Source organism: Melospiza georgiana, chromosome 17, assembly GCF_028018845.1.
Source record: "Melospiza georgiana isolate bMelGeo1 chromosome 17, bMelGeo1.pri, whole genome shotgun sequence".
In the NCBI taxonomy this organism is placed as follows: domain Eukaryota; kingdom Metazoa; phylum Chordata; class Aves; order Passeriformes; family Passerellidae; genus Melospiza; species Melospiza georgiana.
This window is the reverse complement of record NC_080446.1, coordinates 15094501-15219025: the sequence shown is the minus strand read 5'-3', so window position 1 is coordinate 15219025 and position 124525 is coordinate 15094501. Positions and strand designations below refer to the sequence as shown.

The 124525-nt window shown below is 43.0% G+C and overlaps 4 protein-coding genes, 1 long non-coding RNA gene and 1 other non-coding gene across 15 annotated transcripts; 1 reads left to right on the top strand and 5 right to left on the bottom strand.

The window, feature by feature from the left end:
• Window positions 1-6477: 6477 nt before the first annotated feature.
• Window positions 6478-22797, bottom strand: LOC131090689 (uncharacterized). The gene is made up of 2 exons (XR_009115332.1): window positions 22172-22797; window positions 6478-13665 (listed from the first exon to the last, which is right to left on the bottom strand). It is a non-coding gene; the product is annotated as an uncharacterized LOC131090689 (long non-coding RNA).
• An 8587-nt stretch (window positions 22798-31384) lies between these two features.
• RBM12 (RNA binding motif protein 12) lies at window positions 31385-59251 on the bottom strand. 4 transcript variants are annotated; one of them, XR_009115330.1, is made up of 4 exons: window positions 59139-59251; window positions 56355-56437; window positions 31943-32071; window positions 31385-31472 (listed from the first exon to the last, which is right to left on the bottom strand). XR_009115330.1 is itself a non-coding variant. In XM_058036224.1 (3 exons), exon 3 carries the CDS (start codon window positions 51857-51859, stop codon window positions 49220-49222), a length of 2640 nt encoding a protein of 879 aa, XP_057892207.1. In that variant the 5' UTR covers window positions 51860-51881; window positions 56355-56437; window positions 59139-59251; the 3' UTR covers window positions 47322-49219. The 4 variants fall into 4 exon arrangements, 2 of the variants coding, with proteins under 2 accessions (XP_057892207.1, XP_057892208.1); XR_009115331.1 differs by lacking the exon at window positions 56355-56437; XM_058036224.1 differs by lacking the exons at window positions 31385-31472; window positions 31943-32071 and adding an exon at window positions 47322-51881.
• A 5306-nt stretch (window positions 59252-64557) lies between these two features.
• Window positions 64558-79029, bottom strand: NFS1 (NFS1 cysteine desulfurase). Its single transcript, XM_058036557.1, has 13 exons — window positions 78872-79029; window positions 78707-78774; window positions 77864-77980; window positions 76420-76503; window positions 75603-75755; window positions 74596-74689; window positions 71963-72097; window positions 70369-70526; window positions 68847-68952; window positions 68594-68675; window positions 67154-67237; window positions 66939-67028; window positions 64558-66309 (listed from the first exon to the last, which is right to left on the bottom strand). Exons 1-13 carry the CDS (start codon window positions 78984-78986, stop codon window positions 66246-66248), a joined length of 1350 nt encoding a protein of 449 aa, XP_057892540.1. The 5' UTR covers window positions 78987-79029; the 3' UTR covers window positions 64558-66245.
• On the top strand, window positions 79020-81572 carry ROMO1 (reactive oxygen species modulator 1). The gene is made up of 3 exons (XM_058036560.1): window positions 79020-79090; window positions 79681-79811; window positions 81381-81572. Exons 2-3 carry the CDS (start codon window positions 79681-79683, stop codon window positions 81487-81489), a joined length of 240 nt encoding a protein of 79 aa, XP_057892543.1. The 5' UTR covers window positions 79020-79090; the 3' UTR covers window positions 81490-81572.
• A 1492-nt stretch (window positions 81573-83064) lies between these two features.
• RBM39 (RNA binding motif protein 39) lies at window positions 83065-111635 on the bottom strand. 7 transcript variants are annotated; one of them, XM_058036550.1, is made up of 17 exons: window positions 111369-111635; window positions 107700-107762; window positions 105788-105837; window positions 104391-104585; window positions 98940-99005; window positions 98778-98831; window positions 97282-97399; window positions 96546-96698; window positions 95866-96003; window positions 95310-95375; window positions 94090-94294; window positions 93802-93879; window positions 88260-88292; window positions 87152-87227; window positions 86897-87002; window positions 84140-84218; window positions 83065-84051 (listed from the first exon to the last, which is right to left on the bottom strand). In XM_058036550.1, the coding sequence occupies exons 2-17, from the start codon at window positions 107748-107750 to the stop codon at window positions 83951-83953; spliced, it is 1569 nt and encodes a 522-aa protein (XP_057892533.1). In that variant the 5' UTR covers window positions 107751-107762; window positions 111369-111635; the 3' UTR covers window positions 83065-83950. The 7 variants fall into 7 exon arrangements, with proteins under 7 accessions (XP_057892533.1, XP_057892534.1, XP_057892535.1 ...); XM_058036551.1 differs by having other exon boundaries at window positions 98778-98828; XM_058036552.1 differs by lacking the exon at window positions 111369-111635 and having other exon boundaries at window positions 104391-104582; window positions 105784-105837.
• A 2074-nt stretch (window positions 111636-113709) lies between these two features.
• On the bottom strand, window positions 113710-113781 carry TRNAE-UUC (transfer RNA glutamic acid (anticodon UUC)). The gene has a single exon. It is a non-coding gene; the product is annotated as a tRNA-Glu (tRNA).
• Between the last annotated feature and the right edge of the window lie 10744 nt (window positions 113782-124525).

Here is a 124525-nt window from a genome sequence, read left to right as displayed (position 1 = left end):
TGGGACAGCACACCAGCTGCCAGATATCTGCAGGGCAGAGACAAGCATCAAAATCCACAGGCAGTGGTATGGGAGCTTCAGCTACTCCACAGGGTGCTGGCAACCTCACAAGGAGGTGTATAGGAGGGAGACCTGGTGCCAGAAGCTGGCTGTGCTCCCTGCTGCAGCCCCCAGGCCTAATCCAGCTCATCCTATCTACTCGAGACCTGATAGAGATGCCAGAGTTCTTTCAAAGCACAAATTCAGACCAGATTAAAGCAGTCAAACAATCATGAGCTGAGCAGATTTTGGAGGGCTTTTCTTCCTCCTGAGGGTCTGCCACTCCCTCTCAGCACCCTGCACCAAACACTTCTTATTGGAAAGATGTGCTAATGTCTTTACAAAGAATGTGATGAGTGAAGGTGTGGATGTTAGCTTGAAATGGGTCTTAATGTCTCTACTAAATTTAGTTTGTTGCAGAGCCCAGACAATTTGGCTCCTGAAACAGACAAGTAGGTCTACACAAGCCTGAACTTCTGAAGTTTACTGGAAAATGACAGGTTCAAGGGGGAATATGTGGTAGGCGATTCAGGAGGGCTGTACCTTCCTAGTGCCTCAGCCAATGGGCAAAGGAAGAGGGCAATATGTGGCCAGGAGTTTAGGATAAAAGGAGGCTGCGGCCTGCAAATCCTCGAGAGAGAAAAGTGGACTCTCCCTTTATTGAAATAAAGTTTCAGGATTCTTCTGTCTCCTCTGCGGACACTGGCTTTTCATAGCATGATTTTCCATACACCTCCATGAACACATGCTGTACAGTGGTTTGCAGTAGGCCAGAGCAGCTTATTCAGCTCCACAAACACCAAAGAATGAATCATATCTGTGTAATGCTAGTTGCTTCGAAGCAGGCCCTGCAGATATTCCCTTTATTCCCCTTTTGCACAAGCACTTCCTGGACCACCTGAAAAGCAGTGCTGGGGGTGGTGGAACCATGCTGTATGTTGTGCATGTTGGTGAAGCATGTACATGTTGGCGAAGTTTTATAAATGATCAAATCAGCAGCCAAATTTATAAGAAATTTTAAATGATTTATTAGATCATTAACAAAAATAGAATTCCAAAAAAAACCACCACAGCCAAGGCAGCATCAACCCCGGGATCGGCGCTGGGTGAGCCTGGATCCAACCAACAAAGTGTCAGCGTCTCCCCAGAGGTTCACACCGACTGCTCCATGCAGCCAGCTTATATACAGTTTATTCTGCCTGGGGCAGAAATGACTGAATGTTCCTTTGTGTCTCTTCATATGTAGAACTGGGGCCATACATGTGCAGGAATAGACAAAAGTAAGTCCAGGTGTCTAGATGGATGTCTGAACACTTCAGAAGAGTCTGCATTCACATGTAGCAGAGTGGCACCGGTGCTTGAGTATGGTAGATGCAACCTTCCCAGGTGCAGGTCCTTGTGAGTGGCTTAGGCATTCCAGGGAAGTCAGCAATCATGGCCCGGGAAGGTTTCATTCATACCTTAACAGACTTGATATTATCTTAACATTGTCCGGGAACTACTTGAATAAACATAAGACTCTGCCCCCAGCCAGGGTGGTCAAAGACATACCTTGGATTCTACAATATTTTATACATATATAGCATGAATTATCTCTACATGAAGCATACTCCATGTTGTAGGAGGATGCAGCTTTACCACTGTCCTAGCTACAGGTGTATTCCATGCCCCTCTACTTCATTTCTGATGAACTGTTGATGATGGATCATTTGCAGGAGCTGCCCAATGCACACCCGACCCCTCAGGCCTATGAGCCAGGTGTTAAATAAGGAGAGGCAAACTCTGTGACACAGGGCAGAGTTCCTTTTTCTTCATGCCAATGACTCAGCTGTGATAACTCCCACCGAGGAAACATCAGCACAGTCACACCCAGATTGTGAGGTGAGAGCCTCAGGGGTCATCTCTGCTAATGGGCCATAAAGGACTCAATGGGACAGCAGTATGGGCAGCTGCAACACTTAAACTATCAAGGACTCTCAAAATATCCCATGACTCACACAGTGTTACCTCATGAATTGTGAAACTCTCCACGCTGAGGGAGGTACTGAGCACCCCCACCTGAACCTGAAAGGAATGAGAGGGACGTGTCTTTACAAACTGTGGACCTGTTTGTAGATAAGGCCAGATATCAATAGGTGAAAAAAACAATGGGAAGAAACATAAATTCCAGAGGAATTCCACCAATTGACACTGTTGCTTACCCAAGCTTTGCTAACTTCTTGGACTTAGAGAAACAGAACAGAGATATAAAGAAAAGAGGGTTGGGGGCTTGGGGTTGTGGTGTGTGCGCATTGGAAGGGGGTCTGTATTAGGCCATTAGGGAAGTCTGTACTTCTCAAGTACCTCAGCCAATTGGGAAAAAGAGAGGGAAAATTGGCTGGGAAATCAGGATAAAAAGGAGGCTGCATCCTCCATCATTTTGAGAGACCTTATGGAAAATGCCCCATTATCTCCCCCTTCATTCATGAATAAAGCTACAGGACTCCTCTGTGTCCTTTTCGGACATAAACCTCTGGCGTTGCGGATTAATTTTCCTAACAAACATGAGTGTATAAAATCTTTAGGCCTGGGAACTTCTGGCACCATCACTTGATAGATTTAGAGGAGGACCAGAACTTCAACAGGACTGGTACCATCACCCTGACCAACAGGGTGCCAGGTTGTATTCAGTCATTGTGGGTTAAAACCACTTTTCTCTATATTATTGTATTTATCGTGATCTCTTTAATAAATTTTAACTCTGACCTGTAATCTCTCTTAAGGTTGTTGAGTGGGGTTCATTTGACACACCAGTTTACTTTCAAACCAGCATGACCATGCAAAAACAAAACATGGCAAACTTGACAGCATTTGGCAAAACTTTTGTGAACCCAAGTGAGCTCATCAATTTAAAACAGACTGAAAGCTCAATATGCTGATCCCACATCCAGTCATCGGTAGAGTGGAGTGAGGAGTGCAACTTAGGAAGCTTAATGAGACATCCACACCATCAAATTATGCTGCTGCTGAGTGGATCCAGTACCTGCTCAAAGTTGGTCAGAAGAAAGCACATCCCTGTTGAAATATATGTTATGAAATAATTCATAGAGAGGATGTATTTTATAAGATTGTGAAATCCAAACAAGTCTCTGACCACAAGCAGCCCAAAGATAGACATCAACTTGAATTCCAAGATTCCTGAAGGTGGCAGGAGAACAACACTCAGTTAACTTATGAATAGACATGGCCAGCGCAATCATCACCGCTATCCCGAGTGATCAGAAGATGCCCAAGGACAATCATCGCCCTGTTGATACCATCAATCAAGATAGCAGGAGTCGCCAGAAAGATACATCTGAATACGACTTCCTGGACATGGCTAACACCGGCTATCAACCAGGAAACAGCGATTGTCCAGCTCTGCACAGTGAAAGAAACTGTCTTGAATATGCAGAGTTACAAAAGAAACTGGGATTTCTCTGTCTCAGGCATAAAAAACTGTATAAAACAGCCCTGCAAAAAGCAGCGCTCGTGAACGGGGGTAGATCTGATGTGATAGAGGTTGGATCCAGGTTTACCCAGCGCCAATCCCAGGCTTGACACTGTCTCTTTGGCTGTTTTGAGGACCGTATTTTGGTCACAGAAAAAGGAAAATAAAATCTTTTCACATTTTTGATAATTTGGCTTTCAATTGATCATTTATAACACTATGGAGTTTCTGAGGCTTCCTCAAGCACCTGGAGCAATCTCATGACTGCACCCACCTGAAGACAGTGCCTCATTTTTAGCAAAACTGTCCACTGTGTATTTTAGACCTCAAGGAGGGACATTAACCCAACCAGTTATACAGGCAAAAAAGGCATTATCTCCCACTGCCTGCTGGGTAATGTGGCATAGCCTGGCATGAAATGTCACTGATATTTATTGCCACATGTCCAGGAAGCAAAATGAACCCTCCCCACTGAGCTCCCACATGCAACAGCTTTTGATTTTTTTCAAAGCCCTGAGGCTGAAATACCTTTGGGGATCACAAGTATAAAGGTGCTCATTTAATCTTGGCAAGGGTAAAAAGACTTCTGGGGTGTTCCCTGTGCTCACCAGGAAGATAAATCAAGCCAGTGACTGGGGGACACAGAGAGCATGCACAACACATTGTCCTGAGGAAAATAACCTGACCTCTCCTCTAACTCAACAGCCGTGCCGTGCCATCAATCTGCATTCCAGCTACACCCAGGGCGGCATGTGGCAGGAAACAGAGCTACCATCCTTCCACCAAAGTGCCCAGCAGATGTCTGCACTTCCTCTAAAACCTGGAGCCCCAAGGAGAGTAAAACACAGAAAACAGGCAAAATTCTGCCGTCCTAGGTCAGTAGCTTCTAAATTTAGCTTCCCATGGCTTTTCACACAGGCCCACACCCATGTAGCTCTTCCTCCTCAGTTACAACTACAGAACTTGTCCCTTTTCTTGCTCACATTTCAGCCACTTACCTGTGGGTAAGGAGCATCTCCTTCAAATTCTGGTCTGCTCCCATAGTGGAAAGAACTTCCCCAGACCCCACTCAGACCTGCCTCTACCACTTCTTGGCCTCTTCCTCCCCAAAACAGGAAAGGTCTCTTCTACCATAGACGAGTCCTATACCTGGAGATACCTCAGCTTGCTGCAGAACAGTGACTTCACTCCTTACAGGGCAGATACAGAGGACTCACTCCCTTTTGCATGGGAACTGGCAGAGGTTTAACAAGGAGTAGTAAAATGGGCTTCAAAATACACACAGACAAAAAAAACAGCCTTAGGTTTCTTGTATGTATAACAGAGAAAGAGAGCTCTGTCTACAGGCTGTAAGCAGCTGAAAAATCAAGAACACAAGTTCTCAACCAAAGGAGAAGTTTCTCAGAGATGACTTGGCAGCTTTCTTCCCTCTCTTCCACACCTCTAACACATTTCAGTTTAGCCACTCAAGATGAGAGGTTGCTCGGTTTCCTTCAAGACTAAGTATTGAAGTGCATGACAGTGCAAGAAGTGCAAAAAAATGGGGTGCTGCAAGGTTAGGTGTCAAGAAAGACAGTCCAACTTTCTCTAGAGGAAGCTGGCTGCTATTTATGTAACGTGAGAGAACATAACATAGTCAAAATAGATTTGAATTAAAAACTAGAATAGATTCATCTTGGCTCAGCAGTGGCTCAATCACATAGCCCTTCAAGCACAAGCTACGTAATGGTAGATGGAGTGCAGCTTCCTCCATCATGCATTAGCAGCTAGAGCGCAGTGACGCTGAGTGCAGCGAACAGGAGCGGGCAAACAGGGGTGTGGCACGTTTCTGAGTTTGTAAGGCAGTTTGCACAGGGAGGGCAAGCAGGCAGGGTTGCAGGTTTTTCCTGCTAGTAAGGGTACTGTGTATTGTTTGCAGTGTTTCTGTTGGTTGGTAGGTTTTAGGATTTTGTTAGTAATGGCTTTTACGTGATCGAAAACTGTAGTCAGTAATAGTGTATGTAACCAGATGGAACCCTCCAAAAAGGATCCACCTGTCCAGACCCATTCCTGTGCGGAGTGTTTGAGCTTATCAGTGGTTTCAGGGGGCATTGCAGAAGAAATTTGCCTGCGGTGTGAACAGGTGAATGATCTCCTTTCACTGAGCTTAGGGAGGAGGTTGAAAGACTAAGGAGTATCAGGGAACGTGAAAGGGAAGTAGATTGGGGGAGTTCTGCCCTTCCATCCTTGAGAGAGGCCCACCAAGGGTCAGAGGATACCCATGCCTCCCACTGTTAGACAACAGAAGGACACCTGGTAGATGAAGGAGAGTGGAAATGGGTCCCTGCTTGGGGACGTAATAATAAAAATTCCTCCTGACCCCCATCCCCTAGCCAGGTGCCACTTCAGAATAGGTATGAGCCCCTGGATCTGGAGAGTTAAACAGATGGTTTAGAAGAAAATTATTTGCCCAGTGAGCCTCCCAATTATGATTCATCTGTAAGACGGATCACCACCTCCAATATGAAAAAGAAAAGAAGGATAATTGTAGCGAGTGACTCCTTTCAGAGGGGAACAGAGGGCCCCATATGTTGACCAGACCCACCCCACAGGGAGGTCTGCTGCCTACCTGGGGCTTGGGTACGGGATATTACTGAGAAACTGCCTGGGCTGATTCAGCCCTCTGATTATTACCCACTGCTGAGACTCCAGGCTGGCAGTGATGAGATTGAAAAGAAGCACAACAGGACAATTAAAAGAGACTTTTGGGCACTAGAACAAGTGGTTGATAGAACAGGGGTGCAGGTAATCTTTTCCTCAGTCCTTTTGAGAAAAATGGTGAAAGGAATAGGAGAGCTCACATTACCAGTAAGTGGCTCAAGGGCTGGTTTCATTGGCAGAATTTAGGATTCTTTGATCATGGGGCAACTTTTACAGCACCTGGCCTACTGGAACCAGACAGGCTCCATCTCTCTGTTAAGGGCAAAACGTTTTTAGCTCATGAACTGGCAGAACTTGTTGGGAGGGCTTTAAACTAGGTCTGAAAGGGGAAGGAGATGCATCTGCGCTGTCTGAATGCAGACCCAAGGGTGGTAAGCCTGAGTTGGGGTGAAATCAGCAGCCCAGCTGAGGTGCATGTATACCAGTGCACATAGCATGGGTAACAAACAAGAAGAGCTGGAGGCCATGGTCCAGCAGCAGAGCTGTGATATAATTGCCATCAGGGAAACGTGATGGGATGGCTCACCTGGCTGGAGTGCTGCACTGGATGGCTACAAGCTCTTCAGGAGAGACAGGAAAGGGAGAAGAGGTGGAGGGGTGGCGCTTTATATTAGGGAGGCTTTTGTTGCCATAGGTATTGAAACTAATGACGATGAAGCTGAAAGCCTATGGGTAAGAATTAGGGGGAAGGCCAACAAGGCTGACATCCTACTTGGAGTCTGTTATCGTCCACCCAACCAGGAAGAAGAGGTGGACAACTTATTCTATAAACAGCTAGAATTTCAGGTTCATCAGCCCTTGTTCTTGTAGGAGACTTCAATTTGCCAGAGATCTGCTGGGAACTTAATACAGCTGAAAAAAGGCAGTCCAGGAAATTTTTAGAGTGTGTGGAGGACAACTTTTTGTTGCAGCCAGTGGATGAGCCCACCGGAGAGGGACTGTGTTAGATGTGCTGTTTGCAAATAGAGGTGGGCTGGTGGGAGATGTGGTTAGAGGTCGCTTGGGGCACTGTGATCATGAAATTATAGAATTCTTGATATTTGGTGAAATGAGGAGGAACACCAATAATATTTTTACATTGGACTTCCGGAGGGCAGACTTTGGCCTACTTAGGAGACTTATTCAGAGAGTTCCTTGGGAAGCACCCTTAAAAAAAAAGGACTTCATGAAAGGTGGGTGTGCTTCGAAACAGAGATCTTGAGGGCACAGGAACCGACTGTCCCTGTGTGCCGAAAGATGAGTTGATGAGGCAAATGTCCAGCCTGAATGGGCAAGGAGGTTTTGGAGGAGCTTAGGAATAAAAAGAAGATGTATCATCTTTGGTAGGAGGGTCAGGTGTCTCAGGAAGTATTTAAGGGGCTTGCTAGAGCATGTGGGAAAAAAAAATTAGGGAGGCCAAAGGTCAGTTTGAACTTAAAATGGCAACTTCTGTAAAGGATAATAAAATATGTTTTTGCAAATATATCCATTGTAAAAGAAAGGGTAAGACCAAGCTTTATTCTTTATTAGATCTGAAAGGGAACTTAATAACTGCAGACTAAGAGAAGGCAGAAGTGTTTACCACCTTCTTTGCCTCAGTTTTTAGTGAGAAGACGACTTGCCTTCAGGACAGCTGTCCTCTTAGATTGGTTGATGACATCAGGGGGCAGAATGGTCCCCCCATTATCTAAGAGGAGGCAGTCAGAGAACTGCTGAGCAGCTTGTATATTCATAAATACATGGGACCAAATAGGATCCACCCCAGGGTGATGAGGGAGCTGGCAGATGAGCTTATGAACTCGCTCTCCACCATTTACCAGCAGTCCTGGCTCACGAGTGAGGTTCCAGATGACGGGAAGCTGGCCAATGTGACACCCATTCACAACAAGGGTGGGAAGGAGGATCCAAGTAATTACAGACCACTCAGCCTGACCTCAGTACCCTGTAAGGTAATTGAACAGTTTATACTGAGTGTCATCATGCAGCACTTGCAGGACTACCAGGGTATCAGACCCAGCCAGCAGTGGTTTAGGAGGGGTAGGTCATGTTTGACCAACCTGGTCTCCTTTTGTGATCAGGTGACCCTCCTGGTGGATGCAGGAAAGGCTGTAGATGTTGATGTGTATCTGGACTTCACCAAGGCCTTTGACACTCCTGGAAAAGCTGCAGCCCAGGGCTGGGACAGGAGCACTCTGTGCTGGGCTCAGAACTGGCTGCATGGCCCAGAGAGTGGCAGTGAGCAGTGCTGTATCCAGCTGGCAGCCAGGCACCAGGGGTGTCCCTCAGGGCTCTGTTCTGGGGCGAGCTCTGTTCAATATTTTTATTGATGACATGGATGAGGGTATTCAGTCTCTCATTAGTAAATTTGCAGACAACTCCAAGCTGGGAGCGTCCATCTGTTGGAGGGTAGGAGGGCTCTGCAGGGAGACCTGGAACGGTTGGACGGATGGGCAGAGTCCAATAGGATAAAGTTAACAAATCCAAGTGCCCAGTTCTGCATTTTGGCCACAATAACCCCCTGCAACGTTATAGGCTGGGGACAGTGTGGCTGGACAGTGCTCAGACCAAAGGGACCTGGGGTTACTGGTTGACAGCCAGCTGAACGTGAGCCAGCAGTGTGCCCTGGTGGCCAAGAAGGCCCATGGCTCCTGGCCTGGATCAGGAGTGGTGTGGCCAGCAAGAGCAGGGAGGGCATTCTGCCCCTGCACTGGGCACTGGTGAGGACCCACCTTGAGTATTGCGTCCAGTTCTGGGCCCTCAGTTTAGGAAGGACTTTGAGACACTTGAGCACGCCCAGAGGAGGGCAACAAGGCTGCTGAGGGGTTTGGAATAGAAACCCTGTGAAGAATGACTGAGGGAGCTGGGGTTGTTTAGTCTGGAGTAAAGGAGACTTGAGGGTGACCTTATCACTCTCTACAACTTCCTGAAATGTGGTTGTAGCCAGGTGGGGGTAGGTCTCTTTCTCCAGGCAACAACTAACAGAACCAGAGGACACAGTCTTAAGCTGCACCAGGGGAAATATAGGTTGGACATTAGGAAAAAGTTTTTTACTGAAGAGTGATAAAGTACTGGAATGGCCTGCCCAGGGAGGTGGTGGAGTCACCATCCATGCATGTGTTTAAAAAAACGCCTGGATGTGGCACTCGGTGCCATGGTTTAGTTGAGGTGTTAGAGCATGGGTTGGTCTTGATGATCTTGAAGGTCTCTTCCAACCTAGTCATTCTGTGAATTCTGGGAATTCAACCCCAAGTTCTGCTTTCACTCAAGCTTGTAATTTAAGTTTCAGGGCCTGGATCACAGATGCAGTCTGTCAAAGTATTCTCACCATCTTCTGGTTTATCAGGTAGATAAACCAGAAGATGGTGAGAATACATTTTGCAACTTCACAGTAAAGGAACATCTTATTTTGCTGCAGAAAGGGCTGTGGGATTCAGCAGTCTTAAAGGGGAACAAAATTAACAATGATGGACAACTGGCTCTGCTTTTTATTTGGATCTCACTGAACCTAGGCTCACTCAGATACTGAAACATCACCATCCACATTGCTGGAAAACAAAGGGAAAAGTCCAGGAAGGAAATCAGAGTCCAGACATGTTATCTAAGTCTAAGTAGGATGTTTATTTATATAACTGAAAGTGTTGAAACTTGTAGTGCAATGACAACCCCAAGCTTCTTTGTCTCTACTTTGAAATAAACCAACTTCCTCAAAACATTTGTGCTTTGCTATCATATGCCTGTTCTACAGTCCCCAGATCATGTAATGCACACTTCACACTACCGAGGTGGCACCTCCTTGGACTTCCACAGAAAAGTTACTTCTTCGCTTTGTAACTTGTGTGATATAAAGAATTCACTCCAAGCATCTTCATTTCAGTGTTTCCATCTACAGGATTTTTAAAGTCACATTAATATGACTCATTAATCTCACCCCAATTCCATTAATTAATGATTAATTCTCATTTAACCCACATAAATAAGCCAAGTGCAGTGTTCTTGAACTATAACAATGGCTTCAAGCAGGAGTTCATCACAGAAAGAAATTTTGCTAATAGAAAAATGTGATTAAAAAGAAAGGTATGGTCAGAAAGGTATGGTCACTGAAACATAAAAAAAATATACTGGCACTTTATGAAGACAACAGGAACTACCTCAGGCATCCAACCAACAGTCTTTGGTCACATCCATTTGAAAGGCAGCTTGATAAAAGACACCTATCCAGGAGCACATGATAAGTGTCATTACAGCAAACACAGGTGCAACACTTCTATCACCAAGGTCAGCACTAGAGCAGCTCAGTTCAGAGGCCTACTCTCATAGTGAGCAGCAGATGGGCTGTGTCAAGCAACTATGTGCAGTGTGATGTATCACAAAGTGTCGCTGTTGCAAGGTGGAAAACAAACAAGGTCAATCTTTCTGTGACAAAAACTTCCAGCACTTGGAGGTTTTTCTGTATTTACATTTCTTTCAATAGAAATCTTTGAAAGATCAAAGTCTCAGCGCAAATAGGTGAAAGAAGTGGTGTGACTGGTGCAATCTCAAGGCACCGAGCATCCACAGTGTGCAAGAGAGAGTGTGGCTGCAAGCAGCTCTCCTTCACCCCAAAGCTACAGGTAGCCAGGGCTAGCTGAATCTACATCACCTTGATTTCTGGCAGTTTCAGGGGTGGCCATCCCAGCCATTCATATAATGACACTAGCTGCTTGGGCACTTCAGCCAGAACTATCTGGGAAAGTGCTTCCTGGGAAGCCTGAAAGGAGAATGGGGAGAATAAATCAAAAATACCACAAAGAACAGATTTGGTAGCCTAGTGAAACACTCTCTTAGAGAATTCAGAACACCTCCCCTGCTCATTCTGTTTTAAGAATTGCTTGCTACAGCTTTAGGAGCATTTCCAGTCCGTCTCAGTGAACACTGCTGATGAAAAACCACTTGTTCTCACTTCAACCTCAGACTCACATAGCCCTTATGTGGCCCCAGTCTGAGTGAAAACTGCCCTAGCCACTAGCAAGGTCTCTCATTTTGGGTTTTCATTTGAATCACTCAAGCAAATAGACTATGCAAAATGCATGAACACCAATGCCAACAGTGGAAGTCAGGGAGCTGGTGTGTGACAGAACTGCTTTCGACAGCAGCAGACTGACCTCAACTTCAATCACTCATGGGCCTCAGCATCAGAGACTGACAGTATGATCTCAGTTCTCTGCTAAATGTTCATATCCCAGGACAGAGAACATCCCCTTTAAGCCTGCAATAGCCAAGAGATAGTATGCAAAATCAATTATACAATGAAGGCTCTCAAGAATGGCAAGACAGCAAGATACAGCTTTGAACACAGAAGCCAACATCTCAACTCTCACTGGGAACAAGCTGCACAGGCATGTCCTCTGAGCATGCAGCTTGCTGCCTTGTCAAGACCGTGGTCATTTTTAGGATGCATACATCCTGGCAATGGGACTCTTCTGAATTAAAAAAAAAACAACATATATTTTTGAACTGTTGGAAAGGCACAAACTGGACAATGTCTTGTGCAGCTGGCTCTTTAACAATGGCTTGCCTAGTTTGGTCTAGATGAGTGATCTCTCCATCTGTGATGATCAGCAAGATAAAAGTATTGCTGAAAAACATGAGAAAGCATACAGTTAGGTATTTCAACATCAGAGCTCAGTTCTGTTAGGTATTTCAACATCAGAGCTCACATAACTGAAGGCAGATAGAGCACTCCCATATGCTAAGAAAGAAATGAAATGTTGCTGTGCATGAGACAAAACCAGAACATTAAAGAAACTTATGTTCATTCACATTTTTCCTATGCCTAATGACTTTCACTGTGCACTTCCAATTTTCTCTGTACTAGAAAAAAGAGAAAGTATTAAGTTCAATTTATAAAGAACAGTTACATCAATAGGCAAAAAGTACTAGAGACAAAAAGTACTAGTAAATAAACACAGCTGCATATGAAATTCAGTGATAGGTGCTGTTTTACTGACTGGCGTTCAGAAAAGCTAGAGATATTTAATATCCCTGCAGTATAACTCAAAAAGCCTTGGTTCTTTTTTTATCGATAATTTAATTCGGGTGTGTCTAATTAGAAGCATTAGAAGTATTAGATATCCAAAACACAGCAGTGATAAAAACCATGAGAGGTTCTAGAGGTAACATGAAGGGAACAAGAGCTTTTCCAGAAAGAAATGAGTACCTCAAACCAATGTGTTAGTGTGGTAAAGTGTTTAAAATTTCTATAATTTTCCAGAAGCTGAAGTTTAGTACCTGGTTTTGAAATGAGCAACTGCTGTTTTATAGCAGCTATTTACAGACTTAAAAGGAGGCAAACACAATGAAAAAGAGAAAACTGAATTTCCAATTCCAAAGCACAGTTAATACAAATTGCTGTACCCAAATGCTGATTCTTTATTTAAATAGTTAGGTTTAAATCTGAAAGAAAAAGTAGAGATATTTAACACATTACAAGAATGAGGAATATTTCCCCAAAGTGCTGGGAAAGTTAAAAAATACCCTCAGAAATGCAAGAAATGGATCTCCTTAGCCCAAGTGGCTCACAGCATGGGAAATACATTTGATATACATACAAATATTAAGGAGCACCAAAATGCTGACAGAGCTTGGTGATAAAACAAGTAGCACAGTAATATGTCAAAATTTTCTGATTGGTCTGTCAGAATGAAATCAGCTAAAATCATCAGTACATCCAAGTCCTTCATTCTTAAGCAAAACTAATTAAGTTTTAAAGAAATGAAGTAAAATTTTAACAGCAAACATGGCCACACCAGCACACAAATGAGCCCATGACCATAGAGAAGCACACATGCTCTGCAATCAGCACAGTGATTGAACAGTTCTCAGACTCCATGCCACTATGGTGGGACAGACAGTCAAGCCCTCTGGTAGCTGCTTAGAGGTTTTTTCTCAACATTCTTGAGAGCAAAATTGTTCAGCACAAAACTCTATTCTATGTGCATGCCCTACAGGTAACAGAGCTTGGTAAGAGAGATTAGAGCAAGGCAACTGCTGCCTCAGTCCAACTGGCTGAACAGCCAACACAGCACCCCTGTACAACGCAACAGTAAGAACAGTGCCAGCAAACTGGGAGAGAAATAAATATCACTTGAGCAATGAAACTAATGTGTCTACCCAGTATAGGTTCATATGAGTATGTACCAAGAGAGAGCATCGACATGCTCTCTGTAGGCTGACAATAGAAGACCAAACTTGGAATTCAAAGGAAGGAAGTTAACATCAATTTACTATTCCATTCTATTCAACCATCAACATGGAAAACAGAAACATCAACCCAAAGCATATCCACAATAAAGACCTTGCACTTACTGCAGCAGTTCCTTGTTGCAGCAAGTGTGCTGCAATCCTTGCCACGTGGTTTATAATAGGAGAGAAGTTGGTTGGCCTGTAGAGCTGGATCTGCAGCAGAATTTGGTGGTAGGCATCCGTTATTCCTTGGATCCCTACAACACAAGGACGGAAAGCTGCACAAGAGCCCACAATTCCTCCAGTCATTATTTTATAAGCATTACTAAACAGCATAGCCAGAAGACAACTGACACAGCTGTGAACTCCTGAAGGGAAAATAAAGCAGCAGCGTAACTGGAAATATAGGAAGCATAGAGATGAAAATAGTGGACAGTTGCAGAGATAGGATTTGCACATTTCTTCCCCATTCTACAGTTCTTCACATTAGTTTTTGTGCCTTTAACATCAGAAAGTTCAGGATTTTAGCTTTTGAGCTGGCAGGGCTGATTGAGAAGGCTTCAAACTAGGTTTGAAGGGGAAGGCAATAAGACCAGACTTGGCAGACATGAGCCTAGGACTGACATGCCAGCATCGGGGGGTGAAATCAAAAGCCCAGCTAAAGTGCATCTATACCCTGCTGACTTTGAAGTGTGTAAGTATCACTGGAACACACCTGCACACTTACAGAGACAAGCCAGGGTTTCCTATGGTAATAAAACCAAAAGGGAAACAGCAGAAAATTATCTCAAAGGAATGATGAATATTCCTCCAGGAAGGCGATACAGCCCAGCTGAGTGCTTTACACCAACACAAAGAGCACAAGCAACAGACAGGAGGACCTGGAAGCCATTGGTGCTCCTAGAAAGCTACAACTTTGTGCCCTTATTGAAACTTGGTGGGACATCCATGGGAACCCTGTCACTAGAGTATACAGCTATTGATGGCTACAGGCTGTCAGGAAGGAACAGGAGAGTAAGAAGAGGTGGAAGGCCTGCCCTCTATACCAAGAGGTGGACTGAGTGTGAAGAGCAGCTATGTGGGTAAAAATCAGATAGAAAGCCTGTGGGTAAAAATTAGTGACCAAGGCAACAAAGGGAACTTCATGGTTGGGGTCCACCACAGACTGCCGGATCAAGGGGAGCCTGTTGATGAAACCTTTCTGCTCCAGCTACAGGAGGCTCTTGTCCTGCTGGGGGACTTGAACTGTCCTGGTGTCTGCTGGGAAAGTAGCACAGTGAGCTGTAGGCAATCCAGGAGACTCCAGGAATGCATGGAAGAAGATAACTTCTTGACCCCCATAATCAACAGCCCTGCCAGAGAGGATGCATTACTGGATCTGCTGGTTACCAACGCAAGGCAGCAAATTGGGAACATCAAGATCAGAGGCAACCTGCACTGACTGCATTGATGAAATTGGCAGTCCTGACAAATATGGGTCAGGTAAAATTAGGCTCCTGAAGGTTAGGAAAGCAGACTTCCAGCTCTTCAGAGAGACAAGCAGGGGGATCCTCTAGGATACTGCCCTCGGGGACAAGGGAGAAGAACAGACCTTGGCAGACTTTTAAGGAAGCTTTCCATAGAACACAAAAGCTAGCAATCCCAGGAGCAAGAAATCAGGCAAGGAAGGCAAGACACCACTATAGCTGAGTAGGGAACTGCTGGTCAAACTAAAGGGAAAGAAACAAATGCATAGACAGTTGAAGCTAAGACAGGTCACCCATGAAGAGTATAAAGTTCAGTTGTGTAGGGGTGGCCAAGGTGGAGCTGGAACTGAACCTGACAAAGTAGGCAAAGGGTAAAAGGAAGAGCTTCTATAGGCCCATTAATCAGAAAAGAAAAGTCAAAGGTGTTAGACCCTGATCAACAATGCCGGAAAACTGGTAACAACAGATGAGGAGGCTGAGGTACCCAATAGCTTTTTTGCCTCAGCCTTCAATGGCAAACTCTCTTTCCACACCTCTTGAGTGGATGGACAGCAGGCTGAGGACTGGAGGAGCTAAGTCCCTCCCACTGTAAGTAAAGATCAGGTGTGTGATCACCTGAGGTATCTGAATGTACTTAAGTCTGTGGGACCCATAGATGGCTTCACCAAGGGCAAGTCCTCCCTGACCAACCCAGTGGCCTTGCACAACGGCATCGCTCAGTAGACAAGGGAGGGGACAGAGATGTCATTTATGTGGACTTCTGTAAAGGCTTTGACACAGATCCCCACAACATCCTTCTCTCTAAATTGGAGAGAGATGAAGTTGATGAGTGGACTGTTAGATGGGTAACAAAGTGGTTGGACAGTCACATCCAGAGAGTAGTGGTCAATGGCTCAGAGACCCAATGGACGTTAGTGACAAGTGGGGTCCCTCAGGGGTCCATACTGGGACCAGTGTTGGTTAATATCTTCATTAGTACATGAAGGGAACAAGTGTACCCTCAGCCGGTTTGCAGATGACACACCTGAAGGACAGGGCCATCCAGAGATACCTGGACAAGCCTGAGAAGTGGCCCACAGGAATCTCTGAGGTTTAACAAGGCCAGATGCTGGTGCTGCATCTGAGCCAGGTATCAGTCCCAGTATTGATCCAGACCGGGGCAGGAACAGATCGAGAGCAGCCCTGATGAGAAGGGTTTGGAGGTGCTGCTGGATGAGAGGCTGCACACGCCCGGCCGTGTGTGCTGGCACCCAGAAACCAACCATGTCCTGGCTGCATCAAAAGAAGTGTGGGCAGCAGGTCAAGGGAGGGGATTCTGCCCCTCCAGACCCCTCAGCTGAGGCCCCACCTGCAGTGCTGCACCCAGCTCTGGAGTCCTCAGTGCCAGACAGACATGAACCCGGTGGAACCAGTCCAGAGGAGGCCGCCAGGTTAATCAGGGGGATGGAGCACCTCTCTTAGGAGGAAAGGCTGAGAGAATTGGGTTTGTTCAGCCTGGAAAACAGGAGGCTTAGGGGTGACATAATTGCAGCCTTCCAGTTCCTAAGGGGGGCTTACAAGAAAGATGGACAGGGACTTTTTACAAGAGCATGTAGTGACAGGAAAAAGAGGAATGGATTCAAATGGAGAGTAGGTTTAGATTAGATACTTCTTTGCTGTGAGGGTGGTGAGGCACTGGAACAAGTTGCCCAGGGTAGTTGTGGCTGCCCCTTGCTTGGAAGTGTTCAAAGCCAGGTTGGATAGAACTCTGAGCAGCCCTGGTCTAGCAAAAGGTCTCCCTGCCCATGGCAGGGGTCTGAAACTAGATGATCTTTAATGTCCTTTCCAATTCAAACCATTCTCTGCTTCTATGAAATTGCAGGAAAAATAACCTAGCAAAGATATGCTGAAGACTATGTTTACTCCTCCTTTCTACCTTGTCAATTTACCTTGTTTAATTGGTTATGTCCTAATTAGACAAGGTCAGAAGCTCTTGGGAACACTATCTTTTCATTTTCTTTGTGCAGAAGTGAGAAAACAATCCCTGATTGAAAATTCAACCATTTCTGTAACAGAAATCTCTAAGGGGTTTTCTAATGCAAAAAGCTTTTTTCAGTTTAACCAAACAATTTTTTTTTTTAAGTCCTATTTTAGATGGTACTTACTCTTCTATGGATCCATCTAAATTGGCCTATTCCTGGCTTGTATCAATGCAGCTTCATTTGTCACTGTTTACATTGTCCATCATCAGGTTTTAGCATGGTACTGCTCAAAACTGCTGCACAAAGACCCTAAAAGATCACAGACCCAGATCCCAGTGAGGCAGACAAGGCTGAACTGAGAAGAAATGCTTGGATTTTAGCACTGGATTTCTACTTCAACTTTCTGTTGGCCTAAGACCAGAGGAAAAAAAAAAAGTGAAAAATGCTTGTTCAAGAACAATTCTGTGTGACAGCATGCTGAGAGATCTCAGCCCTTAAAGGTCATGATCTAGCATTGGGAGCTGCCCTTAAATACAGCAGTGTGCTGGGGTGACCCTGGCTGGATATGAGATGCCCATCAAAGCCATTTATCACCCCACTCTTCAGCTGGACAAGAGAGAGAAAATACAATAAGGCTCATGACGAGGCGAAGGGAGACGACCCATCCTTTGATCAGCATCGAACTCCAATTTATTGATCCAACATGCACATTTTATAACCATGTTAATTAAGTTCATACATATTGCAAAACCCGAGCTCATCATTGGCTACAGATTACACACCAACCCTTCCTTTTGTTTTCAATACCTGTGGTTTGTTATTGAGACCAAGACTTGTTTTTCTCATCCTGTTGTGAACGGTTCTCAAGGCCTCCATGTTTGTCACTCTGCTTTCCCATAACTATCCAAGGCCAAGGTATTTACTTGTTATTAAAAAACAAGCCTGAGAACTCTGCTGTTTACAGGAACGTGCTTGAGAATTTGCTGCTTACAGCTGCCTTTTACTTTTCAATCAGCTGTATATGATTATGGCATGTCTGAACAAAACTCTATAAGCCATGTCTGAGCAAAATTCTCCAACAAATTCCCCCTTTTTTCTTTTTTGCACAAGGAGGTTAGTCTGCCAGGGTTTCTCTATCATTCTACTGACCATATCTTGAATACAATTAAAAACACAAGGTAAAATAAGCAAAAGCATTTAAAAGCACACCCAGTATCTCTATAAGGTTCCCCAGCCATGGTCCGAGCAATGGCTTTTACCCCAAAGGGTTAAAACCACCCCCAACTGAGCCATAATGTCCTGCCTTATCAGGCATTGCGCGGTAGGTGGTGATTGGACTAAGAAAAGAAGGCTGTTAGCTGTTTTCATTCATGCGAACCCGGAGAGGAGGCGAACAGCTAGGGCTAATAATGCTGGAATCGACCCCAGTGTCCAACAAGCCTGAAAATGATCCTTTCTGTCCTTGAAATTCCACTTCCACCCTTTTCTTGGGTCTCTCGGAAAGGTTCAAAGTCAGTAAGGTAAGTCCTCCGGTGGATTCAAAACCATTTTCCCCCCTCTCTTGTCCTTTCATAGTCTGTAATCCCTTAGTCATTTGGCTCAAGTGGCACCAGCTGAGCAATTCTCAGTCCTTTGTTAATTTGGAGTGGTGGGAAAGGAGTATGCACCATAACATATAGTTCACACCAATGACACCAAGCAAAACAAATAGTCCCAACACAGATGATCTTCCGAACAGCAGAGCACCCAGCTTGACCCTGTATAACACAGGTCCATGAGTCCCTGTCGGAATTTTCCGTGGATGCGAGGTTATCAGCATAGTTTCTACGGCGGCTGGTGGTTCCAAGCCGAAGCTCCCTGTGGTGTCGGGTTGGAGACAGGAGAGGGTGCTGATGCTGCAGCGACGACTTCTGTTGGTACGTGGTCACTGCGGTTCTGGCACCAACTAGACGTTGGAGGCAGTGTTACTGATGCTTGAAGTGGTGCAAGAGCAGCTAACACCTGATTCTGAGAGGTCTTTGCCTGTTCTTGTAAGCTTAGCCCTAATTGCTTGATTGCATCTACTTCAAAGGCTTCTGCTCCTGTTGGCACCAAAGCCATCCTCTCTAATGCCTCCTCTACAGTCCAATTGGCACCCAGAGTATTAAGCACTCTCCTAGTAGCGGAATTACAATTTTGGAGAGCACACTCCTTGAGTAATGCTTCCCTAAGATATTCTGGCACCCCAGCCCTTTCAATTGCGGCAGCAGCCTTATCAATAAATGACCCAAATGACTCTTCTGCCCCTTGCTTAATTCCCATATACACGGGTATCCCTCCTGGCTCTTTTACCCTCTCTATAGCAAGCCTGACCAACCTCACAGCCTCCCGGCACTTCTCCTGGCCCAATAGAGCTTGTGCCTCAGTACGAAGAAAAGGTCCCAGGCCCACAAGCTCATTAACAGTTATGCCATGGAGAGGGTCTCCAGGCTGCCTCTGGACCGCCACACACTCATTAAAAAGCCCTTGCCAATGAGCATTAAATAACAACTGCTGATGTTGAGTAAAGATCAATTTAGCTAATCCACGACAATCGTTAACGAGAAGGAGGCTAGTATCAAAAATATAATCTAACATCTGTTTGGCTGGCTCACTTTTAACTCCAAACTAACTAACAGTAGATCGCAGTTGAGACAGCAATTTCCAATCAAGAGCTGTAATACTAGCCTGCATGCCCCCTCCCTCCTACGGATGGAATACAACAGGGCAAGCCAGCTCGGTAGCAGCGCTGATCATTTCCTTATCACCCTTTTTCATTGCCTCTGTGGCAAGCGCAGCCCACGACAACCTCCGTTCCCTTGCAATAGCCCCCGCTAGGTCGTTTTCCACCCCAGGGATCGGCTCATTGATTTTCGGGAGATGATCGGGAGGTCTCGGCCATGGCTGCTGTTGTTCAGGGGGTGGGGGAGCCTCAGAAGTGCTCTGTGTAGCCTGGCTTGCTGAAGAGGGTGGCGAAGCAGGTAATAAAACCGTCCTCATTGCAGGGGCTAATGGTAATCCCCTGTCCGGATCGTATCCTTTATTACACCCATGAGCGGCGTTAGCCTGCTGGGCAGCCTCTTTCTCAGCCTGAAACTGCAGTAATTCATTGCAAACGACCCACCATAATTTACCTAACTTCTAGGCAGTTTTATCACCCTCTAAAGTAGCCTCCCATAATAAATCACCAAATTTACGCCACTCCGTTAACTCGTGAACTGTATGGGGGTTAAGGAAAACTCCCCTATCATAGCCATAAGATAAAAGCCCTGGTAAATCCTTCTGCAAATCTATCCCCTTAACCTGCCGTTTTTGTAAAAAGGCAGTAAATAAATCATATGCTGCTTGCCTTTTCATACATAAAATCGCCAGCGCTGATTGCAGCCTCTTCAAGGTCCGTGCAGCAAGTATCAGTCGGGCTTGCCTGTATGACACCCGAGGCACGACGCGTCTCAGCTTCTTTTTTATCCCTTTTTTTTTTTTCTTCTTCACGTTTACTGCCGTCCCGGCTGCTCAGGACCTGACCCGTGTCTTCCCTCCTCCGTGGTGCGTTGCCATATCACGATCAGGTGTCACCATTTGACGAGGCGAAGGGAGACGACCCATCCTTTGATCAGCATCGAACTCCAATTTATTGATCCAACATGCACATTTTATAACCGTGTTAATTAAGTTCATACATATTGCAAAACCCGAGCTCATCATTGGCTACAGATTACACACCAACCCTTCCTTTTGTTTTCAATACCTGTGGTTTGTTATTGAGACCAAGACTTGTTTTTCTCATCCTGTTGTGAATGGTTCTCAAGGCCTCGTTTGTCACTCTGCTTTCCCATAACTATCCAAGGCCAAGGTATTTACTTGTTATTAAAAAACAAGCCTGAGAACTCTGCTGTTTACAGGAACGTGCTTGAGAATTTGCTGCTTACAGCTGCCTTTTACTTTTCAATCAGCTGTATATGATTATGGCATGTCTGAACAAAAATCTATAAGCCATGTCTGAACAAAATTCTCCAACAGGCTCATGGATCAAGATAAGGACAGGGAGATTGCTCAGCACCCACCGTCATAGGCAAACCAGATTTGACATGGGGAAATCAGATGAATTTGTTGCTAATCAAATCTGAGTAGGATTAAAAAAAGTAAAAACTAAATCTTGAAAACATCTTCCCCTCACCTCCCCTCTTCTGAGGCTCAAATTCACTCCCAAATTCTCTCTCTCCTCCCCCCTCAGTGGGGTACAGCAAACGGGGTCTGTGGTCAGTTCACATATCATCTTTGCTGCTCCTTCTTCAGAGGAAAGTCTCTCCTCACTCCTCCCCTGCTCCAGCAAAGGGTCACTTTCACAGGAAACAATCCTCAATAAACTTCTCCCATATGAGTCCTCACCACAACCTGCAGATCTTAATGAACTGCCTGTGTAGGTCCCTCCACAAGATGCATTCTCTGCTTGAGTGCCTGGAACACTTTCTCCTCCTTCTTATTTACCAGCCTTGGTGTCTCTAGTATTGATCCTCTAATACATTCTCACTCCTTCCCTCTGAGTGCTGTCATACAAGGTTTTTTTCCTCCTTCTTAAATCTGTTATCCCACCATCACTGATGGACTTGGTCTTTGCCAGTGATGAGTCTGTCTTGGAGCTGGCTGGCATCAGCTCCATTAGATACCAGGGAAGACTCTGGCAGCTTGTCAGAGAAACTGCCTCTGTAGCCCCCACTACCAAAACATTGCCATACAAACCAAATATAACCTGAAACCATGGCTATGAAGAAAAGCAAGCTTTTAAGACAAACTTGAAAAGAGAGTGGTCAAACATATCCACATTGCTGGTCTGGAAATCCTGGTTTCTAACAGCCTCAGCAGATGGTGGCTCTGGAATCTTAACAAGCACAGGCAAAGGGCTGAGCTGAATCCACTGGCACCTGTAACCCAGCAGAAGTAACCAATTTGAAGCAACAAAAATTTCAGTACAGACTGACAATCAATTAAATCTAGACCCTTTCACTGAAGGTTATGGAGCTTGCCTGCATCAACACACATCTGCTTTTGTCAGCATCAAGGTGAGAGTAAAGCTATATTTGCCCCATGTCTTGGTGCTGCATTTGATTTCTACCAGTTGTGAAATAAACACAGCACTTCAAACATCTCCCCCACTCAGTGGCATTATTAATAAAAAGGTGTTCTCATCTTGGCAATAAGGGTTGCTGGGGTTGAAGTTCAAAGCAAACTCATGAGATACCTTGGGAAATGGGACATTACAAACAGTTAGGGAATGCAGACATGGACAGAGCAAGGGCCCGGCATGGTGAACGCCCTACCTGCCAGCTAGGAGGAACCCAAGCTCCAAACCCAAATGCAGGAAACAGCTTGTCACTGGAAAGAAAGGGCAACAATAAAAATGAGAAAGAGCAGTGCTGTAATAACTCACTCTTCAGTTTTATTCACCAAAAGTAGCTGGACACCAAGACAGAATTCCTGCCACAAGGAACTGGTACATCATCTAGCCGCCCATGGCCTAGCACCAGGTATCCAATGGTTTCAGACTTGGGCTTGAGAGTTAGATAATTTCTCTCAGTGCAGCACCCCACAGGACTCTCAGGAGATTTCAAAGTAGCAAAAGAAAAGCCAGACCACTCCCAGCCTGGCTACAGGACAAAGCAGACAAACATGACTGCTCCCATTGCTCCCAATGTCCATTCCCATTGAACCAAATAGGGCATTCATGTTTGCAATGCATCATCTGCAGCAAGAGATCAGTGCCCAGCTGAAGCACCAAGGGACTCAGAAGGGACAAGCCAAGCAAATACGGCAAATTATGAAGGGCTGCCATTGCCCTCCCTAGCACTGACAGAAGCAAGAGGAAACAGTAGCAGCTCCTAAAGGGATCTCTCAAGGAAAGGCAGCCCTTCAATCATTAAACGAGTGGAGGGCTAGAACAAGCTGTTCTAGTCACATTTTTGACATGGTGACTAGATCAGTCAAGATCATTACATATGTATCATAATTCTGGACTACACTTCCCACACTCCAGATGGCAATCAAGGTACTCATTTATCCCATCTGGGCTGATGTAGTGAAAAGAATCTGGTGACTTGGGATCTCCACTAGAGGCAGTGAAGTCTACACCCACCTGATCAGGCAACATGATGGCAGCAAGTCACTGATATGTCAGCACAAACAAATAAGAACAAACTATATCCAGAAACAGGGGGTTAGCTCAAGACCACACAGTTCCTTTTCTCCCAGGCACACAGCAACCCTACGCAGGGACATGTACACAAGCCTGCACCCCTTTTCCCACTTGGGTACAGGTATTTCCAACCCATAGCAATCCTTTCCATTGACAGACCAAACCAATTTCTCAAAAGACGTTTAAGAAGCCCTAGCTCCATTAAAGTGCTATTTGATCACAAAAAGCAAAAACACAGTATCCTTTAGTGTTTTGCAGACTTCATCACTGCATATTCATACTGCATTTGCAGTCACTCATGCTGCCAATAAAAGTACTGAACACAACCTCACTGCTTTTGTCCTGTCATCTACCAATACTAGCAGTAGGGAACAACTCACCATAAAGTTAATCTGGCAGCCTCCCATCACATAGTCCAAAAATTAATATTCTGTCTCAATCTAGAGGAACAGATACTGTAACATCTACTCATGTCACTACAATCAGAAAATAAAAAAAAAAAAAAAGATACCCAACAAAAATCTTCCTACCTTCCAGGATTTTATCCTAATAATGCCAGAGTTTTTGTCGTTTTTTTCTTTTGTTTTTTTCTCAGGATGAATGCATTCATATTCCACTTACAGAAAGCAAGCACAGAAGCATGTTCCAAAATATGTGCCTTTACAGGAGAGCAAATCACTGAAACAGACAGTGCCACACATTCCCCAGTTTCAGAGTTACCAAAATACCCAGCATAATTAAGAAATTGAATTTTGAAAGGTCTGTGACTACTTTGGCCACTATCTGATGAGCTAAACAGAGTGCTTTTGCCACCAGCACTAGGCAGAGGAAGCAAAATTCTCAGGGTGGGAAGGCTAAAAAAGCCTGGGCCACAGGTTCCCAGTGGCAGTGCTTACCTGCTTGGATTCATTCATATTGGTTCTGAAGTCACAAGGGCTAGGAAAAAGGCAAGAACCTTCCACCCACTTTTGTATTATGCCCAATCAAGCTGTCTGGCAACTGGAGTAATCCTGGGCTACGTCCTGTGTGCAAATACAGCTGCCTCAATTCAGGTGAATCTCAATCTCCAGGAGAATGAGATGTCAGGTTTTCACTGCAAACAAACCAAAACCAGCACCACCAGCATGTGACTCAACTTACTCTAGTATTGGATGACCAAGACGAGTGCCCCTTGGAAGGACTACAGTTAGCTGTTAGCAGGCAAGGTGACCAGAGTGCTCAGGAGGGGGACCAGCTCCAGCACATAGATTATATGAGACAAGCTGTGTTTCTGGACTCACATGTTACAACATCAAAACGCACTTCTATTTTCACTTGACTCAGCAGAGGCCAAAGCAAGCTGAACTGCTGGGAAAAGTAGCTCAGCGGACAACAGGATCAGCAGATAACTGGCTCAAGGATATTTTTAGAAATAGGAATGGTAACAGAACCCAAAGAAAACAAAGAAATATAATTCCCACACCAGATTTTATTATTTTTAAATGTTGGCTTAATAATACAAAAATACACATTTGGAGGCAATAACTAAAAGGGCATGTCCGAGGTCAATATTAGAAAGGGTTTGAAAGGCTGAAATCTGGACTAAGCAGGGACTGAGGAGGTTCACCAGAGAGGCAGCATCATCTGTCTGCATGTGCCCAGGGTCGTTTCTAAAGCGCCTAACAAGTCATGGGAGCCATCACTGTCACGATCTGCACACTGCACCTGAAAGGAGGAGGAAGCAGGCAATGGGCAGGTGTCCTGCAGTAGGGAGACTGGCCATGGCTCACTGCCCCATCTCCTGTCTGACAGCTCTGCATCAATGCTGGTGAACTCCCCCGTGCCATCAGGACTGGAGATGCTGGCTACACCACTAACTGAAACCCAGGAGCAAAGACACACAGCCACAGTGAATCTCAAGAGAGGAACATGTTCACTTCCTCACCCATTTAAGTATGCATGGTGAAAACTTAAAAAAAAATAATCTTCCCCTGGTTTAAATGGAAGAGATTAAATAAATAAATAAATATTTTAAAGAAACATTAAAACCCCCCAACATTTCACAGGACAAATGTGTAAATGTGAGGTCATTCAGGACAAGATATGCAACTGGGGTAATGGGAACAAGCAATTAAAACTTTATTATTCAAACTGTGCTCCTTTTTTCTGTCAAACAATAGTATCAATTTACAAGGAAATTCCAATTTCCATGTAACAGTAAGTCTGTCTCTTTCTGCATCTTATACCAACCAAATTATAAATACTTTATTAATAAACAGTAATTTTTATGTCAGAATGAAGGCTTCAGAACTAGATAATGCAGAACAGCAATGCATATACAAATAAAAATACATTAATAACCAGTTTACAGGAACATGGTGTCATAGCTCTCCACAAAATCACCAGCGAGGAGCATTTCTAACATGTTCAACTGCAGAACACAAGTAATTCCAGAAGCAGCCAACTAAGGGACAGTTGTAAGCAGCTGCCTCTTCCTCCTCTGAAGCTCACATGCCACACAGATTCAGGAACTCTCTTTCTGAGATCTGCCTTCAGAAATCAAGTTGACGTTACTCCAGTATAAACTACAGTGACAGCTTTCTCCTAAGGACAATGGGACAAGATGAACCCATGGGTAATTTCACACCCTGCTAAGGATGTCAAATTCAATGGCCACATACCTGAATTTGACATAGGGCTCTTTACAGGACTATTCAGATCTAAAGGGTGTCTTCCACTGGTATCAATGGAAAACCCATGCAAACAGCCAGGTGAATTATGGCTTAATGTAGTCACCTAAATGGGAAGCACCATGGCATCTCCAGTGTCTTAATGGCAAAAGATACCACAGAAACTGTTTCCCCTTCTCCTCCCCCATCCTTCCCACCTAACTTCTGCTCTTCTCATCTAAACACTCCACCATGAAGCAATTCCCACCCCTCCTCCCTGGACTTTACTTGGCTTCTCCCAACATTTCTGATGTTTGCACATCACCCAAAAGTGACTGGATCATGCCAGGGAGGCCTTCTCTTGTGCAGAAGCCAGGGTGCAGACTCCCAGTGAAGAGTCTCCTTTATGCCAGTACACCTGGAGAGCTTCAGGAAATCCAGCCATCTCCACATATCTCGTCTCCCCTCCTTCCTGCTCCTACTCCCCTCACAGCCATGCCAAGGACCAGTTCAATTATTAGTTCACAACACGGTATGGTTTAAAACAAACCTCTTCTTACAAGGGCTTTTTTCTAAGACTGGCCAAGATTCACTGCAGGCAGCCCAAAGAGTGGTGTTGCTGCAAACAAAACCCTCCAATACTGCAGGACACTGTATTGACTTATTTATTATTTCTTCGCAAATGAACTCTCCAATACGCATTACAAGCCATGGAATACAGTCAGCAAGAAAAAGGCCCCTTTCATCTACAGGAGGAACTTTCAAAATCCACAGAAAATTATTTTGCCTTTGTGTATACGCCACTAAACCTGAGAATACCAACAAATACAAATTTCTATTTTGCTACTTCTATTTGCTACATTTGTTATTTCTATTTATGTAACTATGGGGTTGAGATGCTGCTCTCACTTATTTTTCATAAGACCGGAACAAAGATTAGGCTGTGTCACAAATATGAGCTGTTCTTAACACAGAACAAGGAGAACATCACTCTGAATCACAATGAAGAAAGAATTGCCATAACCGTACATAACATTTGAGCGAAAGATTTATGTTCACACACATATTCAGCATTTAATCCTCACACAGAGCTGGCAAAGTTGTTGTTTAGGGCATACACCAAAATGGTGTATGCTGCCCAAAGTTTCACCACTAGGTAAATTTTTGGAAGCCTCAAACAAGAGGTTTCGAGGAACAAATTCCAAATTAAAAATAAAACAGTAGTGCAACATTATATACTTCAGTGTTGTTAGTGAAACTCCTGACTATCAGTCTAGACTCCCCTGACTAACTTCCCCAGCATGTTAAGGATATGAACAGCTTAATCCTTTTTCACAGCTACATTGAGAAATTTCAGAGATTATTTGCCCATACATCAAGAATTTTGGCTTAAATGAACTAACAGAAAAAAGCTATCCTTTTGAAGAAGTACATAATTCTGAAGTGAACTCCAAAGCATAGAAAGCTTCTAGAAAACAAACAAAACAAAATAACAACACAATATTTTTGGGCTATAGCAAATACAGCCCCACAAAACAGCATGTGTAGACCATATCATGTCAGTTCTAACCAATGACAATATGCACCTCTTAGTCACCTCCTCTATATGCTTGCTGCACACTTTTGAACAAAGATGACTTCTTTCTGACCTAAGATTGTTGATTCCCCACCAATAACAACTCACAAACACCACTTAGAACACTGCCACCAATCAATAAGCCCAGCACACCTGTTCAAGGTTTGGATTTTTCTTTTTTTTTTTCTTTCTCTCAGGGAATTTTCCTCCCATTTGTTGCCTACGAGGGACAAAAGATGTGGCCAAGATGGGGAGGAGGGGACAAGGGGTGTAGTTGGCTGCAGTCTCAGCTGGGGAGTGAGCTTGGTACCTGGGGGAGATTTTCTCTTGCGAAGTGCAGAGATACCAAGACTAATTTGGTGCTGAACTGCTGCTGCCCAAAAGCTTCACCACTGTGGAGTTTTGTCCTTCACTGCTTCTCCTAACCCTGGGTGAGCCTCTGCTCGTAAGAGCAGCTGTTGAACTGGGTTCTTTTCAGCAACCAACCTCACTGGAAGAGACCCTTATCAAGTGGTTGAGTGCCTCAGGGGAAACCCAGGACCCCTCTCCCCCTCTGGAGGGAGCACCTCTCTGCTGCCTGTGGGAGCCTGGTTGCCACTGCTGGACCCCCATTGCTCCTGCCACAGCTTCGGGTTTTTTGCTACACTTTGTTTGCCACCCGGGGTCTGCTCACCTCTGCTGTTCCAGCCTGCTGTTCTGAGGTTCCTGCCTGGCTGCTTCCCGTGAGTTCGCCAAAGAAGCCCCTTGCGCATCCCTTCCGCCAGCCCGGCCGCCATTGCCGTGCGCAGAGAGGCGGCCGAGCTCGCGCCACAGCGCCCCCTGCAGCCCCGGGGGAATCATCGCCCCGCCCTGCCCGGCCGGGAGCCAGCAGCGCCCCTGCTGGCTGTGCCCGGAACTGCACCGCAGGGGAAGGGGCCTGCAGCCGGGACAAGGCCGGCCCTGGGGCTCTGAGTCTGCTCGTCGGTGCTGCCGCCTTGGGGTTGGTTTGCCACGTTATACACACACACTGTCATGTAGTAAGGAACTGCTATTCCTTTTCAGGTATCTTTGCCTGAAAGCTCTGTCATTTCAAAGTTATAATAATTCAGACGGAAGAGGGTCATAGTCTCCTTTCCATGGGAGGTTCCTGCCTTCTTTGGCAGACACCTGTCTTTTACACCAAGACAACACCTGAACACCTATTTCCAGGTTAATAATCTCAGTAATTATTAGGAACTACCATACTGCACAAAGAACAACATTAGCATGCATGTGTTTTGCTAAATCTTCCATATCAAGCTTTCAGCATGAGATTTCTTCAGAGAGAGGATGAAGAAGTAAAATTCTGCAAATGTAAAGCATTTAGGTGTTAGAAAAGTAGAAAGAAATTACACTCACACAGAACAATCTATGTATTTAAATGCCTTTAAATTATCAATGCATTGCTTAGAAGAAAAATTACCATATTAAGTTGCTATCAGATTTTTCTTTTGTAGAAACATATTAAAATATGCAGTTGTTCTGCTATACCTCCACAAGCCAGGGACACAAAGAATTAAGTATCATATACAAGACCACAGGGGAATGCAATTCTGACTCAAAACTAAATTTCTACTTGAAAAAGATAGAAAAAGAGTTGGGAAAACCTTCCAGTCTCTTGAGTGGATAAATCTGACAGATAACTCAAAGACCTCTCTGTGTTAATATCCCAAGGCACTTAAGTTTGTCCAATATCTGCATGTTTCTCAGTCAACTTAGAAACAGTGCTAGAAAGCCGCAATGAAAAAAACCCAAAAAACCCAACCAACCAAGACACCATCACCAAAGCTCAACTTGAAACCCTGGCCAGAATAGTGAAAAAAAACAGTTACAATTCTTCTTATGACTAATCATTGGAAACTGTGTCACTTCTGCATTTCCTGACTTCTCAATCTGACAACTCATCATATTTTAAAACAGACATATAATCCCTTATCTGCTGCACTACAATTCTAGAAAGGCAATCTAATAACTTAAATATGACTAGACAACCTGATAACTCATAGTTAGCATCAACAGAAAATTGATGCCATGGAACAACAAAGAGAATTTCTAAAGGCTGTACCTTGATAGGTTTATTAAAATCTCCACCACAGAAAGTTTGCAAGGGAACAACTGAACTTCCTCCAGCATGGATTTAAGTTGTTCTTAATGACCTTAAAAATATGACAGCATAATGTCACATGAGGAATACAGCATGCAACTCAAAAGGAATGATGACATGAGGGCTCTTCATGGCAAGTTAAGAATAGCTTCAACCAGTTCAATCCTGGCATGTACCAATGGCCAAGCAACAGCTCTGCAAGAAATAAAAGCTTGATGCTCTCAGTGAAGTTACATTTTACAGCCAAGCTCAACACCAATGAGAAGGAAGAGAGACCCTCTTCTCATTTGCTGTCCGTGGTCAGACTCCTTACTCAGGTAGTTCCATCCAGTCACCAGGCAGCAAATAAACAATTTGCTGCAGCCATAGTGAGCAGAATACCTTTTTATACGATACTTTCTCTACAAAGCTGGTGCAAAGCGTGACCAGGAGTGGGACTCTCTCTCACTTTGAGTAAGAATAAGCAGTCTGATCAACTCAAGGAAAACGCTTTGTGGAAATTCTACCTCTGTTCTGTACACAAGCTGCCATGCTCCAGCATTGCTCTGCTTGTTAAACTCCAGAAATTGATCTGATTTACCCAAGAAATCCTGCACACAAAAACCCAGAAGTAATCAGCCTCCTCTATATTTTACCAAAATGAGTAAAGAATTAACTAAATAGTAGACAATACTTCAAAAGAGAATGAAGTCAAACAAACTGTGCATTAATTTTCTTTCCTTTTTTATTTTCCTTTTAAAAACTGCTGCACTCTGTAAGTCATCAGCATTTATAAGCTCCAATTCCAAGATCTCCTCCTCAAACCACTTTTGTCCCTACAAATCGCATCATTTTGGTAACTGAGAGTTAAGTGACTAAATCCTGTATTGGTCTTAAAATAACATTAAGCAGAACACCTAAATTTCCACCTTTTCTTCTTTAACAAAATTACTGAAATATCAGTTTGCTTGAGACAATTATATAAGTGATTGGTATTCACATACAGAATATTCAAAACCAAAATAATACCTTAAAACCTAAACCTGGCAGTTGAGTTTCTAGTTTGACATTGTGGACTTCAACATGCAATTGTATCTCCAACTTACTCCACTGTAAATAACACAAAATACAGCAAGCCTTTGCTCACAAATGGATCATTGGCTTAGCTTAACGTCTGCAAACACAGAGATTCCTGACCAAAAGGCACAAAATGTAATTACTAGAGAAGTATGCAAGATATTATTTTTAAAATCAATACCTTTTTGTCCAAGTTTTGGGCTTCAATTTCCAGGTACACAACCCTGGTATCCTTAATCTTCTCTGCTGAAATCCCTGCCATGGAAATTTAGGAGGGGAAAAAGTGTAAACAAGAAATCACAGAGTTTTGCTTATATTTTGTCCATAAAAGAAACTGAAATTTCTTTTAAATATCTTTCTCCTGTATATATGTAGCATTTGAAGATATACTGACAAGAAACCAGAAAAGCCAGTTTATCCCAGACAACATATTGAGAGAATTTTTTCAAACAAAAACCTTATCTACTGTAATAGTGCCCTTTCCTGCTGGCTTTTCCTGCTTCAGTTCCAGCAGTTGGGTGAACACTGAGCTGGACACAACCTAAGGTTAGAAGACAGATAATAAAAAAATAATAAAAATATCATGCTAGACAAAGAGGAAAGAATCACTCTTGAAGTGCCTCCTAAGTTAAGCAATTAATTACAAAATACATGTATTTCTAACCTTTGCTTTGATCGACATGATTTTTCTAACCACATTCAATGGTAACACAAACAAACATGTTTAACAGTGTTTTCAAATTTGAATATGTTTCAGCCTTTGACAAAGCATATTTTCACTTCATTTTTCATAGTAAAGCCAACTTTCGCTGCTATTTTGTACATCATTTAACACGTCCACACCTACCTGATCCAGTGCACACTCAATCCCTCCCAGGTAGTCATCATCATTTAAATCAAAGGATTTGTTATCAATATCATACACGCTGAATTTTAGCTTCTGTACTTTCTCAAAGTAGTAGTCCACAACCAGTTTCTTGCAGAATTCAGGGTCTTGGCAGTTCTTGACCTTTTCCGTGTGATCTAGCTGCAAAACAACACAGGAGCAAAGCTGTTGACAATGAGTAACAAGCCCATATTCTCCTACACAGCTTTTTACAGGCACCAGCAAGGCTACACACCCTGCACCATGCCTCATGCTCAGTGACAAACTGGGCTGACCGATGGCTCACCGAGAAAGGAAATGGCATTGAAAAACGCTATTGTATGGGAAAATTCTGGAAACTAGGGGGAAAAGACTGCTGAAACTATGTATTCTGGAGCTTGTGCTCTACAGCTAGTCACATCGTTACAGGCAAATGAGCCTCCTGATGCAACTCTGAGCAAACAAGTCAGCAATTAAAGAAAACACTGAAGGTTTGAGTGTGGGCAATGTGACTGCTCACCAATCGTAAATCTGAATTAAGTATGTCACACACCTGCCAGGAAAACCTACGGGATGGAAAAGGGGAGACTCAGCGTTTCTACAGCTACCGGCAGCGCGCGGGCCGCTCTTACCTCAGCCCAGCGGCCATCGCCCCGCGTCCTGCGGCAGGACGCAGAGGGAGTCCGACCTGGAGCTCAGGTCCCGTCGAGGAGGCTCCTCCGGGCCACGGGCAGCTCCACGCGGGACACGCACGCGGCCATCTGCGGGCAGAGCACAGCGTCAGACGGCCCGGCCCGGACCCCGCGTGCCCCCGACGCGGCGGATCGAGGCACGCGCGGGCGGGGCGGGGCCGCGGCTACCGGCGCTCCGCGGCCCCTCCCGCCCCGGGCCGGGCGGTGCGGGGGAGCGCGGGACCTCCGCGCAGCCGGGCACCACCTGCGGCCCGCCTCGCCCCTCGCTCTTGAATTCACCTATTTCTACCGGCCTCTCCCCGCTGCTCCCGCTCCCCCCGCAGGAGCCCTTCCCTTTGCCTCGGTGCGTGTTGCTGCCTCAGGTTTCTACAAAGGGCCGGGCCTGTTGTCCCCTCCCCGGGACCGCCGCTCACAGCCCAGCACAGGGACCGGGACCTCCGTCCCGCCAGCGCCGCAGCCACCGCTCCGCGCCGAAGAGTCGCCCCAGGCGGTGAAAGCACTGCCAAAGCTCCCCCTGCTCACCCACGGGAGCCACAGAGCCCCCGTGCCTTGCCGCGTTGGCTTCCAAAACACCGCAACATCATCCCGCAAACAGGGGATAACTAAATTTTATTAGACATTAAACTGCAGACGTTTCTGTTTGGAGAACAGCTATAATTCTCAAAACTGAATTAGAAAATAAGCCTTCAAGCACCAAAACATTTCAGAGACTGGACAGTTTGAGGACCAGACCTTTAAATGAGATTATTTCATAGAGAAGCTTCTTCTTCTAAGTCTCGAAAATAAGGAAATACTTGCTTTGGCTTTTTAGTACCCAAGTACCCCATGGCTTCCTCATACTTGCAGGGTGAATATATTTAACTCAAAGAGATGAGCTTTTATTGTACAACATTTAATCCCTCGGACATCCCAGTCAGCAATCTACCCTGGACAAATATTAACGAAGTCACTTAACATGCCAGTGCATGGTGCTCCAGTGATAGTGACAGGACAAAACCAGCACTCAGTAAAATTTAGCAAAGCTTTAGGCAAAGACAATCATAGTGCAGCATTAAACTAAGGTCATCATCATCACTTGGTTTAACACCAGAATATTTCTTAAAAATTGAAGTGGTCTGGTGGTCAGCTGTTAAAACTAGTGGCAGAAGCCATCCATTTTCTACTCAGTTGCCTTCAACCACAAGATTCACAAAGAAACCACTGACTTTAATAAATACATTTCTTGTAAAATTGCAAGTCACAGTTATCAAGTTTTTTCTTTACTGACACATATTGTCCTACCAGACCAGCATTCATCTCCCAGACTCACATAGGTGCAAACAGACAACAGCAAAACTTTGTTTGACACCCATTATTTGACAACAAGATTAGGACATCCAGTCTGGGCTCTTTGCCAACATTTTGCCTCTGTTTTTCTCTACTGCAACAGAGTTCTGTACTAGCCAAGAGATACCTTTCCTCCCAGTAGAGCTCAAAGCAGGAGTTAAGTTGACCTCAAAGAAACAGCTCCCCATAAGCTTTAGCATCCCAGTCAGCAGTGGCTTCTTTCTGGGAGGAAACCGCTACTGCAGATCTTAAGCTACATACAGAACAAGCCCACATATATTTATTCCATGTTACAAAGACACCAAAAAGGAAGAGTTTGAGATAGCAACTGTTAAACAGAATGAAGCCAGGAGCTGAAGGGACGCAAGTCCTCAAACCCAATCACCTCTTAACTGGTACCTGAATCTTTTCTCCAGATCAGCAGCAATGAAATTATGAAACTCCACTGTTTCAAAGATTTGACTTCCAGCGCCCTAACACTCAGAAGGCTATCTCATCTGATTGTTTTACATTTAGTAATGGCATAGGATTTCCCTTGAAATACAGCCCAGATGTTCTGCTGAACCACTGGGGACATACACAAACTACAAGGGATCCTTTCCCACTATATCCTCTTGCTCCATCAGGAGATCACAGGACACTCACTGGTGCACATTATCACCAAGACACAGCAAAGCAGGCCAGCTGTTTGGAGTAGCTGAGCAGGAACTGTTCTAACTGGCTGTACACCCTTCCTCACCAGCTCAGGAGATAACAGGTTTAACAACTACAGACTGAATCCTTAAGAAAAGAGGGAGAGCTCCTTAACAAATTCAGATTTTTTTTAAAAATTAACCTGAAGACACCGGTTTGAACCTCAGCCAGCAATTATTTATAGATTACTGCCTATGGATGTCCTCAAAGAGCCCACACAACCTTCTTTTCACCTCGTCGCTACCCAAACACACTGTAAGGTGTTCTACAGTATCAGTCCATTCCATGAATAGCAGCAGAAGAAAATCCTGGTCATAGACATCCCAGCAGCAAGAGCAACAAGTAGTTGGTCTGCTAAAACACAGTATCTATTTCAGGCAAGCCTGAAGACCTGCTTAGTCTGCAAGTAAGCAACTTTGCTCAGTTACCCTGCTCATGCAGTTAACTGAGCAGCACAAATTTCTGGAAATCTGCCTGCATTTGAAAAGCTTAGAAAGATTAAAAGCTTAACATATTTTCATCCCCAGACACATACATATATATAAAAAAAAAAAAAAAAAAAAAAGCAAAAAAAAAAAACAACCCCCAAAAAAAACTGAATGGGAAGAAAAAATAGTGAAGTTCCTCACCAATTAGAAAATCTACCTCCAACTTGATTTTTTTTAACAGGATTTCATTATGATAATATTGACTTAATTTTTTTCTTTTCCTCCATAAAGTAAGATTCTAGACTTTACTTTCATTTCTCATAGTAAACTATAGTGATTGCATCTCTCTTTCTATAAAAAAGTGAATAGTTTGTGTGAAATTTATCTGCTGACTTTCATCTCCACTTCTTTCCATAAAGTCCCAGTTATTTTCCTATAAGAGAAGTGACAATTCCAAAAGTCTTCAAATATGCCACACCTAACACAACCCCCCACCCTGTTCCTCTTTAAGCTGGAGCCTATGATGCTTTCTCCACTTCCACACAACGCTGCAACGCCATCTTGGCATTTCATTACTCCAGGCTGCCAGGCTGGCACATGCCAGCTCACTGCCAGGGACAGGCACTACGGCACCACTCCATGCTGACACTGTCGGAGCAGCAACACTTCACCACTTACCAGTGCTGTGCAATGACACATGAGCAGAGAACAATCTTCTAGTGATTACTAAGCTCTAACAGTGTACAAAGGCTCTGATCTCAGGCTAAACATACAGTTTGCTGCAATTATACTGAAAGGACTTGGGGTTTTATTATTTTTATTAACAGCCGTCCTTTTTTTCCTCAGCATGCATTCAAGAACATCAACTGTATTCAGCTTGCAGACTGGAATCAACATTTCAAAACCACATTTCATGTTGTTTCACTGAATTTTCATAGAGCATACTTATTGTATTCATTCATACACAAAAAATAAACTTAGTTTTTAGACTTACAACAGACTTTAGACTTATTTATAATGACAAAATATTATTTATATTTGTTGCAACACAAATTTTTCCAACAGTTTCAGAAATTCTAAAATGCACTGTTTTCCTATTGTTCCCCTCACAACCACCTTTGATAATTAATATTGATGTGTACTACTTGAATCTTCTGGTTTACAGAAGACAGTAGGTACTTCCAAAGGAAAACTAGCAGCTAGAGCAAACTACTTTCCACAAAGTTATCACATTTAATTTACAAAGAATTTATTATACATTGATCCTGATCAGCTTGCAACAGCAACAGTTTAACAACCTCCAACTGCCATCAGTTCATTAAAGTACAGCATGGTCTGGAAGTATAAAAACTAATCTAGCCACAGGAATTCAGATTACCAGGTGAAAATTAACTCCAAAAGCAGTAATAAATTCAAACTCTCTTTAAAATATAGAAAACTGACCTACTGGGTACATCCCATCATAGTAGTTTCTAACGAAAAGGCACCATAAGCAAGCCACCAGGGAAGTGCTGTTGCTTGAAAGAGCTTGTAAAATACAGCTGAGGCTGTGCTATACCCTCATGATCGACGATTATACGGACAATAGCCACAAACATCTGATCCACTGCTCCCACCACCTGGGGATCTTACTGGTGAGAGACATCACCCGTGAAGTTTCATCTTGAGTCAAATTCTGTACACTCCTTCAAGGGAAGAGTTTCCAACATACAGCTTCAGATCCATCAGGTACCTCTATTTTTTGCTCTTATTTAGAATTGCACATAACACCAAATTTTGAAGAAAAAAAATATATCACCCATCTTATCCCAACAACACTACAGGAAAATGCTATCCATAGAAATCTACAAGATCCCAAGCACATATTTCAGGGAAGTCTTTCACTACCCAACCAGATGTCATTCCCACTTGTTTAAGTAAAACACAGAATGCCTCTGTACTAGGTACACTTTAAGAAGTGCTCAGACAACCAAACTGAGGTACAGTTTAAAAAGTCAAAATTATTTTTACTATGCATACCAGCTTTTACCTGTAAAGACGATCATAAACTCTAATAGCTGTATAATACATACGAAAAGATAAATCTCAACTTTTCAACAGAATTTTTCTACACAGAAATGAAGTACAGAAGTAATGAATACGGTCCTAATCAAACCAAGATGAAAAATAAAAAGTTGCTTTCTAGGAAAATTAACGAGGACATCTATGCTACACACTCAGAAGAATAAGCAACTACCTGCTACTTTCTGGAGTTTCATATAGGCATTTCAGAACTTCCAATTTTTTCACATTCCTGCAGAAAAAACCTCTTTCCACACAAAAAAGAACACCTCCAACATAAAGAAAATCAACACATTTAAAAGTCTATAACATTAAATTTATTATTCCTCTAGTGATTGAGCTTAACCAAAGCTTAAAGCAAGTCACTTGTAAGAGAAGAAAGCAGTGTACACTTATGGTTGAAGAAAACTCCAAACCAAGTGTGATTGAAGGCTTTAACTGTCCCAGTTCAGAACTTTGGAGAGTCTTGCATTTCCCCAAAATGCCACATATGGGTGCCTGAGCATAAATAAACTTCTCTTTACTTACCCCTGAGTGCCACCATTTAGCCAACTAAGGATCAAGTGCTGGACACTCTAAGGTGAGAATTATTGAATTACATTGTTTTATATACTTCCATCCCTCAATAAGCCTTAAGGCCAGAAGCTACTCTTCAGGCTGGGAGGATGAGGAGCACTGGGCAAGAGGGGCTCTGTGATCACCCCAGCACGGCAAGTCACAGTAGCCACAGTCACCCAGAGGACAAGAAAAAACTCTAATAACTTCATGGCATCAAACACCATCAGCAGTATTTTTAGCAGTGCCAGGAGGTGGTATCTTCTTGAGAGAAAATGGCAGTACTATCACTGAATACAAGTCTCATGGATCAGCCTGGTTTCGCTCCTCTGCATAAAATGAAATACAAGCAAGGATTCAGCCCAAGAAAATCCACAGGATTTTTGTATTTAAACACACTAATAAATTCACATTAAATACTGTACAAAATACCCAACCAGCTCTATTGCAGTGTACACCAAACTTTACACATTAATTTAGCACCTTGTTTAACTCAAACTTGAAGTTTTAATGCATATGGTCCAGGACAACTGATTTCCAAAAAATTTACTTTGTACTGGATTGGCCATAACTCCTGCCTTACATTCTGCTTACAAGCCCAGCACAACTGTCAGCAATCATACCTGCAAGATGTCCCTACTGCAATTTTCATCATCCTAGCCTTTTGCTATCCAACAACTCAAGAAATTAACCCAACACATGTAACACAGCGTCTCCATTAATTAATCTTGCACTTATGAAAAACCCTCTCCCCCTTGTCTATTGCTTAGTTTAATCCCACATCTTCCAGTTATCAGCCAACTTTTTTCAAAACTCCTTCTCTCTTTTTCTGCTGTGATCCCAAAATATGCAGACCAGCAGAAGCAATGCTTTGTCTTATTATTAGTTCAATTTTGAGGGGGCAGCTTGTTACATTTTGGGTTTTGATATTGCAAAATTGATCCTAGTGCTGAGGTCAGGATCACTTGCTGAATGCTATCGGAATAAAAGCTATCATTTGATCCTTCTTTCCTGAATACCATAAGGCTCTAAAAGAAATCATATAGCTAGTTTTGTAAAGATGCACTAAAATGCATCTTTATTTTAAACTGACAGTAAGGCAATCTAATGAGAAGGACCACAGTGCACAAATTATTCATCAATACAGGCCTTTTCCAGCACTTCAGCTCTTCCATGGGCCACAGAACCTCATTCCATAGCTTGAGATGTTCTGCAGAAAATATAAATGCCTGCCATTTTTTCTGTAATTTCATTATTTGTGGCGCTTTGCAACGGGGCTGCAAATGCGTTAAGATCACTATTGCTACAGGCAGGGAATAAATCATACTCTCCACACTGTGTTCCAAGCTGTCACCATACATACAAGGGGTTAATTAACTGCTGTTACAAATTTGACATATAACCTGAAACAAAAGGCATCTCTTGTTATAAAAGAATGGTGAATACCATGAAGAACAACTTTCTAAACAAACCGCTGTCAACTTGATTCAGTCCTGGTAAAGAGTGCCCATGGTACAGCCAGCCTTAATTCCAGGGATGAGAGCTCCCAGAGAGGACCGACACAACTGCTGCAGGGCCAAGTGGAGGCTGTGCTGCTGCTGAAACTCTGAGCCATGACCAAGGGTAAGGCCCCCAGCCCAGCCCCTGAGCTCAGAACTGGACTGCAGGCTTCATCAAACACTTTACTGACCACTGCAGACCTGTGGGCCCGCTGAACACGCAGGAAGGTACAACCTGGCTCTATCCACTGAGCTGTCTCCACAGGAACATTGAAGCTCCAGTATCACCCTGAAAATGGGGGGGTTGGGGGGGGCTGTGTGTCCAAAGTCAGCCAACAGGTACAAGCTCTGACAACCTAACCTCCACCAAGCTCCCAGAAACTGACTGAGGAGGCAAAGGTCCCATTTATAACAAAAATAACAAGCTTAGAACACTGGGGAAAAAAAAAAAAAAAAACTGAAACCAAGCCAAACAATCACAATTGGCATGGCAATTTACAGGAAAAAATGCAAACAGGAACTTCAATCAGTTCATCTTTACTGCAGCTTCCCCCCTACCCAAGAGACAAGTCCCAGCTCTGGGGAAAAAGTACCTTCTACAAATTCACCTTTCCACCTGTACAACGTTCACTGTTAACTTGTACACCACCAATATGCCCCTTAATCATGATCAATAAACTCAAAGAAATGATCATGCATGCCTTCACTATAGATATATTCTCCACTTTTTTGAGAAATAAAGAACTGATAGGCCAAAACTGAAACTATTTAAAATATTTGTTTGGAACATATTAAATTACAAAAGGTTTCAAATTAGCACCTGGACTTAAGCAAAACCTATTACTAAACCAAATTCTTCACACAAAGAAAACATTTCAAAGTTCTTCATAGGATTTAATAGCAGAATAGCAAAACCCATTTACTTGAAAAAGTAACTTAACACAGGCTATAGCTTTGGAGTCAGTCACTGGACTTGAGCTACAATAGTAACTGCAGTCCTAAAAGTGTTCACTGATTCCTCCCACCAAGTAAGATATTTTTTCCATTCCTTTCATATTTATTCACCTGCTTTTTCCTTCTCCTCACCATGATTCTCAAGTATTTATTACTGAAACCTGAAGAAAAACTAAATTGAAAAACAGACTTAACATCTCCACCACACAGACCTTTGTAACAACCCCAAACACATATTTTACATTGCCAATCATCTTTGCCTTTCTCCAGTAAGGTCTTGTTCTTTCCCTTAAACTCTAGCTATTTATACTTCAGGCCTAAACATTCTGTCCCGTTCCCCAGGTAAATCCAGTTGTCTATCACTCAGTCTTCCATTTTTCCATCCAAACTCCTTACGCTGAGATCAATGACTTCACCATATTCCTCTTCTTTGGTTCTTCAACTACTCTGCAGCTTCACCAGCAAGTACCTCCACACACCAATTCTTACTTACATGCACCCATGATTTTTGAAGTGATTCCTCAGCATTAATTCTGCTTTCCCCTTCACAACCTCTACCCTTCCCAAACTCTAGAAATCTAAAATATAGCACCATTGTCCTGTAGTTATACTACACTGATATAATTTTAACTACATCTCCAAAACTAGGCATGGTGACTTCAAGGCAGAAATTCAGTAAGTCCATCTATCTAGACTAGTTCATACTGTGTGAACAGCATGAGTTCAAAGTAAGACTTTAAATACAAATATGCCAGCAATACATTTTACTGATCTTTGCTATTGTATCAAATTCACATAAGAATTTTGGTGGCTACATTGTACCAACAGCCAGTTAATAAATGACAAGCTTGTCATACCAGCTTCTTTTCACTGCACTTGTTGAATAATCACCAGAAAATACTGAAATACTACAGAGGAATTCTTTATGCTATTCCCAGTCACCCTGAAGTTATTATGGCACAGTGACAACTCTTGCCTAAAGAATTAATAAGGACATAAAGCAGAACCTTTCATTTTCTCACACTTTAAAAACATTACCCCTTCACATTATATGTCAGGCTTTCTTCTTTATAGACTTTAGTACTGAATCTAGCTCACTAAAAATGATCCAGAAAAAATCCCAAACCTTAGTATTAATTCTGCAGTACTCCCGGGAAATTGATTTCTTTGACTTATTCATTGCAAGTTCAGCCTAATTGCCAAAACTCTTTCAGTTCTGCTTTTGAGTATATGCTCTCTTTTAAGAGAGAGATTCACACTCATTCTACTTTTCTGTCACTAATGATTACCACCTACAACATGAACATCTTAACTTCTCCATCCTAATCTGTTACAAAATAATGATATTTCAAAACAAACAAACAAACATACAAAATAATGAAATACCACCACCACAAAAGCCTGACATTAAGGAAGTAGGATAAAGAGAAGGATATGGCAAGAGATTTTAAAAGTTGTTTTTTCTCTTGCCCATTCAGACTAGCAATAGAACAATTTAAAGGCCACAAACACAAAACAGACCTCATGTTCCCTTTCTGTTCCAGATCCAGCTTCTCTTGCCAGTGTGCCTTCACAAAAGCACAAACCCATTACAACTGTGGGTTCAAGCCACTCCATTTGTGTCAGAGACAAGTGGGCCAAATGATGACACAATCTTCCTGCATTAAGGGAGAAGAGACTACACAAATGCAAGCAGTCACCTATTTCCTCAATGCTCTTCCATGTCTGCAATCCACAGTATATGCACTGTAATAGTTTCTAATCTATACTCTGAAGAAATCTGTTGTCGTTAGGTTTGAATTTGCTACAAAGGTGTTCCACACCTTTGAGAAAGCACATCTCTGCAAGCCAAGCACCTGAAAACTCCCACAACTCCCACCAGGGAACTTCTTTCTTTCCTCAAAATGAAATGAAAAGTTTCAATAAACTTGTAAGAAACATGACTGAACTGAAGCAGACCAAATTCTCCAAGCAACCTCTCTGATGAAAAATCTAGAGTAAATTTAACAGCTACAAAATAATGAAATTATATTCCCTCTAAGCAGAGAGACTCTGAGTTATCACCATTAGGTGGAACCTGCAAACTTGGGTTACAAACTGCAGAGCACTACTTGTCTCAACCAGACAGCAGTCAGGACAAACATCAGACTGAATTCAGCACCAGAGTCATTTGTCCATCACAGATTCAGAGCTTTTATGTGAACCTAATGCAGGAGCAGGGGGATTTGAAAAGCACAAAAATATTAAAACAGTATCTGTGAGCTGCCCAAAGAAATTCAAAAAGCAGGTTCTTCCTACCTAAATTACTTCTTCAAATCTAAACAAGACAGAGAAGGTGGTTTTTCTACATCACCACACCATGGCTGGCACAGAACAGTTACAGGGATTCCTCTCACCTTTCATAATAACAAAATTAAGTGATCCTGTGGTTATATATTCATTCCAGTCACTGCACTGAAATAGCTGGTATTTCATATAGATACATTACCTGCAGATTCATTAGGATTCATAGTACATTCACTTATTTAGTTTAAAACTAAGCATTTTAGGTTTCAGAAAATTTACTGTCGCTTCTGTTTGAAGCTGTTTTTACAGACCTAGCTAATGACAAAATTTGATACAAAAAGTAACACAAGCTATCATGCAGAAAAAAGACTACAAAGTCTTCTGTTCCTGGAGACATGAAAGTAGCCAAATACTGCCTACTCATTCAAAAAAGTAGCATGATGCAGTGCTTGCGCTGCAAGGAAGAAGCGCTATTTGGGTTATTAGCTTAACAAAACTACAGCGTCAGTTACCCAAAGTTAGGGCTAAGTGTTTGGATGACAAAAAAAGGCCTTCAAAAAATTCAGGGCATTTGTGCAGTAGGTCACGGTGTTGCGCATGTAATTTTCCACATATACTCGAAAGACTTTTTGAACAGATGCATCCAGAATAAATACACACTGACTTAAGTGATAACAACTACCAGTTGTCTTTAAAAAAACTTTAAAAAGACTTACCATCAAAAATATTCTGATTTACAATCTAAGAAAACGTAAGACTCTGCAAAGTTTAACAGCAACTCATTTAGATCAATTACCTATCTCATCCATTCTATCATAACAGCTGAATTTACATTTCAAATCAGTTTAACAATGTAAGTATTTAGTCACTGATTTATTGTGCTCCTTTTCACACAAACTCAGTGCTGAAGTTTCTGAACCCATGTCCATTCTTCATTAGATCAGTGCAACACTTGTTGTTTTCACTATAGCTAAAGCATGACAGTTTGGCCTCAACGTTTCAATTAACCCGCCTACTGCCTTATCTCTGATGATAAAGTTGAAGTCCCCTTAAAGTGAGGCTGAAAACATTCTGCGACTTGCATACTGGTTACTGAGAGACAAATTAGCTATACCACCACCACTCTGGACACATACCTCCCAAGAGCACTCAAGTCAGTATTTGAAGAGATCTCTAAGAGCTATTAAAAACACTGCCATGTATTCATGTAAGACTGGACCTGCAACACAGAAAACTGGCTCTGCAGCAATGGAGTCTAATGTAGACAGATGAATTTGTGGTATTTAATAACTTTGCCTCCCCTCCTTAAGGAACAGGATTTCCCATACATTCAGTCAGTGAACTGCCAGTGTCTAATGTTACTTTTAATGAGCCTCTTCACTTTCATAGCTGGCTGCACTAGCGTTGCTCAATCACACATGGTTTATAAATTCTACCCTTGTATTAGAAACATTTGCCCAATAATGAAAAAGTATTGGCAACCATCATTTGCACTTCAGAGCTCAGCTTCCTGATCAAACAAGCAAGGACTTTCCACAACCCATATCCATCCTCCCCTCAAAACAAGTAGCAGTGCTTTGGCTATACTGCTGAAAACAAAGAAGTTTCATAAAAAGCTCATTGAGAAGTACATTCTGTCAAATGCCACCACAGCAAGGTCACTAAACAAATGGGTGCTACACAGAGGCTTCAAATTTTAATGAGAGAGATCCTGTGAATTTCATCATAAAATGCACTCAACCAAAATTATCTAAAAGGAATTCTTGAAGTAGTCTAGGTTCTGATGATATCACTGTTTTCCTCCCCAAATTTGCCTAAGTGACTAGAAAGCATTTCTAAGCTTTCCACTGTCACATAGAGCAGTGCTACATCCACATATTCACATTCAATGGAAAAGAGTCGACATTAAACTATTTGTTCCAAACTCTGAAATTGCTAGCTGGAAGTTCCACCTTCCTTTAGATGGTCAGAAATCAGAGTCATACAAATCCAATCGATTCCTTGTTTAACCATACTGTAACTACAACATGAAAAGCTGTAAGTGTCACCAGTCTTCCTGAAGTAGGGACCAGCCCAAAAGGCCACACTATGCCAGAGACGGTTTTAGGCAGGATTAATTCCTATTTTCCCTGTGAAAGCCTTACAAGTCCTTACTTTTTGGTTTTAAACTTTACAGGGAAATTAAATTAGCACTCCTGTGTACTGTGCAACATAAGGGCAATCCCCACTCCAGGCCCCAAGTTTTTCCTGACTATGATCAACCAGGTCTAATTCACTGCATAGCAAAAGAACTCAAAAGTTGAGGAAAATGGTGAAACTGATGTGAGAATAGCAAAAACAGAGTTTTGAACTGATTTTGTGGAACTCATGGTGAAAGAAAACAGTCCCTGTTTCTGAAAGCTTACCTAAGGTATTTGGGAAGCAACTAGGTAAGACCATTTGAATTTCAGGCCGTAGACACGAGAACACACAAGAAAGATAGCCACAAAGGAGTAAGCTTTGCCTCTGCAGAAGCAGTAAAGGAACTCATCTGGCTAATTCTCTCCGAAGCTGCCATGCTGTGAATACACAAACAAACCCAGAATGATAACAAAGGAATCTGCACAGAAGTGAACACCAGTAAAGGAAAGGAGTCACAGCCAAACCATCTAATACCCATGTTCAGGTTGGAGCTACCAAAAAAGAACTGGGCTGCTTTTAGGGCTGTTTTTTTTCCTTTTGGTGTTTATAGCCAGGAGTGAAAAGCATCCAGGTCAGGGAGGTGGGAAACACTCCTCGACCAAACAACACCCAAACATTCCACTCAGTAACAAAGCTCCAAGAAAATTACTAATGTCATCTGTACAGAAAACTAGCCACAGTTAGACCTACCTGATCATGACATACGGAAAGAGAGGTGGGTTTCAGTATACAGCCACAAATCAATGTGCATACTACCAACCAACAGGTTTTCATTCCATGGAAAATCCAGACTGTGGAAAAAACAAATCTTTGAACTGCAATCACATTCTCACTGCAAAAAAAACAGATAGGAAGAGAACACTTTGAAGTTACTCTTCCTGCAGAAGCATTAAACAGCCTCCCTTCCTCTCCTCCTTCTGTACACAAACTCTAGCTCAGTATTCCCAAAGCCATAAAAAAAATACAGCCACAGAGCAGCAAGTAGCATCAGCAAACCTGGAAAAGAGCAAAGACAACCAAATGTATTTGGCAACTGCCTCCAGGCCAAAGCAGAGTTTATGAAAAACCTTACAGCAACAGAATTTACCATCTCATTTTCTTTTCAAAGACATGCACATCTAAAGCAGCAAACAGACATAAAACTAATTTGTCTATTTCCCTGAACTCCAACTAAATGTTTCCTAATATGTCCAGTTTCAAAACTGTTTCTTTCCAATCAATTAGCAAATATAGCAACTAGTTGTTTTCTTCCACTAGAGTCCATACTGAACAGGAATTGCAATCCTTTGTTTCAGGGTCTAATCCATGTATCTGAATAATGAACCTAAACCAACTGCTCTCAAACAGTGATTTATTGGCCAACCAGAGGTTTTAAATGGTCCATAGTACATAGTAGTTTCAGTTTTGCACATCAGAAGGCCAACACAGTTCAGTGCTGCTGAACAACCCGCTGAGGGTCAATGGCACTTGCTACAAGCAGCAACTTAGGAACCACCACAGCAGAAGACTAAGGAGAAACAAAATAAAGAAACCATAATCATTATTTACATTTAATGCACCACTGGTGTGCCTAGAAACTAGAAACATACTCTTTTTATAGAGTCTACAGTCTTCAGCACTCCAAAATACTCTCAGCAAAACAAGCTGTTGATTTCACTGAGTATAGGCAATGACGTTAGGGACAGCATGAGCAATGTGGAACTGAGCAGCACATGTATTTTTAAAAGGCAGACCTTCAATGTCATCTGCTACACAACTACAGTCTTCATTTTTGCATCAATCTTTCTCTCCACTCAACACAAATTCAGAGCATAGACACTCAAGGAAAATACTACATGCTATGAAAGGAATGCTATTTAAATCATCCTTCAGGTTTCTTTAAACCTAAAAAGCCTCAAACATCTCATAAATCTACATTCAGATCACAGCAACAATTCATTGGTAAAGAACTGGTTTTAATGCTGATATTACAGAATGCCAACAAAATCTGACTGTGACATTAATGGATAACTGCTTGAAATCTGGTAATACTAAGTCACACTGTCACCCAACTATTGAAGTTCTTTCATGTAAGTCACAATTTTATCACTGACTAATTACACTACTATTTAGGGTGGGGAAAACCCCATACATTAAGCAAATCATGTGGTAAAATGTTACATTCACAACTTTTCTTTCAGCAGTAGTACTTAGACACACATAAGTAACTGCTTAAAATATCAACCTAGCCAGTAACATAAACACAAGTACCTTCTTGCCATTGTTTGGAGAAATCGAGACATCAAGGATGTTAACTTCCTGACACTCAAGGCATCAAGGTTAAAACAACTGGGGATTTGAGCAGCATTCATCAGCTGATTCTGTCTATTGCTACCTCTCGCTAGCAATCAGCTTGGGGTGTTCTATCCAATGGCAGTTTCACACCTTCCACATAGGGGATGGGATGTCAGAGATCCTACCCCATTTTCAAGGCTGTTCATGAATATAGACAAGTGCTAAGGTAAGCAATTTTATGAATTCTAGACATGCAGTCTACGGGCATTGCTCATAATTTAGCAGTTTAAGGCTACTTCTAACATGAAACCACATTGTTACAGTAAACAGTTTGCATTGACCCTTGATAATGAACTTTTCTCTATGTTTTAAAGGATCAACTGTAACTATCTGAGTTGATGTACTGTTTCTGATACATACAGAAAACCTAAGCATGCTATGACTTCCTATTTTTTTCCAAGAGCCTACTCTTAAGAAAGAGGGGATATTTACTAACCGATTTATGCTAAAAGATAAGAAGAATCAACTGCTTGGCAAAATGAAGAGCCCCGGCCCCACCCCAAATCCTCCATTTAAACATTCCATCCAAGTTAACATTCCCAACTCCCATGGCTTTCTGGTTTGTGCTTTTTTTCAGATAAGCATTGAAACATCTTTAGACCATACTGAAAAATCAAGAATCAGAAAAAAGCTTTCCAAAACAAACCTGCACTTTTAGCAAGTCCAAAGGAACAGGCACACAAGCATGTTTCACAGCATATGCTGTGTCTAACACAAACACTAGAAGCCTTGGATCCATTACCAAGAGGATCACGATGTGAAATCAAAAGACAGCAACACAGAACTGTGTATCTAATTCCAGACACCTGTAGTTTAACTACATTTCACAACAAGGCAAGCATTGTTGTGATGCATTTGAACTTGAAAAAGCAGTTATCACCAGTTTTGGTGAGTCAACACACACTAATATCTTAAATCAATTCTGTGAACAATGAAGCCAAGTTTTCCTTTTCAGTGATTTTATTCTAATGTGAAACACGAAGAAACAAGCACCCAAAAAACTCCAATATAGTATGAAACTTTAATAAAAGTTGCTTAAAAAACAAAGAGCAAAATTTTAAAATAAACTGACTTGACTCCTAATCACACACATCTTTCTGACATCAGGAAGAGTACTTTCAGACTGTCGGGAAAAAAAAAGAAAGAAACAAAGATCTGCTGTTGAAACATTACTCCCAAAGACTGTTGAAATGCATAACATGAAGCTTCAGAGACAGACAGTTTTATTAACAGGAGGCTTAATTTTAAACAGTATATACAAATCACATGACTTTTCCAAAGTTGGGACCACCTAGTAATCTGTCAAAACAAAATTATGCTAATGAATTACAGAAGCATCTGTGTAATGCAACCAGCCTCTTTATTGAAGTACACCTTTATACAATCCTTCCACGGATTCCTGTACTGTGAAATCCTCTCAGGACGCAGCGCTGCACAGGTTTGCAAATCTCTCCTACACACCACATGAATAAAACTGTTGCCACTTGCACCTCTCAATTTTGCCTGCCCATGCACTTCAGTGTTCCATGGAATGCAACACCAAAAAGCAGTGTTTTTCTTTGTCAAAAAAAACCAAGAACAGTTTGAAGTTTGCTATGTTTAAGTACAATGATTTGCAGGGAATAGCAGAATTTTTTTCAGGCAATGCCCAAGTCTTAAAATTTATCATAAGCCAAGCAAGGATAAACCAAAAATTTCTACTTTTCACTTGCGTAATTACTTCCTTTCCATTTCTCTGTTTTTCCATGGAAGGTTTCACTGCACAACAAAGAAAATGGCAACTCTTTACAGACTTTGAATACAACGTAACAACTTTATTGCAAAAATATATAGTAAACTCAGTACTCAGTACTTTCAATTTTTGGAGAAAAATAAATTTTATCTCTGAATTCACCCACGGCAGTAATTCACAACAGAGTTGCTGAAGATACAAGTTTCTTCCATTATAACCTAATTTAAAAACTTTATATGGACTCCAATCTTCTACTAATAATCACCACTTTGGTTCTCTTAGCAGAGACTCTATGTGAGGAGTTCAAGAGACGTGAGAAACACCAATATCCAACTAGTGTCAAAGATCCTTTCTCAACTGATTTGTGTAATCCTAACAAATCAAGCTACTTAAACAATAATGATTATTTTCAACTGAAAACATTTTAAATGTACTACAAAACTCATATGGTTTATGTTGAGGTTAGCTATACTTGTGGCAAAAGTCTTATTCTGCACAGTTATAATTGCAATATATAAATAACTAAAGGTTATACCACACAGAACAGCTTGAATTTTACAGAACGATTCTGCTCATACTCATAGGAATTAGTTTGGTAGACACATCAGCAAAGGGCATAATTCAACTGTTCATACAGTGAGAATTCTGGAAAAAATAAAGATACATATACAAAACAATTCATCTGTGTACACTGAGAATTCATTCAGTCGCAGAATAAAATCAGGACTTCAAACAAAGCTTGACCTGTGAACAAAGCGAATTCAGCCAGCTTATAACCAAATCTAAAAATAGGTATCTAATTTACAATGGCTTACAAGAACACCACTGAAGAGCTTCACTGACTTCATCTATTTCCCTTATCCAAAACTATGTCAAACCAATCTCAGTTTCTCTATAAGCACTGTGTCCAGAAGAGTTTACCAAACTTTTATGACGAATAAGAATCTCTCCAGCTTCTCCACATATTTTTACGAGGAAAATCCACCACACCTGTCTCCTTGCAGTGTTTCTCATGAAATGGCTAACCCAGTGCTCTGTCTTATCAAAACCCATCTGTTTTACAATTTAAACAATGCACAGGTTCTATCCTGGAAATACTATAAAAACCAATCCAGATGCATTTGTCACAGCACTATGAATATCTATTCTACAACTACTTGATGAACAGCTACCCTAATACAAGTTTTACTTTCCTGGAACCTATAGGCCTGTCATTTAAATCAACAACAGCCGCCATAGCTTCATCACGAGACTCAAATGCAACCATTGCTTCTCCAGTTGGCATGCCTTTTTCATTATATTTTAAGCACACTGAACCAGGGATCACTTGGTAACCATAAAAGAAATCCAAAATTTCATCCACCGAAACGGTAAAGGGCATATTCTGTACTTTAATGACCGTCGGCCCTGGCTTCCCAGACCCTGTTCCAAAACCTGGGGGTCCACCAATATGTATGTTTCCTGGTCCAGGTCCAAACCCTGGAGGTCCACTCAAATGTCCAAGACCACTAGCAATTGCTGGAGGACCAGCACCAAAGGCAGGGGGCCCACTTAAATTGCCAGGACCATTACCAAACGTCTGAGGACCCCCTGCAAAACCTGCTGGTCCACTCAAATTAGCAGGACCCCCTGCAAAACCTGGTACCTCAATACTTGCACCAGGTAAACCACTAGCTGCAACTGTTGGTATTCCTGGTCTAGAATCAGGAAAGCCACCTATTCCAGGTGGCGGTAAAGGGGGACCAAATGTGCCAGACCCACTGAAATTACCAGGGAAATTAAACGGAGGACCATTATTTGCTTCTTTAGCATTTCCCCCCAAGAAGGCATGCTCATCCCCACCAGGGCCCTGTGCTCCTGGCACAGCTGCATTTCCCTGGATCGGTATTTTCAGGATCTTTTTTCCTTGAGATGCTGGGTTTCTCTCAATATCTCTCATTTCTTCTACAGTTATCAAACGCAAATTAACATCTCTTCCATTCAGCTTTTTACGGTGCAAGCGTTCTGCCTTACGAGCATCATCTTCAGCTTTAAACTGAACCAGTGCTTGTCCTAAACCTTGCCCATTATTATCAAGAAGAATTTGCACAGAGTTTTCTTCCACTGCCAGTCCCTCTAGAAACTGAAGTATTTCAATTTTTGTTATATTGTATGGAATATTAGATATATGCGCACACAGTTTTTGCAAGCCTGATTCTCCCTCAGCATTCATCAGAATTTCTCTCTGGTCATAGCTGAAGTTCTGCAATCTTTTACGAATCATATCTATCTTTTCTAACATTGCCTTTTTAGAAATTGGATGTACCTGAATGAAGCGATTCCCTATGTACTGCTTATGATGACACAGAGCTGCTTTATAATCAGCTTCATTCCTAAACTCAACAAACCCCTCCCCAATTGCCTTCCCATTGGGTCCATAAGCTATATAAATGCTGTCCTCAACTATATCCAGCTTTTTAAAAAAATCTATCACATGTTTGTTCTCTGATTCAAAGGGAAGACCTTTCAAATAAACACAGAAACCGTGCTCATGGGGAGATCTTGACCGCGACCTTTTCTGTCCACTGGGAGATTTGGACCTAGGATGAGCCTGGGGAGGAGGATGTGCCTGCCCAGAGGGACCCATGGTTTGCTTGAAAGTTATGTGGCCTCCAGCAGCTACCCACTGTCTCTCTGTTGCAGGACTAACTTCAACATAGCGCTGAATCATTAGCATTCTGTTTCGCTTCAGTGCTTCAAATGTATCTTGAGGAGAAAAAAACTTAACTAGTCCATTTCCATTATTTCGACCTACATGATCCTTCAGCATATGGACTGCATCCACACGGAGCCCAAGGAAAAAGTCTTTCACGTCAGATTCTGTTGCAGTAAAGGGCATTCCATGAACGCTGACATACAAATCATCTGGATTGATTGGAATTGGCTTGACACTACCTTGAGAATTCATCTGGATAGGATTTACAGGATTCATGGGACCAATAAACAATGGATTCAAGCCGCTGTTCATATTCACTGCTGCTCCAGACCCATTAACTCCAGTGGGTAAGGGTGCTACAGGTGGAGGATTCATAGGAGGCATTCCTGATATGGGAGGCAGAGGCGTCATTGGAGGCACAGGGGGCACAGGGGGTATTGGAGGAACTGGAGGAACGGGAGGCAGTGTGGGTACAGGAGGTGGAACAGGTATAGGGGGAATAGAAGGCATTGGTGGCAAAGATGGCATAGCTGGAATTGGAGGGATTGGTGGAGGAGGTACTGTGTTCATTGGGGATGCTGTGCTAGGTATGGTTGAGCTAAATGTTGGACTACCAAAGGTACTCCCAAGATTTGGAGGTGCAGTGCCAATACTGGCAGTAGAAAATGTGGGTATGTTTTTATTGCTTTCATGCACGGTAGTAGAAGCAGTTACTACACTAGGAGAAGGATTATTAAAGTTAGGTACAGTAGTAGGTAAGTTAACTCTTCCACTCATTCCAGAACTAGGTGGCGGTCCTGACCTGCTAGCATTTGCTGGAGGCATATCTAGATTGGCAGTTTCAAAACGCCTACGACTGAGCTCTATCATATTCTGCATTTCAGTTTTACTGCTCAGCAACAACGTTACTTTTGACCCTTTAATTGTACCACCTGTGCGCATCATACCAAGCCTTGCATCTTCATCAGTGGCAAAAACGATGAAAGCCTCACCCAGTTCACCCCCTACAATATGCACGCCCCCATCAGGAATGGTCAATCCAGAGAAGAAGTGGCGAATGTCCATGGTCCCCGCCACAATCGGGAGACCTTGCAAGCGGATGACCACAGCCATGCTGCGCTGAAACAACACACACCTGCAGATGAGAAAAGGCAACGGCTATGTCAGACTACTGTTTGTGGCATCATGCAATTACCTACAGATACCATCTACTATATTTGTTTATATACACCTAATAACATCTTGCAAAAATTAAGCGTGTTTATATTCCAAGTTCCTTATTCATGTTTGTTTACTTCATACAGACTGAAGTATTAAACATTTATCAACACAATCAGTATACATTTTGCACTAGAAATTCCAAAATAGCTGTTATACGAAGACCCACAAATGTCAGTTAAAAAAAACAAAGGAACATCAAAAACCGTAACTATTACATCAGTAGTTCATTAATGGAATGTAAGCAAAAAGAGTGTTTTAGCCAGACAAAGCAAAATTAATTTACCATTACCCTGATATGGTATCCACTGTACCTGACAAGGTGGCTGAAAACTTCTGCACAGCTATGGGAAACAAACAGTTCCCTTTAATTTGGGGAAGGATTTTACCTCCTGCCAGGTGAAGACAATTAGAAACATAACAGTGGGTCGGGAAAGAACAAAAACCCATTACGGACAACTAGCAACTGTGAGACGCACAAGACATCCTGACAGGGAGCGTCTATATATTACACTGACCTGATGTTTTTTCTCCTAGCAAAGGCAAGAGGTCCAGGTGACCTGAAGCTTGCTATTATAAACCAGCCCCAGACGTTTTGTGACAATAGAGACCTCACCTAAATTAACATTTATGCATATCTAGATAATGACCTTCACAATTTTCAAAAACAAGGTATTTTTTAAAAGTTGCAGATATTCTGTCTACCATGACCCCTTACATCTCAGATGTAAATAAATGAATTTTATTTCCACAACTGCCATTAATAGATCCTTAAGGTAATTCTGAACAGCTAGATCTGAACAGTTACCTTGTGATCTCAGAAGTCCAAGCTCATATCAGAAATTGAATATAAAGAGGAAACTAGATAGCTGTCACTTAGGCAAACCTTCAGCAAAGGCTGAAAGCATGATATTAAATAATATTAGCACAATTCAACATCTCAGAAGCCAGTCTCTCATCCTAAACTATCAGCAATAGCACCATGCTTCACTTGAGCCACTTAATCTCTGAAACTTCTGGACTTCCTAAGTACAAGCCAGTTCAGTATCTGTATGGAAGATCTCCAAAGCTCCCCTAAGTCACATACCAGTAGTGTTAACTCATCATTTGAAATCAAGGATGAACCAGATCACAGAATCACAGAACAGTTTAGGCTGGAAAAGACCTTAAAGACCAAGTCTAACCAGATGCCCCAATGCAACACCACAAAGCTATGCATCAAAGACTCCCAGCCACTACCAAAGCTCTGACCAACCACAATCAATAACCATCTCCCAGCAACTCAGCTATATCCCAGCATACAGTCAAATCTCTAAATTGGCTCCATTTGTTTGTCCAGGTCATCCAAACACATTAGAGAAGACAAGTCTTGAATGACTAGGTAAAGCCACAATTTAATCAGGTAAGGCTGAATCCAGTACTTAATGAAAACAAGAGGAACAATTCTTTTACAGGGTGAAGAAGCAACAATTCTTTTGTTTGCATAATGGAACCTCAGATTACTAAAATGTGTCCTTAAATATTTTGTTCTGTTGACCAACACGCCAGAAGTAAGTCCTCCAACACACTAATGAACTCAAGCAACATCCTGGGGTATTATAGGGCATTGCACCACAACTATCACCAACACCAGAAAAGTGTGGAGGGCCTTTCTCCCTCAAGGAAGCAGTAAACAAGTCCATTTGCACAAAGTCAGTTCTGCAGCTTTAGTCACTGCGCATAAATACTGGATTCCTTACTGCACCATCCTTGCAGTTCATAATATAAGATTAAAAAAAAAAAAAAAAAGAAAAAATACCACTAAGAAAACCCCTATTCCACCAAGGAAAGACAGCAACAGAAAGGCTTATACTATACTAAGACTTATACTGTACTAAGCTTTGGGGATAGTTTTTTTTGAAAGCAACTTTGTCATCTCCATCGTGAGGCAACAGAAGCAACATCCTTGCCTTTAGCTCTTATAGTGGAATTACATTTAATCTGAAAATAAAATTCACTGCCCAATCATTTTCCAACAACAAAATAACTTGCCCATGAGAAAAAAAAATAGAAGTCAAAGTAAGGACCACCTATGCTATCTAAAACATCTAAAAACACATCTAGGACTTTTTGAACTGTTTTAAAAAGTAGTGGTTTATAATGATTCTGTTGTTTTATTTTAAACTTGCCTAGCATTGATGACAATCTCCAAAATTAAAGTTAAAATTAAAATTCTGCCACCTTTAAGAAACTACATTAAAGAGTATTGTAAACCCAAGGTTTATGTTGTGCTACAGGATTGCTTCTGAATTAGATGATCCTGAGGCAAGCAAGCAGTATAAAAATATCCCTGGCTTGGCACCTATGCTTTCAAAACTGGAATACTACTAAAAGCAAATCTTGCCAGGGCATTTAGATTTCTTCTACTACCTATTATAGATAGAAATTAGTTTAGAAATTTTTATGTATCAGAAGTTAAAGACATTTGAAGCGTCTTGTGTTAAGTGAGAGACTACTTTTAGCTATTTCCTTAATCCAAAAGGGATGACGATCTCATATAGCCATTGGTGGAACAAAGGCAACTTGGGAAGGTGTGGGAAGACCTTGTACTAAGGTCTGCTGCTTTGGAACACCTTACTTTCTCTAAGAGAACTGGCACCTACTAGATAACTGCGTTTATAAATTATTTCAGCCCAGAGGACAAATCAACAGAGGAAGTAACAGAAGAGTTCAAGCATTTGAACACTTACATAAACTCTGGGATAATGCATATCTTTCAGTTTCACATTAAATTCAAAACTTCATAATAAACACTAAGAGAGTATTTGAAGTCTTGTTACTAAGTACTCTATTCAGATCCACTAAATCACTATTGACAAAAAAAATCTAAAGAGCTGCTTAGGCATATAATTACTAAAAAACCTATCTGCAATGACTTCAGTGTAGTTAATTCCATGCAGAGTATTAAGCAAATGCTTGCTTAATGTTAAGCAAGAGCTGACAATACCATGGTCTGAATAAAAAGAGTTTTAAGGACTTGACTAATCAAGTATTTTTGATAAAGGAACGTGTAACACAGCTGCTTCATTTTTTCAGAATTTTGATACTTAGACAAAGTAATAGTGTCAGTTCTGTTACTTACAGAAAAATCTCAAGGACAAAACGGGCCAAATTTTAAATTTCTAAACACTCACAAACCACATTTTTTCCAAAATGCAGTTAGGAGACAATAACCCACTTGCTCAAATTTTCCAAGCAATGAAAATGCAAAGCCTGCTCCAATATTTCACTGTTGACTTGCAGAGACCAGCACATGCAGAGGCAACATTAATTTCAGACACAAAACAGGCCACACATCATTTCAGCAGGCACTGAAGGCTTTTTGTTGGGCTGTCAGTTCTCAGGCTGCCTGATTTTCTCCGAGTACAAAAAGGTACTTCAAGGCAAAAGTGGGTTTTATTGCCATTTTCTGCATTTCATATATTTGTGGAAAGACAACATCCTATGAGTGTACTATGGACAATCCATCCCCATTAGCTAGCTGTGATCAAAGCTGGAGATTTACAGGCTGCTGACAACCAACCTGATTCAACTCATTTAATGAATTTTAACACGCCTTAACAGTAATATCTTTTAGAATGTTGATGTTACACTGGGGAAAAAAAAAGGTGTAAAAGATGACAATACTATTTATTTCATCAATGTGCTCATTAGTAAAATAATAATTATTTGGGTCAAACATTTAAATTCGTAAGCACAACAGATTAGCCTTTTAAGATGTATGAATTTAGCAAAATCTTTTTCAGAAGATTCCTCCTAGTCCCTGGGAAGTATTTAAAGTACAATACCCACATGATACACAAACACACACAAACATATCTGGCAATTCTTGACTGAAGACTAAGAACTGCAGGAACACTGGTTCCTGTAGGAGGAATTTTAAGTATGAACTGTCTCACAAAAGTTAAAACTGCAAACTACAGTTTTGTCTTTTACTTAAGGCTAAAATCAACCTGTTATAGTCATCCTGGAGCCAATTGAAAACTATCTGACCCCTTTAAGTACTGCAACACCTAATCAGAACCAATTGATGTACACTCCTACACTCCAACAATTACACACAGACCCGTGGCTTGCAGCAAAGTAACTGCATTTGCCAACAGTGCAAAATAAACGGGAGAGTGTTCCAGTCTACCACATGCTGATGAAACAACAAAACATTAGTTTGGCAGAAAATTCTGTTTACAAGAAAAACATTGCCAAAACAACCACCACCAGTGGTGAGTAGACAAGCTATAGATTATCTGACTCAACTCTTTTGACACGAATTTACTGATTCCAAAAGCTTCATTTGTTTCTTAGGATATACTCAATATGCATAAAAAGAAGTCTTCAATTCAAAAGCTCTTACCTGCAAAGACAGATGTTTTTTTCTTAACAAGTAGCAGAAGCCAAGCCAATCCTGTGGGCAACCAATTAAAACCAACTTTTAGACTGCAATAAAGAATAAATGGAGGCAAAAATCAATGCAGGCAACACAACAGCAGTAACAGTCCACAAAGAACTGTATACACAGAATTTCAAACCTGCAACCACCACAAGGCACTGCAACATAAAAGAATCATAAGGGTGCATTTTCTATAGATTATCTCTATATGACTTACTGGCAATTGCATTGTAGAGCTTTTGTACAGTTTCAAGACATAAATGCCTTCCACAAAGACTACAGAAAGAGCCAGAAAGCATTTTAAGAGTCTTTCAAATTTTCCTATCACCAATAGGTGAAAAAAATCTCTCTTTCAAAGGCAAAGAACAAGAGTTAAATACTTGAAAGCCCTGAATTTTACCAAACCCTGCTCCATTAATAATGGTATTCCTTCCTCCAACGGTGCATCTACTTACTTGAACAAAGTAAGGTAGAGTAAGCCATGCCTAAGAAAACCACCCCAGAACTGCACCTGAAGAATTCTTCAAGAGTCACACTAACTGGGTAAAACTAAGTGACATTTCACAGCCATGTCTATGCAGTCAACTCCACAGAGCACACAGCAAGAACTCCCATAAGATACTCTCATTTGTAATCTACCATTTTATTACTCAAATCCTCATCAAATGCCCATGTTTTCCATTCCTTTATAAAAATTATCTTCCCAGGTTTACAACTCAACAAAAAAGCCAAGCATTTTACGTGGCAACACAACTATTTTGTATTGAAAGATAGGATGGAAAACCTTTGCTCTTTCATTACTTGGCAGACCACCTCACACTTAAACTGTGATTCTTTGGAAAGCCATTGAGGAACGAATCTCACTAAGAACAGATAACTGCCTCCTCACACAACCCCAACAAGCTGGTTTCAGTTACAAGCATCATTACTGAAGTGAACTTAGAGCAAGAAGTACTAAAAAACCCTTCACAAACTCCCTAAGAGAGAGTATTAAAACAAACGTAACTATTCACGTATCTTCCAGGACATTAACAGCAGACTTACAAGTGAGAAAGATAACACTACACTTAAATTCAAATGGCAAACACATTTAGAAAAATAAGACTTTTGTTTATTAGACCTTTAAGAGAAACATGCAATCCTGCATTAGAAGAACTCAACTACATAGTTTCATGTATAGCAGCGTCAACCAGCAGTTTGCAAAGAAAGAAAGAAATGCAACCACCTGAAAAACCATTTCATGCAAAACCACACCTGCTTCAAGCAGCAGATAAATCTTTCATGCACAAGGAACTTCCCATTTAGAAGAAAAGCCTAAATCATTAGATGGATTTCCAGTATAGCAACCATGTTCCCCTTCACAACACTGAAAACAAGCTGAAGATCTGCAGTGGACTAAGACAACGCAAACAAAACCAGGCAGCATTCAGAATAGGAGCAAAACTCCACTTTGCTATGTTTAACTTCTTCACCAAATACCATCTACTTTTAATTTCAAGTGTCACATCTCTCAACTTTAAAGAAAACCATCCATGCCTTCTGTAGGTAAAAATTACCTTTCCAATCAACAATATGCAAGAGCACATTAACTAGACAAGAATCAGCTAGGGCACAGGTGTTCCCACAGAGCTGGCACCCCATCTCTGAGAGTTCTCTGGAGAAACCTCCACAACACCCTGTCCGCTGTATAGAAAGATCCAACATCCACTGGACACAACAAATTATTTAACCAGAGGAAACCACAAGGAAACAATCAGCCGATTTGCCTGACTAACACGAGTAGATCAAGGTGGGGAAATAAACCACTAATAACAAGTAAGTTTAGGAGTGAGTAAAACCAGAGCCATAAGGTTTTATCGAAAGAAAACTCACAGTGTGTATTTCCGGGGCTCATTTGAACGCTAATTCGCTTTGGGTTTTTTTTCTTGGAAAGGTGGCTTTAAGGTTTTTTATTTTTTCGTTTATCGATCGTGAGGGAGTGGGGTGGTATTTTGTTTGGTTGGTTGTTGTTGCTGTTTGGTTGTTTTGGGTTTTTTTAGCGGAGCTGATTTTTTCTAGCAGAAGCGACTTTACTGAACAGCAACTCCGCTGGTGTTTATAAGGTGCACCCGACGAGCGTTGGTAGCGCCGCAGACACCAGGGACCTTCCTCTCCGCAAGATGCGGAGTACTTGCCCCGCTTCGTCCCCCGGGGCGGGGCGGGGCAAGGCGCAGCCGCCCCGCCTCAGCACCCCCGGGATCCAGACACGCCGGGGCCCCGCGCCGACAACGGGACCGCAGAGTACCCCGCCGCACCCGTCAAATCCCCGCCTCGGGCTCCGGCACGGCCCCCGCCATGCGGCCCGTGCCACAGCTCGGGCCCCGGCGCCGCCGCAAGGTCACTCGGCCGCTCCCGCCGGACGGGCCCGCGGCGCCTGCGTTCGGCCCGCACGGACTCACCTGCCCGCGCAGCTCCGCGGGCCGGCGTGCGCGGGCGGCGACAGGGAGTCAGGGACGGGGGAGCGGCCGGGGCCGGCCCGAGCCGCGGGCCTCAGCGCGCCGGGCTGCGGCGAGGCGGGAGCGGCCCCGCTCGGCGCCCCGGGGCTGCAGGCGGGAGGCGCCGCCCGGCCCGGCCCGGCCCGGCCCGGCCCTTTGTGCGCGGGAACGCGCCCGCCCGGCCTCCCTCCCCGCGTCTCCCCGCCGCGCCGCGGGCCCGCAGCGCCGGATCAGGCAGGCGGCCCGGCCTGCCCGGGCGCCGCCGCGCTCTTACCGAGGGATCTGTACGGGAAAAAGGGTTAGAACGGAGCCACCCCCACCGGGCCCGCGGCGCGCCGAGCCCCGCGCACCGACCGCAGCCGCACAAAATGGCCGCCGCGATGCGGCGCCGCTGGGGGGCGGGGGCCGGGCGGCGCGGGGGCCGGGCGAGCGGCACGGCGAAGGCGGGGTCGCGCGGGGGCGCGTGCGCTGGACTGGACTGGACTGGGCGGGGCCGGGGCGGGGCCTGCACTGCGCGTGCGGCGCCGCTGAGGACTGTTGCTGAGGGAGCGGGGACTCCGGGAGAGCGCTGAACTAACAAGGAGGAAAACAACCCTGAGAGCGTCTGTTTCTAACCTCTGGATGTACGACCAAGTTGCAGAATAAAAATGAAAGATTCCTGGGAGCCGATGCCCCGTGCTGTGATTGTCTCCTTGGCTTGACTGAATGCAACACTGATAACCAGGCAGTGCACTGAGCTCAGCGACCCCCGGACTCTTCTGGGTTCTCCGTCACTGCGCTTCAACGGACACAGGCACAGCAGCACCAGCCATTTCCAATGGAAAAAATCCCCGTTTACTTCTCTGCAAGAAACGGATAAAAATAAATAATTGCCTCCCTTTGCAAATGCTTTTGCAGTGAATGTTGGAGTTCCAACAACTCAGTTTACTTTGGCCCTGGTTTCTCTTAAGGGGTGAAAACAGTCACGGTTGTGCTCTCCTGAGGTGGAGAGATCCAGCGTGGGGTTGCTCAGCAGCACAATCATCCCCACTCCATTTGTTTTCCTGTATATCCCTTCTTTTTACTCTCAAATTCTACTTTACTACTCTCATCCCCTCCCAGGCAACAGCATACATGTGCTTATTTTCTCCCTATTAACCCCAGTTTTAAGATTTTGTATTCTATTTGGTATTTATGATAATAGACGGCCTGAAAATACTAGTTCTGCCAAGCTAATATCTCCTTCTCGTCTAGCCAAGTGTGGGCAGTATCCAGTAGTTCACTATAGCACTAGTTTCTATAGCACTAGTGACAATAGATAGGGTTGGCTGTCACCATGCACCCTGACACAGCCCAGAAAAGCAGGTGAGTGAAGTCACCAGAGGCATCAATAGCCAGGCTTGCCAGCTTCCCTGGAGAGCTGGTTGCCTAGAGCATGCGAGGGATCTCGAGCAGGAGCATCTGCAGCTCGGGGCTTCACTCTGTGACACCACAGCACTTCCCAAGCTGCACCAGCCACCCTGCAGTGGGGAGACAGTGTGGCATAACAAAAGGACAGTGCTGGAATACCCCAGGTCAGAGGAAAAATAAGACTTTTCAGCTTATGTCACAGACATCTTTTGTGAAAAATCCTTTCTTTAGGATTTCTCCCTCTTCTGGAAGGCTGAGGCCCCAGAAAAAGAATGTAAACAATGGTTATCTGCTGCTGTGGAATGCAATGGGTGCACCTGTGATTGGCCCATGTTGGATGTTTACAACTAAGGGCCAATCAAAGGCCGAGCTCTCTCTGGGACAGATCAGAGAGAACTCCTTTGTTGATTCATTTCTTTCTATTCTTAGCAAGCTTCTGAACTTCTCTCTCTATTCCTTTTAGTATAGTCTTAATGAAACTTATAAAATAATTAATCCAGCCTTCTGATCATGGAGTCAAGATTCTCGTCTCTCTCTTCACCCTGAAAAACCCTTGCAAGCCCGGTAACAAGTTTATGTTCAATGTGATGAGTCACCACGTTAATTTTTGTTGGTCAAAAAAAGTATGGTGAAGATACTTGTGAGGTTTACTGTGTGGACTATTAGGAGCATGCCAAGGGACCAAGAGTACCAAAGACAAGTCAGCAGCATAATGCAGATAGTTACCAAGAACAAGAGGAAAATATCTGTGGAAAGCAAAACATTGATAGACAGAAGGTTATAGGACAAGGGATCACGTAACCATGTCCAGTATTTTCCCTGTAACATGCATGTGGGGAAAGGCAGAGGAAAAAAAGCATTAGAAAATAATGGGTTTTTCCTTTATTAGACACTAGGAAAACACTGAGGGCACACAAATTTATGTCTCCTTTACCTAAATCAAAACTGAAGAAAGGTGTTAGGTATGCAACCAGGGGAGGAAAATTTACACAAGACATTTTAAAGTAAAGCTTGAGGAAACCAGCATCCACTGTGGCAACTGCACATATTAAATAAATATATTTTCCTCCTTGCAATATTAGTTTTGCTGCACCATTAGTCTGGACATTTTAAAGTAAAGCTTGAGGAAACCAGCATCCACTGTGGCAATTGCACATATTAAATAAATATATTTTCCTCCTTGCAATATTAGTTTTGCTGCACCATTAGTCTGGAAGTATTATCCCCAAATCCAGGGTTCTTTGCTTCCCCAGACCCTAACAGTACCAATTCCATAAATACAGCCTCTAAACCTATTCCTTCATCTATGGTTTGGACGAATTAACTCAGTTTGCTAAATGATTTGTACTACTTTGTGTTTTCCTTTCCAATAACTACATGTCAACCACAAATCTTGTTTCCAAATAATTTAGAAAACTGTTCAAGAGAAATAATCCTCACAGAATCTCCCAGAAACACTCTCTTCATGCCTCATCTCAATCTCTACTTAAAACCTGTCAGATATGATCTGGCTTAATGATCCTGTGTAGGTACTCTTAGAATCAACACTTTGTTGGTTTTACTATGCCTACTTAGCACAAGCCCACTCTGATTGTTCATTAGTATGAGCTTTGCTTCTTGTACCTGCCTTTTTTATGACTCTGATTTGGATCAGCTGTCAGAGGGATCATTTCTCCTAGCCACTCACATTGTCCATTTTAAAAACTGGCATTTTCTTCCTTCTAGTGCAGGACCTTATTCACCAGCCTGAAATTTCATCAAAGCTGCCAATAGTAGAGGTCTCAGGCCAGTTTTTTGGCACTCAGCACTGGGAAACTGTACCACTTCAAAGCAACAGAGCATACATGTCAGCACATACAATTTGACTAGAAACAGTTGGCCCATGACTGATGTTTCAGCAGAGAGAGAACTGCCAGCCAGTCAGGCAGGTGTAGCTCCCCAAGGCTTCCATATTTCCCTTTTTAAAAATGGGGGATATTTTCCAGTCAGTGAAAACTTCACCAGACTGCCATAACTTCTCAAGCTGATGAATTCTGTTTAGTCATTTCCTCTCTCAGTTCCATACAGGTCTCCTGGCATTGCTGCCTGACTTTGTCTTTGTTGGGATGCATTGCTGCTGAGTTCAAAGAGCGGATCCTTTAATATCAACCAGTTTGATGTAGGACACCAGGCTATAATTGATAAAGTGTTTGGGGCTTATGCTCACGAGAAGGCCCTGTGGGAAAGGCCCCGCTGCGGCAAATGGGCTGAGGGGCTGAGGGGCCCTTATGAGTGAGGAGGGAGTCAGCTGAGTGACAGCTGGCAGCGAGGTTGTGATTGGCTGGAGGAACGCAAGGACAGTGTATGAGCAGGGAGCTGATTGGGTGACAGCACGGGTGGACAGCAGCACTGCCCTGAGCCAGCCAATGGGTGCCCTCTTTCTCTTAGGTTCGGTTGGGCCTCGGTTTGCTTTCAGTTGTGGAGGTGGAGATTGAAGGTGTGAAAAAGGGGCGATTTCTGTAATAAAGGGATCTCCTTCAGATGCGTGAGGGGGTCTGTGTCGCTTTGTTTCCCATTGCTACAGCTTGCTTGGGCTCCTCTTCCCTCTAGGGCATTATCCCATAGGACCCTTTCAAGCAGATCTCATGTGAGTCCAAAGTCTACTCTCCTGAATTGAGCACAGTGGGCTTGCTTCTCACCCTTGTCAGTGCCCCGGGGATCTCAATATCCACCATTTCATGGTCAGTGCAGCCCAGGCTGCCCTTGAGCTTCACATTCCCCACTGGCCTGTCCTTGTTGGTGAGAATATGGTGACATTGCACCTCTCCTCATTGTCTCCTCTACCACTTGGAGAAGGAAGTTGACATCAGTGTATTCGACAAACCTCCTGGATTGCCTGTGCCCTGCTGGGTTCTCCCCCCAGCAGATGTCAGGGTGGTTGAATTCCCCCATGAAAACTAGCGCTTGTAAATATGAGACAATTCTTGTTTGTCTGTAATGACCCTCATTGACTCATCTTCCTTCTTAGGTGGCCTGCAGCAGAGCCCCTCTGTGATGTCACCTGTCCCTGCCCTCCATTTAATCCTGACTCCTAAACTCTCAGTCTGTTCCTCATTCATCCCCAGGTGGAGCTCCATGCACTTCTGCTGGTCATTGGCATAAAGAGCAACACTGCTTCTCTTCTCCCCTGCCTGTATCCTTCCATTCCAACCCTCCAGTCGCAAGAGTCATCCCAACACATTTCCTTGTCACTAATAAGATCACAGCCCTGCAGACACATGAATAGTTCTAACTGAAATGGTTCTCACTTTAGATACCTTTGTTTTTTTCACTGTGTGAAGGGCAGAGCCTTGAGGAGTAGGGGGATTGGCCCAGGACCCATCCTTTGGGGATTTTCTGAGTGCAGAAAATGGGAGAGTTCCCGGCTCCGAGAGGCCCCAGCACAGGGAGGTCACTGCAACCCAGGAGAGCCCCAAGGGTCTCACTCAGGGCCGCTGTTTACAAGGCCACAAGAGATGTGCTTTAGTCACAACAGTGTTTCATCCTGGCCCCACTTCAGGTCAGAAACTTTATTTGAAAGTGGGAGAATATTATGCCATTAAAAAAAAAAAAAAAAAAACAAAAAAAAACAAACAAAAACCCCCCCAAAACTAATGAACAAAGAAAAACCAACCAAAAAAATCCCAGGAACTCATTATACAGGACCAGTTCCTGAAGCAGTTTTTTTGATAAGCTCCAGAGGAACTGAACCTGAGGGTTGTTCAAGGCCAAGCCTAGTAAGCATTTTTCAGATCATGGTGCAGCCTGGGGAGGGATGCACCACCATTTATTGGCATCCAGCTGGTAAGAGTGGGACAGACTGAAGTTCCCATTCCCCAAAGGCTTTATCTGCATTCAGTGAGGTACAGCTAGATGTTCATCCTTAGCATTACTTCTTTCTGTAATGAGGGAAGTATCTCCACTATACATTTTTCCTCATCTTGTCCCATAAACATTTCAAATAAACATTTGTTACTAGTATGAATGAGTTTCCCTAACCGTTACATGCAGAATTTTTATTTTAAATCTTATCAAATAAGAAGTGGTCAGAATCTTCAAGATTTGAGGTTCCCTTTTGTCAAAATAACCACAATTTAAGTTGAGTTTAAAAAAAATTAGCTCAGAACAGGCATTGAGTTTGAGAAGAAGTGTCAACTCGATGATAGCAAACTTCTTACAATGTTCACAGAAAAGCTTACCCTTTTCTGTTGCCTAATGAAACCTGCAATACAGCAACTTATTGATTGTCCTGCATGGTTCACCCAAAAAGGCGGATCCAAAAAGACTGACAGTAGCCAAGTTTAATTCTTATGTGCAATTTTTTATCACTCTCAAAACACAAAGAACAATTCATAAACATGTATTTCTAACATGCTAGGAAAGATTGTTATCACATGCTTAATCCAGAAAATATGTGGGGCCCAAGGATGAAAAAGAGTACATACAACACCTCTAAAATGTATTTATGCATATGCTATTTTAAAAAATATTGTGATGAAATATAAGGTGCCAGCACTACAATATTAAAACTGCTAAAGCTCATAATTTTGAATAGAACGAACAAGGATTAGATTTGCATTACAAACAGATAAATCTGTCCTTAGTTACAAAAAATGCACAAGCTTCTGTAACACAGTCCATCTTGTGAGATTCAGCTTCAGGTTTTACACAACACGGTTGATCCTCGAGGTAGATTCCATCCAATACTGAAGGTGAACATGTTGTCTATGGGGTATACCAAATTCAGCAGCTCACACAGCATCCATCAATCAACACAACTAATTTGAGAGCTCTTTGTTTATGCACTGAAAAAAAGGCACTTTGCCATACACAGGGTTGGGTTTCTTATCTCATCAAACCCTCTTTAACAGATACTTCCCCCAGCATGTGCAGGGAATGGATTCCCATGTGAATCTCTAGTCAGACAGTACAGTCTGTGGGACAAAGAAAACTTCAGTGCCAGGTGTTCTTATCTTTCTTATGTCCAGTCAAAATATACTGGCTGAGCTGGGCAGACTCCTTGCAGCGACAGAAAACAAGGGCCCATAGGCAAACCAAGTAACAGCAAGGATCTCATGACAAGGGGAGGGGAAAAAAACCCAAAACCCAAGACTGCCTTAAGACATTGCACTGTATCTGCTCTCCCCACCACCTCTACCACTCATGCTCCCACCAAACTGGTGCTGCCACCAAAGCTGACATATTCTGCCTATCCCCTCCCCCAGTCATTCAAGTTTTCTAACCTCACTAAGAAAAAATTGCATGGAAGAAAACCAATGGAGGGGACAGCAAAGTGCATCATGATTGTATCATAAACTCTGGAACACAGAAGAACCTTTTGAATTAATGCACACACACACACAAAAGATGCACACACAAAGAAACCAAGGAAAATAGGCCAAAAATACTAAATTTCAGGGAAAAAATTGTTCTTAACTATACATAAAACTTATCTGTGAAGGCACATAGCCACACTGAGGCATTGCTTTCCTCTAGAGATCCAAGGGTCCTCCTATCTGAGAATTTCTTGCAGTACACGGCATTTGAGAGGCAAAACCCAGCTGATGTTGCAGGATACCTACCTCAAACAGAACAAATTTGCAACAGGTCTGTGGTGCAAACACGACAGTGACTTGGGATGAATCACACCAAGAAGCAACCTCTTGCCAGAATTCACTGGCCTAGGAGTAACACACTGATTTAATTTTCTCATTAGAAAATTAATTTCTGAATAAATTACATTTTAGCATAAATTTCTGTGTGTCAATAGAAGCACAGTATATGTTGGATTAGCCTGCCCTTCTCCATGTTAAAAACTAGTTTTATTTTTGGCTTCTTAGAGCTTGTGGTCTGTAAATGTAGTTCTCCAGTCAAACTGCAAGTGTCAGAAAACAGAAGTGCTGCATAATTTGCTCAAGACTGTGCAGAAAAATGTGTTTTAATCCATATCTAGTCCATGGATAGCAATGTTTTCTCAGTGCTGAGTCCATTTAATGCTTTTGAGGTCAATTCCATCCTGCACCATTTCCCAGAGAGGGCTGTAAAGAAAAGGAGAAAACTGAGGACTAGCTAAAATGCACAGGACATCATCAACAATAATTAAACAGATTTTTTCAATGACACAAGGAATTAGGAGATATCTATCTGCCTGTCTTGCCCTTCTGGAGGTCAGTGAGCTTCAGGTGATCAGCCCTCAACTATGTTCTCAACCAAAAATACAAGAGAGAGATGAGAGGGCAGATGCTCCACCTCATTTCCTGCTCCTACTTTCAGCATAAAGCACTGGTGTCTCTGAGACTGAGCCCTAGCATTTTTACTGTCCAGATTAGTCACCAGTCTTTCAGTTTCATCAGAATAAAACAATTTATCAATACATTAACTCAATAATACCATCTCTGGCTTAAAATCTCCTAGGTACTGCCCTATGTGCCTGCCCTACTCATATTCTTTCTCTGAATAGAAAAGGTTTGGTGTCACGTTTGTTTCCTTAGAAATTTGTCACTAATGTTAGAATCAGGCTCCTACCCACCTGGGGGACAAAGTTGCTGATATAGAGAAACACCAGCAGATTCTTGAAGCAAACAATTACTTGCAAGTAAATAAATCCAATTCTTCCCATGATTACCACACCTAAGAAGTCTTTGTGTTCAATGAGACAATATCTCACCTCATTTCCCTCAGCCTCTTCACGTGCTGTATGCACTTCTGCACTGTATAATCCACTTCTTCTTCTGTAGTGAAACGACCGATGCCAAACCTAAAGAAAAAGAAAATCTTAAGGAACTGAATAACAAGTACATGAAGAGGGTGGAACAATCTACCATTTATTTTTATCAGGAAAGAAAAATATTTGGAAGCATAAGGGCAGACCACACCACACACCTTATAGATGAGTGAGCCAAGTCTTCATCTGTTCCGATTGCCCGCAAAACATAGGAAGGCTCCAGAGAAGCTGATGTGCAAGCACTGGGAAAGGGTAGGCAGGGAAATGTCAGACTTTTGCTTAATCTCCTCCAACAAAGAACAGGTCACTTACCTCTTTACAACACAATCTATCTACTTCCCCAGCCTCCTAGAAACCACAAGTGAATACAAGCAAGTAAAGTGATATTTCTGCTACTGCAGAAAAAAAGAATACAAGAACCAGGCATTATTGAGAAATGAGAGTAATAAATTAGGAGTATAAGGAAAGGAGAGAGAATACAGGTAATACACAAGAATAAACACAATGCCACATAGAGGCAGCAGGAATGCAGATTAAGAGGTAGCTGATGTAGAGGCTGTGAAAAAAAGACAGAAACTATCTGGAGAAAGTAATACACTCAGAACATAAAAGGAAAAAAAAAAAAAGACTTCACAAGCTGCTGTTTGGCAGCAGAACAAATACATGAAAAACAGCACACAGAAGGATCCAGAGTGAGATGATTGCAGTTGTCAATAGAGAGAGCTTCCACTTTGCAGCAGTATACAGAACTGGTTACATGACTCAGTTGGCCGTGACTCCGTTTTTACAGGTAGCAACATGCAGTGCCAATTGGAGAGCTGTAAAAAGCTCCCCAGTGCACTAAGTAGAGACTCAAAAGAGATCTTCACATTACAGAAGTGTTTGGCTTCAGGGGCAGTCATGTGGAGACTTGCTCTTCCTCCTCATAGTGCCAACTAGTTTCTAATTAGGATATGTTGACCCCTTTGTTCTCAAAGGTGAGAGAAGGAGAGGAGGGGCATCTTTACACTCCATTCATTTCATCCTGAACATCAGGTTTGTCTGGGTAACTGAAATATTCCTCATCACTCCTGTAGTCAGGAGAGCTCCATAAAAGCACATGCAATTTTCTCTCTCAGTTTGGCATTTAACACAGGAACTATGAGCTGATTTAATTCAGATATGTGCCCAGCTTCACTAATCGCAGTAAAAATCTGCTGAAGGACAGAAGTTGTTCAAATCTTGGTGGCCTTTAGAATAAAAGTGTCACCAGTAGAAGTTAAGGTTACTCAAATAACCAGTTTGCAAGGCTAGTAGGTAGGAATTTCTGGGTTAATTTTGTGGTTTTGTGGGGGTCTTTCTGTTAGGATATTTTTTTGGTTGGTTTTTGTTTAGTTTTGTCTGTTGTTTTTTTCTTCCAGGATAAACAAATTTGACCTTCAGTTGAAATGTGTCCCTAAACACCACTGTAGAATGTAATCAATGCCAGGCTGACTCATTAACTGAATATGTGAATACAGGGCACAGAGGAAACTACTACTTAGCTTTTACCTTCATTAGCAGATGCTATTTTCTCTCAAAAATATACAACTGCTATCCTTTCCATACATTCCACATACCTTCCTGAAGACAGAGCCACATCTTTCAGAGCCATCAGAAGACTCTCCCCTTCCACATATGCAAAAGATAAATTGATGCATCCTACATACACATAAATGAAATAGAAAAAAGAATCCATCAACTGAAATCTCAGGCAAATTGTCCCCTGCAAGGCAGGATTTGCATCATGTGCTCAAGTGCATTATTCAGCCATGGCCATTAACACCAAGGAGCCAGACAGTACTAACAGGCTCAGAATTTTGCTTGAGTTACCTGGATAGCGATGCTTTTGATCTCCATTCATCACCACATCAGGAACTTCACTCATTATTTTTGTAACCAATCGTTCTGCCAATTGTGAGATTCGCTTATGGTCATACTAACAGAGAAAGCAGAAAAGACACAAATAATAAACAGTGTACAGTCAGACCTCACTCAAACTGCTCCATGTCACCAGCTGCAAGCGGAATTAAGTAACTGGGTTTGGCCAGACAAGGGAATGAACATAGCTGAAACTTAAACTGTTAAACTTTGCCTGCTCTGGACACTGTTTTAAAAGAGAATAACCCCTTGGCTTGTAGCTAGCTCAGTCTTCACAAATGTTTCAAACCACTCAGAAAGATCTACCTACACAAGCTGCCAAACTGACTTTCATAACAGCATTGAGTTCTTTGGGTTTAAAGACAAGTTACGCAGTGCAGAAGATGATGCATTTTGCACACAAGAAAGGGCTATTACGACAAGTGCCTCTTATTTCCCAGGAGCTCTCCAACCGTACCACAGAAAGACATGGACTTGCACATGACTATGAACTCAGCTTTTACCATAAGTAACCTGCATGACGAGACACATGCCCATGTGCAGTGTCTTGCTCTAGACTGAAAAATGAGGTCACTTATACCAAGAAAGCAGAAAGGTGTAGGATCAGCTTTGGCACACAGAACTGGCCACATGCACACATGCAATTCATGCTTGTTTACACTTGAAAAAGTTAAAAGAAAACCAGGCTAGCTCCAACACCAGTTGGTTTTAAAATGCCGTAATTCTGCCAGGCAAAGAAGAGAATCCAGATTGGGGGTTTGTGCAGAATTCAGACTCTGCAGGCTCCCTAGCCTCAACTTCCATAACCACACAGCTCAGAAGGTGGAATTCTGCTTATCTCCTGGAAAGAAGCCTGATCCTTGGGTGCAGGTATCTGGCCTATGCATCCCATTGTCACTGTTAGTATTTTTACTTTCCAGCTGTAAGGAAGACATTGGTGCTCACAAACCAATGTAGCACCATACAGAGGCTCAGACACCAGACCTAGCAAGTAAACTTTACTGTCCAAGCTAGGAAAAAAAAGAAAATAAATTCTTAACTGCAAAGCTGCAGTAAACTTTAAATTATATTTAATAGGTGCAATACATATAATAACAGACTGGGAAGTCTTATTTTTTCAATATACATTACATAAACATGACAGTCATTTCAAAGATGTTGCTAATACACATGTGCATAATGGAGAAGTAAATACAAGCACATAAATCCATATTTCATTAAAACTGTCAATTGTAGCCTTGTTGTAGAAAACTACGACTCTTCAAGAAACTCAAGAAAAAAAAGAAACTTTAGAAAGAACTTACAATCACCCAAAAACATCCCTTAAATTCTCAAAACATTCACTTAATGCTAAAATATGAGAATCAAATTTAATTCAGTTACATGGCTGCAAAAAGACCTAAGGAATCCATAACTTAAATGGTGCTTTTACACTATTTTCTGGAACCCAGGAAAAGTATCTTGCTGCACATACCTCCATCTCCTGCTGTGCCACTTCACATGCTGCCCCCAGTCCCACTGCTAGAGGTGTGGGCACAGTCCCAGACCGCAGTCCTCTCTCCTGGCCTCCCCCACTCTGCAGGGGCTCTAGCCTGACACGTGGTCGACGGCGAACATAGAGAGCACCAACCCCTTGGAAGCAAGGAAAGCTGTTTTACCATATGCCCAGAGTTCTGAAATTATGAACAGGGACTCCAAGCTTTGGTAACATTTCTTATTTCCACAGCAAACACACACGTGAACACTTTAACGGGAGAAAAATAAAGTGAACAAGTTCAGTATTATTTTCTAGGAAATGGTGTTTATCCCCAATAACCATGTTGAGGCTTGCAGAGCTTCAGCCATGGGAGCTCAGCTTCTTCCACTCTGCTTCAGTCACCCAAGGACTCAGTGCTTCTCCTCCTTCCCACAATTCCTGTACACAGCTGAAGTTCAGCCCTTTGCACTAAAGTTTTTATGGGCAGTGTTCTCTTACTGACTTCCAAATTCTTTCCCTCGATTACTGGACCAGCACCAGTCCCAGGAGTCCTCTCCCTTTCTTCTCATTAGGAAGACTCATTAGTGGCAACAATTTTCAGCGAGTGGATTAGATAAGCCAGTTTTGCTAGTCAGTCACTTTAGTGCTCTACTCTCCTCACCTTGAAACCAAATTTTCATGTCTTTGAGTGCCCTGGTACACTTAATAAGTGACTGTCACCACAAGAAGGACAGTTGCAACTTCTCAGCATAACAAATGGTGAAAATTTATGTCTATCACTTGTCCAAAATTACTAGTTGAAAACTTAGTCCTTGTCCAGAGATAATGTCTTCAGCTCTCAGCAGAACTCAGAAAAAAAAAACCCTTGTTGAAAAATAAGAATTTTGGGTTTTGTTTCTGAATAGGATAACAAAAGTTATAATATTATATATATAACGTTATATATAATATAATGTTATAAGTTAAAATGCTGTATGTATAGCATACAGCAAACCTGATTTCTGGCTCTCTAACACCCACTGTCACAAGCCAAATAGACCTTGACAATAATAATAGCTGGATTTTTAGTAGTTGTCAGTCAACCAGAAAATGTATAGCTGGATATTAAACCCCATTCTGCAAAGAAAATACACAAATGGAGTTGTTGGAATGGAGCCACTGGAAGTAGATAACAATCAAAAATCATCTATCAGTTACCTTTTGGTCTCCTTGTTTCAAATCACACTCTGGTCTAAACTTCGCTCTATAACCAAGTGATTTCATTTCAATAATTTCAGCATTAGTTCTGCTTCACACCAAGCAGATGACTCCTGAAAAACCCACTGCTGCTATGCTGCCACCATCATACAACACTCTTTCTTCTTTCAGTGAAGCCACCTCAACCCATCTAGCATTGAAGATCTACCTACTGCAGCTCTACGCTGGCAGCAGTGCCTGAGCTACTCTGCAGTCTGTCCAACACCATTCAGAACAGCTTTCTACAGCTCAAGTAACTGACACTGTGACAAATGGGTTTGACTTCACACCTTGTGTTGTTACCTTAAGGTAGGTATGGAAACAACAATTCCCTATAAAGCACTTCAGTGAGTACCTTTGGGCCCATAAATTTTATGGCCACTGATGCTCATTAGGTCAATTTTCATGTTGTTGACGTCCATAGGAATTTTACCAATCGCTTGTGCAGCATCCGTGTGGAAGAAAACGTTACGTGCACGGCAGATCTCACCTGTAATAAAAACACCAAACCAAAACCAGATTACCTTAACTAATTGCTATGATCCCAAAGATTCCAGCACTGGATCTAAAGCATGACTGAATCTAAACCAAGAGGAAGTTATTGAGCTATCTGAGGTGACAAAGGCAGAAATGGGGCTGAAGTGGCTAAAGCTGTGCAGGGGCTACTGTAGTTTGATGCCTTGGCACAGGTTTAGGCAGGTAAGACTACAGTGAATTTCTCCAGCTGAGAAGTTAAAAGTCTTCTACTGTTAAGAACTGAGACTATTTCCAAACCCACACCTAACAAGCTTAAGAACAAATGGTTACATGAAATATCAAAGTCTCCACACAGAAATGACTCCACAGTTGGAAAATATTGGTTTTTCTTGCTTCTTTTGCTTTTCAACGCCCAGTACAAGCCAGCCTTCCTTTCAAGTTTCTATTTGCCATATATTTTTATGTCATTCTCTCTATTTTCCAAGTTTTCCAGCATTCAGCTTCAAAAATATTCTCAGAATTGTCACACACACACTTATTACTACCACATGAAGTCAGCTGAGCTGGTCACCAGGCTAAAATATATGAAGAAATAATGTATTGTTCATGGGCAGAAAACATAAGTATTATTTATTTGTGTCATAAAAAAAATCACAATACATCTTCCACAGGATCTGCACAGCTGCATCTGAGACCTCTCCTCTGCACAAGAGGTTCAACATGGCACTTCACAGGATAAGTAACCCCCGCTGTGGTCCAGCAAGGTCAGGCCACAGGCCACACATCACACAGTAGCAGGGCTTCAGGTTCCCTCTGCAAGGCCTCAGGCCTGGCCTGTTGGACCTGTTCAAGGTGTTAGAACATACCATGGGAACTACAGCTGGCACCAGCTGTCTCTGGCATTTAAACATGGGACCATAGTAAGGACCTTGGCAATATAAGCACAGGAGGAAAAAAAGAATCCCTGGGGCTATAAGCAACTCACTGATGCTCAAATGCTTGTCAACAAAGAAACAAAACCAACCTTGAAAAACTTTGGCAAAAATAATGCTTTGAGCTTAAAGAAGAAAGAAATAAATGCAGCAGCTAAGGAAGAAAACCAGATACATGAGATGCCTGCCACAGCCTAAGAAAACAATACCCTACGGAATATGTACTCCAGAGCAGTCCAAATATTGTCCAAAAACTCAAACATCTTATGAAAGGCTATCTTGAATATGAAGGTGTGCTGGGTTTGGCTGGGGTAGAGCTAACTTCCTCCACAATGGCTAGTATAGGTCTGTGTTTTGGATTTGTGCTGAACACAGGGGTAATAACAAATGTTTCTGATATTGCTTGACCAGGGCTTGCACAGAGCCAAGGCCTCTTCTGCCCCTCATATGGCCATACTGGCAAGGGGGCTGTGGGTATGTGGGAGGCTGGGAGGAGACACACCCAGGACAGGCGACCCAAACTTACCAAAGAGACATTTCAGACCGTATGACATATGCCATACACTTTCAGTACAGAAAACTGGGAGGAAGAAGGTGGAAGGGGGAGACATTTGGAGTGATGGTGTTTGTCTTCCCAAGTCACCACTACGATGGGGCCCTGCTCTCCTGGAGGTGGATGAACACCTGCCTGTCCATGGAAAGCAGTATGGAATTCTAATTTCCAGATTAAACTGTCTTTATCTCAATCCCTGCATTTTCTAGCTTTTACCATTCCAACTGTCTCCCCAGTCCTGCTGGTAGGGGAGTGACCGAGTGGCTGCAAGGTGCTAGGTTGCCAGCTCGGGTGAAACTAGGTCAGAAAGGGTATCTGTATATGTTTTGCTACTGTCACAGTAAACTATCAACAAATCACCTGGGATCCAGGGATCTGGAGGATCATCAGGGAGGCACATGCTCACCCTGCTTGCTCCAACAACCGTGGTTCTCCAGGGTCCCCCTTCATCTGCTCTGAGGTCCCTGTCACTCCACCTGCCAGCTCAGAGCCTGGCTCACCCTCTCCCTGCCTCCTGTTCCAGAAGCATAGCTCTTCAGTGGGCTTTTGGCCTACAAAGCAATTGTTCATGACTCTATACGGCAATACTGGGGGAAGGATTGTCCAAGTGTGGTGCTCACTATCCTCTCCCACTCCAAATCCTGCACAATTCTCCTCTTAAACACTACAAGCACTCAATAAATCATTATAGTATATAAGCTCAATTTTGGCCAGTTATTCTGTACAATTTTTTAATCCATCGAACAATCCAATGAATTGCAGCTGATCCATCCAGAGCAATGATTGCTGCAATGCTCACCATAAAGGTAGTGCATTTCATTCCCATTTCCCTTCGAAATCAATTTTTATTTGGGACAGTAGTATTATTTATTTATAGTACATTTTTTATTTTAAAATATGTTATTATTTTTTCCTTAGCTATATTACACCTAATGTTTTGCATCAGTACCATTTGGAGATGAAAACATTATCTAAAATGAAGCAGAAGCAATCTTAGTTGGCATCTAGAAGCCACAGTGTACTTACCAATATCATGAATAGGTTGCTTTACTCCTATTTCATTATTTACAGTCATTACAGAAACCAAACTTGTATCGGGCTGGAATGCAGCCTCCAGCTCCTGGCGAAAGATTCAGAAGGACAAAAGTTGTGACTAACAGAGAAGCAGGATTCCTGTGCACATCTTCAATTTACCAGTAACTCAACCACCAGTCCCTCATTTGCAACAAACACCTAGGGTTCTGACAAACAGCTCTGGGGAGAACACTAACCCACGTGAACATCGAATGCCTGTTGGAAGAGGACTGAATCAACTGTGTCTCTGCATGTCCTAACCCTTCAATGCACCTGGCACCCCACTTGATTAAATCAAATCTCAACAGGCTTTGCTATATCCCATATATGTCTCTGAACTATTTTCTTTAATGAATTAACCACCCACAGTACAGCTTAAGCCTCTTCCAGCCAAGGTGAGGCTGGCTGTAAAGGAACTGCTCTTTAAACAGTCACATCACATCTGCAGCAACATGCTCAGAAAACACCACTCATTACTGTGCCCACAGGCTGATCCTTTGGTCCCATCACAAACCACTGCTCTCCGTGGCAGGTGAGGGACTGGGAATAAAACTGTTGCTGCCCTGTGCTAAAGGACGTCAACGATGAACTAAAAACATACAACTTCTACATTTTAGGGCTGCAGCCAGTACACACAGAAGGGCTGGCTCATGGACAGCCATAGGAAGTACTGTAATCACTGAAACAGTGCCTCAAGTACTGGGCTCCTTATAGGGTACTCAACAGCTCCACCTGCACAGTAGCAGCTGAAGGGTGGGACAGAAGGTGGATGTTCTGGTTGGGAAAAAGTGTACAATGTTAGAACAGAAAATCCTTTTCCAGGTCTGACAGATTTAGCTATGATTTTCATACTACTTCGTGATATTTATTATCCTTTTAGAGGACACAAGGTTTTGAGCATCAATTTGAAGCAAAAACCTCTTCTTTTTTTTAGTTTCTTTCTGTCAGTAACAACTTACCTTCAGATCTATGAGCCCATTTTTTTTAACAGGTAGATATGTGATGTGAAAACCTTCTGTTTCCAGGGAACGACAAGAATCCAACACACACTTGTGCTCTGTTTGCGTAGTAATGATATGCTTTTTTCTGGATTTATAGAACCTTGCAACACCCTGTCAGGCACAGTCCATGAAAAAGAAATTGGCCACTGAAGAAAGCAGGCATTACACAGTATGATCGGAAATAAGAAATTACTACTTAGATATAGTTCATTTGGATCTTTCTTGTTTGACCCAAGTCATGAATCTAAAAGGTACTGACAGATAATCCACACTACATATCTCCATCAGCACCTGCTTTTCAATGCATCTTACTTCTCAAAACTCTGTGAAAATCTTTATTGCTGTTAAGCTGTAGAAGCCATTAACCAAAGCATTTTTTTGAAAACTTTTGCAATGGAGTCATAAACACTGAGAAGTCTGAACAACCACATACTACATACAAAACCTAGTCTTCATAAGAAAAAGGTTTCTAATCTGCATGTCCACTATATTTCACAATAAAGATTTTAATTACATAAGCAGAAGGAATGTATTTAGTGCATGCGAGACAAACATCAAATATTTTACATTGCCCTCAAAATCATGTCCCAGGCATCAAAACATTCATCCATGTATTTCCTCCACATATGTAAGAGAGTATCACAAAAAGTAAATCCAGAAATGCAAATATGTTATACTCCAACATATTATTAACATTTAAATTGTTGAGAGATGCATACAGTTCCTAAATACAAAATTTTAACATAATAAATGAGAATCAGTATAAACTTTTTACCTTAATTGCCATATTATTGGACTCTGTTGCACCACTGGTAAATATAATTTCCCGTGAATCAGCTCCTATTAAATCTGCAACTTGCTGTTTAAAAAGAAATACAAATTTAACTTGTTAAGAAAACATAGAATAAATTCACTACAGTAAAATACATGTGAAATGTTTTCAAGAATACTCCCTTGAGCTTCAAAGGATTACAGCTGGTACCTAACAAAGTTATGCTAAAAATAGTCTAAATATCTGAATTATAAAATACACAAGGAATCCACAGTCATTAGAAGTGATATTAAGCATTAACCTGTTATAACACAGATAAAAGCTTAAGTAGACAAAACCCCACTACATATTACTTAAAAAAAAATGAAAAACATCCTTCCCTAAGATTAGAAGAATGATAAGATATGGAGTTAGTCCAATGACTGCAGCAACGTGCTTGTGACTCCAGGAAACCAATAATACTGTGGCACTTTTACTTACAGTATTGGTTTCTGCCATTTCAGTTGCTCTAGTATCACTGTTGGAGCAAGTGCTGACTTCTACACCTGGGACGGGAGAACCCTGGGAGCCCAGACAGATTGGGGAACAAGAGGCTGGAGAGCAGCAGCACAGAAATCTGAGACCTGGAAGTTTGGGCTGAGGGCAAGTGCAACAGGAGCCAGCAGTGCCCTGGCAGCCCTAAGGGTCAGCCTGTCCTAGGGGACATCAGGCCCAGCACTGCCAACCGAGTAAGGGGGAGACTGTCCTGTCCTGTCCTGCTCTGCTCTGGGGAGGCTGCACCTCAAGTCCTGGGGGCACTTTGGGGCAAATCTATATAAGGATATGAAGTTATCAGAGAACATCCAGAGGAGGGCCATGAAATGGTTAAGGGCCCAGAGCACAGTCTGTAAAACAAACAGCTGAGGTCACTTGGTTCTTTCAGTCTGAAGAAAAGGAAACTGAAGTCAGACCTCACTGGGGGCTGCAGCTTCCTCATGAGGGGCATCAGAGAGGCAGCTCTCTGCTCTCAGTGACCAATGACAGGGCTTGAGGAAACAGATAGAGCTGTGTCGAGGAGGTGTAGGTAGGACAGTAGGAAAAAAGTTTTTTACCCAGAGGGTGGTCAGGCACTGGAACAAGCTCACCAGGGAAGTGGTTACAGCCTGAAGCCTACCACAGTTCAAAGAGTGTTTGGAGAATGCTCTCAGGTGGTGGGATTGTTGGGGCATCCTGTGCAGGGCCAGGGTTGGACTTCATGATGCTTGTGGTTCCCTTCCCACTTGAAGTATTCTATGAGTCTATCTTTTCCTACAATAAGTCTACTAAAGTACAGCTAAGCAAAGAGGAAGCTGCTAAATCCAGCCCACAGAGAACAGGGGTTTTTTTCTTCCTTTTTTTGTTAGGTTCTTCTGACCCTGATTTTCCTCAACAGCAGGAAAACCAACGCAAACAACAACCAACAACTCACCCGCCTCGCTTTCTCCATGGCAGCCTCACTCTCCCAGCCATAGGCGTGGGTCCTGGAGTGGGGGTTGCCATAGTAGGCTGTCAGGTATGGGAGCATACTGTCCAGGACTCTGGGATCCTGTGGAACACAAACCACCCAGCCTTAGAAAAGGAAAAGGGAAACTATATCTGTTCTCTCTGGACAGACCCCCTTGCCACAGTATCAGCAGCACTTCTGTGGCAGTGTCTTGCTTTAGCTTAGACCTGACCTTAAAAACTTGAGGCTATTACATGTTACGTGTAACACAAGTATTCAGCAGTTATGCTCTGTGCACATAACCCTGATCTGCACCGAAGGTCAAAGAAGAACAACATCATTTGAGAAAACAGAATCACAGACCAGTATGGGCTGGAAAAGACTTTAAAGCTTGTCTTGTTCCACGCCCCTGCCACGGGCAGGGACACACTTTCCACTAGGTCCGGTTGCTCCAAGCCCCATCCAACCTGGCCTTTCTTCTGAGCAGAAAAAAACCAAAGTCTTAAAATGTTAAGAAAAATGTCAGATCAGTATTTTGGCTGAATTCACTTCCTGCTGCTCTCAACTGTCTCCACTGCGCGGCTCGGCCACGCTCCGGCCCTGCGGCACGGGGGCTGCCCATCCCGGGGGCTGCCCCGGCGTAGCTACAGCCCTACCGGGGGATGCCCGCACTGCCCTGTGGTGACAGGAACAGCCTGTGTCGCTACAGGTGGCGCCGAACGCCGCCTCTGTCCCCCACGGCAGCTCGAGACACACGCGACCGCTCGGGCAAGAGAACCGGGAGTGTGGGGGCCCTGCTCCGTTTCCCGTGCTCTGTACGGCCCTTACCAGCGGGGTGGTGGCCTGGACATCCATGTAAAGCGGCCGAGGAGCACCGCCGCCATCGATGGTTAGCCCTGAGGGGAGAAGAGGGGGAAAGCTGCTGTCAGGGGCCGGCAGGAGCGGGGGAGCTGTTCCTTCCCAGACAGGGGCTCTGCCCGACCGCGGCCTTACCCGATCCTGATCCGGATCTCGGTCTCGGTCCTGGTCCCGGTCCCGGTCCCCCCGCTCGGAACCGCCGGGGGGCTCGTTCGCCCCTCAGGGCCGCCAAGCGCCGCCACAGCAGCATAGTGCGCGACGGCCAGAGCGGGGCGTGCCCCCCTCTTCCTGTACGTCACGGCGCGCGCCGGAAGCGAGGCCCAGACAGGCGGAGGCGCGGTGCGGCCTAGCGAGGTACGGGCGGGGCTGGGACCCGGGAACGGGAACGGGAACCGGGGTGGGGGCAGGGGGGCGGGGCGCTAGTGAGGTGAAGCGCGCGCTGAGGACCCCGGTTCGCCTCCGAGAGCTCTTGCGCCTCGCAACGGCGATGGCCGCCGTTCCCGGGGAGTCCACGGCCTCCGCGGCCTGAATATCTGCACTAAGTCTTCGGCCTGGCCTCGATCTCCCTAAGGGAGGGTTCACTGCCCGCTCCTCTGCCTCCGAGACCAAGCGGCAGCCGGGAAGGTCGGGCCAGCAGTGGAGGCTCGCTCAGGTGCCGCGTGTGCTGCTCTCTAGGGACTGAGAACACACAGGGTGAGGCCCCGAAAGAGCCTCGGTAGCCACAACGGCGCTCGCAGGAGCTTGTTGAGGCGAAACGACGCCATCGTTCCCTCCTCCTTCCTATCTGACACGCAAGGAAACAAGCCTGGGAGCCAGCACAACCTCCTGCGCTGCACGCACGAGAAGCTCTGAGCTGCACAGCCTGGCCTGCCAGCCCAGTTTGGTTATAGAAGTCTGTTAGACAAAGCAGTAAATCGATGTGGGTATTGTCCTTTCTTTTTTAGATGCCTGTGACCGTGGGCCCATATGGGCAGTCGCAGCCCAGCTGTTTCGACAGAATAAAGATGGGTTTCATGATGGGCTTTGCAGTGGGCATGGCTGCAGGAGCGCTGTTTGGCACATTTTCCTGCCTCAGGTATGCCAAGGAAATGGCTTCCACAGACAAGTGGTGACAGGGAAATAGCCAGAGAGAAATGGTCATGCTGTGGGGTTGGGAAGGGATTGGGTCTGGTCCTGTGCTGGTCCCATGAATGGAACTTTGTCTGTGAGTCCCAGCTACTGCAGTAAGCCCCTGGCCTACAAAATGTGAGTGTGGTGCTGGCAGGGCCTCACCCCTGGGTGCCCTGTATGCCGGGAGGTCACAGCTTCACAGACCTTTTCTTGCCTCTTGTAAGGAAGGTTCAGTGGGAAGCTGAGGCTGTGGAGGATCACCTCCAGGAGGAACCAGATGAATTGTCAATGCAGATACATGTGCAGCCCTCTCCTGGCTTCCTGAAGTGCTGTGTAAGCTCTCAGTGTCTGCATCATGGTCCCTTTGTGTGTCCCATGCCCTGCACAGAGGCAGTTACCAAACTGACCCTGAGTCTGAATGGCAGGAGTGTGGGTACACCCATGGCTCACATTGGCACAGTCCCACTGTGCAGTGGAGAGTGACAATATTCCACCTTCCCCTGCGACTCAGCATGATGACATGAAAACAAGCTGTGTTTGTTGCTCTGTGTTTGCTCTGGCACTGTTGACTGGTGTTGCACATCATCTGTGACAAAGAATCACTGAAGTCAGCTCTTTCATACTTTGCAGAACTCTGATGGTTTTTACCTGTGATTAAACACGGGAGATGATTTGGTAGTGGGGTGAAGGAGGAAGAGGTACAGATCTTAATCCAATGGGAGTTTGAAGTTTTCTAATCTCTCTCAGTGCCCAGAGGATAAGCAGCATGATGCTGGCAGAAGATACATATTAACAGCATTTAGAAGAATCAGTGAGAGTGGTTCTGTTGTACTTGAATGACACAGCTGCAGTGCTTGTGCTATTCTATTTTTGAGAGAAAATCTCATGTTTTAAGAATGAAGTGCATGAAATTCCTTAGACTCTAAAGTCACTGGACTGTTTAAAAGCCAAATATTACAAGAGCTTCTTGCGACAGAACAATTCTTTTTGTTTTAGTCTGACCTCAGGTAAGTGAAAAATGGAGAACAGAAACTTTTTGAAGTTTCTAGGCCTTTCAGGTGTCCCATATTAAAAACACAGAGTCAGTAGTAAATAAAAATTTAAGTTGATGTTAAAATTTTAAGGTGATATTAAAAAGATTGCCACTGCAGCTAGAGAGGATGGCAGTACAACAGCTCAGACAACTCTTTGTACTCTGGCAAGTGAAATACTTGGCCAGCATTTTTTTTCCCATATTAAGGGTATTTGGGAGACCAGGATGCAAAGCTGTGCCTGCTAAGGGTGTGGCAGGAAGGTTCCACTGCAGGAAAAATACACATAGGCCATGTGAGGTGGGGCCACCCAAGAGCCCCGGCAGTAGCACAGGGCACTGCACCCAGTCTCTGGGGGGGCAGCTGTACAATTGCACAGATTTAGACTGAAGAAGTGTTCAATTTGCAACCATGAGCTGATTGTCTCAGATGTTTTCTGCTGCATATCTGTGACCTGTCAGGTTTCAGCTTTTATATAATCCCTGTGATTTTCTTTATCTCAGGATTGGCATGAGAGGACGAGAGCTGATGGGTGGAGTTGGCAAAACGATGATGCAAAGCGGTGGGACGTTTGGGACGTTCATGGCCATTGGTATGGGAATACGCTGCTAATCTGGAGTTTGGGATTTATCCCAGAGTGCCCCCACCCAGCCATTCCTCCACTGTACAATAATAAAATCTTTAGATACCTGGAAGTGAGAGCTCTCAATGAAACAGCACAGTCCTACCCTCTGTGCTCTGCTGATTGTAAGCACACCTTTTACAAAACTTCCACTTTCTTCCCATCTCTTTCTCCCAAAACAATGAGAATTAATAATCATTTTTACTACATTGAAGTTCCTGTTTTACAGATAGAAGTACACCACACAAGTTTCCCCCTTTGGCACTTGGGCAGCTCACATTGCTGATGTGGATGTGGAGCTGCTTTGTCCCTTCTTGCAGTCCTCGGTCTAGGAAAGTTAGATGGTGGGTACTTCAGATTAATTATAAAATTTCTGTCCTCTTGCAAAAATAGGTGGGTTGAAGCTGGTCACATTTCTGAATTGACAGTGTCATGGGGCAGGTGCCCTCAACAGTGTAAGGGACCCCAGGATCCAGGCAGCTCCCGCAAGAGCTGTGCTCCCAGAAACAAAGCCTTTTCTTTTATTCTGGTTTAGCAGGCCTACAAGGTGGTCAGGACTTCCCTAGGAGAGCATGGGAATCCCTCCTCATCCTCCCCACCCCCAGAAGCACTGCCTACAGCTGACCTAGGAAAGGTGTTGGGTGTTGTAGTCTTCCACTACTTGCCTTTTGAAATAAGGCCTCTTTCTGCTCCTCCTTTAGTTCTGTGTAAGGAAGACATGTGAGCAATAGCACTACCTCAACTGGCACCTGTACAGCCTGGACCTGGTACAAGTGCCTTTTCCCCAGTTTTTAAGGCAGAAACACAAACTCATGACTCAAACCCTGTTCTCAGATAAAGCACACCTAGACAGCCAGTTTTACTTCTTCAGCTGTGTTACTATTCCCAGAATCCTGCTGTATCCCCAGCCCCTCTTCACTTCTACCTTTTGCTTGCTCCAAGTTCTTTGATTAAGGACAGGCCCTTGCCACACTGCAGCTCAAGGACAGCTACAGCCCTAGAGTCTGCAGAGCAGATCCTCTCCCCGCAATACTACCTGCGGGGTAGTAGAACACCTGTAGCACTGCTGCCTGCCCCACCTTCACCCACTGCCAAGGAATGTTTTCTTTTCTCCCTACTCTCCACCTTGGTCTTTTCTTAGTGGTTAAAAAGGCCAGGGAGGTGGGACAGGGATAGAAAGAGCAAAGCACAGGGGCAGCTTCCCTCTAGAAACCAGACTGAAAGCAAACATAACTGACTCGTCCAGCCCCAGGACTCTCAACCGTTTGTGAAGGATGGGAGTGGAGGTGGGCAGGAGGGCTTTGTCTCTGGACTAAACTTTAAGCATGCCTGAGGAGGACAGGAGTTGTGTCCAGATCCTCAGCAACCACGGTCACACTGCACAGAGGGCTGGGAACAGCTCCTGCATGTACTCTGAGCACATGACATCCCAGGGCGTACCTGCATACTGTGTAGTCGTATCTCAGACACTGGGCACTGCACAGCATCTATCACTCACCTCCAGGCCTAAGCACACAACTGCCTAAATCACATTGGGAGAGCAGAGAAATAAAACTTCATGAAGGCCTTTTTAAGAGAATTTTATTTGAGTGGTTCTTACAAAGATTGTTGCAATATGAAAGTCTTTGATAGAAATATCAAGCTGTCTTGTCAAACACACTGAAGTAACCCAAAAATATATTTCAGAGCTCACAGAGCTTAAAAAGAGCAAAGATTATATGCAACCAGAACAAAACACTTTTCTGTATTTCCTACCCATTTTCAGACTTGGCTGAAATCCTCCAGCTCTGCCCCACTGCACTCATCTGGAAATGCAGAGATGTTTTGTTTGGAAACTTAGACACACCTCACAGTATTTACAAAGAAACTTTGTTACAGATACAATAATCAAAAGTTACCATCAAGAAGTAAAACCCTTCAATCCTCCTATTCTTACCAATTATTCGGCACAAAGCAAGCTGAGTAGCTGTCTGCAGTCAGCATTCAGTAGCTTTTTGGATTTTCCATTTATACAAAAACACTAAATATGTCCCTTCATCCAGTCTCTCTCTGATACTACCCTTGAGCAGATCACCCACATTTAGTGAAATGTAAAATGTCTTTGCTGCATTAAAAGAAAGGCTCATGAAACATTAAAAATGTCATTATGTCCCATCTGCCTTTTACAGAGTACTTGTTATCTATGAGCTACTTCTCAGTTCCTACAGATCACCTTTGTCAATGTACAAGAATTACAAGGCAGAACAAGAAGTCAACAGCTTTGTATACAGTGGAAATGCTAGTTAGGGAGAATGAACACACTGCATTTCTGCTTACTTCATTTTATTTTTAAAGATAGCAGGAAGTGTACACAAAATGACATTAAATCCTTTCCTTTAGTTTTATCTAAATAAAAGATAACTCAATCTTCCTCCAAAAAATACCTATGTACAAAACTGACTAAATTAATCTTCATCGTCGAACAGGAACCAGCAGTTGGGTTGCAGTCATAGAGTCTGGGAAAAGGCTGTGGTATGTTGGAAGAGGTACATACGCTGCTGTAATCATTTTACCTAATCACAAGAGGAAAAAAAGTAAACATCAGTGTTTGTCACTTCTGTAATGGATGACTAAATGTAGGCGTGTACATGGAACACTCACCTGCAAACCACCTCCCATGCAAAGCATTGACAGCCGCGATGGCAGCAGCGATGGAGGGACATTTCACATACACATTGCCCTGCAAGACAGAATAGTGCAGCCCATGAGAAGTCAGAGATATGCTTGCCCAATGCTGTTCCTCAGCCACCCCTGGACCTGGCTGGGACAGACCAACACCTGCTCCACCAGGCATCCGCTGGGATTAATCCGTAATACAGAATGAGCACAAGAGAAGGGGACGGTGGTACTGGCAGGCACTACTCCACTGTGGCAGTTACTGCAACCTTCAATTTTTCTAAATAGGATTTTGCAAGATAGCTCAAACATGCATTTGACCAGTAATCACTGAGCAATGAATGGCTGATCTGCTCCTGAGAGCCTTTTAGAGAAAGGATCTAAAGGCTCCTAATCATTAAAACCGTGTGAAAGAAAACAGCACAAGGGGTCTGACTACCCCCAAGGCAGCCCAGCTGCCAAGGTCTGTAAGCCACAAACCTCAACTACATATGCTCCACTCAACATGCAAGCTCACAGCCTGTATTCCACAAGAACCAAGCACTCCCCGTTCCCCCACACAGGAGCAACACTTCAAGGGAGACAGATTCCCTAAAAATTCTCCTCCATAAACATCAGCATGCCTGTCTACTTGAGCAAGAACTGAGGCAAAGGGAAAATCCCATCCCCGCAGGGCAGGAAGAGCTTGAGATTGTTCCCAACGCACATGACAGACTGATCTTTGAACTTCACCAGAGACATCTGGAGTTTGCCATCTGCAGATCAAGCACTGTGCCTCCCTAATCCAGAGAACCGCAACAGTCACACCCAACAACTCCAACAGACAGAGAGATGCCCACAGTAATGTGTGGCATTTTTCTGGTTGCCTGCTTAAAAACAGACCATCAGTAATACCCAAAGAAGATCGATTCTAGCTGAAACAGATTTTTCAGGAAAACAGTACATTAAAAAATAGATTCCAGCCTTTCCTTAGCAGCTTTAGTCAGCCGGTATTAACTCTTCCCACTGCAATCTAACTCATTCCTTTCTCATGGGGCGAAACTGAGCTTAGGGGCTGGTGTTTAAGGCACTAAGGAATCAACACATAGAGCTCTGCTCTCAGCCTCCCACTGCAAAGGCACCTAGACTGCTTAAATGCCCAGATGAGGCGCAGGAACACAAAGCTGTGGCTTTCCTTAACAGCAGGTAGAACAGACAGATGTGGTACATGAGCCATACACTCAGCTGGGACTGCAACTGTTTAATCCTCAACAAATCACATGCTCATAAGCCAACCCCTGACAGCCCTCAGCACAGAAGTCTGGGACAGAGCCCTAAAGGTGCCCAGAATCTAAGCCTGGAAAACAGAATTGCACAATGGAAACTATCAGTGGGTATTTTATAGCTGTGTCACTGCTGTGCTACTATGACAAAACAGATTTCATTTTTTATGAAACATTAACTCATTACTTATTATGTTGCAGTTGCTTTTTTTAAATCTACCTGCTAACATGAAACAGAATTTTGCAGCTCCATGGGCTTAGAATCTATGTGAGGTATCCTGAGGGCTAGTGTAGTTTTGGGGGTGGTGGTTTTCTGGGGGGTTGTGCAGTGATTTTTTTGCGTGTTTAGTTGTTGAGAGGGTTTTTTGGACGTGGGAAGTGTTATGGGTTGTTGGCTATTTTGGAATTTTTTTTTTTCTGTCAAAGAACACTTCATTTTCTCTAAGTAACAAACACATTATGGGGAAGGTTTCTTCCTCTCATCAGTCCAATGGTCCAAGACCACAGGCGTAATCTTGAAGATTACAAGATGCTAGGTAAGGCAGCACACTATTTTATGTGCTAGACTGCGGCTCCTATCTAACCTCTGTGTAACCCACAAGAAACGGTTTTAGGTGATATTGGGGCAGCTGCACAAGACAGCAATGGTTGAGTGCAGGGCAGACCAATCCCACCAAAGCACACCAGCAGGAACATGAGTTTCAGCCTAATACCTTAGCATGGAACACAAGATGACACTTTTAGGGTCAGAGAGATAGAAATTAACCCAACTGTGAAACCATCTGAAAACTGAACTTCTGTTTGGGCTGTGAATTCTTTTTAAAAAGGGTTCAAGAGAATTAATCTATTTACAGACCTTCCAGAGTTTATACAGTCTAAGAGCTGAAATACAGAGAAGAGGTAACCAGTCTGGGGTTAATGTAAACAAGGTCAATTTAGAAGAAAAATATATTTACCAGTTTAAGATGCAGGTATTAATCTGGAATTCAGTCAGCAGCAACGGTGTTTCTCTTCCCTGTTCTAACTCCAGGCCCTCAGACTGCCCATTGCAAGACTTTAATGTCCCTGAGTGACCACAACTGTTTCTAAGCACGGGATGAGGGACATATTTACCTTATGCTGTAATTATCTGGAGCAAGAGCTCTTTTCTACTGAAGCCTGTGCTCTAGAAAGAGGAAACTGAAGTCCTTGACTTGTGGGAAAGGCACAGCTTAAGGGAAATGCCAAATGCCTGAACTAGTCACTGCTCTTCTACAGCAACTTCAGCTGGGTAAACCTTCAAGAGCAGCACCAGAAAGCTACTCATCCAAGTTACACACAATGATTCACAATCGGAGAGAACCATCTACATTCTGCACAAACTAAGAAATTTAGGTACAGTTTAGGAAAAGCCCCATATTTGTAATGCTCCCCCTGGACAAAAGAAAGCAACAGAGCTCCTAACATCAGCTCAGTGTGTCATCCGCGGAAGCAGGCATACCTGAGCTGAGTTTTTGTCAACATAGATGTGGATAACTCCTCCATGTTTGTTACATTCCTCAATCACATCATCTTTAATTTCTGTGTCCCAGCCAGCTTCTTCTTCACTGTACAGGGGAAGGAAAAACAGGACAGAGATCATTCACACAAAATCCATCCCCAAAACCCATTAAACACATGCCTGCAACATTCTGATTTCTTTCTTACATGTTAAAGTCATTGACAAATGCCAAACAGACAACGATAAATCACTTACGTTTGAGGATTAAACATGTTGGAAAGCTGGAAGCACTGTGTTGCAAGTGGTTGTACAGAAGCAGCTGCAGCCAGAACTGTTGTAATGAAAAAAAAAAAAAAATTAGCATATCTAAGAACCCACTATGCATGGCTCTAATTTATTCAGCATAATAGAAGCAGCTCTGACTAAACAGAAACTGAAGGCAGGAAAGCAAAACTCAAAACCAGACACTACTGATGACAGATATATTTAAAATTATCAATACAAAAGCCAGCACACTATGAATCACAGTTGAACCTGAAAAGTGAAAATATCATCGTGTACATTGATTTTGGCAGATTTTCCATTTGAACATTAAAAGGCATGCATCTTCATTTGCATTTAAAATGTCTGCCTGAGTTGTATGTCAGCACCTTTAATGTTTTGCTCCTCACAGATGCCCAGCAGCAGCTCAGGACAGCACCACCCCAGCTGACTGGACAGCAAAGGACAGACAACCTTGGGGAATTCCTAAAACCTGTTTTAAGCACGTTGAATTATGCTTCAGAAGTGTACCTGCACTTTCATCCCTTGAAAACGCAGACTGAAGGAAACATTTGACACCTGAAATTGCTCTTTCCCTATAACAGTGAAATTATTACTTGTCATTTATTGCTGCTTATCATGTCAGTACATTGCATTAAACACTGTCCCACAGGCTGCCCTTCCACAGACTTCAGACTTCTGTCAATGGAGCTGCAATAACAGCTGCCTTCCCCATATATTTCACACATTAAGGGTTGTGCAGTCAGATAATGAGAAACTCTGAGACAGTAAACCCAAACTTCTGATTCTCAAATAACCCCTCTAAGGCAGGGAGAACACTACTACCCAATCACAAATACCAGTCCACACATTTTCTTGAACTAGTACATGGCTGGAGAATGCTACCAACACTGGAGAAAATGCTACCAAGAATTTTCAGTCAAAAAAATAACAGGATGATTCCCCACTTCCCCATAGACGACTAGACAACTAGGAGAACACAATTTCTCAGGTATGGGCAAACCCTATACCACAAGAATTTCCCCTACAGACACCTGAAATAAAATCTACTAATTACAAGTCATAATAAATGCTAGTTTACCTTCATTCTGCTGGGACAGTCTCGTTTGTAAATCTAAAGAAAAATACAGAGAAGTTAATTATAATGCTTGCTAGCATCACTGTATCATCACCTGCCAGCCAGGTTGTTCAGCTTGTTTTTCTGTGGTTAAGAGCTTATTTCAGTATCACTGTTCCTCTCTAGTTGTGAGTAGTTTCACTGATTTCAGCTTCTGTACTAGAATGTTCTGTACTTGACAGATTCTGTGACAACAAAGCATTTTAAAGAGCAACAATACCTTAAAAGGACAGACATGACCATGTACCTTTAATTCAATGTATCACTCCCAACTTGCTTTTGCTGTGATTGTCTTCAAAAGACATGTTTTACTCCATGAGAAAATAATTACAGCAATTCTGACATGCATTAGAGGTGTGTGTCAACACCAACATCTTTACTACCAGAAAGCAGTTAAGCACACAGCTATCCAAAGCTGACATTCTTAAAGCAGTTATCAAATTTCATTTCAAGTAGAATAAGGCAATATTTTGTCTGCTTTGCTTTCATATAGATGGCATAATGATACAAGTAGCTTTGTTATTTTTCAAATTCAAAACATTTTCCAGTGTTCAGAACATGTGATTTGCCTAGAAAACATGATTTACTTGTTTAACAACATACACTTGTCCCAATCCAAAGTGATGGGAACAAACAAATGCAGACTTTCTAGCCATTTCCAAGTAACATGACATCTTCGAGCTAACATAAAACTTCAGAATTCAAGACTGTAAGTATAAGCCCCTTCAATCATGGTTCCATTTAAGAGACACTAGGTGTGAGCAAACAATTGCCTTAATTCACTCATTTAGAGAGTAGCAAAGTGATGAGCACCAAGTAAGCTTCCAAGCTTACCTGGAAATACCTGAAGGCACCAGGTATCAACATACTTTTCCCCTTTCTAATAAAACCTCCTCCACGACACTGAAGAACCAACAGAAATAAATGTTTTTCTCCAGATTTTCCTGATGTGCCTTTCCAAGCATTTTGCAAGGAACATGTACCAGGAACCATACTGAGAAGCAAGGGCTGGAAGGAGTAAGCTCTGAAGGTTGAGTTGTAAAAAGAGCCGGTGATATTTGGCATGTTTTCCATCCAGATCTGAACCCACAGAGTCCTCACCTCCACAGAATGAGAAATATCACAACAGCAAAGGCTGTCTTAGCCTGTATTCTCTGAAGAAATGGCATGGTCTTGGCCAAATCTGTAACTAATTACCTAGTTAATTAATATTCAGACTCTTGTGAAAACAAAGGCCTTTTAAAGAAAACAGCAAATATCCAAACTCCCAATTTAGAGGAGAGACACTTTTCCTGCTGCAATTCCAATCCATCATGTCCAGCAGAACTCGTCTATGTGAGTCAGCCTGGGGCTCTACAGCCAAATCCCTGCACCTAATATGGTAAACCTGCACATATCATCACTGCAAATTCTGTCCACAGCCAAGATCTGTTCTAAGCACAGCAAAGTCAGCCACCACTATCTTGTGCAACAGTTTCACAGGTTAATTATTAACCACGTTTGAAACATAACCTGCTGCTCACCAGATCTTTTATCAACAAACTAGATTCTTTTGTTGCTCGTGACTCAAGAACAGTCTTGTCCTCTCACTTCTAAAATCACTCAAAATTAAGACATTGATTGTCACTCTATATAGTCAATTCATGTTTCCCTACACATAGTTTTAAAGAGTACGCAGAAACTAAAATTAATACATCTGACCAATTCAGATCAAAGTAACTCTTTCAGTATATTCTTGTGTAACACCTGTAAGAGCAGCAAGTTTAGCACAATGGGAGTACATGTTTAGTGTACACAGAAAGCACAAATACAGACAAATCTATCAAAGTAATTTGTGTCTTAAAATAAAAAGTTTATTTTTAAATCCAGATGGCTTTAAATAAGCCGAAGTCTGCCAAACATTGCCTAGCATCTTGAGTCATTTCTTAGAACAGAGACCAAATAGAGGTCCAGGATGATAATAGCTATCTCTTCCTCTTTTACAGCACACCATATCAATTTTTTCCATAAACAGACAGCTCCTTCCACAAATAAGGAATGCTTTGTCCCACAAAACAGTAGAAGCATATTCTATAGGCTGATTATTTTAAATTTCCTATGTTGAGAAAGAGAACAGGGAGTACACAGCGACAACTGTTCAGCTTCAAATTCTTTTTCCTGCTGGATGGCCAAATTCTCAGGTGTCCCCTAGAACTAATTCTTTACCTTCCCTACTTTAGTTTTATTGACTCCCTCTTGAACATGGATTATCAGAAGTGTTTGCAGATGTATACATTACACCTCAGATGCTCAGGCCTACTTGCCTCTAGGAACACACCTGATATTTTAATGATATATCATGCTGCCAGGTCATGTTCTGGCTCTGATAAACGGAAGCATTTAGACATTTTAGACATTTTTCTCCTCCCTGGCCATTCTTCCATTGCTAAGCTCCCAGACTATGCAACTGGAATTTTATTTAACCCTGAAGAGGTGAACAATATACAACACCCCAAAAATTTCTTGTCGACAGCACCTACACATTTATTCACCTCATTTCTACTACTGACCATTTTCATTCATGTAAATATTACTCAAGACCAGACCAACACCTAAACTTTGGCTTTAACAATAGCCTCCAACTTTCCCAGCTTTCACCTGTAAAAAAGTCCTTCTTTCTCTGAGCCAGCTTCCTGACACACCTTGTACTTCCTGTATTACTCACTTCTCCAGTTTATTAACTTCCAAATGACAGGAAACTAAAGATCAGCAAGAAGCTGCTCCTCCTCTGCCAAGGAAAGACAATTTAATCAATGACTGTTGGTCTTTAAATACAGTTTCTGACGGTATGCTGTACTTTCATAATATTCTCCAGTTTACCCATCTTTAGTATAACCTCTGAAGGAGCAAAGTCTACTCAGTAATGGGACCAGAATCTGGCCAGACCACATTCTTCTTCCTTCAAGTGTACTTCAACTCTAATTTAGTCACATGTTTCAGCTATGTACACATCATGGACTTAAAATGTTTATCAACAATACCAGAGATGAGACCACATGTTTCATACATGTATTCCATCACTCATTTCATGGGACTTTTACTTCTCTGACCTGTTTACATTAGCCTCTTTCTTTTAGCTTTCTTTCTACCTTGGAAGTAATTTTCCTTTTTTATTTTTGAACTACATATTCCTAGCTTACCTTCCTCAAATTCTGAACTTTATGACCAGTATCCCCACTGCAAGTTGAGGCAACTAAATACATACAAACATGCTGGGAGTAGTTTTTCATTCACATGAGTCCCACTTCCTTTTTTCTTCAAGAGTTGGTAAACCTTCATCTATTGCTTTCATGACTTTAACAATGTCTAACTCAATCGGATTGTTGGCAGACAATTATCTTTTTATCTGTTTTCCCCCAAACTAAAAATCTTGTTTTATTATCAGTCATTTTTCCTATTCTTCATAGGCTGTGTGGTCATTCCTTATTTCTTTTGAGGTAGCTGATCACCCAGGTTCAGCGTGGAACCCACACTAACAGAACTTTTTCTTCTTTCTGTAGAATACAGATCCAACACAGCATTAGCAATGTAAAACATCCTGCCTGTTCAAACACCCAAGTTGCTCAGACCAGATGACTTAATTGCCTTGTTTCTTCAACCATCAGCTAGACCTGTTTGTGAATCCTTCCATTTAAATGTGAGCAACTCATGATCCCTCAAGTCAATGGTCATTTCTATTCTCATCCGTAACATCTTCATTACTTACCAAATTGAGTTTAAAATAGCATCCCCTCTTCATGAGTCAGTGAGTGTTTGATGAAGAAATTTGTCGGATATCACATCCAGGAATATCTGGGCCCCACCATTATTACTAGCAATTCTTCTCCAATCTGTATCGGGGAAGTTAAAGTCTCCCACAATGACATAATTCCTGGTAGTAATTTTCTCTAACAAGAGTAAAGAGATCTTTAATCCATAACCAAATCTCACTTTGGGGACAGCTCATTGACTCTACGGCAGCAAAAAGCTTTATCTTTTTCCAAAGTTACTTAAGTTGCACATGTCTGCGTTATTGCTTTTGTACAATACAAGTGGAAAGAACAATGCTACCCCTGCCACCTTAATTTCCACAGCTGCTAACATGCATCTTTTTCTAACATCTGTATTCAGCCTCATGTATTTCTCTGCAGAGAATCATGTTTTCTCATGCTGATTGCATACTACCTGAACCATTCAGCTGTGTCAGACATTTATGGCCATGTTCTTGATTTAGTGAGTTTGGATTTCTTTAGACCTTGTTTGTTTCAAATGCGGGGGAGGAAAAGGACTGGTGTTTTTTTAAAACACTATTCTCATTTCTAATTGCTGACATGTTTCTACATGAGACTGCCAAACCACTTTATAACCTGCATAAATTATGATCTAACTTCAGCGGTGGTTAGCTTTCCTTCTCTTTCTGGACTAGACACACTTTTTCCTCACTACTGCATGTTTTTCACCATTCTCAAACAGGCAACCAGCATTTTTCTGTCACTGGCCAGTTCATTTTCCTTCCAAGGGCACATCTCTAAAACAACTCTATTATATTCTTTTAGCAACTGTCTACAGCTTCATATGTATGCTCTTCTTAAGACTGCACCTGACCTTTCAGTAACACAATTCAGACCTATCTTATTAAGCCTGAATCACTTCCATCACAAGCTCTGCTGGAAGGCAAACAAGAATGCTACCTTTTCTTTGCTACTTTCTGACACATCCCACACATTCCAGCATCTGGTTATTTGTGACATTCAGGTCCTTTCTACTGTTATGACAGTTTCATATCCCTTGTTCATATTATTAATCAAAAGTAGCAAAAAAAAAAATTACATTCAGGGAGGTTACTCCCTGCTCTAGTTCTGAAGACCCCATGAATAGTTAGTTTTTCAGACCAGCTATGAACTAAGCAGCAGCAGTCACATCCCTCAGCCTCATTCCAGCACACCCACCTGCAGAACACACATACAACTATAGCCAAATCCAAGCAATAGACACATTCCCTGACATAAAATGTCCTTCCTCACGAGGACATACGCTGTAAAAACGCTGCTGCCATCTTTATGATGTGTCTCCCACAGAGTCCTAATAACCTTCCTGCCCTTTGTACAGCTCTGATTTTTCTACAGGGGTCAATCCCCTTCCAATTCTGAGCCTGCCATTTTCAACAGTCAACACGTAGGCTGCAGTAGAACATACAAATCCCCACTAGCCCAGAGAATAGTGAAGAGAGGAAGGTTTGGGGTGAAAACCAGCAAATTTGGAAAAATATGCGAAGTGAATCACACCCATCCAAATTGTGATATACCATTATTAGTTACTTGCTTATGATTTTGCAGTGTTTTACAGTGCATAAAACATGCTGCAATACCTCATTTTAAAAGACCAAAATGCATTTTCATTTTAAAAGACAAAAAAACATAGTTAAGTACCGCCTGTCTCAAATTTATAAAGTAATTTTAAAAAATATATATAGGTCATCATTTCTTACCTGTCACTGCTCCAAAGGCCAAAGATCCACTCATCTGCAGAGCCTGCTGTGCAGCTGGAGGAATCTGCAAACCAGTACCTGGAACAGAACACAGAGACACCTTGGAGCAAGCCCTTTCATTTATTTAGGAATGCAGTAACAGAAGCATCATAAATATTCCTCTTGTCATAAAATAAAAAATACCATGCATTTAAATATTTCATTCATTTATCCAAACAGTTCTGTTGAGTGTTTTAATTCAAATTCTGCAAACTTCTTCACACACTTGTTATCCAACATTGCACACACCTTCTGCAAGTCTTGCCATCAACTGAAGCCGACCAGTTGTTCCCAAATCAATTCCAGTCCGTTCCAACTCATCACTGTCCAAAAATGAGCTAGCACTGGAAGCATCAGTACGCTCAGTTACATGTCCAACTTTCATTGGTCTCCCAGCCAGCTCAAATCCATTGAGTTGTTCCAGGGCTTTTTTGGCACACTCAGAGTCTGAGAACTGTAGTTTGGAGAAACACAAATTCAGTAATGCTTGCCTACAGGACTCAGCAATGCTTCTACTGTATGTAATATCCACAATTATGCAAACAGGAGAAACTCTTTAAGAGATAGCAACAAGCTAATGTACATGTGCTCAGAATTTTTCATTTAAATCAAACACACACATATTTTGGTATTTACTTTCTCACGGTTAGGTACTATATATTTAAATATATTGTTGAAGTTACAGCATCTAGATACTGCAATCAACAGAAGTCATGACTGTGGCTGTCTTTCAAGAGTGACACTCAATTCTTCTGCAACCTTACAACTGCCCTGGTATTTACAGTTTATTCCTAACAGATATTCTGCTTTATGCTGCAAAATATCAAAATAAACACACAAGCCATTTTATCAGTGTTAAAACCGTCAAGTATGAACTATATAGTAAGTTTGGTTTCATTTGTGTCCATGTGCCAGAGGTCCTAGCTGAGACTATTTTCCTCATGACAAAATGCCAGGTCAGTTAAGAAACTCAACTTCACAAAACTGTGTACCTAAGGGTAAAGAGGAAAGATTTTTTTAACTGAAAAATTTTTAGCCCCTATTATTTCCCCTATAAAGTTCAAATTAAATTATTTTCAGCTATAAAAACACCAGTCTTTACTAGTGTCTTTGCCTGCAGAAGACAGCATTTGCTTTTGCTGGCACTGACTACAGAGGAAACTATTCCCATCTAAACATATTCACTGCTCATTCTCAATACCCAGACAACCATCAGAAACAAAGAAAAAGCCACTGCTGCATCCTGCAACATGACACTTCTGAAATGACATATACAGTTATCCAGTAGCATTTTAGTACCTCCCATGCATATGTAACAAATTTAGATTGTGCTTAGTTTATTATGCTTTTATTGCTACTATATAACCACATAAACATACACAGGAAGGTTGACATATAGAGATATATACTCCTGCAAGGGAAGGTTACACTCAGAAATCATCTTAGAAACCTGGCAATTCTAGTCATACCGTAATGAATCCATATCCTTTTGAGCGTCCAGTTTCACTGTCCATCATGAGCTGAATACTTTCAATCTGCAGATAAGAAAAAAGCTATTTACTAACAGACATTTTGGAACAAACTCCAAGATACCAGAACACAACATGAAAACAGCCCTGTCAAATTGTCAAATACACAGACATGAACATGAAACTATTACTTTTTATAAATTAGTTTCTCATTCCTTCCTCATTTCAAAATTAGTATACAGACAGCTAAATAGGTACTTGGATAGTGAGAGAAGCAGGTAAACATAAGGGTTTTGAGCTCATCTATGGGTAGAGGCTTGATGCAGAATTCTAGCAGCATAAGCACACAGAGATGATCAGATCGTAACTGAAACGCACTCATCATGCCACTTCATATGCTGAGAAACCCTGTTTTACAAACTAAGAAAAGCAGTATGCCTGACAAGTGCTTTGTGAGTATGAAGCTGAATTATTTCCAGAAGCTGCTAAGGTTCTACAACTAAGCTAGGTTTTTCAAATAAACTACTCTAACACAACATGCCAAATTCAAGTTTACCCTGCCAAATGGCTCGAAGATTCCTCGAAGCATATCTTCAGTTATATTGAAGTGTAATGATCCCACATAGAGCCTCATAGGACCAGCACTGCCCTTCTGCAGATTATTTGCCATTGCTGCTGCTCTGTTTTTCTCTGCCTACGGAGAAAATAAAAATTCACCTTCAATAAGAAATCAATAAAAAACCCCTAAAATAAGAAGTAAATGCCTATCAGACCTAAACTAGAAGATTCACCAAACATACAGAAGCTGTTGCATGATGTGCAGTCTATCAGACTTGAACTTAAGAGCTACAAAACCCAAGATCATGACCAAGTACAGAGACAAGAGACTCCAAAAGCCTTCAAATTGAACAACTTCATGCAAAATTCTGACTTCTACCTAGGAAATTATCTAGAAGGCATACACAATACAGCCTTCACTTCTGTAACACTATTAACAATTTCTTTACTGTTATTTGTTTAAGATCAGCATTTTCCTAATACCTTTACACAACTTTCAATCACTTTAATTTGCCTGTTATCTACTGGCAACAAAAATCCATTTTACTAGCTTAAATAATCATCCTTGTTACGGTTTTCCAAACATTCAGTAGTAGCCAAATTTTCAAACAAAGTTTCTCATCAAAATACAAGAAGCATAACTCTGCATGAACAAAAATGAGGTTTACAATTCCTTACCTGTGATGCCTGTACTATGATAGGTACACCCAGGACTCTCTGTCCAGTCAGTCCTATTGCCAGGGGCACTGAACTAACATCAACAAATTCAACATAAGCAATCCCCTTTGAACGTCTGGAATTTCTATCTGAAATCATTCGCACATCACGAACCTGAAAGGCAACGACAGAGATGGAAATACTTTTAGAGAAAGATGAAAAAACCTAACGCAGCCTATTTCTCAGACACATATTAATACTGAGAATTATGTGCCAAGCCAACAGCTTTAACTCTACAGCAGCATACACGTTTTGTAACAAACATATCCCAGAGGCAAGCTAGCACTAAAGCTGTTTTGTATGTGACAGAGCTTGCAGCACTCTAATGCTTTACACCAGAACCTTGCAGCTGATAGAACAAATGAAGTTTTTCCAACTCAGAAGTGAGATGAATTTTCAAATGACACTATAACTGACTGACCTATATAAAAAAAGAAAATGTGAAAAATGAAGTTGAGTCAGAATTGCATCAACATGTTTTGCCTCACATCACATGAACAAGCAGCTACTGAGAAACTACATTTTTGTGTTCAAAGATTTTAATAATTAGTTCATCATTAATCCCTCTTTGCACAGGCACAAGAAGCTACAGAAAGTCACATGCTTACAATTCTGAAAAAATACTGAACCTGTACTAAGTTGTACTAGGACAGCTTGTGGCAAAGTTCAAAATTTTTTTAACTTCCCTATCAATTACCTTCCCTACTGTAGAGAAAAATTCTTCCAGGTCTCTTGGTCGAATTCTTGCAGCCAACTGCATGCAGAACACTGTTCGAGCATCCCTCTCTTCAGGAGTAAGATTATCAATAGGTTCTCTGGAAAGAGTAAAGTTCAGCTAAAAAATCAACTGAATTGAGATAATTCATCTTTGGACCACACATGATACACTAAACAATCAGTACTTCATAGTCTGATAGGAAAAAAAAAGTCTGCTGTATTTAAAAAAAGGCAGAGTAAAGAACTGAAGGGAATACCAAATATTAACATGGCAAATTGTAACATGACTGAATATCCTATTTCACCTGTGAGCAGCAAATATAACTGGAAAATTCTATTTTATATGCAAAACCATAAACTGAGGTACCATTTTGCTACTGTCCAGAACTGGTACCAGATACCACTGGAGCTTACATGTCCTTTTCATCAAAAAGATGGAAGAACAAGAATATAAAAGCAAACGGGGCAAACTAGCACAGACTGGCTATCCAAATTCTCAGAGAAGTAGTGTGGGCTAGGCTTCACTAACTCACATCTTGCATTTACCCAGTCACTTTGGAGTCACTACAGCCACCGCATAAAACCAGACTGACATCCCTGTAAACAGAACGCGCAGTCCTCATTCCACAGTTTCAGCTTGTTAACCCATAAAGTATGAATAGTATTGAATTACTGGAATGAACAGTAGAATTACTTTGATCCTTGACACATTAAGAACTACAATAATTGTATTTATTAGCTGAAATTAGATGCACCACTGTTAACATATTGAAGCTTCAAATCTAAACAAATCTGACTTGTACTCAAGTACAAAGTACATAAGAAGTAGCATGGCGTATCCTGGATTGAGTATCCATCGATGTAGTATGTATTTTTATTAAATTAACCACATAGATACTAATCACTTAGAAAACACAATAAAAATTTAAACATCATTATCTTAGTAAGAGTTTGCCAGTCATTGAAAAACAAAATGAGATTGGTGAAATTTGACTGCATTAACGTAAGAGAATAATCTCATTAGCAGCTATCTAAATCCTATTCCCTTAAATGAGAAGACTAAGAATGAATAAGCAGCTTCTGGACTGCAGAGGCATACAGCCTCTCAACAAATAACACTAATAAATACTGGACAGCAAAAAGAAGCATTTGCACTTTCCCATTTCATACTCTAGATTATTAACTATGATTCAGCAGAAAAACTAATTTAAATCATAATTAATGGGGAGAAGATTGAAAATACAGAAACACAAACTAATCAAGACTTGTTTTGCAAACTGACATTATTTACAACCTTTTATGACATGGGGAGAAAGCAACATACTATCAATATTCTTTTCTCACTAGCTTTCTCAATGAATTCCAGCATCACTTATGAGTGCTGGAGAGCAAGTAGTCATTCATTATTTCATCATCACTTTTCCAACTCCAACTAGACAAAAACAAACAAATCCAAACATAGGTAAAAAGTCATACCTAACAGGGCTTTTGTCTTTTCTGAAAGGACTTTTGCTTCTAGAGCGGCGTCTGCTAAAAAGAAAGATCAACAAGATTAGAAGAAAACTTTTCAATATACCACTCCTGGTTCTAAACAAAATCTATTAATGATGCAATGAAAAACAGAGAAAAGTCAAAAACCTTAATTTGATGCTGTGAGGCAGACCAATCTTCCCTCTGATGGCACTGTTGAATTTTGGACCAGAACTATGGCAGAAGAAAAGACAAAAGACCTGAGTATTTGAATTCAAAATTTCCTGTCTGTACTCACATTACACTCCAAGTGCTCACCCACCCTTGCCTCTGAACTTGTCAGCATTTCCATTAGCAGCACTCACAGCATGCATCAGATAATCAGTTGGTTACCAATACATGCAGCACTTCAGACCATAAGGCACAGAATATGATCCCCTCCCACTTTCATCTACACCACAAAATCCCAGAATATGCAGGACTCTTCATGAGACAGTCAGCCATAGCACATTTGTATATGCAAACTATTCTGAGCTACAGTTACTGTTATAACTATTTTCACCTGTCTTTTTGTCCACATGCAAGTTCTACATACTGACGACTGCAAAGCATAACATTCATGGCCTGGAACTCAGCTTCAGAGCTGTATGCCAAGTGGTACTGGCAGGATTACTTGCTCAAGTGTAACATTTTAAAATCAAAAAGTTCCAAGAAATTTAAGCTGCAAGAGCAAACCAAAAGTGGCTCCATGCAGACACCTGCAAGGGACACATTCACTAATGGTGTCTCGGCTCTAACCACTGAAGTGCTGCAAATATATAAATGAAGCTTCCTTAAAATTCCTCATGGCCATCAAACCACAGAAACAGTGAACCCAGCAGTCAGCTGTAAACAGACATGTAACCACAAAAGGAATCCAATCTCTTGACTGAATCAAATTTAATTCCCCAGGCTTCACACAGAGTCTCTTAGAAGAAACTGTAATCTGCCCTTCGCTTCCACGTTCAGGACAGTCCTCTTGCTAGTTAATGGGGCACCCATGAAGAGACTGAGACAAGAGCAGTAAGATTTATCCTATTATGCTCTCCCTGAATTTGATCTCCTGGTAGAGAGTTGTTCAAAAGGCAAAGAACAACACCTGTTAACATTCTTCCTGTATCTCCACCAAGCGCAGAGGCACTGCACAGACTGAACACTGTGCACTGGGCTTTGGCTTTCCATCTGTACACAATTGATTCTTTCTGCTGTTGCTACAAATTGATGTAAAACACCCTGAAAGACACGGCAGGCTGAAGACATTAAGTAGTCTTTCACTAAATCCATTTGGTCACGCAATTTGTCTGAAAAATGTCTTCTTGCTCCTCAGTGGAGCAGTAATGCTTATAGCTAAACTCAGCATCCGCCACAAGGAGGAGGATGCCCATTTTTTTAAGCATGTCATGACACAGGTGGAAGTAGTGGGCCAAGATCCAAAACCGTGCTGGCCAGGTTAAAGCAAGGGAAATATGGCCCTGTACAACACTGGAAAAAAAATAAAGAAAAAAGACCATTTAGAAACTACTCATGAAGAGAAGATAACTACTTACTGAGAGAAAATAAGACATAAAACACAGACACATGTTGAGATGAGATCACAATAGATCAAAACCAGACTTTTTTTTTTTTGCCTAGGAGAAATTACTCCCTTTCCTGCTCAAGTCCAGACAAATTATTGCCAGGCGTTTCCATTCAGGTTCTTCAGTATCTATGGAACAACTACCAAAAGCTGCATCTCGAAATACTGGTACTAATTTCAGAGGCTACCTTCTTATCAGACATGGGACTACCTTGCATTTTCACATCAGATGTAAAACAAGGTGCTCTCTATTTTAATTCAAATGCAGACAGACAAACCAATTACAGTGACTCCAGAACACTAACATGAAGACCCAACTAAACAATAATAAATAGTTAAGAGCACGAGTTTTCAAGGAAAAGGTGAAAGAAATATTTTAAGTACTCATCTAAATCTAATGAATAACAAAACCAAAACACAAACAACTGAGAAGTAACAGTTTTCAAATGCATGCACAAGGCGGGGGTGGGGGTGGAGGGAGGAGGAAAAACCCACAATCCATCACAACTCCAAAAATCTCCATTTTTTTTTCTTGACTAGTACTATCTTATTTACAGAACTCCATGAGACCAACATTAAGAAACCCCAGACCACTGGAACACACCAAGCAGAAAACTGCCTAGGGCAAGGTGAGAGCCCAAATTATCTTCTCAAAATCAACAGTTTACCCTTTTCAACAGTATTCTCCCTGTGTTTTTCTAAGGAGACTTGCTTGTAAAGCTCTAGATCTCAAGTAAAGTTTCTACATTGCTTCTACTGTCTCTACAACTGTTGCCCAGTTCCTGCTAACCTGTACGGAAACACCATGTCACAAGCCATTAATCTCTATGTCTAGGAGTCACCTTCTTTGTAAGCCAAAGTCCCGTGTGCAGCCAAAGCACACACTTCCACAAAACCTAAGAGATGCCACAGGGCCCAATAATGTCAGGTCAGAAGACAGCTAGCAAATTATCAGCTGTTACCTACTCACTCATATTCAAGATTCCAACAAAAAATGTCGGACAAGGCAAACTCTGGCTAACAGAGTCCAGGAGAATCACAAGGAACTTTCAGTCATCATTGTAATAAACCTGTTTTCCTAACAGCTTTGTCTAAATTTGTAATTTCAAAATAGAAACAGGATGGTCTAAGTGACTGCTACTTTATGTTAGCAGCAGCTGGGATTTGCCCAACAGATGTCTAAGCAAGACTACTCAGTCAAGTTCCTTCTCCTAAGAGACCTTATGATACAGCTATGTAACACTTAAGGGACAATATATGTGAAAATAACATGAGATAAAAAACCCTGTGAACACTAAGCAATGCAATACAGTCACCTAATTTTAACCTAATTTAAAATTAAAACATTTAACCACATTTGAAGCCTAAAGTGAGAAACTCAAAGTTTTCAGGTTCCTGTAGCACTCTCCTCTCCTTTTCTTTCAGAATTATCTATACTAAACTTTTTTCCTCACTACTGCTGAGATGCCTCCTAGCTACTCCCAGCAGTAAAACCATCTTGGTTTACAGAAAATCAGCTCGAAATGAGCCTTTATAAAGCTCATGAGGAAGATCACAAGGAGGAGGAAGAGTAAAAAATAATATAAAATAGAAGCCATTAAGATACTGCAGTTAGCCACAACCCTATCATCCCTAACTCCAACCCAAAACTACCGTAACAGCCCCACAAGGAGAGATTCCAGAAATAAATTCTCCAGCCAGAAAGAGTACTCTGGCAGTCACTTTTGAAACACTGAACTTATGCCACTGATACAGAGACAACTTCTTCAAATGAAAGCTCAGTATTGGTAGATCCAAAGGTGGCTGGTGATGCAGGAGGGCTTTATCACCAAAGTTTTCATCTCTCTGAAATTCAGCATCTGCTACATAGATTTAAAAGTGAGTGCCTGCGTTTTAAGAGCCCTGAACAGGAACTCTTCACAATCCCTTCTCTTTCACACATTTAGAGCCAAAACTAGAACTCTGGAATCACATTAGCATGTTTATCATTTTAACAGGACTGTTCATCCTCTGCAACTGAATGACAGCAACTGCTTGCTGACTGCCATCAGTCAACACCAAACCTTCTGGGACACATGTGCTTGCCCTATACCAGTATTCCACAAAACCATCTAAACACACTAGAATTCTACTTGGTTAAGTGAAAGCAATGATTTGGCAACTGAAGCAGTGAACAAACTATCAAATGAACAGCACAACTATGTACCCTCAGAGCATAGTACATTATCCCTGCTTCTTGCTCCCTGTATCTCAACACCAGAGCAATCACCCAGAACAGCTACGAGAGAGTGTCAGGATAGCAAAAAAGACCCCTTGCAACTACTTACCTTTCTGGCATAACATATCTCAGAGCATTAAAACAGGCATGGGTTATTGTAGAACAATACTTTCAACCTCTAATTGCAGAAATTATTTTGGAAGACCAGAATACTGGAACTCCCAAATTTCTCCAGGTGAAAAACCTCCTCACCCAGCGACAACAAGAAAAACAAAGAATAAAACCCTCCAACACAGCTGGAAGAACGCAGCAACTCCCAAGAGCTCCCAAGCAACCACAAGATGAAACAAAGGACATCCTCTCCACACAACACTGCACTGGAGGGAAGGATGCCAGCAGGCTCCATATACAGAAGGCTGAAGTTTTTGATCAAGGTCCTCTGTACTTTGAGCCACAACAGTGGTACTGGCATAACCCAACCAGCTACTGTCATCTTACACATGCAACAGAGTTGTGGGAAAACTACTCTGCACTGCTGAAATCTTTACAGCTGAAGTCCAGAGCTGTGTACAGAGGCTCTGATACTCAAGACAAAGGAAAAGCAGGGCTGATATATTATGATCCCCACATACACAGGGCTGATGATGCACAGGACGCCATTGCACCCTAGAGGACCCAGGAACTGCAGCAGGTTTTCATGACGAAAATGCCAACATCCAGATGACCTGGCACAGAGTGAGACCCTGAGACCTCAGGAAGTTTTTGTTTGTAGTCCAAGAGTACAAAAAGCCCGAAGAAAAACATTCATGCTCATAAAACTGGACAAGCCTACAATTTGTCAGAAGGTAAACACTGTCTGCTCAAACATCTTGAAGAGATTTCTCTATCATGGATGGCATTATATGTCATGATTTAAAAAATACATTCTTTTCAAATGTCTTCTTTTAACATCATCTTTCATTCCAAAATTTGACAACAATTGAGATGAGACCTGCACAACAACAGAGACAAACAGCAGCCTCAGGTAATCAATGACAGTCAAGCATACAGCCCAGTTCTCACTGAGTTTCTGCAGAAAGAGGCAATGGGAAGCATAGGGGAGAGCCACAGTACAAACCATCAGAAACAATACTGTTGAAAAAACATCTTTTGAGAATTGATTTACAAATGTCTGGAACCACCTACTGCTGAAGTTCTATCAAGCTAAATATCTGAGAGGAATTGTCAGCCTCTAAACAAGTCTGAGAAAAAAGCAGGGCAAATTTGCAACACACAGGCATTACTAAGACAAGATGCTCCCAGTTTGGATGCATAAACATGGAATATGTTTGTGTGAATATCCATTTATGGAGTTAATGTTCAAGAACAGCAAGACAGCAAAAATCTTTAGTAATACCCAAAAAAAAGGATACGAGCCTGGAACCAAATAAACATACTACTATTAATTTTTTGGCAGTTAAGCCATCAAGTTCATGTACTTTAAATAGTTAGGGCATGGAGAGAATTTGGTTGTTATATTGATTTTGTGATAAACTTAGTTTTCCACTCAGCTGTACACATTCTTTCATTTGCTTTCCCATCTCTGTCTTGGCTAAGAATGAAAACTAGAAGAGGAATATTACTATCCTCATTTTCACTCTGTATTTACTGACATTCTTTAAACTTCACCTCTCACTTTCTTTTCAATTATAATTATTGACCAATTTAGAAAGCAGAGAGTGAAACTTCAACCTTCCACATTGTAACAGTGAAGCAGCACACATGCAACTCTGAACAAATAACCTACTAGGGACTTCTGTAGCGGCCTCTGAATCTGCGGTCTCTGCTCCTAGACCGGCTGCGTCTGCGTTCTTTGCTTCTGCTCCGTTTCCTTTCCCGGCTTCTGCTCTTTTTCCGTTCCCGATCTCGGCTCCGTTTGCGTTCCTTACTTCTGCTCCTCTTTCTGTCATGGCTTCGACTTCGACTCTTGCTCTTTTTTCTCCTGACAAAGAAAAGTGCAACTTCAGATACACATACGGTTCAGTGTTATTTACCCCACATTCCCTCTGTTACAGACACTGATGGGAAAAGCTTGTACCTGATGGTATTTGTACTTTTTACTGTAAATGGGTGGCTAAGCATGTCAGCAATCTCCTTTCATGAGCCACATGAAATCGGCAACAGCACATTTTTCTTTTAAATTTTTTAATTGCTAGAGAGTGCTTTCAGAGGAGTAAAAGGACTAAAAACCCATTTCCTATGTTAGACCTAGTACCCAGCAATTGCAGTACTTCATCTGGTGTTCAAACATACTTCGTGATTTTAAGAATAAATCATATAGCAAAGTAAAACAAAATGCAACAAAAACAGAAAGAAAGGCAACTCTGGGGTTGTTTCCTCTTAATACTCCCTGCCAATTGTCTTTTACATGCTGCTTAAGAGTTTTGCTTCCTACTTGCTACTCTCACTCATATTATTTAGAACACAAGTACAAGCATGTAATCTGTATGATTTCAGAAGGTGACAGCAGCATACATGCTGACTTCAGTGCATTTCTGTAATACACAGCTAACTTTTTACTGTTTTGTCAACTATCAACTTTGTAATTTTTCTCTTTACATCAATAACCTCTTCACCAAATGATGTTTATAATGTAAGGAATTTATTTTACAGACTACACATCTTTTGGGTATCACATCCAGGTGTTCACATGCTGGAATTACGCTTGCTGAGCAAGGTGTGCTTGTACTCTTGTTTTTTAAAAAACTTGTATTATAAATTTAGACATCTTCAAAGGGCAGGGACGCAGAGAACAGAGCAGGATGATTCAACACCCTAAACCTTTTCAAGAAATCACTGGTGTCTTTAACAGCTTTCCACTGCTCCAAACCACAATTCTAGAATAAATAAGTTTTAAAATGCAAAATCCATTGCATAGGTAAATTAACAAAAGTAATTTAAATATGCTGAACATACTAAGTCTGCATTTTTATCTGATGCTAGGTGAATGTTTCTGCAATTTACATTACATCAGTTGCAAAGGGTATTAACTACATTTGTAAACAAAATAAAATTTCCAAATTGCTGCAACTGCAAATTCCAAGCTTTGGCAAACTATTTCCTTAAACACCACTGACACGGATTCACAAGTCCACAAAAACCAGCAGCCTCTACCTAAATGCAGAGAACTGAGAAAATACTTACTTCTTGCTGCGTTCTTCATGGCCATTGGCACTGCTCAATTTGTTCTCATCCTAAGCAGGGTTGATAGAAGAACATCGTGAGGACGAAGTGGAAATATTTCAAGTGGTCAAAGGGTAATGGGAATAGGAATAAGAAAATAAAAAACAAAAATTTTAATACTAAATTACTTGTTTACAGTTTAATGTGGAAAGCTTTAGAAAATTTAGGTAGGCATGTTTAACCACTTTGCTGCTTAAATTTAAGTCATACAATTACAAAATACAAGACTTACATCATTTAAAAGTGTGTATTAAATTGTAGATACTTCCATACATGGTTTATAGAGCAAGTTATCCTGTAGAATTCAGCACTCAAGTGACTAAATGTTATTTCTATAAAATTTAAGAGGAAGTCTGAGGTGTTTGCGAGCCCCTCTGATTAGTACCAAGGCTATATCTCTGCCTAAGCCCCGTGGCTACACTAGCAGCCAGCCACTATCGATTTCCTGTGACCGATGCCATTCCCGAGATCTTCACTCATTTTCGTTGAAGGGTTGTAAGAGCTTGATGTCACCTCTGTCACACATCTCGCCCTGAAGCAAACAGGGATTCACACTGCTTTAGTAACGTCGAGTCCCAAGAAAGCCATCAATAATCCACCAGTGCAGCCTAAACATCCCCTATTTCCATACCTGTTTACATGGAAAATATCCATGTTAAGCCAGGACATAAGAATTTTAACACAACAGTTCACAAATTTCTCTTCAAGATGTAAATGTAACTGCTAAATATTACATTAACTAAATATACCATTTAAAACTTACAAATGCTCATCCAAAAATTCATGACATGGTTGTAATAAACACTGCAGAACAGACTGACAACAGCTGCTATATAACTTATATACTGGCTTTACAGTTTAATCACATTGGTTACATCAAAAGTACAATTCCTAGGCGATTTAAACTTATATACATTTCTTCCAAAATCAGTAGCTAAAGCATGCAGTCTGTTAACACTTCACCACCGTCTGGTGGAAAACAAAAAAAGACAGTATTCATTTGCTGCTGGTTTAAGTGAAGGACATCATTAAGCTAATTGATAAAAATTTTACAGAAAAATTGACATTTCCTAATTAAACAACTAGGACAGAAGAACACAAGAGCTTCTTTTAGAATGATACCGCAGACTGTGATACTGTCTTTTACTTGCTAAGAACATTCTATTCAGGGATCCAAGAATTTCTGTAAATTCATTCACTCAGCAATTGATTTTCATCTGCCCTGTTGAAAGATTACCCGCCAGCAGCCTTCTGCATTAAAAGCAAGTCCCACTCTTCTCGCACTGAGCAGATTGTTCAAATATTTACTTGCCATGGGACTGGTGAAAAGGTTATTCTTGGAGCCCCGCTGTTTTCCCAAACCACTGCATTCACCTTGTTGCTATACCAAACTAGAATTCACAATTTTAGAGGAAAGGTTTTAGGATTTTGGTTTCTGGGGTTTGTTTGATTTTGGTTTTGTTTAGTTGGTTTTTGGGTGGATTTCTTTTGTTTTGTTTTGATTGTGTTTGGTGGCTGTTTGTTTTTTTTTTAAACCTAGGGGACCACGGTACAGCGATACGTCACTCAATTACTACCTTATGATTGACAGTTCACACTGGAATCAAAGGTGAATTCATGGGAGTAGAGGTGAGATATCGTTAGGCAAGTCTACAAAGAGAGATAGATGGGCATTTATTCATCACGCTGAAGTGAAACTACTGCACAATATAATTACATTAACAGTATATATTAACTTGAAAGTTACATGTAATGTATGTCCAATAAGATAAATCATGAGGGCTCCAGGGATGTTAGTTTACAGTTCAGCAGTAGTTTCAAGAATAATGCTAAATTAAGGTAAACAGGACCTCATTGGCATATTTTTTCTCACCTTCTTGTAAGGAGCTTCAAGCATTGCTTCAATATCAATATCATCAGCCATTTTTCAGGACACCTGAAAGAAGAAACAACTTTCATCTGAGTTGGAAAACACCCTTGTGCTTTATATTCCAAAAGCTTTTGTTTATGAGGTCATCACTGCACTGGCTCGAATTCACTAAACATTTAAAAATTCAGAAGGTATTTCCAACAAAAACTGGAATGAAGTTTTGCCCAATGAGATAGTAACAAATGTGTCCGAAATAATTACAGCTGCAAACAACAAAATGTGACTGAACACCATTAGCCAGAGGAAATCCAGAAGCATTCCATGAATTTCTTTCAAAACAAAGAGCACAGCATATTTATGACACAAACACAGCTCTGGTGGCCATCTTGAGAAGTGCTAGAGCTTCAGCAAAGGACAATGAACAATCAGGCAAACCTGTTCACAGCTCCTAGCCTTTGCCACCATCATTTAGCAATCTCAGCATGGGGACACCATGGTGCTTTAAGAAATGCAGCTTAATCCATTACAAGGGTCATAGGAAAACAGTTATGATTCCAGTACTAGGAGCTAGTAAAGCATACAAAAAGTCACCACACCAGGTAACACTTGACACCATAGACATTTTGGGTTTAGCTGCTCCTCTTATTTCTATTTTCAACCCCTTAATATAATTTTATGTTCACTATACTCTGAATCACTTTGACACTTAGACTCTTGGTTTCCAGCAACCTAAAGTGGATTAGGTTATGGAGTGGACAGGAGGGTGAAGTTATTGTGTTCCTTCACCAGAAATTGTTCTGACGCGATGATTAAATCAGGCCTGTGGTCTGATCTTCGTCCTTTTGGCTGAGGACTTGATGTGGTTCAATCAGATTAACAATGCCCGCCTTCGGCCGTGCTCTTCTGCCAGAAACTACACCTCCCTTCATGGGCTAGCAGTGTCTTGCAGAATTTTTTAGCCACTTCAATTCCAAGTAAAACAATCTGTCAATGACCTGCTCTTCAGGTGCAGCTTTTGGCCCAAGCCACTGCAGATTGCTGAAGCCCTGAAATTCCATCCAGTCTAGAATTTCACATCTCAAAACAAAAACATCCATCACACCAGGTAACACTTGACACCATAGACATTTTGGGTTTAGCTGCTCCTCTTACGTCTAATTTCAACCCTTCAATATAATTTTATGTTCACTATACTCTGAATCACTTTGACACTTGATTTCCTCTCCCTATGCTGGTATGCTATTAAGCACCTCTCAAGACTCTTGGCGTTAAACTTAGATATTCAACTTCCTCAAATCTCTTAGTGGAAGTTTCTCTTCTTTTTCTTTCTTAAGCTCCAGAATGGCCAGTCCTCTAGATCAGAGTCTGACAGTCCAACACTGAAGGTTTGTGTGTGCACCATAAAATGGATTTTTAATTATTCAGATTAGTTCTTGCACCTTGTCTACAGGCAGTAGAACTGTGCCGTCCTGAGACTTCAGCAGAATAACAAAAATGCTCCAACACATCAAGATCCTTTACACCAGTCACTTATAACGTCATAATTGAGAATGCTTTGCCAGAGCTGCAGCACACCTGACCCTGGCCCAGGGATACATTCCAGAATAAAACACCATCCTCAGGCAGGATCACAACACTGGAAGTTCACATTCAATACTTAATTGAGGCATACTAACCTCATTTTCAAATTATTACTGTTGGGCTACAGTGCTATCGCTTACAGATATGACTGCCCTTCAAGTGTAAGAGCTCAATTTTACTTTTTACTACAGTATTTATAGTCAGCTTTTCAAGCCATCTACATACATGCACATGATTTAATTCTACCAGTATGTAGTACAAATAGTACATCAGTATGACTAAAGGCATGGAAAAGGCAAACCCAGATTTCTACAAAAAAATTCCCCCTGGTGACAATTCCCACCCAAAATTACATTTCCAGACGTGTAATTTAGCCAACATATCGAGCTACACTTGGGGAAGAATTCTTCATCCTGAAGAGGGGTGGCCATAATAGGGACCACCAAATCCTGAAAAGCATGGAAAATTGCAGAGAGAATGACTATTACTGCATTCCCCCAAATAATAAGTGAATGAACTATCATCCAGTGGATTCAAAACAATGGTCCTTATACACAAAGCATTTAACCATTGAATTCACTGTTGAAGGGCACTGTGGATCCTAACAAAGAAAAAGAAGCACATGCAATGTTTAAAAAAAAAACCAAACAAACCAAACCAAAAAAGTTTAAAGAAAAAGATTTTCATTAAACAAAGGCACGCCTCGTGACCCTGAACTACAACTAAGTGACAACTAAGCGCACAGAGAGAGAACTGTCAGTGTGTGACTGTGCTGTTCATTCCGCTTTTGGCTTTTACTGCCGGCCACCAGCATTCAATCTCCTGAGCTGCATGGACCTTTGGCCTCACCCCAGTAATCTGTACCCTTTGTACTCTTTACAAAACACTTCCACTGGGACAATACCATGTTATCAGAATTCCTTCTCTCTGCGTGTACCAGTCCTGCTATCAGCCCTGCGATGCATACATGTAATGCATATAATCATGCTTCATACAAAGTTGGAAGTATTTTTTTAAAAAACGCAAACGAAAACCCTTAATAATTTCAAATTACTAGAAAATCCTGACAGATTCTTAGGTATCTTTCATTAAACAACAACGCTCCAAATAATTTTCCTAAAAGCCTTTCAGCTTTCTCAAAAAAGCTAAGTATGGCTAACTTGTTCGTAAAGGGGAAAAAGGAACCAAAACCACCTAAACAAGCACACGAAAAACAACAAAAACACATACCAAAACATCAAAACTTAAAAAAATGAACTACACTTGAAACTCTGTGGATCTACAGAAAGCGTAAAGGGACATGAAATTTATTGCAACGGAACTAGTCACTATTTAGAAAGAAATCACTCTCTTACTGCTAAACTATACCACATAAAAGCAATTTAAAAGGGTCCCGTTCTCAAAATTATTTGTTTTAGAAATCCAACGAATGACAATTCGACACGTTTTTCATGTAGTGTCCGGGAAGAACATCAGGAAACTTTAGGGAGGGCTCCGACGCCTCAGAAGGGAAGCCAGCCTCTCAGCAGGACCCATACATCTGCGGGCAGGTCCACAGCCTGCAATTCCCAATTCCCTCAATTCCCACATACTCCTGACAGGATCGAGCGGACCGAATTCGGTTTTCCCAGAAACAGCGATGCCCCGCGCTGCCTGCCCCGCCGCGGCCGCCCTCCCACGTCGCTTCTTCCCAAAGCCTTCACTCCCCGCCCGCGGCGGCCACTGCTCCCCCACCTCCGCCCCGTCTCCCTGCGCGAACGGCCCCAAGCTGCTCGCGCCCGGTCCCTCCGCACAGCGCCATCACGAGAAGAGAGGGGGAGCCGGAGCGGGGGGAGCCGGGGCGGGGCAGCACGACGCCGCGGGCAGCGGGGCCTCCCCGCGACGTGGCCACGGGAACAACCAAACTGCACAGGGCCTGGCCGCAGGGCGGGGACCGCCGGCCGCGCTAGCCCTGGTGAGGCGCAAAGCGGCCCCGCGGGCAGGACCGAGGCGGCCATTGCAGCGGGAGGGGCGCAGACGCCCAGGCCGCAGCACCCCGTGGAGCAGGCCGCCGCTCGCCCGGCGGCGGGGCCCGGGGCCCACCCGAGTTACCTGCGCCGCGGGCAGCGCGATCCTCGCTAGGGCCCCGAGGTCCGGCAGTAGCGGCTCCGGCGTTACTACCCTGGCGGTCGGGAACGGGCCCGAGGGCTTGAGCACCTTCTCCAGGCGTCTGAATATTAAATGGACGGCGGCGCTCAGGCAGCCCCGGGGAGCGGGCGGCGAGGGGCGGCGCGGCCGTGAGTCGATCCCGGTGGCGGTCTGGCCCCGTCTATGGCTCCGCAGCTGCTCCCGAAATGGCGTCCGGCCGCTCTCGGCTCCGCGCACGGCACGGGGGCGCCCAGCGCACCGCGCAGGGGCCTCTCGCGAGACGCACGGCCAAACAAGCCCTTACACGCCCGGGCTCGCCGCCTCTCGCGAGATATTGAGCCCGGAAGCAGTGGCTCAAATGCTCGCGAGATTTGGGTAGCCTTGTGGCCTTGTCACGCGCCTTTGTGCTCTCGCGAGGGCTCGCCCGCCCGCCGGGAGGGGCCGGGGCCGGAGGAGGGAGCCGCGGCCGCGGCGGTCTCGCGGTGCGGGTGCCTCCGGCCTTGTGGCGGTCCGGTGCGTTCGGAGCACCCGTTCCTTCCCGGGCTCTGGAGGAGCCGTGTCCCAGATCCTTCAAGGACATTCTTGAGCCCCATGCCGAGGCCTTTCATAGACTCTTGGTTTCCAGCAACATAAAGTGGATTAGGTTATGGAGTGGACAGGAGGGTGAAGTTATTGTGTTCCTTCACCAGAAATTGTTCTGACGCGATGATTAAATCAGGCCTGTGGTCTGATCTTCGTCCTTTTGGCTGAGGACTTGATGTGGTTCAATCAGATTAACAATGCCCGCCTTCGGCCGTGCTCTTCTGCCAGAAACTACACCTCCCTTCATGGGCTAGCAGTGTCTTGCAGATTTTTTAGCCACTTCAATTCCAAGTAAAACAATCTGTCAATGACCTGCTCTTCAGGTGCAGCTTTTGGCCCAAGCCGCTGCAGATTGCTGGAGCCTTGAAGCTTAACTCAGAAGGGAAGTAGTGTTTTGTGAAAAAGCCCCTTTTTAACAGTGCTCGATGCTGTCTCATTAACAATGCTTTGTTTCCCTCAGAGCTCACAGAATCATTCATTTGTATTTAAATTTAATAATACAGTTTGGGGCAATTGTTCAAGGTAGGACAGACAGCATTAAGTACGTTTCCTGATGCAATCAGCATGAAATAAATTGCTGGGGAATTTTAGGTTGTTTTGTTGTTGTTGTTTTAGAAATTTGAAACAACATAAAGAGAAATTCTAAACAAACTTTGCCTCCTGAAGTTATAATTTTATCTGAAAATCCCAGGCTACTGTCTCATTTAATTTCATTTCTAACAAAGTTCCTGAAATGTTAATAGCAGAAAATCATCTTCCAGCTCTTGCCCGGAGTATCCAAGTCTTTCTAAGATGAAGTAGTCAACTAGTAGAGTTTGGAACATTTAGGAAAAAATATCTGTTTAAAATTAAAAACAAAGCATTACTATAATAGGGTTTTTTCCAACCTAATAATTTCTATACCGTTTGGTTGTAAACAAAATTACTAGTCTTACAGACAAAATGCGGTTTGTTGTATTTGTTCCCATGTACTGCTCTGGCTGCTTGTCTCCTACCCCGCGGCTTCCAGTCAGCCACCAGGTCTGGTATAACCATCTCCATGTTCCTTGTTCCCTCACTTTGCTGTGATTGTGACTGAAGTATGCGCATAGGTTCACGTTGGTGGATTTACCTACAGCTTTTCTCTATCACCGTTTGCCTGTGGAGCCAGGCTCTGGAACGGGTACACAGACATGGGGTTTTTTGTTTACTCCACTAACACACTCCTTGCCCATGGCTGGTGCCCAGGCAGTGTGGGAGAAAGGATGCAACCCCACGCTAGCAGTACTCACGGAGAGGGTGAAGATGGCTAATGAGGGACCTGGAGTAGCAAATAGCTGCACAAGCGGCGTGTCCAGCCCTGTTGCTAGACCCGGCGTATCACAGCAATGCCCCGACCCATCAGCTGTCGACGCTCAGCTCCGCAGGGCTGTTGGTGTGGTCGGTACACATTTGGCTGGATTCACCTCTGGAGCTGAGGGGAAGCTCTCAGTAACATACTTCCTAAAAAAGGTTTTGGGATGGCTTGATTCGGAGGAGAGAGTGGCTCTGCAGTGCTGAGACATAATGCCGACTTATCGCCGGTGTTCCTTACTCTAAACCTGGCTCCGTCCTCGCGCCAGAAGTTCGTTCGCCTCAGGTCCAGGGTTGCGGGCAGGAGTTTGTGTTACCTGCGCTGCAAGGGGTAGGAGGGATCGCGCAGAGCAAAAAAAGCAAGCACGCAAAGGATTAAAAAAACCTCGCCTTCCCACACCGGGAGTCGAACCCGGGCCGCCTGGGTGAAAACCAGGAATCCTAACCGCTAGACCATGTGGGACTGCACGCCATCCGCTTCTTCCTGCGCCACTCAATTCCCTATACAGCTCCGTTCCTGCGCTGTCCCCTGTCTGTTCTGCTTCCCGCCTGCGCCGCCCGTCCGCGCTACGCGCCGCCCACCGCTCGTTTCCCGCAGCCCGCCGGTCGCTGCTCGCTGACCTCTGCCCGCACCGTTGGTCAGGATCAGGGAGTGGGGTGAGGGGTGCACGGCCACTCCCTCACTTACTTAAAAGATGAGGCTGGAAGTTGGCAAAACTGAAGAAGTCGGAAATTACTAATGGGAAGATGAACAAATGAAGTATGACCTAAAAAGGCACAGAAACTTCGCAACAGCCACCAATGTGCTCTGTAACAAATCTGAGCAACCACAAAAGCAGGCAGAACAACTGCACTACCCAGTTTTGACCGAGGACAACCTTATCAGACAGGTACAAGGCAGGTAACAGGTGGCACACTGAAGTGGCTGGCTGCGGATATGCAGGAAGAACTGACTGATAAGCATGTGGAGGAGTAATGCTGGATGTTGAAGAAACTTCAGAATCAATGTACCTAAACCATTTTAATCTTCCAAGATGTAGCTGAACCCCTATATGCGGAAAATTCAGACCTAAATAGGCAAAGGAGAGAATTAGGACTATTGTAGTGAACAGAGTGTAAAGCCAGCGGTGGTGACAGTAATGTATTTAGGAGGTTAGAGTTGCTACCAAGGCAGAAAACATCATTATGAAAAGTCTCCAATTTCCCCCACACTGAGTGAGTAAATGTTACATCAGCATATCATGTGCTTGCTACATTTAGATATCACAAAGGTTTGATTTTTGGAACAGCTGGTTGGAGAACATAAAATAAGCGACTGGGTTTAATGCTGAGTTTTGTGAGAGGTTGTTAGAACAGTTATGCATAGCAGTGAGTATAATGTTCTCTATCTGGTGAGATTGAAAAAACAACATCAACAAAGAAATTCCTGCCTCAAGAGGTTATTAAAAAATGAATAAATGGAAAGGATAACATGGTTGTAAGAAGCATGGAGATTCTAAAATTATTCAGAACACTTGTATTACCACAAAGAAAAAGCTATGGCTACAAAGCACCAAAAAAAAAAGGTTATGGAAATATTAAATTAAAGATAAAATACCCTTCAAAATGTGAAGGTGGCGTAGACCATGTCCATATGCCAGCAGAAAAAATCCTGAATAGGTTATAAACGATCAAATTAATCTGACAGTAACTACAGAAGGTAAATTTGAACAGATTCACTTTCCTCGCATGGATCCCAAATGCAGCCCACTGACCTCCATGAGATTGCTAAAGACATGGACAAGGACTGGGTGACAGCCAGACAGCCCAGCTTTTTTGGCACACAATGATCTTAGTCTGTCTCTGACATGAGGGGGAAATTTGCTCCCCAAGGACTTGACAGCAGTGGTGGAGAGATTTGAGCTTCTTCTATGTATCAACCTGTCTGTCCTCAGCTTCTCTTCTAGTTCTAGAACTAGATTAATCTCTTTCTCCTTCCAGAAGGCCTAGTGAGATGTCAATATGAGCAGCAGTGCCAGCATCTATGCCACTCCAATTTTGCTTGCTTAGGAATTGCATGTGAAGGAAGGGCATTTGACTTTGTCAACCATCCCTGAAGATCGGGACCAGGGGGAGGCAGAACTTGGGCTTCATTTCAACTGGCCATGCTCATGCTCTTAATCTCATCTGTCTGTGAAGTTGTTCTCAGGGCCCCAAGAGGACTAACAAGCACTCAGGCCAGCCTCACTGAGGGGTTGTGCCCCAGCCCTGCCCAGGAGCCCCAGTTCACATCAGCCCTGTGTGACAGCAGCTCTCTCCACAGAGAGCAGCAGACAGAACTTTCCCAGGCATTTTCCTGGAGAAGGCTGTGAGAAGATCAGAGAAAAAAAATGAGAAACAATTCTTATCTCCACTTGCTGCACCTATTGTTGTGCACATGTGGAATGTGTTATGGACATTTGTTTACCAAAGGGTGATTTCTTAATTGGACACTGGTAACGGTGTTTCGATGGATTGACCAATTAGGTCAAAGCTGTATTGGACTGTCTGGAAGGGGACGAGTTTCTTAATGAGTATAGTACAGGATAATATAGTGTAATAAAGCAATTGATCAGCCTTCTGCAATCATGGAGTCAATGCCAATTATTACCAGCTTGGGGCCTGCAGCAACAGCCCTGGACCCTCAGGCCCTATCTGAGCTGCGTTGAGGTGTGCTTGTCTCCAGTGCACACCTCATCAATTGCCCATGCCCATGGCCATGCCCAGCCCTGAGCCTCTGACCCTGACCTGGAGCCTGCCTGCCTGACCTAACCTCAGCTCTGCCTTGTTACTACAGACCTGTAATGGGCTGGGGCTGTTCCTGGTCACCATCACTGGCCTTATGCTGATCCCAGCCTGCAGACTGACTTTCCAAGTTGACCTCAGACTTGCATCATCCCTGTGAGCTGCTCAACAGTCTGGGCTACCCATGAGACAGCTCCACCATGGCGGGGCTGACCATGACCTCCTGCAGATGTGCTGTTCTGAGGGACTACCTGCAGGTTGCATGGGGTGGTCCCCTGAGACACTGCTCTGGTGCAATCCCAAGTGTTTTCTCTCTCCTCTAACAGCAGCTGTTCACAATGAGCAGCCTCAGAGGTACAGAGATGGACAGAGATGCACAAGTTCAAACTGCAGGCACCCAGCCTGAGTGCACAGCACTCAAATTAAAATATAAGAACCTGTTGGTTGAGTTGATCTGCTTAGTAGATCTCCAAGATGTTTAAAAAACTAACAAAGAACAGCCTCCAAAGGGGTTTGCCGAAAGCTGAATACCTCTTTGCTGAGAGGAACCCAGCTTGCCTGTCACAGTCAGCGCAGCACAGGGGGACACTGAGCATTGCAATGCTGGCAATAACAGATTTGGAAACTTCGCTTCCCCCTTCAGTTATGTGGTAGAGCAAAGAATTTGCTGCTGTTCCCACTGAGTTCAGCAGGAACGCGGCTGGTCCTGAAACCCTTGACTGTATGAGAGAGGATAGATTAAGAGTTATAACCCACTTCTAGTGCTCATGATAGGATTTCTGTTTTCATTATGTATAAGTAAGGAGGTGTATAAGTAAGTATGCAGACAGAGGTCAAGACAATACCCAAGAGCAAAAGGGATTGAATTTTAAACAATGAAATTTGTTTTATTTTATTGAAAGGATACAGGAAGAAATAAAAAAGTGCATAAATTTCAGTTGTAGGCAAAACACCCTGGTGGGATTTCAGATAGGTGTCTGAATGGTCATCCCAGAGACAACAAGGCCAGGAAGAATTACCCCCATAAATGTCTCTGCACTGGTCAGAAATGGTGAAAGTGATCTCACAAATGCCCATCTTTCTTTATGTCTTGAGACCTGACTGTGGTTCCTGCTTTCCAAGTTACTCACAGAAATGGGGATTCAATTAGTTTGTCAAGGCTAGTTTGTCAAAAAACATCAGACTATAGGATTAACTTGAGGAGTTACAGGTTCTGCCGGTGGCTAAACAATAAACTCAGTTCTTGCCAAGAACCTAGAATATTACATTGTGCAGCACAAACGTCAACCACAGCAAAGCCAGATTGTAGCAGTTGGTTTGAAGGTCCCCGGGAGTCCCTGGGGGCCCCCCTAAACTGTGTGTTCACTGGTAGCAGCAGGCAGGCAAGGAGACTCCACACGGCTTCTGAGGGCGCTGATTAGATGAGGATTTATTGGGGGTCCCACCCCCGGGAGCAGCATGGTTCCTGAGGGTGAAGGGGGGAAGAGGGAGAGAGGGAGAGCCTAGGGAGAAAAGGGCCAAGAGAGCATCTGTGGTCTCTCCCACACAGCTTAACAGGGAGATTCAAAGTGAGCACGGAATAACACTTGGGCCAATGGGTTTACAGATGCATGATACTGCAGGGGAGGATCACCGGCTTGGAATAAACCGTACATTTTCGAGGGGCGAGACAGAGCGTACCATTTAACTAAAATGTAACACCACAGCCGATGGGCCAAGCAGCTTGTGCAGCCCAGCGGGAGAGTGAGCAGGGAGGCACAAGGAGGGGGCACAGTGTTGCAGAATGAGGCCTTTGTCGGGGATGAGCCATTTGTCGGTGAGGGGAAACTCAGACACTCAATATGAGCGATAAGCAAGTTCCGTTTATTGAAGAGAGCATCAGACACTTATACAGCAAATAATAAGCTTATGAATATTCTGTAAGCCAAGCAATCTATTGGTTAAACTATACCATCAACTCTTCCTTATTCCTTTGTGTTGTAGTGTGTTCATTAAGTTCATTTAATTCCTCCCCCATTTTATGTATCTGCTCCCCCCCATTTTGTGTAAAATGGTTCTGCCCTCCTCAGTTTTCCCGCCACAGCCCTGCCAGTTATATCGTCAATCTTTTAGGTTATATAATTCCTCCTCCCCTTTTTCCCTTACAAGTATGCTTTTTCTCCTCCCCGGGCCAAGTCAATCACCCCCCCACTCCACCTAGTATTCCAGAAGCTTCTCCTCTTTGGGCGTTGTGTTTGGCTGTGGTCCCGGGGTCCCTCCCATACCTTGTACCTATTGGGCTCTTCACTATGTCATTTGTGTTAAGCTCATCCCCTCTTCTCCCCCTATTGGTCTTTTGTAAACCCCTCCCGGATCCACCCCCTTCCCTTTATAACCCTGATGCACCTTTTGTTCTGGGTCATTCGCTGGTACTTCAGGGGGTTCCTCCCTGGCTGGCATCGTGGGCTTTGCAATAAACCTATTTCGCCCCCAGCGAGCGTCCAACTCCTTCCTTCTCCTTGATTAGCAGCGATTCAGTCCGCAACCAGCACAGCCCGAGGCCTTGCAACGCTGAGGGGTGCTGGCAGGATATGCAGCTGGGTGTTGGCCTTAACCTCAGCTAGCTGGACTCTGACCTTCTCTGCCCTTGAAGGCGAAATACACCTCGCTGCACCTTTGGGCCTACATTCCCTATTCCCCACGTCTCTCTGTCCACTTCTTATCATACCCAGCTAGCCCCAAGGACACGCTATCTTGCAGGTGCAGGACTTGGAATTAGCCACGGCCTTGTACTTTTCCAATCTCTAGTCAGCTAAATTCCCAACAGCACAGCTCCGTCTCCTCCGCTCATGCTGCTGGGTGCACTGGCGGTTCTAGCTCAGTTTTGTGTCATAAGCCCTGGCCACAGACCTCTCAGCAATCGTCCTCTGCTCTGGGCAGGTGTCGCCCAGCTCAAGGCTGCTGGTGGTGAAACAGTTCCATGTTTTCCAGAGTATAAGGTCACCTGTGGGGTAGAGAGCACTACTGGCCAACTTAGCAGAAATATATTTGAGAGCAGCAGAGTTTACCAGAAACAGAGAAGTATGGGAGGCTGTGATACGGTAGAAGTCCTTTGGAAACCTGTCAAGAACATAAGTACCTTACTTTGGGGAGTTTTCATCCCACAGGAATTTTGAAGTAAGGTAGGCAAACCTCTGCTGGGGATATTTTCCTGACCTTCACTGCCAGCAACCTCAGAGTTTGGCTCCTAGAAAGCTACCTGGGAGCATGGACCTCCTTCCTGTGTCTTGTCTAGTATTGGAACAAGGACTACCCTGGACAGCAGAGTCAATCTGGTTCACAAGGGACATCCCACTTCCACCTTCCTCCCCTATTCTTCTGACCCATCCTGGAGTGTGGCTGCTTTCCTCATTCTCATCCCAGTGCTTTGCCAGATCATCCATCAGGCCATGACAGGTTCCTAACCGTCAAAACACTGCTCACTTTTGATGCATGCCAGTTTAATGAGCTGATGGGGTTCACCCAAGGTCAGGTGAACACCAAAATCAGGACTCAGAGCAACAAGAGAAGCACGACTTGTTGGGCCCTCGGCTCAGTTCAGCTGTTTCACCCACTGCACCCTTCCTTCCCATGCAAGGGCATGTTGACATTGTATCTAATGCCCTTCTGCTCTTGGCAGCTCTCCTCTCAAAGGACACCGCTTCCCTTTGCTGAAGGGAGATGTTACCCCCTCTATATAATGCCACGGCTTTGTCAGCAGCCAGGAAGCCACAGCAGCAGGGAAGATGGCAAAAACCTCCCCTGTATGTTTTTACTCACAATCTGTTTTAGAAAGCAGGAGAGGAAACAAAGAGCATTTGCTGCTCCATCTGTTTCCATGTCCCATACTGCACAGTTGGGTTACAGCCAGCTGCTGCATTGCCAAGCAGTAACACGATAGTACTGCTGCTTACTCTGCAAAGGAGCTGAAGATGGTAAGGCAGAAAAAATTAGGACACAATGATTTTTTAAAAGCCCATAAATTTACATCATGCCTACTATGGGAAAAAAAAAACAAAACAAAACAAACCACCAAACCACTACAACCTGCTGAACGATGCTCAAAAACATGTATTTTTACAAATGGTCAAATATCTCCAACTATCCTTTTCCAAAGGACTGTCCTGGGCTATTCAATATCATCATCTTCACAAAACAGACAGGATTAATGAAGAACAGGGATGTTTTTTTCTTTTCCTCATACTTGCTAAGACCATTTGCCAGAGAGAACTCTCACAGCACACAATCCAAAGAACTTCAGCCAGCAACGCCTGCAACCAAGTCAGCCTAGTTCCATACAATAAGATCTTTAAGACACTGGATACAAGATGTCTGTACTGAAATACTGAAGAATTCACCACATATGGCGCAAACGTCTAGCTCCCTGATATGGAGTTACAGACGTGTTGGTTGGGAGGGACCTTTGGTGAGCATTAGCCCAAACTTTTGCTTGAAATGAGACCCTCACCAATACTAGATCAGATAAACCATGGCTTTGCATAGCCAAACCTTGAAAATCTCCAAGGACAGAGATCTCTGAGTGAACTGTGCCCCCCAATCTGCCCAGCACTTTATCTTTGTTGCAGCAAAGAGCTCCCCATGGTGAGCCCACATGTAAACACTCATAGGAGTATCTGGGCAGTAGTTTGACCTATTTAACACAGGGCTTTCACAGAATGTGTTTTGGTATTATTGGCTCCCTCATCACAAGAGCACACTGACTGACTGGCTCCTGCTCCTGTCCCCCCTTACAGCCGTGGGGGCTTGGGGTGCTGGAGGCAGGAGAGGATGACAGATGTGACGTGACAGGATGACAGGAGACAAGGTGACAGCACGACAGTGCCATACTCACCAAGCAAGAGGAGCAGAGAGTTTGGTGTCAATAACCAGGGTCAGCCAGGCTTGAGTGACTGCTGACCCAGTGAGTGGGCCTGGCACAAGCTTCAGTGGAGTACAGCTGAGGTGTGGTCAAGGCTGAGGACCTGAGCTCAAATGCAGCTCAGAAGTAACACCGGGAGTCCCCAGTGAAGCATTTCCCAACTCATCCTCCCACCATTGCTGGTGCCTGGAAGGTGGATCCAAGGCGGCAGCTGCACTGGGGCAGTGCTGGCTGTAAGCCTAGCCATACAGACCTTGCCAAGCATTTTAGGCATCTACTACCAGTATCACCAGTCTCTCAACAAAGGTTTGTCAGACCTGACTGGAGTTGTTACTCCCTTCCTTGCTGTACATGGAAGACAGTTGCTGTGGGTCTGGTGCTGGACTGGGCTGGTTCCAAGCTGTGCAACCCAGTTTGTTAATAGAGGCAGAGCAAGAGCAGCGCCTGCTGGCCCAAACCTCTAGGGCAGTGTGCTGACTGCGCTCACATCTGTAGTATATCTGCCTGGGGATTGCCAGAACTCTCAGCCTTGGACATACAAGCAGGACAGCAGCGCTGCAATCCTAAGCTTTCCATAGCTTTAGCATCACTGGTTATTCCACACCCCCACATGAGAAATAACTCTCATGCCAGGACCTCCACCTGCAATTTCCTGACATGGAGTGTATGCCCAAGTATTAGCACCAGACGAGCAGTTTTATGAAAGGGTGTACAACTCCAAATACAGTTACTTCCACTTGGGAGCAGTACCTGAGAAACAATTCAAGCATGATCTCACGAAGCTGCCTCATTTTGCCGTTCTGTAGTGACAGTTATACAGTATATCCTTCAGCCAAGTACAGGCAGCAACGAGATGGTTTAGTCTGGAAACACTGATCTCTTACCGCATCTTACAGTGATCTGGTGTTCACAGCCTTACAATTAATGAAGGCTATTTCTTCTTTTATTAGCAAGAGAGCCAGGACCCTCTGTTCTCAGAGACACTGCAGTGTTTTTTCCATGCTCTCAAGTCACTTCACATTCACCTCCTGCTGCCACTTTTGGTGTATTGATAACAGGTCTCATGACTGGTGAGCTTGATATCCCAAGCAGGTGTCACAGTGACCCACCTGTATCTCTGGAGAAGAACTGCCTTGTGTTATTGCCACTAGCAGAAGTTTTCCTTAGCCCCTGACTGTCTGAGCTGTGAAAGTATCTGAAAAAGTTCCCACAAAAGAAGCTTTTCCTTTAGCTTCTTCCCCCTCTGGGATTACCTTCCCCCTCTCTGTGTCACTAGTGCATCAATGGCACCTACGTGCAAGGCTCAGCCTCAGAGCTGTCTGTTGTGTCGGAAAATTGAACCTCCTATCACCCAGCTTTCCTTCTCCAGCAGTAGGGACCTCTGCTCCCAAGAGTATCCTTGATGTCAGCACGTGTGTAACCCTCCTCTAGTGGGGAGGTTCTGCCTTCAAGGTGGCTTCCTTGCTCTGCATTTTGATGCCCTTCTGCTGTGTGACTTTGTGCAGGTCAGCACAGAGCTGCCAGCTCATGAGTTGGACTGACCTGAGATGTCATGTCCTCTGTGTCCTTGAGAGGCCCCAGTTTGCCCATTTTAGCCTGAAGAGAGACAGGATCTCTTAGTGCAGAGTAACATCCCAAGAGTTTGAGCTGTGGCAGCCAAGTGATGATGTTTAGGTTCTTCAGCAAGGCTGCCAGAGGAGTAGGTGGAAAACAGCCTACACATTATCATCAAGCCCTGAAATACACAAAAGAAAATGAGAATGTTGCAAAAAATGAATATTTTGTCTGGTCCATCCTGCAGCCAACTTCCCACTTACTGTGGCAGGTCACTCATTTTGGGGGGCCCTGAAGCTGGGGCCCTGAAGCTCCCATGTCCCCAGCATCTATTTTCAGCATGCCCAAAAGACCTTGCTGGCACAAAAATGAGGATCAAACTGTTAAAATTCTTACACACTAAGGCTGTGTCTACAGGAGCCATTGAACAGACAGAGACTATCAGGCTGCTATAAGAATTTTCCCAGTATTACTGTTTCCCTGAGGACAGGTATAACCTGTACTGACAAAGGTAAGCAATATCTGCATCTCCACAAGGAGGGATGCCAATTTAATCATAGTAGAGCTACACCAGCAAATTTTTGTTTTCAACACAGACCTGGTTCAACTCCTCCTTTTCTTTCCTGTTAGCCTGTGCTTCAGTCCCTGAGCTTTGCAGTCCCACAGAACTCAACTTCTCCTGCCTGCTTTCCCACAGCACCTCAGGCATCTCCAGCAGCTTCACAGCCCCTGTGGGGGCCCCACTCGCCACTGGCCCCCGGCTGCAGAGACACAATCTTCCCCCACCCGCCCCTGCATAAGCACAGTGCAGCTGTGTGACCAGCCCACAAGTGCAGCAGCCATGATCTCACTGTCTCTCTATTTGCTATTTAAAAATGCAGTGGGAATTTAATGGGAATGTCTTAAGATTAAGTTACCCTCAAGTCCTCAATAGTGCCAAAATGCCACCTGAAAATGAGTGCAGTTGCTCTGGGTGGGACCCTGACCATTGGCTGGCATGGGGTCATTAATAAGCTGAACAGACTAATTTCTTACTGTAGCAGACATTTGCTCCCTGGTGCAACATGAGCCCCAAACCACTCTGTTAGTGGCAAAATCCACCAAGAATCTGTCAAGTCTTGCACCCCTAGTTATAGGATCTGAGGAATCTGGGCAGCTCAACCCCCAGGATTTGCATCCACATGGGATTGTTTCTATTCCAGAATAACAGGACAGTAAAGGATTCCTTGGTAGAAGCGGCACATTGCAGCAATTACTGATATACAGGAGCCACCATGCCAAATGACATACCCCAAAGCTGTGGCTGATAGAAGCTGATCTAGCAGGGCTGACCTTTAGAGCATGGCTTGTTTATTTAGAGTACTCATGCTAGCTGAGAAGCAGGGCTCTACTAGTTCTTGAGGTCTCTGAACCTATGCTGCTCGTACGCCGCTGGTGGATCTGTGCATCTGCTGGAGACACACCTGATATTCCTGCACAGCTTTTACCAGTCTACTATGTGCTCATGATAGAGAAGAAACAGAAAGTCTGCAAAATCTGCCCAGACAAAGCTGCTGGGGCAAAAAAAAAAAAAAAAAAAAAAAAAAGAAAAAAAAAAGAAAACATCCGGGCAAACCCAGAACATGGCAGCCTTACAGCTCAGGCTGACCCAAAGGTCTGTACCCTCCCAGCTGGAAGCAGAGACAGCTCAACATCTAGCATTGGCAAAGGAACTTTCCTCTCTTAGTGCTCCACACTGGTTCAAGTTCCCCCTTGCCACTTTCCATCCACGCTCTTGCAGGATGTCGGGAGTACCAGAGGGCAGAGCAGAACAAATAAAGCCTCATGTGCTCAGGGCAGCGGGAGGCAGCGTCAGGAGAACACGGTTCACCGGTGCAGCTGTGATCCAGCGGCGCGCACAGGCCGTACCTGGGGCCTACAACTACAGCGCTGCCGAAAGACCCCCGAGGCGAGAGCAGGATGTGACCTGCCTGACCACGGCTTTCCTCACAAA

Bases quoted from the DNA above. Each gene is read 5' to 3' on its own strand.
- RBM12 (XM_058036224.1), bottom strand. From the start codon at position 51,859: ATGGCTGTGGTCATCCGCTTGCAAGGTCTCCCGATTGTGGCGGGGACC.
- NFS1 (XM_058036557.1), bottom strand. From the start codon at position 78,986: ATGCTGCTGTGGCGGCGCTTGGCGGCCCTGAGGGGCGAACGAGCCCCC. The intron at 68,953-70,368 runs GTATGTGCAGCA...TTTCTCTGTTAG, and splicing joins TGGCACAGCAGGAGATGGAG to TATGACCATAAGCGAATCTC. The intron at 67,029-67,153 runs GTGTGTGGTGTG...CTTTTTCTTTAG, and splicing joins TTGGCTCACTCATCTATAAG to GTTTGGCATCGGTCGTTTCA.
- ROMO1 (XM_058036560.1), top strand. From the start codon at position 79,681: ATGCCTGTGACCGTGGGCCCATATGGGCAGTCGCAGCCCAGCTGTTTC. The intron at 79,812-81,380 runs GTATGCCAAGGA...TCTTTATCTCAG, and splicing joins GGCACATTTTCCTGCCTCAG to GATTGGCATGAGAGGACGAG.
- RBM39 (XM_058036550.1), bottom strand. From the start codon at position 107,750: ATGGCTGATGATATTGATATTGAAGCAATGCTTGAAGCTCCTTACAAG. The intron at 96,004-96,545 runs GTAAGGAATTGT...TTTTCTCCGTAG, and splicing joins TCATAGTACAGGCATCACAG to GCAGAGAAAAACAGAGCAGC. The intron at 88,293-93,801 runs GTAAGAAATGAT...ATTTTTCTTTAG, and splicing joins GGCCTTTGGAGCAGTGACAG to ATTTACAAACGAGACTGTCC.